This window comes from Felis catus, chromosome B2 (genome assembly GCF_018350175.1).
Source record: "Felis catus isolate Fca126 chromosome B2, F.catus_Fca126_mat1.0, whole genome shotgun sequence".
Lineage (NCBI taxonomy): Eukaryota > Metazoa > Chordata > Mammalia > Carnivora > Felidae > Felis > Felis catus.
Genome location: NC_058372.1, coordinates 32342699 through 32473135, shown reverse-complemented (window position 1 = coordinate 32473135; position 130437 = coordinate 32342699). Strand labels below are relative to the sequence as shown.

Below are 130437 nucleotides of genomic sequence, written 5' to 3'. Positions count from 1 at the left end.
ACTGGGCTAGGAGTGTCAGCAGCTTGGCTGAGGCTTGGGAATGAGATGCCTCTCCCCTTGATAGGTACCTCCCAGTTTCTCAGAGGGGTTTCTTACTGGCCTATTCTCTTGACTTTGGCTGGGGACAAGATTCAGCAATAAGATGGTCACTTGCTGCAAACATCAGAAGGGTGTAGGGGGTTCTGAGGCCTTGTGAGTATAAGCCTCAGGGAGACAAACCATAGCTCTGTAGGAGAAAGAAGGTCCTCACTATTTTGAGTCTTGGGCTGCCTCGAAAGGTAATGAGTCTCATGTCACTGGAGGTATGTAAGCAGAAAAACTGAATAGGCACTCAGCAGAGATGCTGGCACGGAATGGATGGATGGGACTAGATGAGTTTGAAAATCTTGCCCTACACTGAGATGCTTTTCGTTAAAGCTTGACCGAGTTTTTCATCCATGGGAATCCTTCTAAATGCTGCTCCCTGGGGTTTCAATAGTAAGACTGAAAAATAGAAGGAACTTAAGGTGGCAGCCAGGGATGAGGGTGTCTGAGTATGAATGAGGGCACTGTGGCCACAGAAGGTGGCCGGAGGTCATCAAAGGAAGGGAAAGACTCCAGACCCCAGGTAATCAGAGTGTCCTGTGTCCCCGCCATGCAACTTCTCACCGTGCAGGGCTGGCCAGAACCCAGGAAGCCTCTCCGTGCCCCCTCTCTGCTCCTTGTCCTTTGAGGGGTAATGAAGTCTCCACCCCCCACCCCTGCCCTCAAGCACCGCTGACACCCCACCAGAAACTGGTGGGCCAGGCAGGGCGGGGCCACGGGCCTGCAGAAGGATGCCACCCCCACTGCCACAGGCCCTGCCATCCTGCCAAGGGTCACTAAGAGACCAGGTCTGGACTGGCCTCCCAAGTGCTGACTACTGGGGTCCTGCCAGCCACCAAGGAGGGGCATCAGGTCCTTGAGCAAAATCTGGTCTGGAGGGAAGAGGAGCAGTAGGAATAGACCCCCCCCCTCCACTGTGTCACCACAGACTCACCCATATTGCAGACACGGGCCCCCTATCTCCTCCCCTCCTCTCCTCTCTTTGTGAGAAGATACCCGGGGGAGAAGGCTCTTTCCTTACCCCTTAGCTGTCCAGGAGGACTTCCTGGAGGAGGAGTGAATCCACTGCAGGTTCTGGGGAGAAGGTGTAAGCTTATGTGGGGCAGCAGGGCTTCGGGGAAAGGGAAGAACAAGCTGGAGGGGGGAGCCAAGCAGAACGCAGGGATGAGATGGGGATATCCCTAGCTGGCAAGGGCATGGACTCTGGCTTTGAAACCCAGGTTCTGTGACTACTTAGGCGACACACTTCCCTGGAGCCCGGGCTTCCCATCTATATAACGGGGATGACCCAGGTACCAACCTCACAGGTGTTGAAAGGATTAAATGACATGTTATACGGCACCTAGTACATAGACAGTACATGGTGATGATAATGATGAAAATGTGTGACTCTAGGGGCCCCTGGTGGCTCCATCGGTTAAGCATTCAACTCTTGATTTGGGCTCAGGTCATGATCTCCGAGTTCATGGACTTGAGCCCCACATTGTGCTCCTCGCTGACAGTGCAGAGCCTGCTTGGGATTCTCTCTCTCTCTCTCTCTCTCTCTCTCTCTCTCTCTCTCTCCCTCTCTCTCTGCCCCTCCCCTGCTTGTATATGTGCTCGCTCTCTCCCTCAAAAATAAATAAATGGACTTTTTTTTTAAATGTGTGACTCTAGGGGCGCCTGGGTGGCTCAGTTGGTTAGGCGACCAACCTTGGCTCAGGTCATGATCTCACAGTTTGTGAGTTCAAGCGCCACGTCGGGCTCTGTGTTGACAGCTCAGAGCCTGGAGCCTGCTTCGGATTCTGTGTCTCCCCTCTCACTACCCCTCCCCTGCTCATGCTCTGTGTCTGTCTCTCAATAATAAATAAACGTTAAAAAAAATTTTTTTTTTAAATAAAATGTGTGACTCTAGAGGGTGTGACTATAAACAGTCACCACTATTCAGACTTCAGCTACTACAAAGAACTTTCCTAAGAAGCAGAGCATCTCTGCCTAGAACAGGCTACTGCATGAGGTGGTGAGCCCCCCGTCCCTGGAAGTATTCAAGCACTGGTGTTCTGGGGAGGGATGCCTGTGCAGGGATAGGTGTGTGTGAAGATGGCCGGCAGGGGTCAGTCAGCAATACAGCAGGATGGAAGGGAGGGGTGGTCAGAGCCAACCCCTGCCCCCCCCCCCGGGTCCAGCTCTGGGGACAGCAGTGACAACTGGATCAGGCTGCCTTGCTTCCAGGCAGACAGGATCCACAGGATCTCGCCCAGGCTGTGGCGTGTCCTGCAAAGTCAGGTCAGAGTCCTGACACCCAGCAGGCTGGGCAGGGGTGATGGGAAAGGAGAACTCTGAGGCTTCCAATGAGGATCCCTGAGGCCGAAGGCACAGTGCACCTGAGGGGACTCTGGGCAGACTGGAGAGGCCAGAACAGGGTGCTGGCAGCCCAGGATCTGAAGCTCGAGGTACAGGCCTTCAGAAGGGTCATTCGGGTGACCAGAGCTGGGGCCTGCTCGCCAAGCCATCTCTACCCAAGCCTCCTTAGTACTCTGTCTGAGGGCTGAGGCCTTCCCTTCTCTTTTCCACAGCGGGGCTGACAGTGCCTATCACACCCCACCCCCAGTGCTGAGCCCTCCCTCAGCTCCACCGGGGGCCTCCCAGGGCTAGGAGACTGAGGATGAGTAGACGGGCTGGGGAGGGCCAGGGACTCAGCCATGTCCCCAGACCCTGTCCCAGCTGGTACCACCAGAGATCCCTAAAGATGGCGCTTCTCCCTCTTCCCCCTCCAGGACCAAAGAGTGGGGCCTGTGATTGGGCTGCTCTGGGAGAAAGGCAGCGGAGTGGGGCAAGGAGTGGGCAGGAAGGGGAGAGCCTAATATGTCCCCTGCAGCCTGTCCTGGTGCATAAAGCCCCCAGTTGGCTGTTGGGGGCACCCACCTGGGGCTGAGGGAGGGTGAGGGGTTCATTCCTTCACCTGCCCACTGAGGCCTCCCACTCAGGGAAAGCGGCTGCAGCCTCCACCGAGGCAAGGGGAGCTAGGTCCAGGTAAGAGCTGACATTGCATAACAGTGGTCAACGACACTCGGATGTGGCTGGTCCACGGAGGAGGTGCAGGTCCCTCCTGGCTCCCAGAGTGCCCCCCACCTCCCTCTGGGGAGGGTGTACCAGGACAGAGCAGGACAGGAGGGAGCCTGGGGCTTCAGGGTGGCTCCAGGGACACAGGGAAGCTTCCCTGACAAAACCAAACCAAAGCCAAAATAAATAAAACCTCTCCTAAGAGAAAAAGGTCTGAAATTCCACCATTAAAGATTCATTCCTTTAGCTTAACACTTTGTCCTTTTTAAAAATGCAAACCTATCAGAGCCTCACCTACAAGTAGGTTTGTCAAAGGAAAGAGAGAATGCCTAGCATCCGTGAGGAGGCCAACGGAGAGCAGCAGTGGGGGTGGGTTTCCCAGGATTTACTTTACTACAAAGCTACAGAGCTTTGGCCCAGAGCCAGCTCTAAAGACACCTACAGGGGAAGGAAGCTGAGTGTCCCGGTGCTGTTCCCGTGTCCAGGGAGTGAGACTGGACAGAAGAGACTCATACCCCTCCAACCAAAGACACCTTTCACACAGGCACACGCCCCCACGAGCGTGTAAACATGTGTACCTGTGCACATGGGCAATCATGCCCCCCACCCCCCATCACCACACCTACCCTCCAGGTCCAGGAAAACTCTGGGCCCAGAACACCTGTTGGGGAGGGGAGGGTGGGGTCTCTGCTGTCCCTCCCAACACCTCTCCGGGGCGGTTGCCTTGAGCTACATCCCGCCAAGCAGTTGCTTTCTGGTTTAGGGTCAAAGCTTGCAGCCAGTGAGTATTTATGGAGGTTTTGCAAGAAGGTGCTGACATCTGAGAGGCGGAGAGATTAACCCATTAGATCAACCCATTATCGAGGGTGAATTTTTCACATTAACAGGTGCCTCAGAGCTCCTAAGGCATCCCTCCCGCCCTCCCTGAGTGTTCAGCCCGTTCCACCTGGACGAACCCTCCTGCACCAGTTATTTCTTCATAGGCTTCAGCAGGGCAAGGGGAGGGGGCCACTTTGGCACATTGGGCCAGTATACCTGGTGCCTCTTCCTTCCCTTCTTTTTTCTTTCTTAATTGTGGGAAAATATCCTCTCCTTTGAAAGGAAGTTTAATTCTTTTTTAAAATTTATTTATTTTGAGAGAGAGCTAGTGCACACGTGCGTGCGTAAGTGGGGGAGGGGCAGAGAGAGAGAGAGAGAGAGAGAGATCATGACCTGAGCCGAAATGAAGTCGGACCCTCAACCGACTGAGGCACCCAGTGCCCCTAAGTTTAATTTTTATAAAAATAACACACGGGCATCATTTTAAAAATCAAATGGTGTTTCATGGTTGGTACATAGCAGGTGTCCCATGAATGAATGAATGAACGAACGAACGAACGAACAAAAGAGGAACCCCTCTTGATGTTTCTCCAGTTCTTCACAACAGGAGCACCTAGTGAGAGAGGCAAGGAGCATTCATATCTTGCCTAACAGGTAAGGAAACTGAGGCCCAGAGCCGTGGTTAGGGGTGTTAGGCAAACCTGGGCAGGCAGCCCAGGGACTTGACTGAGGTCACCTGCAGTTTGGGTCTAGACCCAAGCCCACCCCTGCTCTGGACCCTCCAGTCAGCTTGGGGCTGCCCTTCCCGGCAGAGCCCTAGGGCCACCGTGTTACCCCAGCCTGGGAAGGTGAACTGGCTTCTCACATAGCAGGCCTAATTTTATCTGCTTCTTCAGAAGGGCTGGAAAGAGTGCCAGAGGAGGCAAGGTCAGAGGGCCAGAGCTTTGGGGGCAAAGCTGGTCCAGGGCTGCAAGGGACTCCTCCAGCCCCAGAACCTGGGGTCAGGGCCTCCAACCTGGTCTTTCCTAGAAGGGCAGGCACCAGGTGGCCAGCTGGGCCAAAGTAAGACCAGAGGTGAGAGGGGAAGTTTGCAGGGCCTTGTGGGATCCATACGGCCAGGTCCTCACTGCATCTCACCTGGATCACTGCTGTACCCCCAGAATCTCAGTGCCTCCCAGGGGCTTCTCAAGGAGAAGTACATTGAGTTGGGAGCCAGTGCCTCAGTCCTCTCATCCATGAAATGGAAATAATAATGGCACTTCCGTTACTCCATTACTCTGGGTGACTGGAGGGTTAACTAAATTGAGAGAATTAGGGTCTGTCTACAACAGTGCCTGGCATATAACAAGGGCTTCATTTGTATCTGCTGATGTTGTTATTCCAAACGTCATGATTTGAGCCCCTACTCTCACCCCCAGGCCACACAAGCCTCCCCCCTCCCCACACCCCCTGGGGCTCCCAGATCCTCCCAGCCCCTCCTCTTGCTGTCTGTAGCCTTCTCCTGGGGCAGGGGAGGGGGAAGGGGGAAGCAGCCTGCAGAGAACAAACTCCCTGACCACCAACACCCCCAGGCCCTGCCTTCGTAGGGATGGCTGCCAGGGGACAGGGTGGGGGCAGACCAAGGACGGATGGCCACTCCAGCCCTGCTTGCCCGACTCAGCAGAAACCAGGGCCGGCAGTAATGGGCTGGCGGCCCCCAGCTGCAACCAACTTCATTTTCTGTCACAATTAAATGATCGCTCGAGTTTGCTCACGCTCACTTATTCAATTACCTTCTTGGCCCTGAAGGACTCACAGAGAAACAGCCATAAATAACCCACATCAGCCAACCCCCCAGGCTGTCATCCCTGCACATCACTCACTGGCCCAGGCCGGACTTGTCTGCGAGCCCAGGACCATCGCCACGGGCGTCCCTGTCCCCCAAGTCAATCCTCCCCGACTCCCATGGCCCACATCCGAAAGTCAATCCCTAGCCCCAGAGCTGGCAGATCTGGGCCCCTCCTGGCAATACATGCCCACCCGTGTATCTCTGGGGGGCCGCTTCCTCCTGCAGGCCTCTCGTTCTAGGCCTCTGTCATCTGTGAAATGACAGAAAATTCTATGTGAGTTGTGAAGTATTACCCTTGTAGGAAGCTGTGGTCCTGGCTTCACAGTCAAAATGTGGGCACGATCAAAGGTGAGACAAGGTGTCCTCTCTACCTGCCTGCACCCCCACCTCCTCTCCAGGCCCCTCCACTCCAGGCTTCCACACGTGCCCTGCTCTTCTAGCCGCCATGCCTTTGTGGGTGCTTTTCCCCTTGCTGTTCCCTGCATTCACTTCTCTTCCCTGCGTTCGCTTCTCCACCCTTTAAGGTCCAGCTTGGATTCCATCGCCCCTGGGAGGCCTGAAGTCTGCCCCCACGGCAAGCATATTGACCTCTCCCTCCTTACGCTCCCACAACATCCTTTTTGTTTTTTTTTTAAATGTTTTCTTATTTTTGAAAGAGAGAGCGTGAACAGGGAAGGGGCAGAGAAAGAGGGAGACACAGAATCTGAAACAGGCTCCAGGCTCTGAGCTGTCAGCACAGAGTCCGATGTGGGGCTCGAACCCACGAATTGTGTGATCGTGACCCGAGCCGAAGTCGGACACTTAACACTGAGTCACCCAGGCACCCCACTCCCACAGTATCCTAGGCGCTTGTGTGGTACCTACAGGTTCTGCACATGGGAGACTATCCCAGGATCAAATATTCTGGGCCGCTTGTGCCCATAACCATGTCAGGGTACGAATCTCACTTCAGGGTTGGCCAGTGTAGTCACGGTGGTTCCTCTCCCTGAGTCCCATCTGCACAAGGTCTAACCATTTATAATCGTAACAGTAGCCAATATCTTGGAGGCCTTGTGTCACACACAGTGCTAATCGGTTTTTACTTGCATTATCTCATTTAAACACTACAATAACCCTAAGAAAATTATCCCGGCTTTGCAGATGGGGAAACGGAGGTTCAGTAAGGTTGAGATGCTTGTCCAAGGTCCCATCACCAGGAAAAGGCTGGGCTGGGACTCAAACCCAGGTGTGTCCACACCCACAGTCCACGGTCTTTGCCTGCCCTCTGCCCGTTCGGCAAGAAGAACTAGCCGTCTCCGGACTTGGGTTCAAGTGTGGCGTGCGACTCTGGGCACCTCTCTGCTGTAGCCTCTCTTTGTCTCTCACCTTCTGTAAAATGAGAAGATTGTAACAGGTGGCCTCCGGGGGACCCTCCAGCACAGATGTTCTGGGATTCCACTTCTTTCTGTGAAGCACGGCTCTGACCAGCCCAGTGGAACCAACAAAGCCGGAATGGGCTGGGGGTGGGGGTGGGGGGCGGTGCGGCAAGCTCATCCTCCAGGAATGTTCTGGGGAGGGGCCCGGGCACGTTCCCGGAAGCAGGTGGCAGGCCGCCTGTTGTCTGGAGGAGGGCAGTTCTTGAGCCTAGCAATGGTGGCAAAGTTCTGTGGGCACTCACACGCCGGTCAGGGTCCTTCCTCTTATGGCCTTTGATGCCCGCCCCCAGGGAGGCCTGCTCAGCTCGCCTGCGACTACAGTCGTTCAGGAGCAGAAGAGACACGCACCGCAGTACTGACAGCACTGTGTTCTCCGTGCCACACGTCAGCTCCTTCTCCCGAGAGCTGTCTTGGGAAGGCGTCCTCTCTGAGCCTTGGCCAGATGTGAGCTGGGGAACGCGGCCAGTAACGCCGCGCTGTGGGGAGAGCCAGCCCCAAGCCGGGTTCCCAGCAACACCTCCTCCTTGTCACCTCCCCAGCCCATACCTGGCCCGTGGGCTTGACGGGGAAAGTGGAGGGATCACCCTGTGCTTTCCCCCCTTGGCGTGGGGATGTGGCCTTGCATCGGTGTGTGTCTGTGGGGCTGTCTGGTGAGTCAGAGTCATTAGGAATGGGGGCCCTGAGTTCAAATCCCAGCTCTGCCACTTAATAGCTGTGTGACATGAGGCCTTTCTGAGCCTGTTTCTCAGCTGTGAAACAAGAGTAATAGAGGCCCCTCTCTCACAGGGCTGCTGTGAGAATCAAATGAGGTAGAGAGAGAGAGAGAGAGAGTGTGTGTGTGTGTGTGTGTGTGTGTGTGTGTGTGTGTGTAGAACAGGGAGCCACCATATACCTGAATGTTTGCTGTCCCTGCGGGTGGTTCTGGTGGCTCCCTCAGCACCCCCACTGCCCTGAGCCAGCGCCCTGACCCCCTGCCCCAGCACATGGCTGGCATCTTGGGTGTTCCTGATGCCACTCCCAGTCCTGGTTGATGACACCCCGCAGCTTCCTAGTCCAGGAGTCCATCTGACTTACAGAGGGTGTCCATCTCCTCAGATTCCAGGCTTCCAGGAGGCAGGTGGAGGTCAGTAAGGGGGAAATGCTGCCATGGCCTGGTCCCTCCTCTCTGAGGGGTCTTAGCTCATCAGCCATTTGGGAGCCCAACACGAGCCCAGGCAGGCTCTGGGACGGGATCCCAATGCCCAGGCTAGAAGTTGCCAGGTGGGGCCAGGAGCTGAGCGCCGGGTCGGGCCGGGTCGCACTCGATCCTCTGCGAGCAGCCAGTCACCAGCCGTGAGCCCTCCTCCAACTGCAAGGGGCTGGACAGGGGCCTTACTGTGTGTGCTCCATCCTGGGCTTTCCAGGGAACGGGGCGGCAGCTGATGCAGGAGGCAGCTGACCCCCAGAGGGCCCAGGTCGCTGCCATCCAGGGAGGCTCTGGACGACTGGGGGGCAGGGGAGAGCAATGTGTCCATCGTGAAGGAAGCCAAGGCGCTCCATCCCCGAGACCTTGTTCCGGGATTCCCTTCGAGGCACCTGTGACAGGTCCCTCAGTGCCCAAGTCTCTGGGCAGAATCCCGTGCCCCTGTCCGCCCCAGAGCACCCATTGCCAAAGGCCCACTAATGAGGACATACTTGTTCAGCCCAATGCGCTCTGCCATATCAAGGCGCTCGCACACCCACACATGGCCTGAACACAGCACAGTGGGAACAAGAAGTACCAGTAGAAACAGAAAAGGTGATGAGAGAATGTGAGAGAAAAAAGAAAAACCAGAGACAGAAAAAGCCAGGACAGCGTAGGAAATAACCAACAGGCAGGAAAAGGAGGAGGAAGAAAAGAGTTTGTTGAGAGAATCACAAAACTGAGATGCCTTCCCTCTCTGAGCCTCAACATCCGGTCCTGGAAAATGGGTCTCCTCACAGAGCGGAAGTGGGGGAGGGTTGGGGAGGGGCCAGGGAGCGGAAGAGGAGAAGGAAGGAGAGGGCGGTATGCCAACCTGGGGTGTGGCGAGATGGGCCCGGCGCAGGGGAGTAGGGGCTCTTGCTGGAACCCGGGCGGGTCAGCAACAACCGCAGCAGCCACGATGTTGATGCCATGAGAAGGGGGTGATGATATGTCCTGGAACATGCTGGCTCTAGACCGGGAAAACTGGGTCATGGGGGCAGTAGAGGGAGAGGGGGAGGGTGACTGGGCCATGGAGAGCAGGCAGGGCCTCCCTGCCCAAGGCCAGGAAGAGGAAAGGCACCCCTGATACCAGCTGTGGTGGCTCATGAGCCCACACACCCCCAGTTGTGAAAGCCAGGGCATCGGGAGGCTTGAGAGGGAAGTCGTAGACCCAGAACGAGTTCATTCATTCATTCATTCATTCATTCACCAAACGGGTACTAGGAAGCTGGCACTGTGCTACATGCTGGGGACACAGTGTGAAGCAACACGATCCCCGTCACTGCCCTCGTGGAAGGGAAACATGCGGGGAGCAAATAATCACATAAGTAAGAGTGCAACTGTATCTGGGACGAGTGCTTCGAAAGGAAGGTCTTGGGTAGCAGACCATGTCAGAGGGGTCAGGGAGGGCTGCTTGGAGGAGGTGACACTTGAGCTGGCTTTTGAAGGGGGAAGAGGAGTTAGCCAGGCAGAGAGGTGAAGAAAGGGCATCCTAGGTAGAAGGGACAGCAGGTACAAAGGCCCCGCACAAGGTGTGGCTAGACCACAGAAGGCGAGGGTGCACCCCGCGAGATGGGGCTGGGGAGGTGGACAGGGCTGTGTCCCCCAGGGGTAGGGGCAGGGCTTTGGACTTTATTCTAAGGACAGGGAGTCACTGAAGTGACAGGACCCGAACTGTCTCAAAGCATCACTCTGGGGAGAATAGATTGTAGGAGCAGGGGTACATTGAGAAAGGAGGGTACCGTGAGGAACCACCAAAGTCACCATGGGAGATGGCAGGGCAGCGGGCCAGGGTGGTGGCTGTGGAGACACAGAAAAGGAGTCCAGTTTGGGACTTGAAATTTTACAGGATGTGATGATGGATAAACTGCCAGGGAATGCAGCAATGAAGGAGGAGGTCCTAAAAGGTCAGTCGGGTATGGGGGGTGAAGGGAGAGCACCCTGCGGCCTAGAGCCAGCAGGGTGGCTGTGTGCTTATGAGCCCCGGGCACTTTCTGCCTCCAAATGGTGGCAACCGAGAGCTGACCTGGAGTCCTGTGTCCACAGAGGGGCCCCGTGGGTCAGGGCTGATTTCCTAAAGGAGAGGCAGGATCAGGCCCAGAGGGTGGGTGGAGAGTTGTCGTGGGGGCAGAGGTGGTCCCAGACATGGCTGTAGAAGGAGGCTCAGCTGCAAGCATCTTGCAGGCGAAGCTGAGCTTCAGAAAAATGAGCATGAAGAGAATTTGGCCGTAGTCATAAACGGAAATAGAGTGGCTCATTTGATTGCATAACAGAAAGCCCCAGATCACCGGCTCTGTGACCATAGGGCCCTGTGCGTTTTGTTTACTGCCATGTGTCTCAGATCACATAGTAGGGGCTCAAGAATGATGTGAAAGAAACGCATGGAAAGGAAGTTGGTATGGAACTTTGCTCTTCACAACAACAACAACAGAACAAAACAAGAAAGCAAGTACTGGGACGCAGTCAGACCCAAGGCCCTGGGTTTGGCTACTCACTGGCCCAATGGCTCAGGTGGGAGGTCCCTTCTCCTCTACCCCCAAGGGCCTATGGGCTCAGCCTTGTGTTGATTCTAGGGTTCCCAGAACAGGGATTTGAGTCCAGTAGATGGGAATGGGGAGGTGCAGGAGAGCTGGGGGGAAAGGAGGTCATACCCTCTTTCCCAGGGCCAGGTAACCGGAGCCCAGCACATAACTGGGCAGCGTGAGGGACTGAGCACACGGGAGGCTCGCAGGGCAGCCTGACCATCTGCCTTCCCTGGTGAAATGTGATCTGCTGCCCTGGGGAGCAAGGAGGGGCATGGGATCCACATCCCATTAAACCCAGCCTCAGGGTGCCCAGGAATCCCTGTCATGCCTCCAGGGCGCTGCCCTGTCTGGGTATGGGGGAGGACTCAGGACAGGGATAGGAAAGGAGGTTGGCCGCAGGAAGGGCAGCAGAGGGCAGCCCCCAAGCTTGCTATGGCCTTCCCCTGACACTCTGTCCTGTGCTGCTAACCCATCTGTCCAGCAGCTCCTGCATGCCAGGCCCCAGGATGGGCGCACGGCACACCACAGGAATTGTGACAGAGGGTCCTCTGGGACAGGGGCCAGGAGACCAGCATTCTAGTCCCGCCTCCTCTCCCATTTTGGCACCTTATCAAAGCCTGTGGCTCACCCGCTCCATGCGTGAGCAGTGATTGAGGAGATTGAAAAGTCATCGTGGCTCAGCGCTGCAGCAACAAATCTGGGAGAACCCTGTTAGAACCAGGAGATAGGTGAGGGTGCCCGGAGGGAAGCAAGGACCTGAGGGATGTTGCCTGGAGTCAGAGAGAGGCTGAACCAGACCAAGGGGCAAGCTGGGCCTGAGGGGTCTGGGCAGAGCCCCCGGCTGGAGGAGGCCGAGCCCATGGCTGTGGCTGAGCCTCAGGGGCTGAGTGCCCACACTTGGAGAAGCCCGGGCAGAGCCAGCCCAAGGTCCTGGGCCAGTGGGGCACCCAGTGCCCCAGACAACGGCAGCCAGAAGTCCGGGGTATGAATCGCCTGAAGGGCAGACTTCAGATCTTTCTAATTACTTGGTCCAGAGTCACTCAGACATGAGACCTGACGCTTAACGAGCCCCTGTCCTTTACCCACACCCCATCTCTCCCCATCCACATGTCACCAGACCTTGTCAAACCTGCCTCAACATCTCACGAACTTGCCATTCCCTTCCACTCCACTGCCTCTTCTCCCCACCACGCTGGACTCACCCGGAAGGCAGTATCTGGCAGCCTCATAACCTGTCTGCCCATCTTTGACCCACTCCTCCTCAAATAAGAATGGATGTGCTCAAAACACAAACCTGATCCTGGCCCTTTCTGATACAAAGCCCTTCTGTTTCTCCTGACAAGCTCAGATTAGAGGCCTGTGAGACCCACCTCCCTCACTGCAGACTCACCTGTCATCACTCCCCACCTCTCTCATGCTCCAGTGCTCTGAGTGCCTCCACCTCCCTGACTACCCTCTTCCCTGATGCCTCTGGGCCTTTGCACATGCTCTCCCTTAGCTAGAGTGCTCTTCCCACCACCCTCTCCCCACCCCAACCTGGATGACCCCATTTGTCCTTCGGGTCTCTGATGGCTACTTCCTCCAGGATGCCTTCCTTGCTCCCCCCAAGGCTGGGTGAGGGGGCCCCCCTAAGCTCCATGTTCTCCCACCAAATGCATTGGGATTGTCCTTCAACCTGCTGAACACCCCTTCCTCCACCCCCACTGTAATCCCCTGTCAAGAGTCATGGTCTGGCAGGTTCCTGGGTCAGCCTAGCGGAGCATCCGGAACAGAAGGGCCTCCAAAACTACTCGACTGTCTTCAAGTTGATCGAGTGTTGATGAGCTGACTGTCTTCCTACATGACTTTCCCTCTCACTGGAGGCCACAGCATGGGACAAACTGGCAGTGGGGAACAGGGTGGGGGAACGGAGAAGAAGGGAAGGGAGAACAGGATTCCCTAGCCTAGCCCTACCTCCAGGAGTAAAAAAACAGCCAGGGTCCTTACGCAATCGGCCCTTGATGCACAGGGCCTGCCATCCAGGCAGCGGAGCAAAACACTTCTCTCTCAGACCTCTCCTCTTCTTCCTCCTCTTCATCCCCCCTCCCTCCTAGGCCCTCGGGCCCTGCTCAGAGCAGCCGTACACCAGCTGACAGCTGGGCATGCCAGCCCCTGCCAGCCCTTCCCGAGGGTCAGGTGACCTCCCTTCCCCAGGGCCACTGGGCAGACCTGAGTCTAGGCAGACCTCTCCACCAGCGCTAGAGTGGACAGTGAGTTCTCTGTGCTGGACACTGGGAAGGGCCTTTTCTTTGCCCAGGGCCTGCAGTCAGGCAGGCACTGAAAAAAGAGACTATTTTCCACTGGATCTTCCCTTCCAGACACTCCCTGCTGCCCTTCCAGGAAGGAGGCCCTGGTGAGTGCTGCCTCAGGGGATAGGGCAGGGAGGGCCTGGTTGATGGCGCCTGAGGGTCCGTGCAGGACAGGGCAGCCCCCTACATCCCGACAAGGCTCTACCCAGTGGAGGTGCCAGTCTGTCTGTGTGTGTCTGTACATCTGTGCGTACCTGTGTATATGGAGGGGGTGCTGGGTCGGTTCAGGGACATGGAAATTCTGTCGTTCGCTCTTCTCCCATCTCTGTGCCCTTCCCCTAGAGTAATTCCAACCCTTCCTAGGGTGTCCAGAAGTCTCTAACCTTGGCTCCTGCATGAAGGCTGGGAGGGTTCTGGTGCGCTGGGACTGTAGAGGAAGCTGTGTGGCAGGTACAGGGGTTGGAGCCAATGATTCCCACCGTTTAACCCTTAACAGCGGCAGCTGTCCCAGGAGAAGTTGGCAATGCCCCCTGGGCTCCCAGAACGGTGTGTCCTGTCCCAGCAGCCCCACCCTTCCGCAGGGTGGGGGCGGTGCGCGAGGCTGGGATGATGTCAGGGCCTGTGGGCAGTAGCCGTGGCCTGGGTACGGTGTGCCCCCGTGGAGTGTCAGTAGACCACCGGCACCATCAGGGGCCCCCCTGCCCTGGGTCCTCGTGGCCCTCCAGTAAACCTGAGACCTGAACCTGTCTGGGCCTGTCACAGTCCTCAGGATCTCTGGGGACCTAAAAACATCCACGCTAGGTTCCTTCTCCAAAGATTCTGATCCCATGGGGCAGGACCCAGGCTTCTCCAGTTTTTAAAAGCTACCAATTTATGTCTAAACCTTTTTTTACTATGAAAAACTTTAAGCCTACAGGAAAAAGTTGAGGACATGACATCATGAATGCTTGCATATCCTACACCAGGATTTACACAGTTGTTTGACCTTGGCCGTAATTGCTTCATCGACTACTCTAAGGCCAAGGTATTTGAAGTCCTTTATGGACATCACCACAATCCCCTGAAAGTACTTCAGTAAGTTCTTACACAACCCCAATGCCATTATCCCATTAACAAAATTAACAACTCCCAAAGAACGTCCACATCTAGTTCATATTCAAATTTCCCCAATCCCCCCCTAGATGTTTCATATTGCTTTGTTTACACCAGGATCTAATCAAGGTATACGGGGTCACTATGTCTTCTAAGTCCTTTTTAATCTGAAAGCGGCTCCGTCAACCACCTCCCGCCACTCCCCACCCCACCCCCACCCCCAACCCACCTTGCTGACTTGAAGGGCCAGTTGTCCCACAGGAGGGTGAGAATATGGCTGGGTCAGAGAGCTCTCAGTGCAGAAAGGGAAACTGAGGCCCAGAGAGAAAGGGACAGGGAATCTGAGGCAGAACCAGGTCTCCTGGTCCCCTCCTGTGCTGTGCTCCCCCAGAACTCCCTCAGATCTCCTTATCAGAGATCTGAAAAACTCCTCCTCTGCAAAGGGCCTGTGGCCCCTGGGAGCCTCCCAGTGCTCTGTCCCAGGGCATCCTGGGGACGGCAGGCCAGGCTGAGCCATCCCGTGGCTCCCCACCTCCCCCACCCCACCACCCCCACTTACTCCTGCTGGGAGCAGGGCACCTGAATAAATCCTTGCCATGTGGTTGCTATCTTGTTCACCAGCAGCCACAGGGAACAGCAATCAACTTTACGAGCGTTGGGTTGTTCAGGGGAGTGAGATGAGAGGCCGGGAGGAGCTCCAGGAATGGGGGACGCAGGGGCTCACTGAGTGCTGGTTACTCTTCCTCATCGAGCAGGACTGGAGCACCTGTGGCTGCAGGGGGAGTGGGGTCCAGCCGCCCCAGGGAGGGACTGGTTGAGCGGAGAGGCCGAGGACCACGTTCCCGTCAACTCAAAGGTGCCCTCCAGCTCCTGTGCCCTGTCCCTCTTTGGCAAGCCCTGTGCCTGGCCTCACCCTGTGAATGGAGCCAGGCACGCCACTCCTCAGAACATGCCTCACCAAGGGCGGGAAGCTCCCCCCACTCCTCCGGCCAGATACCCCTTAGAAAAAGTGGGGTGCAGTGAGAGGAGGAGGGAATGTGGAGGGGCATTGACCTTGGTGCCAACTTCTGAGTTCTTGAGAAACCGGCCCTGGGTAAGGCAGGCCCTTCAGCCACCGTTCTGGGCTCTGTGAGGACAGGCCTAGAAAACCCAGGTCCGGGATGTGTCCCCCCTCGGGGGGCCGGGGCTGGCTGGCTGTGGAGTGTGGGCCGCAGTGACTCCCTCTCTGGGCGATTCTGGCATGCCTGCTGCTGCCCTCTGCTGGGGAGACGCCGGCTTGCGTTCTCCCTGAACAGGCTCGCTCACCAGAGTTGGCCAGTCCCACTCTGTGGGGACCACACACTCACACACGCGCACTCACACATTCGGCCGCACGCTCACACGCTTGCTCCACCCATTATCGCATTTTGACCTTAAAAGGCCGTTTCTTCTTGCAGCCACAAAGTTGCCATGCTAACCACTGACAAAACCTTCTATCTCTGGCTCAAAGGCCTCTTATGTAAGGCAGGTGGCTGCTGATCGTAGTACTTAAGAGAAAGGTGGGGAGAGGCGGCAAAGGGGGCCAGAGGTTGGGAAACGTGCAGGTCTGGGTGGTGAGCAGTATCCAAGATCCTGGACGCAGCTTCAAGGGGGTGAGGTCCTGAGGGGGTGCAGGGAGTTGGAAGATGCTGTGCAGCCATTACTAGTCAGGCGCAAGGTGGCCGAGGCCCCGTGGTGCTGTCACGAGGTCAAGATGTGTCAGGAGTTGGGGAGGGAGAAGCCTCCCAGCCTCTGCCTCTCCCAGAGCAGGCCTTCCAGGGGCACTTGGATTCTTGAGTCATCTTTGGCCCATGCGTCTCCCGCCCTGACAGCAAGCTCAGAACATTGCTGCTGCTGCTAAGGACATTTGTCAGTGGCTGAAGGGCTTCTAAACTAATAATCGCTGTATTAAAATCGCATTTGGTCCTCAAACTGGAGGAACATTGGGAGATTTTAAATGTTAAGAGAAAAGGAAAGAGAGAAAAAAAAAAACCTTCTCTCAAAGGATGAAATCAGCCCCGAAATAAGTCTGTGTGACTGGGGAATATGAAGCATTGCTCTGTGGTTCTGGGTGTCAAGCCTTCCCTGGGGAACAGAGGCTCTGCAAAGCCACATACTTCAGCCACGGCTGGGAAGGTGACGTGTGAAGTCCCCCAGTGTTCGGTATTGATCCCATCGGGTGGGGGACCACGCAGACGGGGGGCACACACCATCCTACAGCCCTTGAGTCATTTTTAGAATGGATTTTAAAACACGACTTTTTTTTCCCCAGAAAATAATCTTGTGCTTTCCCGGCTTGGATGGCCCCGGATGATACACAACCCTCTGCCACATGAGAAACTCCAAAATCCTCCTGCCCATTACGACCTAAGCAGTTTTAAATGGTTTTCGGGTCCTCTCATCTCTAATAGATTAAAAAAATGCTCCCTTGGGCATCGCAAAGACATTGAATGGTACTTGTACCAAACCTCTGGCTCCGAGAGACCTGTGAAATGTACGGCAGAGCTTCAGAGGCGAGAGGGCACCCATAAACCATGCTGGTTTTGAGTCTGCAGCCTGACACATCTCATACTGCGGTCTGCTTTTGACAAAAGCTGTTTCGTAATTATCTCCTACCCTGAACGCTCCCCCATCAGACTTATGGGGATGCGGTCTGGAAGGCTTCCACACCCCACGGTCTCAAGCAGCCCCCTCCTCCCTGGCCTGAGCAGGAGCCAGATGGGCACCTCCAGTGCGTGTGGCCAGGCCCTCTCCGTGCCCCCTCTAGGCCAGTGACTAGAGCAGTTCGGAGGGCATTGAGCAGGCCGGGCTTACCGCCACTCAGAGCCCTTCCTCTGGTCTCCTGGCTGGTCCTGGCTCTTCCCTATTGCTCCCTGCACATCCCCTTCCTGAGACTTACCACCACTCAGAGCCCCTCCTCAACCTCCCCCCCAGCCCAGCCGGCATCTCTCCCCATCTCAGACCCCATCCTGGACCTGTGACGCCACCCCTCCTCAGCCGACAGCAGTATCCCTCCCAACCTTTTCAACCAGGGCTCCATCTCAACATAATTTGTTCCCTACGAGTCCCCCTGCGATACTCATTATACTTTTAGTATCCGTTGATTGAGAAAATGGATGCTGATAAAAACTACTAGGAACTCAGTAATGCCTTTAAATGAATTTGTCTTTTGGTAATCACCAAAGTGTTTATATACATTTGAGAAGTTATCGTGCTCCAAGGGTATTACTGTTCCGGCCGGAAGACGATGCTGGATGGTGGTGTGGCTTGGGGAAGGTCTAGACTGGCCCCACAGGAGGCCCACAGGAGGGGGCCTTCACCCTCGGCACTGCGAATCCACACCGCTGAGCGCCCCGTCGGACCCCGTCCACCAGCAGCACACTGCCCAGCCGGGTGCAAGCTCCTGGGAAGGCCCCCATTTCTGGCCACTAAGGCACACAGCGTGGAGAGGGCCTCGGACAGGACCCTGACCCTCAGGCCTTTAGAACTGACAGGCCCCCTATGGCTGAATCCCACCTAGAGTACTCGCTAGCTCTGGGCTGTGAGGAAGCTCTTTAACGTCTCAGACCCTCAGTTTCTCCACCTGAAAATGACTCTCTTCAGAAACAGAGATGGGATGATAAAGCCAGTGATTCGCAGGAGTAGCTACCATCATATAGGATATATTTGTGCAGTGAAGTATCTGAGGGCCCAATTCAAGTGAGGTGGCTTTCCATTTCCAGGCTCCATGCTGGGGATTGGGCCGTGAGTGGGTCCGTTAGTCAGGATGCACCAGGCTGTGCTGTATAACAAACTACCCCCAAATCTCAGGGGCCTACTAGAGCACAGATGTACTTCTCTATTAGGCTGCGTATCCAACATGCAGAGTCACTCAGAGAGTGACCGTGCTTCCGAGATGACCAGGGCCAGCGTGGAACTGCTTACCGCTCCCACCAGAAGTGACGTATGTCACTCCCGTTCCCGTTGTGTTGGTGGAGGCAAATCACGTGGCTGTACTTACCTCCAAAGGGCAAGGGAAGTACAATCATCCCACATTCCCACAGGAAAGACCGGACTCTTTGTGAACAGCGCTGACAATGCCCGCAGTCAGCCAGCTTGTTTCCAGGTATAAGGAACTGACAGGCTTTCATGAGATATAGTTCAGGACTAATTTAGTCCAAGTTTGCACTGGTACAAGTTTGATTTGTGGTTTCGCCTGCCATCTTCCTCTAAAATGGCAGTGGCAAGCTTGAAAAGAGGCCTATCTTCTGTAATTTTTAACGAACTTGGGTTTTGTATGTAGGGAGAGATTACACACACACAGACTCTCAGGAAATAAAACGTGCCAACTGGTAGTGATGAGCCATGAGGCACTCATCCACCTCAGCTTGATGGTGGACTCTGTCACTGTCCCTGGCATCACTTGTATTGTCATCTGTCTCCATTCTGGAATCCAAATACAACTGCAGGCCCTGCTGTCCATGACCTCCCCCCCCCCCCCACCTCAGCCCAGGGAGTGTCCTGCAACCCTACAGCAGGCTGACTCAGGACCCTTGGGGCTGCACTGACACAGGCATTTAACAACCAGCTGGATGGGGGGCCCATCAGAGAATTTAGCCCTTGAGTCTCCTGGAGTGAGCCCAGAGTTATTTCATTCAGGACATAACCCAGTGACAGGGGAGGAGGACACAGGGACCTGGGGCCATTTGTCCACCACTCCGGGGGGGAGGGGGCTTTAAGCTGAGCTCTTCTGGCTGTGGGCATCTGACCCTCTTCCCTCCCTCGGTCTCTCCTCCTCCCTCCCCAAGGAACACAAGGGCAGGATGCTGGGTGAGGGGGGCAGCTGTGGGCCTCTGGGGGCAGGCGTGGGCTGGAGAGAGCGACACTTGTCTCCCTTTGACGCACTAGAGAGAGCCCAGCGTTCTCAGCAAGTGTGTCAGAGGGGTGTAAGGTCCTGTCTCAGGCGGCGCCTCACCTGCCTTCCCAGCACCCAAGCTGAGTCAGTCCCGAGAACAACCCACGCAGTGACAAGCCTCGAGTGGTGGAGACGCTTGGGGAGAGGACTCCACAAAGGAATGCTGTGCATTTTGTCATCTGAGCATCGTGACAAGCTATGGCAGTGGGCGGGAAACCAAGACTCAGACGAACGTTACCGGTTCGTCCTAGGGGCCTCAGCAAGCTAGTGGGAATGCCTGGTACAGATGTGGGCTCTGGACTCCTTGCCCAGTGCTCTGAGGAAACAGAATAGGGCCCAGAGGCACTGATCGAAGGCCAAGGCCCACGCCAATGACAGACGTGCCTGCATGTGGCAAAAGGAAGGTCTGGGTTGAGAAAGATGAGTCAACTTGAATTACTTATTTGGGACTTTTGAGGGAGGATGGGGAAGAACGGAGGTCTTCCCTCGCTCATTCCCACAGAGCAGGAGGCTGCACGCAAAGACAGTGACATCCTGAGTTTCCTTGGGAATGGAAGGTCGGCATCAGTGTCAAGGGGAAGCCACAGCGTGCCTCCCTGAGCAGCACAAAGCCCACCTGCCCAGCTCAGGCAGGTGCTCTGGTGTGGATGCCACTGCCCTCCAGCCTCCCTCTGCCCCTTCGCACCAACCTGTGTCAGAACCCCAGATCATACTGTACTATGCTATCACCTCCTCTACACCCTGAGGAGACCCTCGAGAGGAAGGATCTCCATTGCCCTATCTGTTGAGTCTAGATTTTTTTTAACTTTTTTTTTTTTAAATAATCTCTATGCCTTACATGGGGCTCAAACTCATGACCCCAAGATCAAGAGTCACATGCTCTACCAACTGAGCCAGCCGGGTGCCCCAAGTCTAGATTTTTTTTTAAAGTACAGGCTGACTACCCATCAGACTCCCCATCACTACGACCCACCCTAAGTTTGCACTGCTGTGACATGGGTTGTCTCAGAGACCCAGGGTCTTCCTGGCTCGCTCTGCGCTCTCTGAGAAAGTTCAGCCAGGGCTCCTGAGAACATCTGGGAATGCCAGTGCTTCTCGGGTCTTGTTGACATCCTTAGCCAGAAAGTACCTCAAGCCCCAGCTCTATAAGTAGACCTCCCTGGACCCCTCATGATGGTTTTTGCAGAGGTACGGAGCCCACCCACCACTAGGACAAGCACTTACTTCACCAGGTTGGAGGAGGAAGGCTAGGGGTGGTCAGGAAAGGAGAGACCAAGCCTGGGGGACAAGAAAACCTGGGTTCCGTCCTAGCACAGCCAGTGACTTGCGGGCGACTTTGGCCAAGTCCCAGCCTCCTTGGGGCTCAGTTTCCTGACTGTCAAAGTGGATCCACAGCAGCCCTCAGCATCCCTGCAGCATGGCGGGTAAATGCGCTATGGGGCTAAGGTGTCTGGGTTCAAATCCCTGCCCCGTCCTTAACGGCGTCGTGCACATAGGCAAGTTACTTAACCTCTCTGTGCCCCATTTTCCCCATCCGTGAAACAGACTGCTAACACTACCTCATAGGGTAGTTGTGAAGCTTAACTGGGTTGATCTATATAACAGAGACCTGGCACACAGAAAGCACTCTGGGTTTATCACCATTTATTGTTATTTCCTCCCCACACCACCACGGCAGGGTGACACCGATGTCCTTAGAGCTCCTTAGGGAGACAGGAGCGTGGGGAAGAAGGGCGGTGGGCCGCCCAGCGCGGCTGCCTGAGATACCAGCTGGACCTGTCAGTGCTTGCTCAGCAAGCCCAGGCCTGGTTGGTGGTCCTGGGCCACTTTGGTTTTTCTCTTCTTTCTTCCTTCTTGCCTTCACCAAATTTGCAAGCAGAGTTGGGTTTGCCAAACAATTGTGCTATCTTGCCATATACCAACTGATCCCCGAGCCAATTTCTGATCTGCCTCTGCATCTAGATGCCTCCTACCACCTTCCCAGCTTGTGGACCAGGCTCCAAATGGGGCTCTGTCTGTGCCGTCTTAGAGCAGACGGGATTAAGGCCTAGGCTGTTGTGTCAGCTCGGCCCCTTGCCATCGGGCCTCAGCCCCCACCCCCACAACACACACACCTGTTGCCTGGCCCCGCAGCCCTAACCTCCCCAGTCACGCTCCAGCCACGCAGGCAGCTCTCAGAAGCTTCACCCTGCATCCAGCAAAGCAAAGGCACATACCAGACAAAACGCCTCACCCTTCCTAAAGGGGCACTCTGTGGCCTGAAAGACAGTAGCCAACGTGAAAGAGGCCCTTGTAGGGCTGTGGGGCGTATAAATGGGCTGGGCCGAGGCTTTCACTGTCACCTGGTGCCAGAGGTCTAGGTGGGTGGCGGGGGTGTCTCTGGGCTGGGGTCCTGAACAAATTGATAGGTACTCTGTGCATGCAGCCAGCTGGCCGTGCCCATGGTCTGGACTGAAGGTCATTTAGAATGTTAATCATGTCCAGTCCTGCCTAGCTCGGTGGCATCCGCGGCCAGGAGTCCAGCGGAGAAGAGAATTAATAACTCGGTGGTGATGGGCACCCCTGTGAGAATGTCCTCTCACACAGGACAGGACGTATGTGGCCAGAAGAGCCTCCCCTCACAGTGTCTCCTTGGCACTCTCCTGAGACAAAGTCACGAAGTCTTTGGGGGCTGCATTTCCAGCCCAGAGTTCCAGCAAGCCCACCCTTCAGGAGGGAAAGGGAACAGCAGGTAACAGAGGACGAGGCCCAGAGACAGGCGGCCCCCACTTTGCTCCTGTCTCGCTCCTGGTCCGCACCAGAGCCCAGGTAGGGCATTTCACGCCTCGCTTCCCTCACGTGCAAAGCGGCAGTGAGAAAGGCTCCCTTTCTTACAACCCAGAGCTGTTGGGAAAATACGACCGCCACAGCAATAATGCTAGAAATAATAATGATAAATCACATTTATTGAGTAGTTAACTCTGGGCCTTCAGCTAACCTTTTCATGGGCTTTATCTCAATTTTGTCCTAAGTCCATGAGGAAGGTATCCTTACTATTTCTTTCTATAGATGGGGAAAGTGGGGCCCAGAGAGGTTTGGTAACTTCTCAAGGTCACACAGCAATTATGTGGTGGAGCCATGATGCAGACGGATGTGCACAGCTGGGCCGTACAAAACTGAAGCTTTCCTGTACCCCCTAAGCCCATCCATGCAAGAGGCCGAGTGCCCCAACAGCGGGGACTCTGCTCTATTCTTGGGCCTGGAACGGACGTTCCCAAAGGCAGGCAGGAACCATGACAGGAGCCAAGACAATCTCTGCATTCTGGAAGCCTACAGTTGTGTGTATTATTTGATTTTTTTTTAATTGTTTCAGTATTTAAATTCAAAAGGCACAGAACAGTATTTACAGAAGTCTACCTCTCATCCTGGCTCCCTGGAGGCAATCACTGTTACCAGTTTCTTGCAACAGATTATTCTGGAAGTGATTGATGTCTCTTTACAGTCTTGTTCAACTACCAGTGGGTCGTGGCTGGGAACCGTGGGTCCTTCTGCTTCCCCCAGCACACCGTCTCCCTCACGTCATTTCTACCTTCCTCCTCTGCTCTCAGGGGTCCCCTCCCAGGCTCACAGAGAGACAGCTGTGCCCTGACGGTGGCGAAGGCCAAAAAGGAGAAAGCTGCGGAACCCTGACAGCCCGCCTCCTGTCCAGGAGCCGCTACCCCTACCCCAGGCCTTCCTCCTGTGGATACATGGTTGTGCAGGACAGCACGGATGCCGGGGATGCCAGAGTGGGCGTGCAGCTAGAGCCCTTCCTGCACCAGGTCGGGGGGCACCTGAGCGTGATGAAGTATGATGAGCACACTGTGTGCAAGCCCCTCGTCTCCCGGGAGCAGAGGTTCTACGAATCCCTGCCTCTGGCCATGAAGCGGTTCACTCCTCAGTACAAAGGTGAGTGTCCAGACACGGCTCTGTGCCTGCCACACTGGGGGAGGCCTAGCCGCGTGCGCCCGCCATTTCCTCGTGCCGGGTGGTGTGTGTAAGAGTTGCCACGGAGACACGCCCCCCTCCCACAGCCCGGTTGGCCTTCACTGTCCTAGTTTCTCCGAACCCTTCAAGCCTCTGGGCCTGGAGTCTAATGCCGTTTGGCAACCCTACAAATTAGCGCAAGCCACCAGACTTCGAGGAATTGAGAACGGAATAAAATGATACCCCAGCCCCACCCTGCTCTGCTAGGGTATCCGGTCTGTGCTTCAGGAGTGCCATGGCTGGGTCCCGTGACCAGGGCTGGGAAAGACAGGACGGGCTGAGGCCTCCTTCACCTCTGGAGGCCCAGGCGGGTGAGAGGAGCCTCAGGCCTGGGTCAGGGCATGAGGGAGCTGGGACCTGACAGGGTTAGAAAACCAGAATTCCTGCCCTCAGGGCCATGGGTTGCCTTTGAGGTTTAGCTGGGGAAACTGGGTACAGAGCAGTGTATGTTCTAGATCCGAGCACAAGGTGGGTTCTGGGGAGTGAAGGCGGCGGGGTGGGGAGGGCTGCCGTCTGTGGGACTCCAGGCAGGGGCACTCTTGGCAGCCGGCCAGCATCCATGGGGCAGGCTTTTTGTGCACACCCAGCCTTCAGTAAATGCAGTTCACAGGGCTCTGCCAGCCTCCAGCCCCTCAATGGGATGAGTGCCCAAAAATCTCTTTTAAAGGTGTTTAGATGTTGTGACTGCAAGCTTCTGCCCTCATTATCTAAGCATCTGTAGTAAAAGTGATGATAATCTCCAAATAAGTCAGTCAAAAATTCACTTGCATTTCAGTGATGAAGATACTTGGGAAGGATGGAGCCTATCTATATGGGTGTTTCTCAGAGTGTGACCTGGGATTGACCAACTTTACCAGAATTGCTGGTGTGTGGGTTACAATGCAGATTCCCAGGCTCCATTCCAGACCTGTGAACCAGAACCCCTGGGGTCAGGGTCCAGGAATGTGTATTTAGCGTGTTCCAGACTGAGACTGACTGATAGGGGGTCAATGAGCCCTAGGCATTGCTTCAGCCCCAGCCTGCCAAGACCTTCTGAGAGTCTGAGACAAGACCCACGAGCATCATACGCTAAGAGACGGGGGCGGACGGGTGGTGTGCAGCCTGTGTGGGCCTCCCCTGAGGCCTCTGGGGCCGTAGGCCGGTGTTGCCCATCAGTTGTGGGTCACTGCCCATCTTGTCAGAGCACCCACTGGAATGAATGTCTGTCCTTTTGCAACTAAACTCAACCTAGCAAAGCGGTGGCAGGATCTTGCGTGGGGTGGCCTCCTGCCCACAGCATTTCACGCTTGTTGGACACAGCTCTGAAGCTGAGACAGACTGCCAGGACGGCCACAGGCAAGGCAGGAAAGTGAAGGAGGCTGGTTGGTCTGCAGGACCCCATCCTGATGCTCTGCCTGTGTCCCAAGTGTCTACACGTGCCCATTCCTCTGGGCAGGAGAACAATGGCACCACTCTCAGGCACCCTCAGGCACTGGTCTACTGTCCAGACCCCTACTCCACCCTGCCTCCCAGTTCTAGTTGGGCCCATCCTCAGTACTGCCTGCCTTAGGGCCCTGCTGACTTGATAGATTAATTTCAGCCAAGGCATCACAGCTACACGTATCAATGGCCATAGAGCATGCTTCAGTCTCTGCCTTCCCCTAGGAGATGCTGTTTCCACACAAGTCAGGAGGGGACTGGGTCAGGGAAACACATGACACCCTCTGGCGAGACCACACAGCCCTGCTGAAGGTGAGGCAGAGCTTCCACACTGGGGCGACACCCAAACATGAGGTTTCAATGATGCAGAAACACGGATTCACTCAACAGCCAGAACACAATCCATGAGGTGCCACGGGCCAGGCACCACCTAAGGAAACACACATCTAGGGAGACACAAGAGAAAGGCGCCGAACCAGGACCCTCACACTCTCAGATGCCTGGAACAGGTTGCTGAGGTCAGGTTTTAGATGGGAAACAGTCCCTACAAGGGCCCTCGGGCTGCGCGGGCTTCTTGTTTCACCGGAGAAGAAAAGTGGTGTCAGCTTGGTGTTCACTCAGTAGTTTCCACGTGTTAACTCAATCCTCACGACAACCTTCTGACAGAGCTACTATTATTATCCCCGTTTCACAGGTGAGGAAACTGAGGTACAGAGAGGTGACATGACTTGCCTCAGGCCACACAGCCAGTGAGAGGCAGAGCCAGGATTCAAAGCTCCGAGGTCTGGCTCCCAAGCGTAGGCTCTCGGGCACCCAGGCCCGCTCCACCAGCACGGTCACCCAAGAGATGGGCTCCTCACATGCCAGTGCTCAGGGGCTCATCGAGCCCAACAAAGGAGGGGATGTGACTTGCCCTGATCCGCTCAGCTAGTGACCTTAGATCAGGGAGGCTTGAAGGCCCACAAGGCTGCCACAGGGGGGTCTCCCTTTTTCTCCCCCATGGGAATGGCCCCAGAGAGAGGGGTTGTTTCTCTAGTGGCCACTGCAATGCCATGGAGCACACCCTCTCCCTTCTCACTGCCCCGTGCTGTGGTGGCATCAGGGAGTGTTAGGCAGGGATATCACTCCCAAAGGTAGCCTCCCCATGCCAGGAGCTTGCCTCGACCTCCTGCTGGGCTCCTTGGCCATGACATCTTAGGGGCTGCATCCCTCTGCCTCCCAGTGTACCTGTCAGCTTTGAGTGAGCAAGGACGTACTTCTAGGTCCAGCTGGTTGACGGATGAGCCAGATTCATATTACAGACACCGGCAAATAAATGCTCTCACGAGCTTAAAAATAAATGCATGACAGTATATTCATGGAGGCTGGGGAAGCTGCTTGGCCAAACCGAAATTGCTGAGATGCTCCGGGCATGGCGGTTGGGCCGTAAGCACTCTTGTCTGCCCAGCTGGCAGGGCTGCAGGTTGAGGTGCTTGGGGAGGGCTGGTGAGCAGGCAGGCAGGGCTCCCCTGGCCAGGCAGAGGCGGCAGAGTGCCGGGAGCCCATGGCCCTCTGAGGCCTAGTTCCCACGGACACACAAGGCAAGCTGGAAAGCCAGGCCGGGCCCAACATGATTCTTGACTACAAACCAATCCAGGCCCTGAGGAGTCTGGATTCCATTGACACGCTGCTTCAGTAAAGAGCTGGCATGTTGAGACGGCCAGGCGGCTATCTGCTATGGGTCTCAGGCTTCAGAAGGAAGGTCTGGGCTGAGCTGCAGAGTGATGTGGGAGATGGAGGGAAGGCAGACAGATGGAGACACAGAGCCAGAGGCGTGCAGGAAGCTGGAGCAAGAAGGCACAGACCTGGAGTCTGGCTGTGTAGCTCTGACAACATGAGAAATAGAAATGCCTTTTGGATTTTATTGGTTTTGGGTTCTCTGCACCTCTGCTCGCCTCCATTTATTTAGACACTCAGATCTGATGAGACCAGACAAGAGCTGGAGCCTACGGAAGCGGATGAAGGTCACATTTCTTGTCCTTCCAGGGAAGCCTCCCGGGGTTGAGGCTCCCCGAGACAGCGGTTTCTTGCAGGCTTGGCACCATAGTCCCACAGATGGGAGAGGCCAGACGGTGAGCTGAACTTTACAAGTCCCCAAAGGGCCCTGCCCTTGGCTGGCACACCATCCAGGGCTCCCCCAGGCAGCCAGGAGACTCCAAGCTCCCCAAGGACAAGCACCAAGGCCGGTGCTCTCCTTTCTCCACTGTGGAGTGGTGGCTCTGGGGCCTGGTGCCGGTTTCTAGGTCAGTCCTCCTCCCCAGATCATGCACAGAGACCCTCCTGCCTGAGAAAACAGGAATGGAAATGTAAACACCATGTCCTCAGGCTTCTCGGCACTCCCAACCCTCTGTACTGATGACCCTCTCACACACTGGTGGCCTCATGGCTTCTCTGTCTGTTCCCACGGAACAGAATGGCCAAAACAAATGTGATAGGGACACAGCAGGAGTGTCCCTCGTCTACACACAAGTAAACACAGCATGATGACACCGGAGTCTCCCGATGAAAGTCCTTGGCTCCGTGGTACAGCTTGTTCCTTCTTCCGTATCCGCACCTGGTGTGGCCTTCTCAGAGCTCCACTGCTCACAAACTATATGACCTCGGGCAAGTTATTCCAGCTCTCTGGGTCTCGGTGACCACAGGCAAGCACCTTACAGGCTAACTGTCGCTCAGTGGAAACAAAGCAAAAGCACGCAATGCTGGCACCTGGCAGAGATTATCACTACGGTAGCTCTTGCCCTGACCTGCATCAGCCCTTGTTCTCACGAGCGGCACAGCTCAGGCAGGCTCCACCGAGAGATGCGTGCCAGTGTGCAGGTAAACTACAAAATGCCAGGTTCAGGTACAGTATTACTAGTAGCATCATCACTAGTTCACAGGACTCAGGGGCCTGAGAGATGCTGGGGCAGAGCAGAATTTTTTTAAAGGAACTGGAAAAAAACTGCATGTCACTGTCAGGCTGCAAAATTAGGGCACTGGGAATCTGAGATGACAGGACTGGCCCAGAGAGACCGCTGAGCCAGACGCAGATGGCCCTGAAGAGCGACTTGCTGAATTATAGAGCAGCCCTGAAAATGAGCGTCCGCCCTGACCAGCCCGGGCAGGGACGCGAGCAGGGAAATCAGCTGCCTTGAGTGCTGGTTCAGCAGAAATTACCACTTGTGCTGAGAAAGTGACCAAGTGGTCGGGGGAGGAAATGAATACCTGAGAGGACATGACCACATGCAACCCACCTTCTCTCAGTCAGAGTCCCAGCAGAAAATGAGCGGTGTGTTTAAAGGGGTTTAAATGAAGAGAATTTTTAGAGGGACTGCTTGTAGAAGGGCATGCAGGATTAAGGGAACAACTGGGGGTGACGAGGCACCCAGGGACCAGCACCACTGCAAGGCTGTGACCATCCCTAGACCTGAAGGGCCGAAGTCAGGGAGTGGTGTCACTGACCCAGCAAGAGGAAGGCCACAGAGGGACAGGATGACGCTGCAGCAGGGAGGGCGCCGCTGGGATGAGTACCTCGACCTCTCTCCCGCCCCGCCCCATCTCCTGCCAGTGCCAATGTCCTCCGCTGGCCAAACCCATGGGAAACGGGGCGGGGGAGGGGGGCAAGGAAGCCACTGGTGCACCCCACAGGGTCAGCCTCTGAGGCACAAGGCAGGTTGGAGACAGGTGGAGAGAAGCTTGGTGGGAGGAGGAGCAAACTGAATACTCATGGCATCAGCTACAGAGGAACAGGGAACTAAGAACTCCAGAGATCCAGTCCTCACAAAACCATTCACATGGCTGTCTCCTGCCACCACCGAGAATAGGGTTCCACCTCCACCAGAACTCTGGCGAGGCTGAGCACCCACTGATACTGAGCCCCACGGAGAAAGACCTGGGCTGTGCCCTCTGAGCAAGAAATCCAAAAGGGGGTGCCCACAGAGGCATTGACATACACGCCAGAGCTAACTGCCTGACCTGGCCGACGACGTCGTGGAGGGGAAGCCCAATTAGCACATTTGTTCACTGGGTCTCCTCACCCTCTTCACTCTCATAAGCAGCGACTGGAGCAGGCTGTCGTGCCTTGATTACAAACACCGATGGTCAGGAGGTACCATAGCTGGAGAAATCCCACCAGTCCTCTGTTTTATATCAAAGAACCATGTTCTATCAATAATAGTCATGTGCTATGTGTCTAACTGAAGGAAATGGTAAGCATCAGTGTTAAAGCCAGAGACGGGGCGGGGACAGGGTATAAATGAAGGCAACAGAGAAGCAGAGCCCCCAGAAGGCTGAGGCTAGCTTCCTGGCAGGAGCTGGTCAGACATAGATTAAAGGAAGGGAGAGCAAGGATGATGAAGGAGGCAAAGGGGAGGCACGGAATGGGCCCCAACTTCCCGCAAAGCCACTCTGGGAGAGGGGGCCCTCTTTGCAGAGGACCGGCTCTGATGACCCAAACTTGGGCCCCTCTGGAAGAGCGGTATTGTCACTGGGAAGGTGCCACTGTGCACAGAGAACCAGAAGGCGAGAACAAAATGTACAGGACCGGCTTTGCGAGCATGAAAGGACAGAGAGATGCAATAAAGCAGAGGCTGTGCCCAGATCAGCCCAAGGCTATTTTTTTGCAAGCTCCATGGCCCTGGGCTCATTCTGGAACAGTCCCCATAGCTCTTCCTTGAGAGGAGAGTTAGGGAAGCGGAGAGGTCGATCAGTGCCATTAGAACTACAATTCAAAAGGATGTCACCCCTTGTCACGCGTCCACCAGGTAAATTCCATCTGGTTTTCCCCTCCTCTCCCTCCCCCTGTGTGCTCTGCAGGCACCATCACGGTGCATCTCCGAAAAGACAGCCGAGGCCATCTCAGCCTGGTAGCGAACCCACTGAAGGAGAACCGGGGGCCCTTCAAGGTCTCCACGGAGTCGGCGGCAGTGGCAATATGGCAGACTCTCCAGCAGACCACCAGCGGCAGCGGTGGCGCCCACACCCTCGCCCAGTGGCAGCACACTCAGCTGGCACACTCACTCAAGAAGAGGTGAGGGCCACTTGGCAGGATGACAGAAACTCACTGGGGATCAGCACCGCTCCCACCTGGGCCAAGCCTAGCAGCTCCCCAGTGGGGCCAAGAAAGTGAGAAGTTCAGATGAAGGCTCCATCTAGAAACACCAATGTGACCAAAGAAACGAAAGGACTTCCGTTCATGCCATTTTAGAGGGAGGACTCCGATGCCTTTCTCTCAGCAGCTGCCGCACATGCAGAGTCCTGCACAGAGCAGGCATTTAGTACACGCTTGTTTAATTACATACCTGTTTCACTGAGACCATGAAGTGTCTCCGGTGGGGGGAGGGGGTGGAATGCAAAGACCCAGAACAGTTGACACGAAGGAAAAGTGGCTAATGGCAGTCAGAAATCACCTTTCCTTAAGGGCCAGGAAGGGACGAGGAGAGAGATCAACACAGCCACCCTGCGGGACCTAGGAGACGCAGGCAGCTCAGGGCACTCGAGGTCCTGGAGAGGTCTCCAAAACCTCTGATACTGTTAGCTGACCTTTCTCAGATGGAAAGCACCCCTGGGGACTTATAAACCATTTACGGGGAAACAAAAGGGAGCTAATACAATGAAAATACCTCCCTTCCCCAAGGAGCACAGCGGATGTAATTAAGCCTCTTGGCTCAGCATCAGGAAGCGGGTACACATTATCTCCGTTTCACAGATGGGGAAGCCAAGGTGCACAGGACAGGAGAGAGGGTGGACCAAGGATCCCTGATTCCCACCCCTGTTGGCATTTTGAGGTCTCGAGGAAATAACAACACGGCACACAAACAGCCTAAACCCCGAGACTTCTGATTCCAGGCAGGGTCGCCGCCCCCGTGCTATGTTGCCTCAATAGTGTGAGAGTAATCCAGATCACTTACAAGTGTACTGAAACCACCACAGCCCTCTGATGAGGTGACACGCTCTAATGAATTATTCTGGGGTTTAGAGGGACCCCCTGCCAGGGCGGCAAGGTGGCCTGATCTGGTGCCCAGGGCCTGAATGCGGCAGGAGGGACTCTCCGAGGCCCCGCAGGCTTCCTGGAGAGTAGCCAGAGACAGTGCACTTCAGCGTCCAGCCCAGGAGAGCCCAGTCACAGGGACAGGCACCGGTGCCCTGACTGTCGTGCGCTTCCCTCGCCCACAGCTCAGCCACGTCACTCCTGAGGTCAGAGTTCCATCTCAACGCCCACGTGTCCTCGCTGGTGGAAGATGCTAACGGAAACCAGGCCGAGAGGAGGAGCTTTAACCCGTGGGGTCTGCAGTGCCACCTGGCCCACCTGACCCGCCTGTGCACTGAGTACCCGGAGAACCAGCTGCATCGTATCCTTGCCCGCACTCCCTGCCCCCTAGTGGGGTGGGGGTGGGGATTAAGAACAGCCATGCCAACGACGGAGGTGGGAGGCCAGGGGAGGGGTGGGTGGAGAGACAGAGACTGACACGTGAGGGAGACTTTGAGGCACAAGCCCTCAAGCCTAGGACCTAGAAGAAATCTCATCTCTCCAAAAAAAAATCAGAGCGGATGGGGAAGTCAGACTGGGATCTGGTCAGGCCGCTGCCTCTGCCACCCAGAGAAGCAAGGACAGGCTGGGCCAGGGGTCTCTGGGGGCAGACAGGAATGATGACTGCCACGCCGGGTGGGGGTGGCACACCCCATCCCCTCTTCTATCCCTCCAAATCCTCCCTGCAGATGTCTTCCTGCAGAGCTGATGGCATGAGGGGGTGTGGCTCCCCCCTTAGGGAAGTGCCCCTAAGTGGACTCTTAGAGGAGTCACTCCCCCCTCATCCTCAGGCTGCCATGTTCTCAGCGAGCACATTTAGGCTTGCAATGCCCCTTTGTCAGCGCCGGGCTCCTTCCTGCAAACGAGTGACTGGTTTCACAGTGTTTACTAAGACACATCTGCAACCCTAATCCCTAAGAAGCTTTTGCAGGATAATTACTCCGCTGAAATTAATATTCCTGCAACTCATCTCCAAAGCTAACATCAACCCACTTCTCCCAAAAGGTATTGGCCCATTCAGTGACTTGAGGTTTTAGCCTTATGATTTTCTGCCATAAAATGTAAATTGGGCATGGCCTGCCAGGGATTTCACGCCCGCATTTAAATTTCAACCTCAGAGCAAAAAGGAAAAGGAAAAGCAGCTCACAGGCTCATAAACTCCCCCTAAGTAAATGGACTTATTAAAGCAGCCTGCAAAGCTAATACCTTGAATTCTTAAGAGGGACGCCGGACTTGTCTGTAAGGAGAGAAGGGAGAGAAGGACTGGCACTCAGGGTGGGGGCCTTCACGTCCTCGGAGCCTTCCTGAACTTGGCGTGACCAGGGTTTCTGTTGCTGGAAAACGTCGTGTCACAGTACAAGTACCCCTGTATCCTTGACCTGAAGATGGGGACCCGGCAGCACGGGGACGATGTGTCCGAGGAGAAGAAGGCCCGTCACATGAGGAAGTGTGCTCAGAGCACGTCAGCCTGCCTGGGCGTCCGCATCTGCGGCATGCAGGTAGGTGGCAGAGGGCCCGCTGGACGGCGGGGCGTCCTGGCACGTCCACTGTGGGGCAAGGGTGTCTCCCAACTGCCACCACTGCCCACGGAGCCCTTCGCTTGGGAAGCAACCCAGGAGGCAGTCGGGCACAGCCCTTCCGCCCCGGAAATGCATATCCCGGTCTGTGACACACCGGGATTTTTTTTTTAAGAGACCCTTTCAGGATAGTGGTGTCAAAAATCCACCATTTTTTAAACTCGGTCTCAGGGTCTCTGGCAGCTGAACTTCCCGGCAGCCACGTGGGTCCTGCCCATAGTGAGAGCAGACCTTTGACCGCAGCGTGTGAGCAGGGGCTGAGGAAAGAGCTGAAAAGGAGCCTCTCCGCTCACTCGCTCACTCGGCACACTCCGCTTCCTCAATTACTTGAATGATAAAGTCGAACCTCTCCTTCTCAGGGGCTGTTGAGGCACTCTGCTCTTTGAATTCTTATTAGCCATTCCTTCTTCCTCCTCCACCTTTTCTGCTTTTCGCTGCCTGTTCTGGTTAGTGAAGTGGGAAGGTGGTAACCTGTTCAGCGGAGGCAAAGGAACGGTTAATTTTTTTATTGCCCAGACTCTACCCTGTTTTTTGCAGCTCTGATGTGGCTTGTGGCAGAGGGGCTGCAGAACGGGAAGAAATAAACTTTCCCCACGCGTTCACTCTTACAGTCTATCTCCTCAAAGCAAAACCAGACACCGATTTGACGGTACACGTTCAAGCTTTCCTTAATTGAAACTGCCACCCCTTGAAGCTGGAAGTTGAGTCTATAAATTTGTTGCACAGATGTCCCTTGGGAGGCTTGGAACGCAGTCCTCAGGAGAATGCAGTGTGATGATTTGGGGTGTAAATGGAATCTCTCTCTGGACCTCAAATCTTCTGAAATTGATCTGATTTATTTAGACAGTGACACCCGTCGTGTATTTATGACGGCTAATTTAGCAGCCGATCTCCAGCCCTCCAAAGCAAGTCTATCATATCTTTCTGATTTTTTTCCACACTGGTAGAAACATATCACATAATCTGAAGGCAGGAAAGACCTGAGAAACTGTCTTGGCCAGGTATGGGCTGCCCTTCCCAGGTGAGCCAGGGAAAGGTGTGCCAAGTCATGGCCATGCCAGCCACTGGCCTCGGTACAGCCTCTGCCATCTGAATGAAATGGGAGTGGTTGCCACTGTCCCCCCATCAGCATCTCCTCCATCTGCTCCCTTCCTGTGGCCAAGACATGACAGGGGAGGGGAGAGGAGCTGGTGCCAAGGAGGACCCACCAGCCCCACAGAGCTGCTGTGAACTGCCCCCCACCCACCCAGTCCAGGCTCCCCTCAGCTGCACTGGCTGATCCATACCTGATCGAGCCCATCTTTTTATCTTTTTCTCTTCAGTCACCCTGCCCTACCCCAAGAGCTCTGACTGTTTCCTTAGAATCTGCAGAGAAAGGACTTTATAAACTTCATTGGGGAAAATTGAATCTAGTTGGCTTTCCAAGGCCATTGGCTGTGATTTCAGATTCCTGCTAAAGCTTACTAGCTTGGGTTTGCTAATATTTGAATTGAAGAGGGCCAGAAGCCAGGGTTTAAATCATGATTTGGAGGATGACATTGGAAATTCACAAGAAAGGCAATCCAAAGCTTTTCCTCATGGGTGGAGGGTCACCTCTGTGGGGTGAAGGATCTTTACACCTTGGATTCCTATTAAAGGCCTGCACAGAAAGCATTTTAAAATGTGAAAGTTCCACTGGTGCTTGATGAAAGATCATCCTTCCATTCATTTCAGCCACTCTTGCCCTGCATCTCCCGGAAATCTGTTTATATATCACGTTAGCTTGTAACACTGCAACCATAGCAGGGACAATATTTTTTTTAAGTTGGCAATTCTTCACATTTTCTTTCTCTTTTTATTGGAAGGTTTATCAAATTGATAAGAAGCACTTTCTCTGCAAAGACAAGTATTATGGAAGAAAACTCTCTGTTGAGGGGTTCAGACAAGCCCTCCATCAGTTCCTGCATGATGGAACCCGCCTCCGGACAGAGCTCCTGGAACCCATCCAGCGCCAGCTTCGGGCCCTCCTCTCGGTCATTCGGAACCAGAGCTCGTACCGGTTCTACTCCAGCTCTCTCCTCATCATCTACGATGGGCAGGCGCTGCCAGAAAGGACCTCAGAGGGCCTGCATCCTCCGGAGGCTCCGCAGCCGGACCACGGCAGCTCTTCTGGAAGCCTCTCCAAAGTTGACATCCGGATGATCGACTTTGCTCACACAACATACAAAGGCTCCTGGAATGAGCATACCACTTATGATGGACCAGATCCAGGCTATATTTTTGGCCTGGAAAACCTCATCCAGATCCTGCAGGATATTCAAGAGGGAGAATGAGGCTTGTTGTGCCTATCCAGATTTTTCTGGAGCACAGATATCAAAAGGGACCTATTGGCAGCCGGGGTACTCTAGACACTGTTAGAGGTCTTTGTAATCATTATATCCATGTTTGAAAGCCATACGTGGCATATTAATGGCTGCTAAAGAAACCAGCTCTGGAGATAATTCCATGTACTCTGGCATCTTATGCTAATGCTGGTCGTCAGAGGCTGGACACGCAGTGTGAAATGGCACCATTTTAGAGTATACTGGAAGGCTGCAGCTTGAGTGAGAAGCCAGCATTACAGTGAGATTCTGGAGAATTCGCATTTAAAAATGCTTTTTGTTGTCATGCCGAAGTCTTGGCAAGCTGTGAGGCAAAAAACTCTACTTGAAGAAGACTCGAAGAGGGAGTTCATGAGTGTATGGCTTGTCTGCTCGCATGGGCTGCCCACTCCAAGGGCAGATACAACATTATAATGAATGACTGTCTCTTACCTTCTTAAGAGGCATTCTCTGTGGGGCAGGAAGAAGTGGGACAGATCTGCCCATCTCACCACCTTCCTGCCCAGGGTCTGAATGGACAAGGTCAATCCAGATACAGCCCAGGCAAATCAAGACCCCAGGTTCTCCACTGTTTCCCGTGGAGATAAGGGTCTCTTTCTAGACTTCCGGGTACCTATTGGAAGTGATGACTCTGCCAGAATCTGGCCCCAAAATGGCTCTAACCATGAAATGCAGCTTCCAGGTGGGGGTGGATTGCACAAAAGAATGAGCCACTGATGTTACATTACACTCCCCGCTTTCTATTTATTTATTTGGGGGTGGGGTGGGGGAGTCAGAAGAGAGAAGCCTGGAGGGCCAAAGAAACCAGGCGCAATGTTTACAAGACTGGTGGACAAGTGTAAATACGGAACAAAGAGCAAACAGTTCTAATTAATTCCTTCTTCTGCAGTGTGGAAACCTATTACAATGCCCTTGAGTCGAGCACTAAGATACGTTACCCAATTAGGGAAATAAATTTGTTAATAAAATTGCTGAGGTCACCAGTGATTATTTGGTGCGCCTTATTACCCTTTCTGTTTGTTTATTCTGATCATCACAGTGCACAAAAGTTCCAATTTATGGCTGACTAGAGTATACAGCAAGAACAGTTCACCGATTTCCTGCAATCCTTTGGGGATCCGTGGGTGGGAAATGGTGGCTAATACAATATTTCCATGCATCTACAAGGCAGGTAGCAGGCCTGGGAAGTAGGTGGTCCTTTTATCTGAACTTTAGACAATGCAGAGTTAAATAATTTCTGTATTCTCGTGGCTAATTACCATCAACTTTCCAAAATCCACATTTAGAGAAGGAAAGAGTGGCCTGGATAAAAAAACAAAAACATTGTTTAATTTTAGGATACGTTATATAGATTTCAAAGCAAGTTAACTTCCCTAATTAGGTTTGGCTGAGGTAACGATGTGTTAACTTGCATGCTTTGCACCCATGGTGGGAGAACTGAGTCCAAGTATGTTGGGTGGCAAAAGGAAGTCAGCCGAAAACTAAATATTTGCTAATGACAAAATGGAGCCCTAAATGCTGCTTTTTCTAGGCCACTTCCTTGCTTGAAAATCTGGTTCACCAAGTCCAAAGCTCCCTGCCTTCGCTTCTGATTCCTGCCCCCGTTCTCAGCCCTGGGTCCTGTGGGACCTGCCTGAGGATGAGGGGGATGATCAGCTAGAATACAAGTCTTTTAGGGCTGGCCACCCATGTGACTAACTGTGCTGCCATCGCTGCGCTCGCTCCTGCCCACGTGACCCTTCTTCCCTTTAGTCACTCCTTTATCTGACAGTACCCTTCATATGAGGACTTCTTCCTCCTCCACCAATCACTCAAGCCCCAGCCCAAATCCCCACCTGCCCCTGAAGATGTCACCAACAAAAGTGCAGTGTGTCGCAAGGGGCAAAGTTGGCTAGTGGTTTTAGACTGTGCGTCCTAGACCACTGGGCTCACGGGGGTCGCTGCTGTCTGAAACGTATATGACGCTTTGCTGACCCAGCTGAATGAGTCAACCCAAGCACCGTAAACCCGGACAGAAGAAGAACAGAGAGGCACGGAAAGTAGAGAAGATGGCGGCCATGTATGTATTTGATCTCCAATGGGAGTTTACTTTAAAATGGCAAGAGGGGTGAGGGAGCCCTGAATATCTAGTAACCAGCAAGGGTACACCGACCTGAGAAGCTCTCCCCTGTCCATCTTTTTTGCTAAGCACTGGGGAAGATCCAGCTCTTGGGAGCATAGATTCTAGTTGAGGGGGCAAGAATAAGGCACATGAACTGACGACAAACCGCATAAGACAGTACCCAATGATACAGAGGATTCATCTGTGTGGTGCAGATGATCAATCCTAAGAGTTGAAGAGGTCGGCTGACAGACAACACACATCATAGAAACTGTCGGAGGAGGTGAGACTTCATCTGGGCGCTCAAGGGTGACAAGAACAGGGAAGGGGTTGGCTGAGTGGAGGCAAGGAAAAGTCCAGCATGCTCACGAGTCTGCCAAACCATCCAGAATGGGGATTTTGTGGTTGGGAGTAGTACAATGAAGAGTAGAGAAGTGGAGTGAGCCCAGATGGTAGAGACACTGAAAATCTGGCTGAGTAGCTCATTCCTTTGTGATTTCATTAATCTGTCCTTCCTTCCTTCCATTCATCCATCCAACAAATACTTTCTGAGTGCCTGGTACATACAGCACAGTGCCAGGGCCGATGTAGAAAACAAGGAAGTGTGAGGATCATGTCGTTATCCTTAAGAACCTTATGACTTCATAAGAAAGTGAAGCCTCTCATATGAAAATACCATGGCGGCTTCGACAAGGCATGGGAGCCGTTTGCTCAGCCATACAGAGTGCTACCCAGGAGAGGAGAGGCAGTTAGGGTTCACTGCCATGTGGGGTGATCATGGAGGTGTTTGAGCCGTGCCTTGAAAGGGAGGCAAGTCTGAGAGGTGATTAAGAAGGCAGGTATTATCGATGAGCGTGGGAATAGGAATCGAGGGTTTTGCTCAGGGAACAGCAGCCAAGGGTGTGGGCCATAGGGGCTGATGTGAAGAGGTACCAAGAGAGATAAAGACAGACCTGGAGAAAGCCCAGCACTTGAGGACTGAGAAGGACCTCCCAACCTTCCACCTCTATTGCTCCCTCTTGGCAGGAAGCCCAGAAGGGCCTCCTGGCTGGCTTCCCTTTCCCGGCGCTGGGGAGCGCTCTTCTCCCTTGAACTGAGAAACATACAGTGATTAGTCAGGGTGGGTTAACCGTTATAACAAACGCTCCCCAATAACAGGAGCTTCATGTTACAATCAGGTTTGGTCAGCAGAGAGCCTCCGCTCCACACAGTCATCCAGGGACCTTTCATCTTGTGACACAACCACCTTCAATCAGCCTCAAGGACTAAGAGTGAGACAGCACAGAGAAGGCACGCACACATTCTGTAGGCAAGAACCAGCCAAGCACGGGCCCTGCCCAGATGCCAGCAGGCTGAGATGTAGTTTGTGTGCCTGAAAACGGGTTTGATGAGACCCCGGTCAGTCTCTATTATAACCTCCAGGATCCTCGTGTCAAATTGATACCTGGTTTAAGGAGGGAGAAAGAAAGACACAAAGAGCACATAAGGGGGCACAGGGGGCAACAGGGGCCTGGCAGTGCCAGAGCTGCGGGCCTTGAGCAGATCCTTCCCCTGGCCATGTCCTCATACAGTGAGGGTGAGCCCAGAGCGCTGGTGGACCTGGTTCACGTCTCCCTACCTCAGCTGCCTCATCTGCCCCCAGGAGTTCTCACTGGGTCCTCGAGACAGGTGATGCAGAGGAATAACCTTCTCCTGACCTCCCCACCAAGGGGGGACAAGGGCAGCCTGGGAGCCAGTCACCCAGCCCTGCCTCCTCCCTCTGTCGTCGCGGTGTGATTGAAGAGGAAGCGACAGAGTGTTATTACAGCTTTTCCATGACGCAATGTCATCAGGAAGCCCTGGGCCTCTGGACAGCACCCTGGCAGTTCCATCGCTCTTCCCAGCTGCCTAGAGCCTTGTAGCCCATGCTGGAAAGCGCAGGAAGCGGTCTAATAAAACAAATGGCCAGGCAAGGCCACTCATCAGCAGCTCTTCAAAATGATCTAAACTTCTGACTTTTGATTTAAATCTGCATCCACTGTGGCCAAAAACAGAAAACAGAAGATGAGGGAAGGAACTGAAATGAAGGCGTGGGTGCCAAGAACTGGAGGGGAGGGAGGGAGGGAGGGGGAAGCAGCTCTGGGACAATACCAAGTTGAGCACCAGCCAGGCTGGGCTGACTTGTGGCCAGGTTGGGTCCTTTTCATTAGGCATCGCTCAGAACTTCCCTCTTCTGTTCCTAGGCTGCCCTGGAAAGGGACAGGAAATTTGAGGGCTAATCTGAATCCAGAAATCGATCTGCTCCTGATTTGCCCTTCACCCTTCTCCCTCAGACCTCTCAAGAGAAGAATCTTACAGGGGCGTCAGGTGGGGCCTGGAAGGCCAGGGGACCCGGGCCTGTACTCTAATGCCGTCTGTTCTCTTCAGATCGTTTACTGAGAGATGACTGTACCGCCAGGGCCTGCTGTCGAATAGTGACTAGTGTTTTGCGGGGGCCAAGAGTGGCAGGGCCACTCCTTGAACTGGGGGCCAGGGAGGACCTCTCTGAGGTGACATCCACTAGAGCAGAGTGAAGGGAGGGAGGCAGGGCCCAGGGCAGAGGACAGACGTCTCCACAGAGCAGAGGGGCTCTAGGTATGCTGGGCTGTGATTTAGGACCCCACCGAGGCCTACCCCAGCACACCTCAAACACCCGCCGATCTTGGTAAACAGCTCACCTCCGGAAAAGGGCCGCAATCTACTGCCAGCCCGACCCTCCCCGGGCTCACCTCTATGCAGGGGCATTAAGTGACTAACTTCTCCCAGGCAAATCCAGACCCACTTTTGGTGGTAACATATCTGCATATTGCAGCCAATCATTTTCTCTGGTTGAATAAGTTGAAGGAAGAAAAATCAGGCGATCGTGCCCCACAATACAGCTAAGTATTTAATTCGTTTTTAATGTTTACATTATTAACACCGGCATTACAAAACGATATTTTTACTTTCAAGCGATTTGAATCTGCAATTCGGTGTCTCAATTACTGGGATCATTATAACCTGAAAAACTGAAGCAACGCTCGCTCCCTCCTCTCCTCCCCCTGTGGTGCCGGTTTCTATAAGGAGCAACCGGGACTCCATGGAGCCCAAATACCCATTCCAAATGGATCAGGAGGCACAGCCCTGGTAGAGGTTTTCAAGAAGCCAGGGGAGGTCGCATTCGGTGTGGAGTGAGTGACAGCCGGCAGGTGGGTGTTAAAATGGTCATCAACTCTCCGAGGACTGGCACTAACCAAGTCACATTCCAGGCGGTTGCCTATTAATGTGTCCAGAATGGCGCTGGGTGACTGACAAGCCAATGAGCTCAGACTCTGGCTCCAGCCACCCACAGGCATGAGAAGGTGGAGGGCACAGGTAAAACAAGACTGGAGAGGACCCGAGCCCCTCGGGAGACTACAGTGTGTCCTGAACCACACCACACATGCAGTTCACGGTAACACTGCAGAGAGGCCGGAAGGGGCATCCTGATGGAGGGGGTGAGAGCGGGGGCTCTGGAAGCCACTCAGCTGGGGTACAAGTCCAGGTTTTGCCACTTACCGGCTAGTGACCTTGGCAAGTCCTCATCCTCTCTGTACCTCAGTCTCCACCTCTGTAAAATGGGGACAATGGTGGTACTTCTGAGCGCCATTATGAGGACAAAATAGCCAGTATTGTGTAAGGCGTTTGCTGTGTGCCTGACACACAGCAAATACTCAGTGAGTGTTACTTTATCACTTTAATTCCCATTTTTTAAAGAACTGAAGCTCAGAGAGATTAAATAACCCACCCAAGGTTGGCTGCTCCAAAGACCTCTGCTGCTCCTGTGCCTGGAAGCCACTCCTGCCCCTCGTGTGACGCTGGTCTCTCTCAAATACAGGCTCCTCCAGACCACCCAGACCCCACCCCTGCCCCAGTCGCTGTGGACCCAGCACCCTGCCTCGAATCTCTCCCTAGCACTTACTGTATATGAAATTATCTTGTTCCTTTATTAAATGACTTAACACATTTAAAAGCACTATTTTCATCGTTATAGGACATGTGTTCGGTTTGTTGCCCATCTCGTCTGACTTAAATGTAAAACCCACAGATCCGGAGGGGAGAATGGAGGGAGGCGGAAGCAGCTTTGGGACGATACCAAGCTGAGCGTCAGCCAGGCCGTGCCCTTGCCCGTCTTGTGCACCATGGGGAAGGAACTCAGGACTGGCTTCATGGCTGTGTGAGCTGTGCAGTCACACAGGGCCCTGCGCTCCGAAGAGCCCCACACTTGGTTTAATGCTCTGCTGTTATGGTCTTACAATTCTTAATAATATTTTAACAAGGAACTTTACATTTTCATTTGGCAACGGTCCCCCACAAATCGTGTAGACAGTCCTGAATGAATGAATGAATGAATGAATGAACAAGCCCACATTCCAACCCAGGTCTATAAGACTCCGAGGCCTCACTACTGAACCAAGTCCAACAAGATTCCAGTGGGGGTAAGAGAGGTGGGCAGAGCAGTCTGAACCAGGGGCAACCACAGCCTGCCTAGAAGACATTGTGATGGGGAAGGGAGAGCCTTAGAAGCAGACATTGGTTTGAGTTTCCTAGATGTCTAGTTGTTCTCAATCTCTCATTCCACTTGCGCCTCAAGTGGGGTGAAAACCATTTAATGCCACCTAATGCTACTCTTCCTCTCACTGAACGAAACTGTCAGCCAGACATGTGCTCTTCGAAGCCACAGCTGTGGTCAGGCCTCAGGCAGAATGACAAGGCCTCTGGGCACCCAGCACAGCCCTAGGCGCCTGGAACTTGACAGTAAACAGATACAATCCTCGACCTTTTAGGCCTGGGGTCGGCCATCAAAACTCTGTGGCTATAAATACAGCTGATGATGAGAGCAGGGAGGTACTGTTGGACCGGGAACGAGGTGAGGGTGCCCCTGAAAGCCTCATTTTTCCACTCCTCCTGAGCTCTTCTAACCTCAGGTAGGCACCCCCTGAACTCACTTACCTCAAGTGAGCATTGCACACCCCAGGTCCCCAGTGGTCCTCGTTCAATAGGTCTTTACTCTTAAGGCCTTCAGAACAGTTCAAAGCTGATCCTTGCTAAAATCATTCATTGATCTTTCCTCAAATTAAACCCCTCCCTCCTCTTCTCTCTCCCATTTCTGCCCCAGGCCTGGCTCTTACTGCTCACGTCCCTCCATTCCCACTTATCCAAATTCTAACCATCCTTCAAGGTCCAGCCCAAATGCCATCTCCTTCAGAAGCCATCTCCGATCTTTCTCCCCTCACTCCCCCGAACAGCTAGAAGTAGTATTTTTCTTTCTCCAAACTCCCCAGCATCCTCTAACATTTCAAGTAAGGCCCTCGTGACTTTGAACTTTGGGTTGTGTATTCACTACTCCACATTCTACTCCTTGAAGGCAAGAGTCTCCTGGGTTCACCTTTACAAAGTGGGCAGGTAAGAAGAAAGAGGTTCGGAGAAGCTGAGTGTTGTAAGCAGAGGATGGTCTTGGCTAAATGCCAGGACAGTGAAGCTACAGAGCAGGGCTGAGGATTTCTTAAGGAAACTGGTGGGGTTATCTTGGGAAGAAAAATGATGGGCGCACCTGGGTTGCTCAGTCGGTTGAGTGACCGACTGACTTGATTTTTCAGCTCAGGTCATGATCCCAGGGTCCATGGATGGAGCCCCTTGTCGGCTCGGCGCTGAGCATAAAGCCTGCTTGGGATTCACTTTCTCTCTCCCTCTCTCCCTCTCCTCTGCTCACGCTCTCTCTTAAAGAAAAAAAGAAAAGGAAAGGAAAAAATGATGACATTCCACATGATGTTGCAGCTGGAGATGTAAAAGAGAAGACTGGGTAAAACAAGTTTCCGAGGCTGAATCAACCCAGCTGACTTCACTCAAGCTGGGAAATCTGTGCCTCCCATGGAAAAGTGCCTGGTGTGGGCAGGGGGGCGCTATGAAGGGATACTAATATGGCTGGGAGAGAGGAACAAAAGCTAAGGAGCAGTACCAAGTGGTAGTGACAGGTACAGGGGCTGTGAGAAGAGAGAAGGGGAGACGAACAACTTGTGCCTGCTACATGATTAAATTCAAACACATCTTCATCGAATAACAACCCGTATTTACATGCAAATGTATTCGTTTATGCAAATTAGCAGAGGTCTCAGAGGAAGTTTTTTAGTCTGGCTCTTGTGCAGTCATTGAAAAAGAGAAGCAAACCTGTCCCTGGGGTACTCCGCGTCTGACTTGCCCCTGGGAGCTGGGCCGGCTCCAGGAGGAGGAAGGCTGAATTAGCTCCGCGAGCAGAGACAAGAGAGCAGCGCCCCCATCCGGAGAGCGCCAGGGCGCCCGCGAAGTCGCGCATGCTCGTTCCTCCCACCCACCCTATCTCCTCGGGAAGCCGGAGAGCCTAAGTGCGCAAGCGCCACCGGCCGCTCCGACTCCTCCCATGAGGGCGGGGACAAGCGGGGCCCAAAATGGCGGCCAGCCGCTACCGGCGCTTCCTTAAGCTCTGTGAGGAATGGCCAGTGGACGAGACCAAACGGGGCCGGGACTTGGGCGCTTACCTGCGGCAGCGGGTGGCACAGGCCTTTCGGGAGGGAGAGAACACCCAGGTGACCGGACTGTGGGGTCCTCCTGCAGCGGGGAGGCGGTTGGGGCGATGGGAGGAAAGGACGAGGCAGGGACGGGGCCAACGAGCGGCTTGCCGAGGTGTTCACGCATGCGCGCGCCTTCCCACCCCGGTCGCACGTGCGCGCGGACCCTCCTGTACCCCCGGGAACTGCAGAGAGCGACGACCCAGCCTTTTATTCAATGCTCTCATCTGGCTGCACTTTGGAGTGACTGAAGAAAGCTTTTTAAAAATCTAGATGCTCAGGACCATCCTGAATCAGAACCACTGGGAGTGGGGCCTTGGCCTCAGTATTTTTTAAAGTTCTCCAGATGATTCAAGGTGCAGCCAGGGTTGAGACACACAGCAGCAGTCGTAGACAGTGACAGTCGCAGGCTTATAGCTCCCCCGACACGGTGCTGGTACCTCGCAGTGCTGTGCACTGACGTTGAGCTGAACCTCCGGGACCTCTGTAGGGCCTGAGCTAAGCCTTTGTGTGCTACCTGGGCCCCTGTTAGCCCGTGCAGCAGGTTTGGGACCTCAACCCATGCCCCTGTGTGTAAGTAGTAGACCTGATTCTTGCTATCCTCCAGGTTGGTGTGACGGCAGCTCTGGGACTGATTCATAAAGCACATCTTCGTTGAGCATCCACCATGTGCTAGGTGCTGGGGAGACGAATGCGGTCCTCTCTGCATCTCAGCGTGAAATTTAAGCTTAAATTCTAGTTCGGGACACAATAAGGAAGTAGACCTATGTAAAGTAGTCCAGGTCAGTACTATGCTGGGTGTAAAACAGTAGCATGATAAAGGGGTACTATTAGTTATGGTAGAGGAGGACTTGCTCAGGAGGTGACACATAGATGAGACATAAGGGAAGATGAGCTGAACTGATACTAGGTGGGAAGGGGCATGCCAGGTAAAGGTCCTAGGCAGGAAACAGATTGATGTGTTAGGGAGCCGAAAGAAAGCCAGAGTGGCCGAAGAGGAGTGAGTGAGAAGGAGTTTGCTAAGAGTTGAGGTCAGAGGAGGACAGGAGCCAGGCACAGTAGGGTCTTAAAGGCACTGGCTAGGAGTTGGATTTTCTCATAAGGCCAGTGAGAAGCCATTGGCAACGTTTGTGGAGACTGAGTGTCCTAATTTAGTTGTTTTAAAAGATCATTCTGGTTGTGTGTGGTGAATGAATTATAGGGGGCAAGGATAGAAACAGGGAGGCCAGGGGTGCCTGGGTGGTTCAGCCAGTTAAGCGTCCAACTTCGGCTCAGGTCATGATCTCACGGTTGGTGAGTTCGGGCCCCAAATCGGGCTCTGTGCTGACAGCTCAGAGCCTGGAACCTATTTCAGATTCTGTGTCCCTCTCTTGATCTGCCCCTCCCCCATTCGCATTCTATGTCTTTCTCTCTCTCTCAAAAATAAATAAACATTTAAAAAAAAAAACAAGGAGGCTAGAGAAAAGGCAAGAAACAGTGGTGGTTTGGATGAAGTTAGCAGCACAGGAGATGGAGTGGCCAGATTTGGCTTGCAGAGTGAAGGTTGCTTCAACAGGACTTGCTAATATAGTGGATGTGACGTAAAGGAAAAAAGAGAAACCAATGATAACACCTAGATTTTTTTGGCGTGAGCAACTGGGTGGGAGGAGGTGCCGTTTATCAAGATGGGAAAGACTAGATGAGGAACAGGTGGGGTGTGGGAAGAACATCTTGAGTTCGGTGTTAGACATGTTAAATTTTAGATGCCAAGTGGACTTACCTCCAAGTGGAAATGTCAAGTAGTCAGTGAGATATTTGAGCCTGGGGCTCAGGCAAGAGGTCAGAGGGAGGAAATGGGATACATAAACACACAACCTGAACTTTTGCCAAACTTGGCCAAGACCTATCAAAGCAAGGACATGTTTTTTTTTTTTTTTTTTTTTTTTTTTGCAACTTAGCCCAACACAGAGCCAAGCCAGCCCACCTAACGGAGCAGGAACATGGCCAGTGGCATCGTTGAAATCAGATTCCAGATTGGGTAGAGAGCATGGATGGAGTGTCTGGTTCAGGGCTTGTGAGGAGTAGGGCACTACACTGACACGCCTTTTACAACAGTCTTCACCGGTCTGACGTATAAAGATCTTGAAAGCAAGAACTGTACCTCGCCCCAACTCTGCAAACTCCATAGATTTTCTAGGATTCTGCTCCCTACGTCATTTTAGTGTGAGCTTCCTGAGAAAAGAGATGGTGCCATTTTTATCTTTCTCCCCTGTCTAGCATAGTTCTTGACACATAAAAGACAATCAGTAAGTGTCTGGATAAACAAATAAATGACTGATTGGTTATGGCTCATGAGGTAAAAATCATTTGAATATGGTTCCAGATGTGGCAGAACTAGATGGACAGAAGTAGTGAAGAGAGAGAAGGAATAATTCTGTGTCCTGAGTGGTGAGAATTGAGAGCTTGCTGTGCGAGAGGGGGGTGGGGGGTACCGTGGGAACTCCAGAAGAGGGACACAGCCTGGTCCTTACCACCAAGACAGAGCCGGGCAGATATGCAATTTACGCTACTGAAATCCAAGTGGTAAAACCAGCCAGCAGTGAGGCTGACAGAGGCTGGAGCCTTGGGGAGGAAGTGTGATGTTCGCCTACTTGACTTAGTGTAAGAGGAGCCAGAGAAGGAGGGTAGAGCTTTCTCTTTTGGAGTTGTCATCCTTTGTCATCACCTGGGGAGATAGTTCTAATCAGTCGAAGGCGCACACAAATTTGAGTCACGGTTTTAGATGCAAGTCATGGCTCTGTTGATGGTTCTGGAGCAGCTGATGAATGCATCCCTAGTAGAGCAACCCAGTATATCATGATGGCAGCAAGCACATTACTCAGGACCACTGTCATGGTACCTCATCCTGATGTCACCTGAGAATGCTCTTGGGCTTCGTAAATCTTGGTGATAATTTTTAGAGGGAGCAGCCCCTTGCCAGAATTGAGAACAGCACTGTGAGTCGCTCCCACTGACGCCCCCGGGTCATCTATAAACCTTGAGAAAGAGAGGTGGTTCTGGTAGACTTTTCATTAAGTTGGCAGCCGGCAGCAGGCATTCGACCCGGTTGGCTGATTGGTGTGGAGTTTCTCCTTGGTTATGCCAGTTGCCAGAAACACAGGACTGGAGGGGGAGGCAGCTCTAGTCCACAGCCTCTTTGTTCCTGTAGAGGAGAGAGGCAGGCAGTCCTCTCGGCCTTTTGGCTTCCTGCACCTTAACAATAACACTGAATACATGCCTGGCACATTGTGCATGCATCATCTCATTTAATTTAATCCTTAGTGCAGCTGACTGAGGCAGCCATTGCTTATTCCCATTTTACGGATGAGAAAACAAAACCAGAAAAATAAAACAACCTCCTCAGGGTCCCGTGGGAGTTAGGTGGCAAGACAAGTAAGCAGCAGACCCAGCTGTTCTGGCCCTGATCTTTCCTCAGCTGCCGTTTCTCCCAAGTTCTTTCTTGTTAGAAAGTCCCCTTGGTCCACAAACATCAAGCCACTCCTTTTCCCTCGTGCCCTGCTCAAGCCTTTTTGGACCATGGACAGTTTCGCCAAAGAATTAAATACCTCCCTGTGTTTACCCACCTGCTTTTCTTTGCCCCGGCCATGACCTCCCTACCTAGTGTGGATGGGAGGAAAGATGACCCTCGGGTGGGACAGCAGTGCAGGAGAGCCAGACTCGCTGGAAGGCAAACGAGCCCTTCAGACTTGAAAGCAGAGTACAGAAAGCACCGCCTCCATTTATTCCACCTCAGGATGCCCTTTGGGGAGTCTCACAGTCCACCCAAAACCCACCAAGAGGGAGGTGTGGTGGGAAGCAGGAACACACTCAACGCCTCTTACACCCTCTGTCCTTTTGTACAGTTTTTTCAAAGTTAATGGTTATGGGCTTTGCCCATTTTGAATACAGTTTCTTCAAGAAACACGTACCCTGCCGCACCAAGAGCTTCATAAAAGAACCTCAATGTGGGGGAAGGTGGCAAAACAACCATAATTGTTGACTTAAGTACAGGGAAAGGAGCAAATCCTTCTACTGAGTTCATTAGGTACCCAAGCAGCTTCCTTTAAGCTCCCCAACTGCACACCAGCACCCACTAATCCAGTGTGGGGCACAGCTGTGAGGAACAGCCTGGAAATGCAGCCACCCGGGAAGGGGCTCACCCACCAGTGAGTTCTTGTATTATGTCCAGGTTGATACCATACCCACCTCGTTTGGAAAAAAGTTGAACTGTGTTCTCAGGCTTGCGGTAATGGAAATGCTAGTTCCAGTTCTCAGAGGAGAATGTGAAAGTGTGTATAGAATTCTGTTTTCTCGGTCATCCAGCAGAGCCCCGGTCTTCGGCATTCCTGTGTGGCCAGGAGCTGGCTCCCAGCTTCCTGGCATGTGCTGGCAGGGGTGACGCCGCCTCAGCGCTGCCCGCCCCATATGTGGCCCCCCCGAAGGCAGGTTTTTGAGGAATGGGCTGAGGACAGATCATGCTGTTTTTAGTTGCAATATTGAACCCATTGCAAAACAGGAGTTAAGAGGAGAATCATCTCTGAGGCGGAATGCAGACGTCTCCATCTTTCCTCCTCTCCTAGGTCCAGGTGGAGCTAGAGTGGGGTGAGGTAGTGTTTAGACCTGGGGATGGCAGTCTTCTGTGCTTGGTTAAGGATGCAGGTGCTTCTCGGTGGGGGACAAACTACTGACCACTTTCAGTGGGTCTCCGCTTTACTCAGAGCTCTTTGGGTCTGCCTGTTGCCCTCTGGACAAGTGGCAGGCAGGTTTGTGAGGCCTTCACTGTCCTCTGATCCTTGGCGCCAGCCTGAGTTTTGCCTCGCACCACACCCCAGCACCGTACCCTGGCGTAGGGTGTCTTTTCTTGCCTCCCAAATTGGCTACGACGTTAAGTGGTTCTTAACCCTTGAGGATCTCGTGCACTGTGGACACCGCCCCCCAAACACACAAGGTTTGCCAAGGTTTGCCGCCTTCCCAGGCCCTCCTGTGGTGGCTCAGCTTAAGACCCTGCTTGTCTTTGACCCATGCATCCTTGTCCCCTGCCTTTTCACGCGTCCTGCCAGCCATTCCTCTGATCCGTATACCACCCCAGGCTCAGTCCCAGCCTTGCCAGGATGCTCCTCAGTGCGGGACTCTGGCTCCCCCTCGCTCTGTGAACTGTCACCCGCGGTGAAACTTGAGACCCCTGCCACACCTGCCCTGTTAGCCAAGCCTGGTGACCCGCTCCCACCTCTGATTTCCCGTTAACTCTGGCTCTCAGTTACACGCTACCCCGGAGCCATGTTTGATTTTTAATGCGCGCGTGTCTTGTCTCCTCAGCATGATTGCCAACTTCTCCAAGGCCGAGGCTGGGTCTTTATGTCCCCTCACAGCCCCTAGCAGAGCATTCTGCATAGTAGGTGCTCAAGAAATAGATTTGCAACTGAAGGGAATAGGCTCCCATAACGGAATGAACTCATTTCAGAAGTTCATTACCAAGCCATGAAAACCTTTTTTCATAGATCCTCCTGGACTGAATCCAGCTCTACCTTAATTAGCAAAGCAATTTGCGACACCCTTTCCCAAAAGTGCTTATGCGTCCCTTTGTGTGACTAGAATCAGGGCCGCCGTGTGTACCAATTGCAGTCACCACCCAAAATTCAATTTTGAAAATCGAAATCAGTGCCTGCGGCACTGATGTAGATTTGTATGTATAAAAGTTTAATATGGTAAAGAGAAATACACTGACGACTGAGCAGGGGAAATGCAAAAGGAGCAAAAATAGAGCCATAAAGGACACTGTGTCAGTTGCACATCTATTTTATTCACATTTAGGGAGCAGAGCTGAATTTTTCATAATGTCCCACTGCTGCCTTTCTCAAACCCAGAGCTGCTATTAGTCCTAAAATGTCCGTAATCTCATTAGGTGTGAATGCAAAATCAGGTAATTTAAAGCTTGTCTATAAGAATATTTCTAAAAGTGCACAGTACATTTCATCAGGAAAACTGTATATTTCAAAATTCAGAAATCTTTGTGCTGGCATCTGTGAATAAAAGTGTACGATGTACAAGTGTGGCCAGGCTTCTGGAATTAGAAAGATATTTCTCGATAATCTTTTAAGCAGTAACTGAGACTTCTTTAATTGCTGAGCTTGGGTTGGCTGTGCCTGGGACCCAGAGTTGGCCATGGCCACTTCTCTCCTTAAGCAGTAACATCTGGCCAGAAGTTGGCATACCGAGTTCTCATCGCCTCCGTCAAGCCGCTTTTACAGCCTGATAGAGACATCTTCTGACTTCAAATCAGAAGTTGGGTGACAAGTTCATTTTTTGGTGGTTATTGTCAGGTGTTTGGTTCCTTCTTGGATCGTTAATGGAGCACCAGGCATTATGTAAAATATGTAGGAGACTGTGTCTTTACTACTGAAGGAATTTTAAGAGATGGAAAAAACTCAGAGCATCCCTTTGTTGTTTGCACTCAGACCCTGTGCTCTTTGCCCTCCCAGGAGCAGTGCTCTGCAAGGGTGACCTCAGCCTTCTCCTGTGCCCTTCCTCTGCCCTTTCAAAGAAGGGAAAGGACGGGAAGGGAGAGGACACCTGTCACCCACTTGAGGGTGTATGTGGTAGGAGGTAGCTGAGTAGCCCTGTAGCAAATTCTCACGGTTAGAGAAGTTGGAGGAGCAGCTTGCATGGCAAGATTTTGGAGGGTGAGGATCTGGTCAGAATGGGGGTTTGATCAGGAAGCGCTGTGTTGGTGGCCGAGGAGGGCAAGTCCAAGGTGGGAACCCCTTTCCTCCACTTGGGTGGGAAGGTGGTCGGATGGTGGTAAGAGGGGAAGGTCCAGATGGGCGGCTACCAGGTGAAGAATAAGTGTGACAGATGACTGCTCACTCGGCAGAGACCGAGGGTTGGTGTTTCATCCCCGGCAAGCTGACCGCGGAATGCTTGGTGACCGCCGAGAGCCTCAGGTCAGAGCCGGTGGTTCGGTCAGGTGCGGCGATTTTCCCTGCCTACATTACTCCGTCTCTAGCCACGCCCCAGCCATCACACTGGCATCACTGATCCACCGAGAATGCCATCACTGCCTTTTCCCTGGACATGTGCTTAAGCCTGCCCTGGACCTGGAAAGCCCCCACTCCCTTCTGTAGCCATGACCCTTCGGCCAGTCTTCCCCGGCAGTGTCCACGGCACCCTTCATGCCACTGTCACCAGGATTATCTATCTCCAGGCTTGTCCCGAACTGTTCTGCTCTTTCCTCTTGTAGTTTGCAAGCTAGAGGCCTGTGCTTCCTTCTACAACTATTCACTACCAGTAATATTAACAAAAGCTGATCGCTCACATTTATCAGTGTTCCAGGCCCCAAATTCAGAGCAGCCCAGGCATTACCTCATTTTTCCTCACACCGCCCTCAGAAATAGGGGCTATTATTATCTTTTCTTTTAAAAGAAAGGTTAAGTTGGCGGGTATGCTTCAAAAATGTCAGTGCTTGAAAGACAAAAGAAAGGCCGAGGCACGAGGAACCATCCCAGCTGAAAGGAGAAAGATACACGACAGATAAATGCAGTAGGAGATCCTGGACCAAAAAGATTTTTTTTTCCTGTAAAGAGTATTACTGAGACAATTGACAGAATTGGAATATGGATGATGAACTAGATAAAAGTGTCATATCAATGTCAGATGTCCCGTATTTGATCACTGAACTGTGGTTATGTAAAAGAACGTCCTTGTTCTTAGGAAACATACTGAAATATTATGGAGTAAAGGAGCATCGTGCTCCAACTTACTACCAAATGGATCAGAAAGAAAATGCATAGAGATGGAGAGACTGATAAAGCAAATGTGGCAAACGTTTTCTTTATAATTGTTTAAATTTATTTTTGAGAGAGAAAATCTCTCTCAAAGCATGCGTGCACACGTGTGTGAGCAGGGGAGGGGCAGAGAGGGAGACACAGAATCCGAAGCAGGCTCCAGGCTCTGAGCTGTCAGCACAGAGCCCGATGTGGGGCTTGAACCCATTTATTTATTTATTTGTTTGTTTGTTTATTCATTCATTCATACATATTTATTTACTTACGGACTTAGTGGCAAATGTTTTCTAAAGTGTGGGAGGCAGGGGGAATTGCACGATTCGCCCCACCTTCTGTAGCTAGCTGATAAGTGAAGGAGCCAAGATCCAAAGCTAGGCAGTGTGACCCTACTGCTCTCCACAGCCACGGAGACCTGCTCATACACAGGGCCGAGCACGCCGCGGGTTCTCGGTGCGCGATCTTTACATGTGTAAGTGAACTCATCCTCCCAAGAACGAAGACAGCAAGCAAAAGATGAAATGCGCGATTTTCCTTTGATAATTGACAGAATATTCTTCAAAACTTTGTGCTGGCATTGTTCTCATTCCTTTTGTGTCATGTACCTTCTGTTCCCCTACCTTCCGTGTTAGCTCTTGGTCGTGCGTGCTCTGCTGAAGCCAGGATGTTCCACGTGCTTTCCTCCAAAGTGCATCCTGCAGAATTCTGCTCCAGCTGGACTTTTCCCTGGAAGCGCTGCCCCACAGGGGTCAGAACGTGATCTCTGGTAGCACATTTCCCCATCCATTCTTTCTGTCCTTCCCTCAGCGCCAATCCACTCAAAGAAAGACTTTGATCATTATTCAGTGAACACTGGCTACCTCCCCAGCCCAGAATCCTCTCTCTTCTGATGTGGCTACCTGGGCATTCTCGTGATGAGTGGCCTCAACCCGGGGATGGATCAAGTTAAACTAAGTGATGGATCGTCTTTTTTGTTGGCAATAAAGTGGAGACCTCATTTGACACGTGCAGAGAGGCAGAAGCAGAGCTGCCTTATTAAAACGCTTAACTACTGATTTATTTATGCTTTGCCTTCTTGGAGAAAGGATTTAAGTTGGAAAAATCTATCATTTGAATTCTGGGGAAAAAACATAAAAGTGAAAGTTTTGTTTTTGTTTTGTTTTTCTGGGGAGGTTTCAGAATTCTTGGCAGAGTAATATAAGGAACTGTAGATAAATAATAGCAAGAGCAGAAGGAAGGGAAAACTAAAAAGAGGTATGAAAGGGGAGAAAACACTTCGCATCTGCACGTGCCCGTCTTTCCTGGAATTTCCAGCAGGGGCACCAAGGGTATTTCTTGTTTTTTTCCCCTCTCTATTCACAAGGCCTCAGTGTTCGGGCCCTATCCTTTCCAGCGGCACTTAATTGGACTCTCCCTCTTGGTTCTCCTCAATTCAACTGTCTCATCTTAAAATACTGCCTTCTTCATGTTTCTTTCCTTATAAAATTGCAGCGGCTCACCACAGATGAGCGCTCAGACGATTTTCTTTTTTCTTTTTTGCCTTTCCTAAAAGAATATTTAATACATTTCATATTGAAGGTTTAACTCAAAAAGCTCCTTCTCCCACCCAGGTTCTTACTGCATATTCGGGCCCTCAGCCAGATTGGTCTGGTCTGAAGCATAGATAGCATTCCTGCCTCCTCTTGCTCACACCGTCCCCCCACCCGGAAGGCCTCTCAGCTCTCCCTTCTGCTCCCCAACTCCTTTGCATCCTCCAGAACCCAGCTTAGTGTCACTTCCACCATACACTGAGCACGGGAACTCCCCCTCCTCTGGTTCCTTGGAGCCCACACTCTCCACCACCACTCCCTGTCATGAGATCCACCCTTCTGATCATCTATTTTGATTGTGGTGCATCCCACTGCAGCCGGTGTGGGGGTACACAGGTCCCAGATGCCAGTTGATGGATGGAGTTTTTCTGCAGGTTGGGGAGTTGTCGAGGTGAAGCCATTACAAAAAGGTGATTTCTAATAGCTTTCTAATAGCTGGAGCTGTAGGCCAGGTTTGCCTCCCATGGAGTGAAAAAGCCAGTGCGAAAGCCTTCTGTAAGCGGGGTCCTACCCAGTGGTGCAGACACGGCCTGAGAGGCGGGGCTTACTTGCCTACTTCCTTGGGGGGTTCTTTGTTTTTCAGATCGCCGAGCCTGAGGCCTGTGATCAGATGTATGAGAGCTTAGCACGACTCCATTCAAACTATTACAAACACAAGGTGAGTGGGCCAGTCTTTTATATCCCCAGCCCTCGGACTGGAAATGACCAATGAGAGTGAGTGAAAATCTGATTATACAATCCTTTGTAAAGGATTGTGGTTTTGCTACTTTCAGATGTAACCAGTAATTTCAAGCAAGCCAACAAAGGCGCCTGGTAGAGGCTTTTAGGTCACCTAAATAAAAGCTATTTATAATTTCGAATAAAGGCCATGTGTTTTATATGCCAGTGCGTGCCCAGGGTGTATCTGACAACCGTTGGCTCTTACACATATTTTCGCATCTACTCTGATGGAACTGGTACTTCCCCACACTCCGGTGATAAAGTTGGGTGCTTTGGGAAAGTCCTGTCAGACAAAGCTGGGCTTTTCCTCAGCCCTGACATGATTACTGTCAAATTCCACTTAGTGTGGTTTTTCCCAAGCCTGAAAAATGTGTTCAAGTGACTCCAGAAATATACACAGCCAAATGCCTAGCCTACAGGGAAAAGGGATTTCTTCTAAATCCTCATAACTCAGAGTGTGGTCCGTGAGCAGCAGCACCGGCGCCACCTGGGAGCACGTTAAAAATGCAGAATCTTATATGCCAATTAATTTGGATGTAAATTAAAAAAAAAAATTAAATTAAAAAAAAAAGAAGAAGAAATGCAGAATCATGGGCCACACCCAGACCTCCTGAATCACAGGCTACATTTCAAGAAGATTCTTGCGTACGCTCAAGCGAGGCCAAGTCTTTGACCTCTAGGTGGCGCTGCTCTTCTCCCAGCCCGGTCTCTGGCTTCCCGAGGCCCAGGCTGGTGAACTTTGCCGGGAGAGCAAGGCTTCCCCCAGGATCATCAGGTCTCAGGTTGTGCTGCAAAACTAATCTCTCCCCCACCGTCTCTCTCCTCTCTGGCCCGTGTGACCAGTACCCTCGCCCCAGAGACACGAGCTTCAGTGGCCTGTCCGTGGAAGAGTACAAGCTGATCCTGTCCACAGGTATTGACAGCACAGCTGCCCTTTCTGGTTGGTTTGCAAATGATTCTTTGAGTTTGAGCAGCCAAGGGGAATTGTCTACTAAGACCGCTCTGCTTGATGGAAATTCTTGTGGAATAGCCCAGAGGAAATTCTGAAGCTTCGGGGCTCATGCTTTTTGGCCATAAAATATGGAGAAGGTCAAAGGCATTATTTAAAAAAGAAAATCCATCTTCAGAGCTTTTAAATTCAAAGCGTGCGGCAGGGAACCGGGGAATACGTATTTGCCAAATGGAAGTAGTTGAAATCAAGATGGAAGGAAAATAATTTTATTTTTATGGTCCTAAGGGGGCTTTATAAACAATGAGGGTTTTAATTAAAACAAAAAGCCATTCAATACACTTGTATGGGGATATCCGTCTGAGAGTTATCTGACCCAGGGGACATGGTTTGTGGGTTAGATATGGGTTTAACTAGGTGTGTTTGAGAGTTGTTGACAGACCTCGATTAACAGAAAGGAAATACCCTACCTAGCCCATCCCCTCCTTACTTCCCCACCTCCATTGTCACTGGACAGGGAGATGGGGGGAGTGGCAGGGGGAGCCTGGATTGATGTAGGCAGGTTCTGGAAAATTACTATTTTTATTGCCAAGGATACCGTATACAAAAATAGGCTAACCTTTTCTGCAAGGGCATGGCCCTGAAACATTTGCCTTTGGGTACTCTAGAAATTTCTCTCTCCTAACCCTCTGGCAGCCTTTCAGCGACCAAGTTTTGGGGATTTGGCCTTCCCGACAACTCTTACCTTCTGAACAGATAAAACCTGGTGGTATCACCTGCTATTGTGTGTCAACTCTGATCCTATTTTTTGTTACAGTACTCTGGAAAACCGGCGTAAGGATAGTTTGGCCAGGCGGAATTCCTTTATCGACAGTTTTTTCAAATGTACACATAAAATTATTCCCATGTTTCTGGGCCTATGCAGTCACCAGTATTGGTGCACAGGGTCACTCTGAGGGCTCTAGAGGGTTTGAGCAAACTTTGGACTTGAAACTAGAATGGAAATAAGTTCCAGAGGCCCAGCCTCTACCTTCTTTGTTGGCCCCTGGACACCTGTGTGAGTTGGGGGAGAGCAGGCTGCAGCAGACGAGGGGGGCACGGAAGACTCCCCACCACTGGCCTGTGCTGCAGCTTGTTCTGGCCAGAAGTTCAGCTCCAGCAAACCTGCTGATGGTTCATTTTCACAGTAAGCCTCCTATTTTTGTTGCGACCGTGTGGCACGGGCTTACTGATTGTTTCCTCTGACAGGGCAAGAATACACCTTGCAGTGTTTGAGGGCCTAGCGAGTCTGAAATGTGACCAAGGTCTGGGTCCCAAGCATGTTCGCCTGGGCTTGGGGCCATGGGAGACTCTAAAAGAGGCCTCGTGGCTTGTGAGTGGACAGGGACCGCCCAGCATCCCACTTCACGCCCACGAGAAAACCTGGAAAGGTTTCAGGGTGGGATGTTGGGCTCATGGCTGAGGTATAGCATATGTCCTGACTTAGTCAAGAGCCCACTGACAATAAACGTAAGCTGCCTTTTTGTTCAGAAGAGCTGTTCTTTTTTCTCTAGAAGTTTTGCTAACTGATGAAAATCTAGGCTATGAAATTTAAACAAGATTATGTGAAAATCTAAATTTAAAATACAGGTAAAATTAGGTGTCATAGAACTTTAGCCCTAGAGAGACTTGTTGGTTCTCCACTGGGGGCAAAACTGCCACAGTCCCGCGTGGAGGACGTCTGGAGACATTTCCAGACATCACAGCTAGGGGCCGGGTATGGGGGCTGCTACTGACATCTAGTGGGTAGAGGCCAGGTTGCTGCTAAACATCCTACAACGCGCAGGTCAGCCCCACAGCAAAGGACTGTCTGGCCCAAAATGTCAATAGTGCCGAGACTGAGAAAGCTGGTTTTGATTCCTTTGGGGCGTGAGCGTGTGCGTGTGCATGTGTTCTTACACAAGGGCCCCACCGGCTCTCACCGGCTCCCTGCTGCCTTCATAGCTATGAAGACTGCCGCCTCTTCTTGAGTGTGGGCCAGCTGCCAGGGAGATTCCTCTATTATTTCCTTTAGTCTGGAACTTTTGAGGCAGGCGTTTTTATCTCCACCTTACAGATGAGGAGCCCGAGGCTAAGAGGGTTAAATCACTTGTTTCCCAGAGAGGAAGTGATCGGTGGGGACCCCAGTCCGTCTCCTTCCCCAGTGCCTCTTCAGCTCCGCTGGATGTGGTGCAGAGCTTCAAATCCCACCTCCTCCACTTCCTGGCTGTGCGACCTGAGCAACTTACCTAACCTCCTTCCGCCTTCACTTCTACATCTGAGAAGTGGAGACAGTATGGTCTGTGTGTTACAGGCCAAGTTTTGAGAGAAAGTCTCAGGGCCCGTGGGTCACGTCACTGACAAGGGCAATACCGTTTCTTTGCTGTTCTCTGGCACTGGGTGGAGACCACTGGAAGGGGCAGGATGTTCATGTGGTGCCTGCTGCACAAGTGCTGCATCCACACGAGTTGTTTTTCTGTCACCCTGTCTTGATTTGCTTATCAGAAGTTGGGGGCCACGCTTCCCTCTTTCAGGAACATACTGTATAAAAATCAGGGTGTGCTCGGATGGGGCCAATTTACATATTCATATTGTAGACTTCAGTCTCTTTATTTATTTTTTGTCTTCCCCTTTTGCAGACACCCTAGAAGAATTTAAGGAAATGAATAAAGGCATGTGGAAGAAGCTGCAGGAGAAGTTTGCCCCCAGGAATCCCGAGGAGAAGCAGAAGGCCTGGGCCCGGTCCTTATCTCGCCCGCGCACCTAAGCGTGGAGTCTTGTACATCGCCATCATAAATAAAACTGCCCTGATTTCCCCATCCTCACGGTTCAGGAATCTCACCCAGCCTTCACAGAAAGAAAGCCATTGCTGCTCTAAAGAAAGCTTCTGCCTGAGAAGGGATGCCATGGATCGTCCACCCCCACCCGCCGGTCAGGGTAGGGAAGTCTCCAGAGGAGAGGAAATGCGGGTCTCCGTCTGGGCCTGAGAAGGGAAGGTGACGGGGCCTCTGGGCAAGGTGCTTCCTGTGCAGCCCCAGGAGCCCCACCTGCCAGGGGGATCTGCTGGCTCCTGGCAGGATTCTCAGGCTCCCTTTTGTTGGAGTTCCTGGGGGATAGCCAAAAATAGCGGTAAACATTGAAGAAGGCATCCTGTTGCAAACAGAAAGCAGGAGGTGGTGTGGCCGAGAGATGAGAAGAGGCTGCTTGGCCGTCATTCCCACTGACTCAGAAGGACGGATCCGGTCCTTGCCCCTGACCTTGCAGAAAACCCATGTTCCAAGTTGGTTTGAGGGACAGAGTAGAGACACAGACGGTCTTTGGCCAAGTGGGGCTGCAGACTGCAGGCGGCTTTAGCGCCCTAGGCAAGTTCTGTGGGAGGCCACAGGACACCAGCCCCCTGGCCAGGGACACACACACACACACACGGTCACCTCATCCCATGGAACCTTAGTTGTAAATGCTCGTGGTCCCCACTTGAGCATTTCTTCTGTCAACAACAGAGCTGAGAGAAGGTAGGGCAGGGGCTGACAGGCACCCCTCACCAGGAAGTGAAAGTGAGCTCTTAACCTCCTTTGTCCTTGGACTCCTCAGTATGTTTTGAAATACATACAATAAAATACAGACCAGTTCTACTGCGATACAGTTCTGTCCAGGAATCACTGCGAGACAGGATGTCGCTCAGGGCATCTACCGAGAGCCCGAGGTGAGGCCGGGCCAGTGGGCACAGGAGCCCCCACCGCCCCTGAGGAGTGTAGGAAACCGCATCCCTTTCTCATGGACTAGCGTTCTATTAATTTATTTAAGGCAGTTAACATATTAGTTCTCAGGCCAGAGGGTTTGTAAAACGTTACACCAAAAGGAGATAAAACAGTCGAAACCCAGCTGCTCCAACATGCCCCAGCCCTGCCCTCTGGGCCAGCAACTCTTCTCAGGAGGCCTAGAAGAGGCAGGTCCCAGGAGCAAGGCTCTTTTCCTCGGGTCACCAGTCCACCTGGGGCCGAGCTGGAGGGGTGGCCTGGATGATGAGGTCTACACGCGGTCTACAGCAGATCTGCGGCCCAGAGGGAGCCGTGGAGCCGTGGCCTGGGCTGAACACGGCACCCGTGAATAAGTTAAATAAAAAGCCCTAAAATCACTAGCAACAACAGCATTACTGCACCTCCCTCAGGAGCAGGCAGAGACCAAAATGTAGTGCTTAGAATAAAGACGCGACCCCACTCCTAATCCCATGGAGGAACACAAGAGAATGTCAGTTACTGCTTTAAGGAACAAAGCAATTGTCCTTCCGGAGGACTTCTCTCCTCTAAGGCATTAAGGTAAGCTGAGTCCCCGTAAGTTTCTGAGTCGTTTCTAAGGGCTCTAGGCAGGACTGTCAGCTCTGTGGCTCCCCACTCCATGCTGGCCAGAGCCTGGCACGGCTTGGGGGGTGTCTGGCAGAATGGGAGCTGGAAGCCGAGTGGGCACCTGGCCTTGAGAGGCTGGCGGGCTGGCCGGGCCCCCTGACCCGCAGGAAGGGGCAGTGTTCCCGGTCACCACTCTCTGCGATGACCATCCCCTGCTGGGGCCTCCGGTGGCTCTCAGCGGCTCATGCAGTTCTGGACGTCCACAAAGCCCAGGCGTTGCCTGCGTTTCCGCTGCTCTGTCATCTGGGATTAAACGGGTGCCCACAGGTCGGGTCAGGCAGCCCAGAGCCCTCTCTCCATGGGCACTGGGGAGGGACTGGTGCCCACCCCTCACCCCCCCCCTGCCCCTCAGACCCAGCTGCTGCTCAGCCCTGGCAGCAGGCCACAGCCCCCCACCCCCCCCCAGGGTGCCTTGAGGATGTCAGCCCCAAACGCTTGTCTTCAATTAGTGCATCACAAACCCCTGGTTTGGTGCAGCTGGGAAACACCCCACCTAAAAGAGGGGCGCCTGAGCTCATTTAGTCACTCTGGACGGAGAGGAGGGTGCTCTGGGCAAGAGGGGATCTTGAGAAGTGGAAGGGTGCCCTGACATCCCCTATCAGCGGTGAGCCCCTCAGAGAGCCCCTGAGCAGCTGCTGGGAGTAGGGGTGAACGAGGGGGAGGACCCCTCACACCTGTAGCAGAGGTCCACTTGGCCATGTCTTTCGGCGGACTCAGGAGCTACCAACCTCAGTCTAACTTCCCATGGGGGAGAGAGCGTATTTGGAACCTGTCTTCCACCCCAGACCCACAAAGGAAAGGAAGGAGTGTGAAGGCCCCAGTCCCCTCCCCCTCTCCCCCATGGCAGGCTGGGCTGTGACCTCCCACGGATGGTCTGGTCTGGAGCTGCCCGGCGTGGGACCCCAAGGGTGGGGCCAGGATAGGCCTGGGTGCACACCTGCTCCTTGAGCTCGTTGAGCTGGGCGGTGAGGTGGGACACCAGCTTCATGGTGGAGTTGAGCTTATCCTGAAGAATCCGGATCTCATTCTGCTCCCCTTCCCCCTCGTTGCTCACTAGGGACATGGCCCTCATCCGGGGGAACCAGTCCAGGTTCTTGTTCTGAAAAAAATCACCGGTGGAATGAGCAAGCTCCGGCCCAGGCTAGGAAGGCCTCATTTAGAAGAGCAGTCATGGAGGGGGAGCCCGCCGTCACACCCTGGACACATTCCTCCCCAGGGCTGTGTCATGGGAAAATCTGAACTGACTGGGGTCCTCCCCGGAGCCAGAATGAGCTGGCAGTGAACCCTCGGCGGGCGCTGAGGCCACCACACTGTGACAGGCTAACTTCCTTTAGCCGGCCTCAAGTCTCGCCAGTATCAGCACCATCTGTTTATACTCGGAACACCCTGCGAGGTGGAGGAGGGCTCTGCAGCAGACCCTGAAGCGCCTGCCTTCCTTCCGCCCCACCCCGCCACGCACGCCCCACGCCCCAGGAAGATGCGAGTCGGACAGATGGCACACTGAGGGAGGGGAGGCGCCGCCGGGGATGGCTGGCATCCGACACGTGTCTCAGAGGCAAGGCCACGTTTCCCACGACTGAGGAGGAGCGGGAGGGGGCCACCAGTTTTCTGGCTCCCCGTCACAAGCTGGGAGTTCTCAGACCAACAGATAAACCTGCACTCCAAGATCAGTTCCAATTATACACTCAAGAAACAAATAGAACTCCCCCCCCCCCACCATAGGTCTTTCCTTTTAGCCTGCAATTTATCTGATGTGCAGTAATCTGAAGATGCACTACATTGAATGGAACTGATGGGGCTTCCTTTACCCGAAAAGCTACGAGACCTTTTTGTTTTTTTGGTTCACTGCCTTCACTCCCTTTTAGTCACTACAGAAATTGGACGGAGTAACTTTGATTCCTCCGAAGTCTGATAGTTGAAAGTTTTTCCAGGCTCCCTCTCGGCCTGGACCATCCAAACTCCGGGAAGCTGCCCTTCCCCTTGCCGAGCTGAAAAAGGCTCCCTCAGAATGGTCCCCCAAGCAGCAGTCCCGGGACAGGGTCTGCCTGCTCCCCCACCTCCTCGGTATCGGGCAGCCACGGGCCCGGGCACACCACGCACGTCCTTTGGGGCTGACAGGTTTGTTGTGGGCTTTTCCCTGACAACAGAGGCCATGCAGAAGAGCTCGAGGACCTTCGGTAGGTAGCACGGGCAGCCGGCGGGGCCCCGGTGAGGGCTGCCCCCAGCTGCTCCTCAGCTGGCCCTCCCACAAGGGTTCGCGACTGTCCGCCCCCCCCCCCCCCGCCCCTGGTGGCCACTGCTCCCGGGCGGGGTCCACACCTTGATCATCTGGGCCACGTAGCTCTCAGGCCCCGTGTAGTCCGTCTTGTTTTTGACGCGGACCAGCACGATGAAGTACAGGTAGTTCCACATGTTGTGCTCGAACTTGATGTGTTCCTCAAAGGACACCGTCTTGTTATCAAACTTGTCTCTCTCCAGACCTGACGATGCAGAGGGTGAGGACGAAACCATCAGGCTCCAAGAGCCACCGTGGGGCCACCTGGCAGAGTAAACACCCGCCTCTTGGGGCAGTGGGGGCACTTGTTCCCCGGGCTAAAAGGACTGGTGAATGCATGTGACAGCCCACCCTGGGCTATTTAGGTCACTTCTATTTAAAGCACCAGCCACTTAGCCGTGGTGACCCCGCCCTGCCACAGCTGTAGCCTCCCACCGGGGCAGCTCAGCACCACGGTGGCCAGAATCCCAAGAGCCCGGCAAGCAGGAGCAGTTGATAAGGGATTTGTCCTGCAGGTGCCACCCGCTCCTTAGCCTGCAGTGGGTGGGGAGGGGACTTCACACCGGGAGTGGGAAAAGCCCTGGACAGAGACCGGGGGGCTTCGGTTTCCTCTGGAAACTGAGAAGGTGTAAGGGGGCCTCACCGCAGATGAAGCACGTGGTCTTAAGAATCTCCTCCTTCTTCTGCTTCTCGCTGCGCAGGTCAGCAAAGGTGTCAATGATCACCCCAAAGATGAGGTTCAGCACGATGATGATGACAATGAAGAAGAACAGGAGGTCGTAGACCACACGGGCCGGGAAGAGGGACTCCTGCAGGAGGGGAAGCAGGGAGGCTGGGCCCCGTCGCCCAGGCAAGCCAGACTCAGGCAGGGGTCAGGGCTGTGACAGAGGAGGCTCGGCCCTCAGCAGAGGGGGACTAAGGCCCCCGGCTCCCGGGGCCCTGAGGGAGGCAGAGCAGACCCAGCCTCACTGTGGGCAGTGAGAAGTACAATCACAAGCCCTGAGTGTGGCTTAGGAGACAGCAGACTCAGAAAGGATACCAGCGAGGCCGGCACCCTGTGATAAGAGTTTGGCATGGGGCACTGAGGCTGCAGGTCGAGGCCTGTCTCTGCCCCTAACCTTGGGCTGGGGACAGAGCCAGCTCTGAACGCCTCTGCCCCACCCTCAGGACGCCTGGCCTCACACATTCTAGAAACACTGTCTGACCTTGGAAGCGGCTTTCCCATGTGGCCGAGGACAGACTGAGTACTGGTAATGCCTGGCTGCCTGAGTCAAATCCTGAGGCGTCCTCACGGAGCAGACTCAGCTTCCCCACCCTGCCCTCCCCTGCTGTGGGCCGGGGCTCTGCCTCGCAGATGAAGCCAGCGCAGCCGGGGATCCGCCCGGTGTCTGACTCACGCCTTCCCCAGCCTGGGCAAAGCTCGGCTGCCAAGGTCTTTCCTGAGAGCAACTACAGGGAGCCGGTGGGGAGGCGTGAGCAGACGGGGGTGGGGAAGCTCAACAACCATGTAACCGCGCACTGGACCCGGTGGCCAAGCAGGGAGAGGGGATGCGAAGTGGGGGCTTGCAACATCGGAGAGGGAGGGGGGCCGAGCTGCTCCCCCAGGCCGTGACCGTGACCCGAGAGCAGGACCTCGCAGTGGCTGACGTGGCCAGGGCTCGGGCCACGTGGATTTGGGAGCGGGACAGGGGATGCTCACGTCTTTGGAGGGCTTGCGGAGAATGTCGCCCACGCCACCACCATTGCGCAGCCCGTGGTTCATGACAGTGACGATGCACATGAGCAGCGTGTCGCAGGCCCGCTCCGTGCTCTCCAGCTCTTCGTTCCCTACAAGCGGAGTATGTGTTCACACCCAGGCCAAGCCACCCGCCTCTGCGCCCCTGCCCCAGGCGCCCAAGACACACTGCCCTCACCTTCCAGGACCTCAGGCACTGAGACCCCTGAGACACAGTCCAGCTTGTCCCCACTGCACGTGCCCACAAATGTGGCAGCTCCATGTGGCATCCCCAGGGGGCTGGCTAGAGAGGACGTGGGTGAGGTCACCAGGAAGTCCAATGGCCATCATTCCCCTCACTGTGCCCCCCGCCCCACATCCTCCATGAAGCCTTCCCTGATCCTGCGAGCTCCCCCTGTCAGGCTACACGTGAAGGGTCCTCATGCCCCTGCTATGCACAAAGGACAGGAGGGGGGGGGGGGGTCCACACCCCTGAGCCTGGCACACAGGCAGCCCCTGCAAACACTGAGTTTCAGATGGATGCCAGGTCTGCAAGCAGGTGGCTCCTCAGGGAGCAGAAGACCAAGGCTCTCCCACCTCCTCGGTGTGTCCCGGGGCAAAGGGAGGCAGATTGCTGTGAACTAGACACCCCCGCCCCAGGACCCAAGAGGAGGAACTGAGGCAGGGCGCCTGGTCCTGACACGGGTCATCTGTGCAGCCCCTCTCAGCCCCCACACCCTCCCAGGAGAGGAGCCGCCAGACCTCCAGAGTGATTGCCGGGCAGCCGGTCAACCTCAAGGATGAAGTCATCCTTGAGGAAGAGGAAGCCAACGATGGAGAAGAGGTAGACCAGGATGAGGGCCAGCAGGGCGGTCAGCAGGATGGAACGGCCATTTCGAGTCACACTCTTGATGACGTTGAACAGCGTCTCCTCCCGGTAGATGAGGTCAAAGAGCTGCAGGGCAGGGACAGGGCCTTGAGGGGCTGCAGACGCCGCTGGATCCAAGGGCTGCCCGGCTCCCAGTGGTTTCCCACAGGCTCCTCCAGGAGGGTCTGTGCTTGGGCAGGTGGAACCAGCCTAGTGGGCCTGGCGGGGAAGGCTGCTCAGAGGCACCTGGAGTTCTAAGGCCAAGGGAAGGGAGTGGCCCGGGAGAAGGTGTGAGGGCCGAATGGGCAGGCAAACACCACACCCGGGGGAAGAATTTTTTGTGTGATTTGTGTGCGTTGGCTCACTTCAGCCTCACAATCACTCTAGGAGGTGGGTGCTGTTAATCATCCTCGTTTTATAGATACAGAAGTGAAGGCACGGGGCAGTTAAGAAACTTGCCCCAAATCACAGAGCTTGTAGGGGCCACGCTGGGATGCAAACCCAGGTAGTCTGGTTCGAGTCCAAGCTTAAAACCACTACCAGACAGGGGAGATGAGCCAGATGGGGGCCGGGAGTGGCCGTCAGGGCCCTGAAGGCTGGGCTGGGGCCAGGTAGAGGAGGACTCTGCAAATCCAGCCCTCCCAGCCCAGCAGCAAGAGGACCGGACAGAGAGACTGGCACTGGGGAACCACTAGCAACTTGAGGGAAGCCCCGACCACCCCCACCCCCCCCACCCCTGCCAGCCCCAGCCCCCAGAGGGCTCACCAGGATGCTGTAGAAGAGCTCGTGGACAAAGAGGCCCAGGACACTCGTCAGGATGTAGCCCACATGGTAGAGGAACTCCATGTCCATGACCATGGCCTTATAGCCCCGGATGAAGGTTCCGCGGTTGCCCACAAAGCTCACCACAAATACAATCTTGTTGGTCAGCTGGGGGCAATAGAAGGCATGGGGATCAGTGCCCCACAGCCCACCCTGAATCTCCACTCCCTGCCGCCCTGCCCCCCCAGTGACCAGCTCGGAGGCCAGCCCTTGCCCGGAGTGGATCTGAGCTGGTCCTGCTCAACCTGGCAGGCTCAGCATTAATGAAAATGCCTCCAGAAATGTACCTGGACTCTTGGATAGAACAGGGGAGGAGCCCCGTGGGCCCCTGGTTCCAGGAAGAAAGTGAGATACAGATAGAGTGAGACCAAGCAGACCAACCTTGGCCTCTACGGTGACTTGGTAAGTTTGGAAAAGGGGTCTCCCCCCACCTTGCTCTGGGTACTTTATTTCCAGCTGTCAGGAACTGTCATAATATACAAATCTTTAATGTCTACAGTACACACAGTGCCTCTGGGCAGTGCCCGACTAACACCGTCTACACAGCAGCCCTGAAGCTGGTGCCTGGCCCAAAGTGACTTCTGGCTAGCTATCTCTGAGTGCCGGTTGCCCCCAGGCCGTCCCGGGAGACAGTGGAGGCACAGAACGGCCCTTACCGTGGAGCTTTAACAAGCTTGATCCCGACACAGGCACAAGGGGGTTAGGGCAGAGCAGTGGCTGCCGGGAGGCAGCAGGCCAGCCCGAGGTCCAATGGCGCCATGAGCCCCAAGGGTGGTCTGGGGTGAGGGCTCCCTCTGACACTCACGTTGAGGGCGCCCAGGATGTTGAGTGTGGGCCCAATGCCCAGGTAGTAGATGGAGCGCAGGATGAGCGCCACAATGAGGGGGCGGATGCTGTAGCGCTTGGTGAACAAGGCCGCGATGGAGAAACAGATGAGGATCCAGAACAGCAGTGAGATGAGTGGGGAGCCCAGCACGCCTGGGGGCCAGGGTGCAGGGTGAGCACTGGTCTCTGAAGCCCACCACAGCCCCAACAGACCCCGAGAAGCCACCTCCTCCCGGAAACCTTCCCTATTAAGTTCTTGATCACCTGGTATTAGGGCCTCTCCTGCACCACCACACCTGCATGTCTAGGCTTAAGGCAGGAGAGGCCCTATCCAGCTGCTGCTATCATAGCTGAGCTCTGGCTCATGCGCCTGTGCCCGTGTGTATGAGACAGACGTGTACTGTCTCGAGGTCAAGGACCCTGTGATCGCACTGGACCCCATCTGTCTCTCCCCCCATGATGGGGTGCAAAGCCCAGAAAGTAGTGCAGGGGTGCCTTTCCCCCACTCTGCATCTGGTCCCCTCAGAGCCTGGCTGGCCACAAGGCTCCGCCCAAACCCAGGGAGGAGGCACGGTGGTCTCCAGGGCCACAGTCTGCCAGCCTTGTGTCCCCACCTGTGGACGCGCCCTCCATGTAGGGGTAGAAGAAGGCAATGATGATGTTGATAAAAACTGCCAGGTTGAAGGAAATACTGCCCCACAGGGTCATTCGGCGGGAGAACCAGTAGATCAGTGGCATGCCTGGGGGAGATGTGGGTGGGTCTCTGGTTAACATTGTCCCCTCATCCCACATGGCCTCCCCCTCTGGGGCCCCCAGCACCTGCTCAAGCTCCAGGCCCCGCTTCAGGGGGAAAACGTGACTGGAGCCCTCCTGGGGTGGGGTGGGGTGAGGCAGCCCCCCCTGGCAGGTAAGGGGGTCACCAGGGGGCCTTGCCCTCCCGCCCCGCGGGGGTCCTCACTGCGGAGCTTGCGCTGCCACTCCATTTCGTTGTGCAGGAAGGAGGACTGGTCGAAGAAGTCGCTCACTTTGCTGCCCTGCTCATCCTGCTCCGTGGTGGTGAAGAGCCGGTGCTTGGTCTCCTCCGTCAGGAACTGGCAGATGCCAGGCACCGGGAACACGATCTGCTCCATGCTGCGGTCCTGTCGCACGATCTGGGTGCACACAGGCACGTGGTCACACCTAGGCCACAGCCCTCAAGGGCCAAGTTCACAGGCCCTCACTCACAGCGCCCCTGCTACCCTCGGGCCCCACCTCTATCTGGGATGTGTGGTTCTCGTAGTAGGCCAGGGGGTCCTCCTCCTCCTCTTGTGCGGGCGCGGAGGACTTGAGCATCTGGGACAGCTGCTTGTTGTTGAGGCTGAGCTGGGGGTAGAGGGGCCACCGAGGTCAGGCCCCGCAACTTTCCACCGCTAGACCTCACACCAGAGCCCTACCTGCTCCAGGTGCACCCCCTGCCAGACGAGACCCAGCCTACTCCAACTAGGATGCAGCCCAGAAGAAAGAGGGGATAAGGGGGGGAGAGCCTGTCGAAACAACTCTATAGGCCCCTCAGCACCCACGGCTCCAGCTCCAGGCTTCCAGACCCGTCCCACAACCCGGCTCCCACCTCTACCCGTAGGTTTCACCCCGGACCGCCCACCCTCCCGGCTCCTCCCACCCTGAGCCCCGCCTCCCCATTCCAGCCCTTTACTCAGGTTCAGGCCACACCCCCGAGTCGTGCTCCGCCCAGAGTTCCTGGACCTGCCCCCGGGCTCATCCCGTCTTCCAACCGGCCCTCCGGATCTCGCAGTGCCCTCATCCCCTCCCTCAGTTCCTAGCCTCGCCCCCAGATACCAGCCCATCCAATCTCTCGCCCAGCCACGCCCCTAGACCTAAGCCCCGCCCCACACCCAGGCTTGTCCCCGCGCCCCCACCATAGAAGAGATGCCCTCGGCCTCCTCCTCTTGGATGCGCTTCACTGGCTTGAGCAGGTGCTGCAGCTGCTTGTTGTGCCTGGAGAGCTGAGGGAGACGGCGGCGCAGTCACGGGGCGTGGTCGCTGGGGTGGGGGGGAGGGCAGGACCGCCGGGGGCGGAGCCAGGGGTGGGGCTGGTACCTGCAGCGCCAGGATGTAGATGTTGTGGCCCACTTCCCGTGGGCTCACCTCCGAGTTTTCCCGCTCCTCCTCCTGCAGGTAGGCTTTCTTGATGACGTCCACCTGGCAGGGCAGGGCCTGTTTGCCGCCTTCCTGGCGCGTAGGGAATGCCCCATCCCGGTTCCCCTACACCCCAGCCAGGCACGTCTTTCCCACCTGACCCCTGGCCCCAGCCTCACCAGCTCCTGGGGCCGCAGGCTGATGAGGATTCGCTCAGCGTTTTCACTGTCGTGCCGGCTCTCCATCAGAGCCAGGAGCAGCTTGGAGGCATTGTCCTGTGGAGAGGTGGGGAGAAGGGGACAGGCCACAGTCTGAGAGCCCCTACGATGCCCCCCAACAACCTCTTCCACCGTCTACTCCATAATAGCCTCTCCTGGCCTGCAAGATGCGCCGTAACCTTCCCATCCCCGCTGGCCCCCAGGACTTGCTGAGAAGTGTCCTGCAAATCCAGCCCACCCACTAGCTGTCTTCACTGCCACCCCATGGCAAGCAGACGCAATCCCCAGAAAGCGGACACGTACGTGGGAGACCCTCAGATAAACCCAGAACACGTCTGCTCCTAGAGTGTACGTCCAACACGCTTGCTCACACATTCATTTACGTATGCATATTGACACGTACATATTAAACATGCCAACGTTTAATATGTTTAATGTTTAATGTTGAGTGTGTGAGTACGCACACTCAACACAGGTCGCGTCACGTGCATCTGTGCACACGCATCCCATGCACACTCACGTGGAGTGCCACGGGCCCCACCTTAAGCTGCAGCACCAGATCCATACGGTATTTGCACAGGGGACTGATGTCATTAAGAATCAGGGCTGTGATGATGTCTATGCCGTTGGACTCATGCGTCACGATGCAGGTCTGGCAGGAGGCAGTGGGAGACACGGGGCCCAGGCCCCTCAGAACTGTGGCGCTCCGGAGGCTCACCGTCTCCCCTGCCCAGCCTGCTCCGCCCACCCACACCTCCACGCTCCCCTACGGCTGCTCCTGGTTCTCATGGCGACTTACCTGGTTCTCGTGGCAGGGGCCCTGACAGTACTCAGTGAGGGTCTCCAGGGTCTGGATGACAAGGCCCACGTTGTCCTCATTGATGTAAAGCCCCAGCAGCCCCAGGCCACCGGTGGTGCTGCCGCACATGATGTCCAGGAACTGCAGTGTCTCACACACCAGGTTGTAGTTGGTCTTGTTGTTCTGGGAGCGCAGGAAGTTCTGCAGAGCACAGAAGGGTGGACATGGCACCGCTCCCGCAGGGAGGCAGAGGCCTGCACGGACCACGAGCGCCGCAGGGCGTGACTGACGGGGAGGGCGGGGGCCCACATGCTGGCTGGGGGAGGGGCGGGGCAGGCGCTCACCTGCAGGTCTCGGTTGTGGTTCTCACACAGCAGCTGCAGAAAGCGCAGGATGGGCTGCATGATGAGCACGGACGTGCCCATCTCGTTGCTCTGCACGCGCTCGCCCACCTCGTGCCCCCGGCGCAGGCTGGGGCCCAGCGAATAGCGGGATGGGGAGCCTGGCATCGAGAAGGAGGCCACGCGGCCTGCAGGGCGAAGCCCGGTAAGGCTGGGGCTGCTGGAAGTAACCGGACCCTGCGTTCCCACCCCCAGGCCCCTGCCTGCAGATCTCGCCCCGTGACCCCCCTCACCCTGAAGCCTCTGACCCTGGCCCAGCACCCAGTACAGCATCCTGTACTGCTGTGACCTCTGACCTTTGGTGGTGGGGTCTGCCGACTCCCGGTCCTCGCGCGGCTGGCTGCCCAGGTCATTCATGTTGACGGCCACCGTGGACTTGGTCTCCTGCTGGGCCCGCTTCATGCGGTCATGCAGCACCTTGAAGAAGCGCTCTGACTTCTTGTCACTCGTCATCAGGTTGTAGAAGGATTTCTGGGGCAGATGGTGAGATGAGGGACAGCCTCAGCACGGGCCTGGCTCTGAGCAGCCCTTGCTGGGTCCCTGGAGGGCTCTATCCTGTGCTGCAGGGTAAAGCACCTGCAGGACCACAGACAAGCCCCTAGACGTGCCCCAGGACTAAGGCTGGGGCAGGGTCGGTCAGGACTGTGGAGGCGGAGGGGAAGGGTCCGTATCTGCTGTCCATGTGATGCTGGAGGCCCACCCCAGGCTCCTCACCCCCATCTGCATCTGCCCTTGGCCCTCTGTCTGCTCCCCACACAGCAGCAGAGACGCCCCTCAGAAGTCTAAGTCTCGGATTTCCTCTGCCTGAAACCCTGCAGCGGCCCCATCTCACTCACAGGAAAAGCCACGCCTCACAGCTCGCATGAGGCCACACGATGGCCTGCCACTTCTCTGACCCCAGGGCCCACCACTCTCCACTCCTCTGCCCTCTCCAGCCACATCAGCCACTTCCTCCTCATGGCCTTTGCACCTGCTGCCTGCTCTCCCAGGACAGCGCCCACCTGTCCACATGCTCACCTCTGGGTCCAACATTCCCCTTTCCGGGACACGACCCTGATCCCTGCCCCGGCACTCCCTAGGCCCCTCGCCTCCATCATCACTGTCCAGCATGCTCTCCATGTTATGTGGGGATTACGGTTATTGGCTGTTGTCCTCATTAGGATACAGGACCAAGAGAACACGGATTTTGTCTTTTTTGTTCACTACTGAATCCTCACTGCCTAGAACACTGACAGGCCGTGGAAGGCACTCGGTGCGGACTTACTGAAACAATGCATGAATGAATGAATGGGGATAAAGCAATCAGAGGGGGCTTTTCAGAGGAGGCAGTCCTTTAGTTGGGCACCAAAGGCTGAGGAGGATGTGGAAGAGGAGGGAAGCAAGCCTGAGCAGAGGCCAAGAGGCAGGAATGATGGATGTGATGTGGGCAGCATGGTGGGGAGACAGGCTCAGGCCTGGCTTGAACAGGGTGGTCTGCGTGGATAGAAAAGAGGCCACATGACAGGGGGGCAGTTAGGGGAAGTGGGACTGCCTACGGGTAGCCAGACTCGTGCCGGCCACCAGCACCTAGCCCTGCGGCCCCAGCTACGGGGCACACTGTACCTCCTCGTAGAAGGCACCACCCAGGACCCCCACCCAGTCCACACCTGGATCTCCGTGTTGCCACCATCCAGCAGGCGGATGGCCAGGCCAATGCTCTCCTGGAAAATCTTCTCATTCTTGGTGCTGGTGATCAGGTCACATACCAGCTTGGTGGCCCCCTCCTTGTCCAGCCGGCACTGGGTGGCCGCAATTGCTGACCAGTCTTGGTCCAGGCCTGAAGTTGGGGAACCCACGTGAGGGGAGCCAGTGGGGCAGGGGAGCGGAAGGGGGGCCCAGGGCCTAGGCAAAGGGTCACCCAGAGGCACAGCCAGGGGGCAGGTGGTACTGACCAGGGCTCATGGGGTCCGGAAGGTCCCCCCTCGAGCTGGACTTCCGGTTCTGGAGGTAGTTTTGTAGCAGCATCTTGCGCAGCTGATTGCCCTGGAGGACAGGGAGCGAGAGCCCACAGTGGCGCTTTTCACCATTTAACCCCTGGCCGGACAGTCCTGGCCCCGAGGCCCTGGCACTTGCGGCCGGGCCTGCACGGTGTCCAGCCCGCCTGGCCACTCACCCGGTCCCCGTACTTGGCCTTCTTGAGCAGCATTTGCTGCAGGGTCCGCAGCACCTTGACACACAGCTTCTCCTCCGACTCCATGAGGTCCTTGGTGTGCTGGATCAGCCTGGCCAGTGAGGAAGGAGGGCACACATGGGGCAGCCTCTGATGCCTCCCTCCAGGCACTTCCCCTGCCCTGTGCCGGGCGGGAACACACCCGGCCCTCTGATCCCGCAGGCTGTCCAGTCCCCGCAGGGCCCTTCCCTGTCCCAGGCTGCCTCGCACCTGCCACCCCCCCCACCGGCCGGGCTGGCATCGCACTCACTTGGACAGGAAGCCCCCACTCTCACAGCGCTGGTAGGCCTCACTGCCCTCCAGGAAGAGCAGCTCGGGCCAGTGCAGGACGTCCACCAGCACGGACAGTTCGGCCTGTACCAGGGGCCTCAGCCGCTCCTCCAGGGCCGTGATGATGTCCTGGAGCGGGCACGGCACAGTCACTACCGGGCAGGTGCAGGCCATCCAGGGCCAAGAGATGAGTGAGGCTTGACCGCCATTCCCCACACCCCAACACCAAAGGGCCCCACGGATTTCTCTGAGCCTGTCTGAGGGGCCCTGGACCCACGGAACCACCCTGAACAATGCAGGATGTCTGTCTGCCCAGAGCTCCTGGCTGGGAGCCACAAGCCCTGCCCTTTCACCCAGCCCCTCGTCTAGCTGTGTGACCCGGGCAAACCCCTCACCCTCACCCTCTCTGAGCCTCAGTCTCCCGCCACGTGGGGATAACAAGCCACCACACCCCCCCAGAAGTGTGTGTGTCAATAATGTGTTGCACAAACAGGAAGGGGCTATAAGGACTGAGAGTTGTCCTGACCCCCTCCGTGAGCACCAACCCCACTAGCAGGTGCCTGGGTTCTCCTGGCTTCCCTGGAAGGATGCCCCTCAGTCCCCGGCCCCTGGCCTGCCCTTAGCAGAGGACTCCTTCCTGGGGAGCGGGGGCAACACAGGAAGGGATGCTTCCCCGGAACATGCCCTTCCAAAGCAGCTCTCATGGCAGATGCCAGGCAGCCCCACACCCACCTGCAGCTTCTCGATGATGTTCTTGTAGTCCCACTGGTTGGCGGTGGGCATGACACGGGGGAAGGCCCGCGTGGTCGCCTTGTAGTTGGAGGCGTTGCGCTGGGCTGCAGCTGCACAGCTGGTGCCGCTGCTGAGCAGCGAGCTGATGTGTGCATCCAGGTCCATGGGCAGTGAGATGGCCCGGCCTTTGGCTGGGGGGAGAGAGGAGGGATGCTGGAGGGCAGGGGGCGGGGGGGCAGGTGGAGGCCTCAGCCAGCCAGAGGGGACAGGCTCAGGGCTGCTCGACCAGGGCACAGGGTGAACTAACCAAGGTTCTGGGGTACACGCCGGCCCCCTCTTGGGCTGAGGTGCCCTCTTCCCCCTTTTTGGGTAAAAAGAGGGAGTTTCTGCCTCTTTGACTCTACCCTGGCTCCACTCTGACCCCTCCCCTTCCCCAGTGCTCCCTAACAATCTTACAGGCTGCCCTTCTGCCTGAAACCATTTGCAAGCACAGGCAACTTCGGTTGGGGAATGTCCCCCAGCATTCTCCTCTGGGGAACCGGCTCAAAGCAGAGAACAGCTTCTCTCAATTGCTAAGATGCTAGTCGGACACCAAGAAGGACCTACTGAGAACTACCTGGAAGCAGACGACGAGCGAGCTTAGGAATAACGTGTTTATTTTGAGGGCAGGCGTCCCTGTGGCGAAGGGAGGGGAGGGGTGGTTGGAGCTAGCCAGTGCCCCTGGCGCACTCACCCACCATGGCGAGGGTCCGGATACAGGCCTCCACGGAGCCCTTGTGCTGCTGCTGCAGCCACGGACACTCGAGCAGCCGTGTGGTGGACTGCAGCAGCTGCACCACGATTGTCTGGTGTGTCTGCAAGAGGCAACACGCCTACTGCTACAGCCCGACCCACCCTCCAACCTGGAAAGCCCCAGGCCCAGTGACCAGGGCCCACTGAGAATGGGCACAATAGAGGAAGAAGGCCTCCAACAGATACCATGTGTCTTTGTGCCAATCGGAAAAAGGTACTCCCTTTCCTCTCGGCAGTGCACAACCTGCCCGACTGTACATGGCAGCCCTGTGAGAACTCCCCAAAGTCCAGACCTGGGGCTTCTAGTCCTATTGCTGGCCTTTTCCTTCCTCTAAAAAAAGTTTTTAATAAATTAATATTGTGGAAAGTTGATGTATTTACATGGTTCAAAACCCAAAGCATGCTATGAAAAGGCACACTTCGAGAAGTGTCAGCCAACCTTGACCCCATCAGCTCCATTCTCCCACACTCTGCCCTGGGGCTCAGGAGAGGTGGGGAAAATTGATACAATTACCCATAGTCCCAAAGAGGCCCCAGGGCGCAAACATATGTGTGTCAAAACAAACCCACCCATGCTGAGACCAGGACCTGCTCCACCCTCAGTCCATCTATAGGTAGCCCCTTTCTTGGTCACTTGTGTGTCCATCCAGTGTTTCTTTAGGATTTAGGTATTGTCATAGGCTCCCTCCTAAAGGGAACCTGCCTCTCTTTCCTTCAAGAGGCTCTGGGCTATGACATCTGAGAATCTGGGAATCGATTAAGGGGCCATGACTCTTCCAGTGATTTAAGACAAACTCCTGTTCGCTAGCCTAGAACTTTTTTGCTGATACAGGTAAGTAAGACTTCAAAAGGCTGTCTATTTCAGTCCTAGGGGCACCTGATCAATTAAGCCAAACACCAAAGATCTCTGTACATCGGACCCTCTGGATTACTGCTCTGGCTCTGCTGTCCACTGAGGTAGGCATGACCATCTTGTCTTTGGGGAGTAAGTGCTGCCAGCTGCCCCCCGCCACCCTGGGATCTGTCATACCCAGTGAATTTACGAATTCCTGTTCAAGGGTACTGCCCCCACTGCAATTCCTGACCCGCAGAGATTACAGAAGAATAAATGTTTGTTGTTTTAAACTGCTAAGGTCTAGGGTGATTTGTTACACAGCATACGCAATTAACACACTTGTATATGTCCTTCTGCTACGTCTTTGTGTGCCACGAGCAAACGGGAATATATGCCCTCTTTTCCCTCTTCGCTACACAAAAGCTGTGCGGGCAAGAGCGGCTCACCTGCAGGGAGGTGCTGTTCTCCGAGAACGGAGAGCTGAAGAAGGCGTTGATGGTGTCCAGCACGACAGTCAGCACATACTTCTCCAGGGTGGGGTCAGCCAGGCGCTTCTCACGCTTACTGCAGACCTGGGGTGGGAGAGAGAGATGCCTGGGGGGCCCCACCGCTCCTGCCCCCCGCCCCGAAGGCTGCCGGGGCTCCCACCCACGCCCCTGCCCAGCACAGCGCACCCACAGGCCCACGCCCCACCCCCCGGGGACAGACCCGAGCCATGTCCAGGGTGAAGTTCTCAAAGAGTGTCCAGATGTGGTTGCTGGTGTAGATCTCCTTCATCTCCACCTCTGTGTCCACGTAGCAGTGATTCACGAAGTTCACGTAGGCCATTTTCACCTGCACAGCCCCGAGCAAGGTCAGGGGCGCTAGCAAGGCCGCCGGCCCAGGCTCTCCCTCTCTGCACTCGGATTCTCCCCTGACCTCTCCGTTGCTCCTCTCCCCACACCCCTCCTACCAGCCCCCATGTCTGCCACTCCCCCACTTCCCTCACCAACCTCTTCCTGCCCTGCCATGGCAAGACTGAAAGGCTGCCTCGGCCTGGCTCTACCCTTCCCCCGCCCCGGCCGTCCCCACCCACCCCAGCCACCTCTCCCAGTCCCCAGAGGACCTCGGTGATGCAGTCCTCGTGTGTCACCACAGACACCACGTCTTCCAGGGGCAGCAGGGAGGTGCACTTGATCTCAGTGTAGACGTTCTTGCCCTCGGCACAGGCAGCCAGCAGGTCCACCAGGGAGATGTGATACATGAGGGGGCTGTGGTCCTCCACACCATCCCGGGCAGCCTTCATCATGTCCAGCAGGTGGGCCAGTGAGGCCTTGTCATTGTAGAACACGACCACGTCGTCACCTGCATTGGTCAGCTGAAGGCAGGAGGGGTGCCCCATCAGACCCCCCGAGTCCAGCAGGCCCTAGGTTTACCCGAGAGAGATGGGGACTCTGACCTCAGCCCTCACCTGACATTCAGGCAAACCCCACCCCCCTGCCTGGCCCTCGAAGCCGTAGGCTAATGTTTCGGGCCCTCTGCCATCAGGGCTGAACCCTGGACCCAGAAAGTGCCCCCCTCCTCCCCTAAGGAAAGAAGTCCCACTCAGGCTTGTTTTAGAGGTGCCTCCTCCACGAAGCCCTTGCGAATCCCACCCCTGCCTGGCTCACCCCCCCTACCCCCACCAGTGCTCCCACAGTGTGTAATTTAAAGGCTCACAGAGCACATGCTGCTTCCTCTCGTGTCAGCAATTATGTTATTCACAGTAATATAATAACAGCAACTCATAATTCGCATCGCACAGCATTTCCAGCACAGGGCGCCTCGTTTATTAGGTCCCTCATCTCACTTCACCGGGCTCCTTTCTCCCCTGCCCCCACACCATCCGGTAAGAGGCTCCAGGGCAGAGTCCACGTGTGTTCCAGATGTAGACTCAGCCCTCGACCCTTCATACCTTCAGGTAACGGGCCTACTATGTACCCACGACGTGCCCGATGCTGGGGCCCGTGTACGAAGGATGTGGTCCCCTGCCCTGAGCTCACACCCCAGCGCCTTCCCCCACGTGCACAGAACAGGTGCTTCATGATTTTTAAGTACATGATAATAGAAGGATAAACAAAGGAATGCGTGTTTGAGCTCTTTCAGGCCTGTTGTCTGAGTTCTACTAGACGGGCCTCTTTGACCTTAGTTTTCCCTCCTCCTTCCAGCACCCTCAGCGTTCCTCTCGTGACCCCACTGCCTGACTCCTCCAACTCTGGGTCCTGCCTCCTGAGCGCTCCCTCTCTGGCCACCACCCATGAGTTCCCATGTGCCCCGCGGCCTCGTCCTCACCTCCGTCATGATCATGTCCTGGCACTTCTTGACGTACTTGCCCTCGGCCTTGATGACGGTGTGCAGGAAGTCCAGATACTGAACGTGCCGCCCGTGCGTGGCCAGCAGGTGCACGAAGTGCTGCAACACGGGCTCGCTGATTTCAGAGCACAGCTGGTAGTTGTTCAGGAAGATGTGCTGCATGGTCTCTGCCTCCAGGAGCTAGCGGGGAGGGCATCCGTCAGAAAGGGGGATCTGGGCCCCACTCCACCCAGCCGCCTCCACCTGGCGTCCTTACCCCTGGTGTGAGGAAGAGGTGCAGGTGCTTATGCAGCAGGGCCTGGTTGCCGGGGTTCCCCGCGCAGAACTTCTGCAGGAACTGGTGCGTGTACCGCAGGATCTCCATCATCTTGGCATCACCCTGGGCACGGAGAGGGGAGGAACGAGGTGAGGCCGGGCCTGGTGTCTGCGCTCAACGGGTGTGGGGGCAGATCGGGGCTCGGGATTGGGACCACAAGGAGGCCAGGTTCAAGGTGAAAGCTGGGCCTCCAGGTCAGGACAAGGAAATGTGTGAGGGGCTGAGGGTCAGCGGCTGAGGCGAGGCTGGAGCAGGGAAGCAAGGCTGAGGGGTCAGGGTCAGGTGAACGCTGGGATGGTGTCAGGCTCAAGAGTCAGTGTGAGGCTTGAGACAAGATCAAGGTCGGTCAAGGGGAGGTGTGGGCGTCAAAGGTTGAAATGAGGCTCAATTTGGAGTCAGGGACCAGGTCGGGGTAGGAGGGCAGAGCGAGACCAGGGTGTGGAATCCAAGTCAGGGGTCAGTATGAGGGGTCATGGGTCAGGGGTCAGCCTGTGCTGACATCATGGGTCAAGGGGAGACCAGGGTCACATGGACCAAGGGGAGGCAGGCCAAAGGTTACAGTGAAGCTGAGATTATCAGGATGAAGCCAGAGAGGGAAACAGAAGCTGGGGTCGGGGTCAAGAGTCAGGGTTAGGTTAGCATCAGGGGTTAGGGTGCAGTTTGGGTTAGACTGGGGTTCAGGGTGAAGCTGCCCGGGGGATGAGAGGTCACCTTGTCATAGGGGATCTGCAGCAGGTCCAGCATGACCTTGTGGGCGTCCATGTTCTTGAGCAGCCTCTGCTGCTTCTTCCTCATCTGCTCCCCAACACCGCACATCTTGTTCAGCCGCTCCAGGATCTGGGGAGGGTGGGGGGTGAGCCCAGAGCCCCTCCCCTCCTCCTCAAGCTCCCCCTCCACCCAGGGCCCCGCTCAGGCTGGTCGGAGTCCCCGGCCAACCCCAGCCAAGTCCCAGCTCACGCTGGGGACAGGAAGGGGGAAGGAGGCCGCGGTCACGGAGTCAGATCACTGCAACGAGGCAGGGAAGCACTAAAAACCCAATCCCACCCATAAAAGTAAATAGAACAATATGACTGTGAAATGGAATTTCATTAAATTCCTTCAGCTTTAAAATAATGCCATCTGAACTTCGGCAGGGCTGTTTTTAATGCACAAGGAAAAGCCAGAGGATGTCAATTTTGAGGACCGGTGGCCGGTAGAGTGGGGAGGCGGGAGAGGCCAGGCCCCAGAGCCTCCAGGGGGTCCTCGGGGCCCCCAGCCACTCACGCCCTTGACGATCTGGTAGTTCTCACTGCTCTTCTCCCCAGGTGGGTGCAGAAAGCCCTCCTCGTCTGTGGGCCGCTGTGGACACAGGGAATGGGGGTCAGCCAGGCCCCGCCCTCGCTGGAAGCCCTGTCTCCCCAGCTCCCCACGACCTCGCTCACCTCCTTCTTGTCTTTGGTAGCACCTGCCTCCACCTCCTCGCCCTTGCTGCTGCCCTTCTTGTCGACCCACAGCTCCGACTTCTCGACCATGGTCCGCAGCCGGTCCAGCTCTGACTTGATCACCTTGTAGTTCTCCACATCCTGAGCTGAGATCAGCAGCTGCACCTGAAGGTTGAAGGCAGGCTTGCCTGGTGAGACCGGTGCCCCCAGGTCCACTGCCTCGCAAAGAACCCCGGTGCCTGATGCCCCGGCCTCTGGTCCTGGCATCTCCATTCTGCCTCTGCTCCCATTCAATGTGTATGGCCCTGCCATAGTCCACCACCTCCAGGAAGCCTTCCCTGATGGCCGAAGGCCTCCCTGCACTCCTTGGCATGAGCTGCCCCATCACCTGGCTTCAGCGACTCATTGACTTGTGCTGCAAAGGCCTGTCACTTGGTCACTCGGACCCCAAATGCAGGACAAAGCATCCTGGCATCACTGAATGCTGGCTCAAAGAGGGATCTGAACCTTGGCTCCCACTTCGCTCGCTCTGGTCAGTGGGTAAGGAGGGAAAGCTTCCTGGGCCTCAATGTCCCTCTAAAAAAACAGGAGAGTAGTAACCACGTTGCCAGGGCTGCCCCGAGAATTCCATTAACATGAGGCCAAGGCTCAGTGTCTGGCACACCCTCGCTAAATGCCAGTCCCGTTTCCCAGGGAGCTGTCAAGACCACACGACATGGCGAGGACACAACCAGTCACCTTAGTGAGGGCTGACTGCACGCCGGGCGTGATTTGAAGCACTTAGCAAACGTGCACGTGGTGTAGTTTGTTAAACTATGAAGTGCCATCCACATCATAAAGAGTGACAGGCCTTGAGTCAGGCTGAGAGGGAATAAAGATGGCCCAAGACTTGGCCTTCACCTTCAAGGAGCTCAGCAAGGCCAAGAACCCCAGAGAAGCATCTTGAACTTCCCCTGAGCTGTGAGCATCTACGTCACGGTCAACCCCCCGGTGCCCAGCACAGGCCAGCGCCCCGCCAGCGCCCCTGCCCGCTCGGTGCCGGGGCCAGGTGGTCCTCTGGCCACCCCCCCGGGGAAGCCCCTTTGGGCCTCCTTCCCCCTCCCCAAGGGCAAGGGGGCTCAGACAGGAGCAGCACCTGCTTGAAGGTGTGAATGGCCTCCTGGCGCTGGCTGAAATGCTTGAAGAGCAACTGAAGGGCCCCCGAGACCAGCGGCGCGTAGTCGTGCATGCTGAGGTGGATAAGCACCCGTAGGAACATGCGGCCGCCCTCGTCGTCCACCTCCAGCATGCTGCTTGTCTTCCTGCAGCACAGGCAAGGGGAACGGGCGGCCCGTGAGCTCCCTGCCGGCCGAAGGGAAAAGCGTGCTCCCCGCCCCCCCTCGGCAGAGGCAGCACCCAGTGCAATACTTGCTGAAAGCAGCGATGGTTTCTCACCAGTTTGTAAACAGCCACCGCCCTGAGCTCCCTGAGTGATCCCCGGGTTCCCTTTGATTAAGCAGCCGAAGTGGCGACTCTTCACACGGGACCCACAGACACCCCCCAGGGACTCGCAGAGATCGGCCGGGGCCGTGGACAGAGGGCGGGCAAAATCCACGGCTTTGGTTTTACCAACCTCTAACTAAAGATGCAGCATTTCCTTCAGTGAGAAAAAAATCAGCACTACCTGTGATTCGGTCACCACTACAAATCACCTTATGGGTGTTACAGAAATCGCGAAATGCCAGGTACGTTCATTGCCACTTGGAAATCGTGGTACTAATTATAGCCCTGGCCCAGTTTGTTATCTAATGTGTTAATAAAAAGGCCCATATCTAACTGGCGTGTCTAATTTGTTTCCTTCAATATTTTGATAGCTGTATCTCAAAGCACTTGCTTTCCTTTGTAATTCACGTGCTTCATTTTATGAATTTAAAGATGCCATGCTGAGCAGGGGTCCAAAGGCTTCGCTAGATCCCAAGAGTGTGGCGTGGAAATGGTTAGGAGCCCCCAACCCCCAGGAGGAGCCCTCCCCCTCCAGCCCTCTGTACAGCGGGCTATCCCCCCACCTCCCCCTGCTCCCCTCCAGCTACCTGGTCCAAATCCCAATGCACAAACAGGAGCACAACAGCCCTGGGTGAGGGCAGAGGAATGACCAAGATGACACTAAGGTCCAAGCGGCCCCTATATCACTGGGGCCGGGGAGGCCTGACAGGGCAAACGCACAAAGCCAAGGAGACCCCCGCCGCGCCGCAGAGCCCGGCAAGGGGCTGCGGGGAGTATGACCCAAGAGGAGGGGCCAGCCCCAGCCCTGGGAAACCCAGCCTTGGAGACCCCAAGAGGGGGGTTCTCACACCGGTGTCAGCATCACCCACCCAAACCCACACACAACCCCCCACCTCAACTCTGGCCTCACCCTACTCCAAACATGGCCTCCGCCTGCTCCCCGATGCGATCCAGGTTCATGTTGGCAGCTGTGGGGAGCAAGAGTGGGCAGATGGGGGCAGGTGGCCAGTCCGTGCCCAGGAAAGATGAGGATCACAGGGGGAGGGAGCAGGCAGGTCCCCAAACCACCTCATTCCCTGCACTTGTTGGGTAGCAGCCCCACCTGCATGCTCCTTCTCAGAGCAGCCCCACCGCCCTGCAGGGGTGAGCAGGGTTCTGAGCTGGGCATCCGGAGACCTGGGTCCTGGTCTGGTTCAGCCTCTGACTGGCTGTGACCTGAGGCAAGTCCCCACCCCTCTATGTGGGCCTCAGTTTCTCCATTTGGGAAATAGGATGGTCTCTGCCTTTGCCTCTTACCATGGCAAATAAATGAGATACTAGGGAGGAAAGGCCTTTGCAGGTTGGGAAACAGAGGCAGGGCTGGGGATCCAGCCCCAAGGTCTCCCTCATCCTCCACCCCACTGATGTGTACCCCTGGGCGAGTCACATAGCCTCAGTCTGAAGGCGGGGGAAGGCAGGGGTGGGGAAGGCAGCGGTGGGGGCTCACTTGTGGAGTCGAAGGCCGGGGCTGTGCCATCGGCCCCGCTGTCCTGCATGGGAAACACCTCCACAAACTCCTTCTTGAAGACGGACAGCAGGTAGGAGATGCGGTAATCCAGGCGGACATTGAGGATGAACTGGAGAAGTGGGGAGGGACGGGGTGGCGATTGGACTGAGGTTGGAGGGCCAGTTGTGCCCCGGGGGTGGGGGGAAGGTGGTACCCTGAATGAGCTCTAGCACTTGGGTATCTCAGCATAGACGTTCCAGATGCTCCAGCATTATCACAACCTAAAAAACCAAGACTCCTCTCCCCCGGGAGGTCCAGGGTGCCCTCTCCTCCACTCTTGACCCAGTGATGAGGGATGACACCTCCTCTCCAAATTAGGCAGAGACACCCCCTGCCCCATCCCAGCCCACTCAGCCCCTCCTTCCCAGGCAAGATACTGACAGGAAAGAGAAGGAAGCTCCCCAGGCCCAGAGGCTGACTCTCATCCTCCAATCTTGCTCTGCCTGGGGCTGGGGGGGCAGGCGGGTGGAGAACTGAAGACTGAGGGGGAGCAGGAGAGGCCACTGTGGGGCGAGGGGTGAGGACACAAGGTTTGAGGATACCCTTGACTGGCCTCTATCCTTATGGGGCACAGAGAGCTTCTAGCCATACCCCAGAGCACAGATCTGGAAGCCCTTAGCCCCTAGATGAATCAGAATCCCCCTCCTCTGACTCCCCTGACCAGGCCTTGCCCAGACTGGGTCCCCATGGAGGTCACTGTATTACCCTTCCTGTCCTCTGCTGACAGTAAGGCAAAAGCAAGCAACCACTCCTTGGGATCCTACCAGCCCCTTCTCCAAGTGTTACTAGGGGGTCTCAGACAAGACTCAGAGCAGGAAAGACTATATCTGCCTTACCAGGAAACGGCTCTTAAGACTCTAGCTCTGCTTCAGAATCTCTGTGATGGCGGGAAAGTTCCCTCCCCCCTTTTCCTTTCCTCATCTGTACAATGGAGGGACGGAGCTAGGTCTTGGTGCACCCCAGAATCACCCGGGGGGCTTGTTACAGCACAGACCGTGGGCCTGCCTCAGAGGCTTATGATCCGTAGGTCTGGGGCGGGGCCCGAGAACATGCATTTCTGAGTTCCCTGGTGAGGCTGAGGTTGCTGGTCCAAGGACCACACTTTGAGAACCACTGGGCTACACAGCCGATCACTATGGAGCCCTCCAGTACTGGATCTTATAATCTGAGTGGGAGTTCACCCCACCAACCTTCCTGTCCCAGGCTCCCCTCTCCTGCCCTATTCCCAACACCTCCCACCACTGTTCTGGCCCAGCCACCTGCAAGATTTCCAGGATCTTCAGCTTGGTCTCCATCACCACAATGTCTTCATTGTCCTCAAACTTGCTTCGGTCCAGTGGCTCAGTGGCACCAGAGCCAGCAGGCAGGCTGGGGGCGCCAAAGACAGACTGCTTTCGGCTTAGCACCATGGTGGACATCATGTGGCCCACACCCTGGATGGACCGCCGCACGTTCTTGCCTGCGGAGTGGGAAGCACATGGGGATCACAGGGGGCGCACAGCAGGACCCCTCGGTCTGACTCTGTCTCTGTCAGCTGCAGGGCTAACCCAGAAAGCCTTCCTGGGGGAGGTGAGCTTTAAGCCAAATCTGGGCAAAGAAGGGATGGCCAGGACAAAGGCGGCCATCTGACAATAGATAGCAGGGCTGTTCTCCCCCACCTTCCCCATCTGACAGGGGGCCCCTCAGGCAGGGCCTGTGTGTCTCCCCTCCTCCCTCATCATCTCCCCTCAAGACCAAGATGCCTTGGAAGGCAACGCCCCCAGGCCCCGGGGTCTCCACAGAGCCTGGACAGGAGCCCCTCTGGTCCAGCAGAGGCCAGGAGGCAGGCTGCACAGGGTGTTGATCAGAGGACTTCTGGCACTAGGAGGAGATGGAGAACGCCAGGGGTGGGGGTCTGGCCACAAAGCCTCACCGCCTGAGTCATCGTAGGCCTGTAGCATGGCCGGGGGCCCCTGCACGCAGTCGATGATGCCCAACAGAGTGCGAGTGAGCCGCAGCAGCTCACTGAAGCTGTAGAAGCCGAAGTAGATGAGATTGTGCGCCAGGCTGACCACCTGCGGGAGGAGGAGGCGGGGCCGAGGTGAGTGGGGCGGGGCCGAAGTGGGTGGGGCGGGGCCTCGTGAAGGGCGGGGCCAGAGCGGGAAGGTAGGGCCGAGCAGGTGTAATGAGGGTGTGACTAAGTTCTTGGGTAAAGGCAGGATCTCGGGGAGCCTGGAGACAGCCACCCTTGTGCCTTAGTGGGCTGATAAGGAAGTGAGGCCTACAAGGAAGACTACTGTGCCGGGAGGGGGGGGGGGGGCGGTGGGGATAGAGCGGAAATGCAGGAAGGTGGGGCGGTAGCTCCCCACAGGCACCTATGAGCCAGGTGGGGCTGAAGGGGTGCGTGGACGAGGGGGAGCCAGCCCTCTCCCAGGTAGCAGGGGGAGAAGCCTCCCACTTGGGGAATCCCACTGGTCCACACAGTCTCCCTGAACTGGCTGGGGCACTGAGGAAAGGTGGGGGTCATGGAGCCCCCAACGCACCCCAGGGGGCAACTGAGGTCTAGTGAGGAACCCCCCGCCAGAGCCCCCCGCCAAGCACCAGCCCCCCCCACCCCCCCTGCCCAGCCAACCTCAAAGGTGAGCTTGTTCTTCTCCTCATTGGCAAAGGGCACGGCCTCGCTGACCACATTGTTGAGGTAGTCCTCCACGAAGTCCATAGTGCTGGCAAACTTGTTCTTCTTGTCATCTCGAGAGGCGTTTAGGTTGGAATCATAGCTGGGGGGCGGAGGCAGTGAGGCATGAGGGTCCGTGAGATCCTCCCACCCCAGCCTCGCTCGCCTGGCCCACCCTCCCCTACCCATCTCACTCCTTGATGGTGATGGCTGTGGGGATCTCAGTCCAGAGGCGGGCGAACTTGACAGGCGTGACCAGCTCCTGGGGGTCCCTGTCCACGTGCACGTGCAGCATCAGGTGGCAGAAGGAGGCGCGTAGGTCAAAGGGCAGCATTTCGTCTGCCATACACAGGAAGATCAGGTCAACACCCAGCTGCTGGGAGATCTCGTCGATGGCCAGGTACTGGCGGTCCAGGCACATGCGGGCAAAGAGCTTCAGCTGGTACCTGCAGGGAGGGCAGGGCGGAGGGTGAGGACACGGCAGGCGGGGGCCAGCTAGCAGTTGGAGGGCTACTAGCAGTTGGACCTGAGCAGGTTGAGAATTTGGGAAAGTGGCAACGGGACGTAGGTCAAACCAGGCATCTGCCCACATAATAGGAAGGACACAATTCTGAGTGAGCGCGGTGAAAGGGAAAACAGCCTGGAGTTTTGCGTATTTGCAGCTCTCCCCGCTCCTTGCTGAGGAGGAAAGGAGGGAAGCACTTCCTGGCTCAGCCAGCCCAGGTCTTCACAGGGAAGAGGGCTGGCTGAGTGACGGGCCGGGAGAGGAAGGGGAGGGGAGTGCGGTAGGGGGACCAGCCTGGGCAGAGCGGGGGGTGCAGGGTGTGAGCCCGGGATGTGAGAGCTACAGAAATGGCGGCTGCAGGCGACACTGCTCTGCCCCAGGGTGGTGGCAGGCCCTCGGCTTCCTGCTCAGAGCCCTGCGTTACCTGCCGTGGGCCCTGGTGACAGATGGCCCACCACTAAGGATGTGTGAGCTTGAGCAAGTTCTTTTACCTCTCTGTGCTGTCGCTCTAACTTCGAGGGTGACAATAGTCACAGGGTTACGGTGGGGCATCAGTGAGCGGCCAGGTCACTTTGAACAGTGCCTGGCACATGGCCCGCATTTGATACGTGTTACCCAGTATCTCATTTTCTAAATAAATACGTTTGGAGACAGGTTTCGGTTTCTTTCAGGCCCAGTCACTGTGCTGAGCTCTTTAGCTACACAGTTGCCCTCACTCGGCCTCCCTGAGGAAGGCTGCAAGGCTGCTGGGGCTCATCCCCAAGCAGGGACTGGCTGAAGGCCTTCCGAGAAGGCCCAAGGGCACAGGTGGCACGGCACGAAGCAGGGGAAGGGGCTGGCCCCAGACGCACCTGTAGTAGCTGAGCACGTTCTCGTCGTGGGCATTGCCGGCCCGCGCCTCCTGGGCCAGCTGCCTCACGCTCTTCTCGTGGTGCTCGTTATTCTTGTCGGTCCAAGTGAGCCACACCTCCTCCTCTGAGTACTCGATGCTCAGGTACTCGTGGGACTGGGCCATCTCCTTCACCGGCCGCAGCCTGCAAACCAGGGCCACCCATCACAGGGAGCAGGGGCCTGGGGCCGGACTCCGTGCCCACAGCCCTCCCCGAGCATGCCCAGCCACACGGACCCCTCCTGGAGCTTGGCTGAGTGCCAGCTCAGACAACTTCCTCAGGCCACGCCCTTCTCAAGGACAAAGGATCCGGCTCATTCCCCTAGGCCTCCCTCCTCACGTAGCGCCAGCACAGGGCTGGGCACCCAGCAGGCAAGGGCACATGTCTGCAGACCGCGAGGGTGTCAGTTCTAGCGGACGGGGCCCAGGCTCCAAGGCGGCTGAGGAGCAGGGCGAGGCGGAGCCCTGGATGTGGGCAGGAGGCAGCGCAATGGCTCACTCAGTCTGGATGAGAATGTCACTGTTCTTGGGATCCAGCACACATTTGCAGATGAGTTCTTGGGTGACAGGGATGGCGATGTGGTTGGACACACACAGGTCAGAGAGGTAGTCCAGGAACCTGGGGTGGTGACAGCAAGGAGGGCCAGGGGGCTCAGAGGCTGGTCCCTGGTGGGGATAAAGCCCAACGTCCTCCTTCCCCAGCGGACGGCACCGGCTCCCTAAAACCGGTTTACTGCTTCTGCTCCTACCCCAAAGCTTGGGGTATGGGCACGATGGACTCCCAGCTGCCCAAGGAGAGACAGTCATGGGCATCACCCTGATCACCCTGGGCAGGGGGGGGAGGGTAACTGGGGGTCCAAGGGGTCAGGGTAAAGGAGGCACAAGGACGGGAGTGATATTCAAAATATTTAACAACTGGTTCAATACGGGCACCGACTTTGTCACCAGAGAAGGGTCTTGGGCCTTCTGCTATACCAGGCATTGACCCTCTTGTTGTTAGATTGGGCCAAATTTGGGAGGGGTCCCAGAGAGGGGCAGCAGAGGCCAGGGTCTCAGAGAGGTGGCAATTTACCAGTGGAGGCAATAGTTTTTCACTATTTGTAATGAGCAGCTGCAGCGGACTCTGTGCCCCCAGAGGACTGGGAAGGAGAAGGGCATAGGTGCGGGGGGGGGGGGGGGGGCGGGCTCACCTGGGCTCCCTGTTCTTCCGTACGAGGCTGACGAAGGTCTCCACCTCGGTCTTGGTGATGTGCTTCTCCAGGAGCTTGCGGTTGTTGTGCAGGAGGGCAGTGATGGTGTCTTCTGCCAGGATGTCATAGCCGATCTGGGACTGCATCATCCCGAACTGCTTGGCGATGTGCTCCTGGGGAACAGACGGGCTGAGTCGTGGGGAGCCCGGCTCTGCTCCAGCACCCCGCCCTAGCCCTGGAGACAGGGGTCCCTCCCACAGGCGGGGGACCCCGACCCTAGCAAGGTGGCAGTCTGGGAGAGGAAACTGGCACCGGGCAGAAGAGTAGGTTTACGTAATCTAGTTCTTTAGCTCCCAGCCTGTCTCCCTACCAGAGTGAAGCCTCCGCAGGGGAGGAAATTATCAGGCAGGACCAGCTACATAATTTGTGGGGCCCTGTGCAAAAACGAAATAGCAGGACGCTTCTTCAAAATTTGAGAATTTCAAGATGGCAACCGCACAGCATTAAAGCCAGCTCGAGGTCCTTCTCTGCACACCCATGAAGCTGGCCGGGTCGCCTGGTTCCCTACGGTATCCCCGGGGCCTAAAACGGTGCCTGTCATGCAGCGTGTGCGTGCCTCAGAAAATATTTGCTGAACGAACAAAAGTAGGAGTGAGCAAGAGAGCAAGCCAGTGAGCAGGTGCGTGGGGAGACCCCCGGGGCCAGGAAGGCTCAGGTCAGGGCGAGCAGCGCACCTGGTTCTTACGGTAATCCTCCTGGGAATGCCGCAGCACCCGGTAGCAGAGGCGGAACATGTGCTGGTAGGGGGCATTCTTCTGGTCTGACAGCTCCTCCAGCCGCACCAGGGGGCCCTCACCCCCCTTGTCACGGAAAGGGGCCTTCAGAATGCCAAAGATCTGGAAGGGCAGAGAGAATGAGGAGGGATCCCCCCTATACCTGCCTGTAACCCTCATTATCCCAGAAACCCTCAGCCCCAAACTCACTCTGCCCCAAAGCCACACCACCATGAACCCCAAAGCTGATTTTAAGCTGGACTGAGACCTCCAAGCCCCCATCAAGGGCCCCTCTTCCAGCTCTCACCCCCTTCTCCTGGCCAGGATTCCAATGCTGGCCTAAGCCCACCCATCCCCACATGACTAATTCCAGCTCAGATCCTGGACCAGGCTCAGCATCTGAGGGAAGAGCTCAGGGCTGCCACAGCTCAGGGGTCTGAGGTTAAGAGAAAAGGCAGGTCAGGCCGGTGTGGCCAGAGGTCTCCACCTCTGGTCTCAGTAATGTGCTTCTCCAGGAGCTTGTGGTTATTGTGGAGGGCGGACACAGCCTGCCTCATCAAAACAATGTTAATGTAATTTAAAATTTTTTAAAGGCAGGGATTGGGTGAGGGTTCTGTTCTAGAACAGAAACCAAAGAAATGCAACCATATGGAATGAGAAAACCTTCACTGGATCCTGCTTCAAAAGAAACAACAACAACAAAAAAAACCTTTAAAAGAACATTTTGGGTGAAAAGTAGGGAAACTTGCTATGATTTGGGCACTATTACCAATTTTCTTAGGTGTGATGACAGGATTGTGTTTATCCCAGGAGATGCACACTGAAAAACTTAGGGGTGAGGTGCGCCCTGTTTGGAAACGCATGGGTGGAGGGACAGATGTATAGATGCATGGTTACGTAAAGCCAAACCGGCTAACAAGTGCATTCAGGCAGTGGTTGTAGTGTTCACTGCGCTATTCTTTCAGTACTTTCTCATATTTGAACGTTTTCACAATAAAAATTTAGAAAGAATATTTAAATAATCTCCACACCCAATACGGGGCTCGAACCCACAACCTCGAGATCAAGAGTCATGTGCTCCACTGGGTAAGTCGGGTGCCCCAGAGAAAAAAATATTTTTAAAGCACAAGTTCTGGGGGCACCTGGCTGGCTCAATCAGTAGAGCATGGGACTCTTGATCTCGGGGCCATGAGTTCAAGCCCCATGTTGGGCACGGAGCCTACTTAAAAAAAAAAACACAAAAAAAAGCACAAGTTCTAGACCCAACATCCTGAGTTCAAATCCTGGCCCTGCTGCTTCCTAGCTGCAAACTCTCGGTCAAGTTACTCCACCCTCTATGCCTCAGTGTCCTCACGGGTAACATGGGGATAATAATACTACCTCCCCCGGGTGGAGAAGATCAACTGAGCCAAGGGCACTGGTACGCGGTCAGTGCTCAACAAACACTCATTTTGGAACAAAGGGTGACGAGAAGCTGCAGACACAGAAGGTCCACTGCAGATGGGAATGGCTCCTGTCCTGGACACCCGGCCCGGTCCCCAAGGCCACTGCAGGTCCCAGACGGGGTCCGCCCCATTCCCCACGCCTGTGCACAGGCACCTGTTTGAGGATGTTCTGCTCGCGCATCAGCTTCTGCCGTTCCCGGTTGGGCTTGGTGACCATGATGTCCAGCACATTCTGCCCATTGTTGGGCACATCGCTGACGAAGAACACCAGGTCCTCCAGCAGCTGGATGACAAACCTTCACAAAGGGACGCCAGGGATGACAAGCGTGAGGCACCGACCCTGGGAAACACCCCTGGGACACACCCGTCACATGTCCTTCATGGGCAACCAGCCCTGCCTGAAATACGCTCTCATCGAGTCACCCGCCCACCCTGCTGGCCAAAGCACAGAGCCCATCATCAGCCTTCAACTTCTCTCCCCAGCTTCACGGCTCTCAAAATGGCTCTCAAAACACACTCCTCGCCCCACCCGCCCTGGATTCCAAAGTGCCCCCAAGACAAAGAATCTCATTACACTTCAGTCTGGAAAGGAACAACTGGGCACAAGGCAGGGTGTTTGATGTGAAGGGCTCCGCATTTCTGCCCTGGCCCCACCACTGATTAGCTGTGTGACCATGGACAAGTCTCTTAACCTCTCTGAGCCTCAACCCATCATCAGGGTTAGTTCTGGCAGTACACGAGAAGTGAGGCAAGGGCCCGGGTCCACCAGGGCCTGCAGAAACCAGTCCCCACCTCTGTCTCCCCCACCCCAGCCACGCCTGCCCGGCTTCTGCTTTGTGACTCCTTCGTCCATGAAAAGCAGACCCTTGGAGGACAGGGCCTCTCAGGAGACCTCGATGACCCCGCCCTGCAGCCCACCTGCGGTCATTCTGGCTGATGAAACCCTCGCTGAGTTTCTCCACGGCACTGGCCAGCATGGAGCTGGCATCGTTGGCAAAGTCCAGGTCCCGGATCTCAGACACCGGAACTGACACGATGGCAAAGGCTTCCTTGTCCTCCTTGGTGGGGCAGGTGCCCAGCTGCAGGGACAGGGGTCAGCAGGGCACCCAGGGACGAGCTAAGGCCCCAGCCCCAGCCCCTCAGCCCCGGGCGCCTCGCACCATGAGCCGAATGGGCCGCTCTTCCTCAATGTCGATGGGTACATTGGTGCTCTGGATCCACGTGTTGGTGCAGAGGTGCCGCAGCCGGACATAGGAGTTCCTACAGGCGGGGCCAGGGTCAGGGCTCGGGGATGGGGCCTCGGATCGCGTCCCGGCTGTCTGCTCTACCCCCGATGCTCCACATCTCCACCTGACTCCACACCCACGGGACAGGGAACTGCTCCCCTCCAGGCGAGGAGCCCAAGCCAGAGAAGAGTGACCAGCAAACAGCCCCCAGGCCCCCTGCTGCCCTTACCGAGGCCCACGTGCCTCACCCGCACTCCCCAAAACCGGCTTGTTTGTAAACTTGGAACCAAGACTCATTTGGACAAATGGAACCACTTAGACTATTTATCCCACTTAGTGTCAAGACGCATGTGTTTCATAGTGGAAACGCTCTTGTCTCTGATTATGAAATATCATTACCTTTCTGAAATGAAAAACAATCTGAATCTCAAAATGCACCTGGCCCCAAGAGTTTCAGCTAAGGGATCGTGGGGGCCTGTAGCCACTCAATTACTTCTCCCATGAGTCCTGTTGATGGGTAGACTTGATATTCCCACTTCACAGATCAAGAAATCAGGGCAAAGTGATGGAGTAAGCTGCCTGAGGTCAGACAGCTAATAAACACTAAAGCCTGATGGACACCTGGGAAGTTGCTTGATGTTATGGCCCAGAATCTCAGGGTTGGGGGAAGAACTTAAAGATTGGGGAGCCCTGGCCCCACCCAGTGCGCCCTGGACAAACTCGTGCAGCCTGAGCTTGAGTAGGCAGACCAACGGGGGCAGGTGGCTGATAAAGATCCCTGGAGAGAAGGCATTTTGATAAAGCAACTTGCATGAGGCAGCACCCACATGCACAGAGCCCAGGGCCAGGCACACAGCAAGCATTCAGTGGTGGTTAGCTGTCTACAGCTCTCAGAGTTCCATCCCCAGAGGGACGGGACATGCAGGTCCTGAGGCCAAAGGACCTCAGGAAGACAGAGGAGTGGGGGATTCAGGGAGCTCAGAGACAGGATGGCCCAGCCTGGAGACTCCCATCAGCCCCCAGGCACATGGCACCTACTCACCTGGGCACAAAGGAGTCAGTTTTCTGCAAGGTGGTGGGGTCCAGCTCAAAGAGGGAGGCAATGTCGTTGCCATGGGGCACAGCCACCAAGCGGTACTTGATCTTCTCCCCAGCGTTCCGGCGACCTGCACGACCCTGAGCACGCTGGGGTGAGAACCCCCACTCAGGCAGAGGCCCCTCCCTCCTCTCAGGCACCCTGAAACCACCTGGGGTTCCACCTGAGAGGCCTTCTCCCTCCAGCTCACCTCCCAGGGTTTCACGGCCACCCTCCCGTGGTCCCTCTTCCCCCGGCCCCAGAGCCCTACTTTGGTCCTCACCATTCCTGCCGCCTTGGACTCACAGGTATCGCCTTTGTAACTGGGGTTCTCCTGGACAGAGACACGAGATGGGGAAGGCTATTGGACACTGAGCTATGCTCACATGACCCCAAAACAAGGTCTACCCCAAAATAGCCCTCACCCTCCCAGGGCCACCCACCCCAGCACTTAAACCCAAGTCACTCGTGAAGAAGCCACCAATGAGAGCCCCCAGGCCTTGCCCTTCATTCCCCTCTCCGTGGACACCCACAGATGAACACACACACACACACACACACACACACACACACACACACACAAATGCCCCAATATAACCGGCCTGCGTACTCTGGACAGACATGAATGTGGAATGTAAGTTATACAAGGGCTGGGGATTTGGCTCACCGTTGTATCCCCAGGGCCTAGACTAGCTCCTGGCACATAGCAGAGGCACAGTAATACTCATTAGTATACTCGTATATACTCATATAATACTCAATTATATACATTCATGCACTTACTTGATAGTATTTGTTAAATGCAAGAGTGCAGATAAGCCAGGGTCCACAGTCACATATGTCTGTGTGTGCAGACGTGCAACAGGCACACACGCTCACACATGCCCACACGCACACACACCCTAAGCCCCCAGGATGCCCCCCTCTCTCTCCCCACTCACCTCGGCAGCCAAGTAGTTGCCCGTGGCCAGGTGCTTGAAGCGATACAGGCCATTCCAGTGACCGGCTCCTCCACGGCAGGGGTCATGGTGGACCACCTGAGGGGTGCAGGGGTGAGGCAGGAAGGAGGACTGGCCAGGGAGGGGTGACCCTGGGGAGGCCTGGAGGAGTTTACTCTGGACGCCTGGAGAGCTCTGGGTGAGTGGCACCTGGACACCCCACCCCCACCCCAGCTCTACCCTCCAGGGGGATGGGGGAAGAAGGGGGGAGCCCAGAGCTGGGTCCTAGTTAAGACACAAGCTCTGACCTCCACTTCCCAGAGGGCATTGGAGCTGGTGGCCGAGGTGGCGGACTGGCGCAGCGTGGTGCGCAGGAACACCTGCAGCTTGCCCTTGTACTCGTCACATGTCAGGAACTTCTCCTGCTCCGCATGGAACAGCCGCACCACATCTCCCTGTAGGTGTGGGTCACGGGCTCAGGATGGCCAGCCCCACCTGCATCAGATGCAGGAGCGGCTGGCCGGGCCCCCGTGGCTCCTCCCAGAGCCAGCAAGCAGAGGGTGAGATGTGAACTGGGCCCCACCAGCGGGTGGCCGGGGCCAGGGGCTGGCCCCTCAGCCGGGCACTCTGCCCAGATCCCAAATCCAGGATGTCCAGATGACTGGGGCGAGCCAGGCTCTTATCCAGATCCTTCCCCAGCTTCCTATGTCAAACCCACCCTTGACTGTCTCCTTCCCGGATTTATATCTCTAGAAACCCCACCTGACCTCTGAAGGCCAATCTCGAGTCACCCCCTCAATGAAGGCAGGAGGGATGTCACCTTCTGGGGCCCTTCTAGGCCCATGGCTGCACCTCCCTAGGGCCCTTTCTGCCCGAACATGGGTAGTTCTTGCCCATTTCTTCTGCTCCCACAGGACTAGAACAGCTGGCTTATTCATCTCCGAAGCTTTGGACACAGACAGCAACTTTGGGTCCTGGCTCTGCTTCACAAGCCGTGCGACCTTGGATAAGTTCCCTAACATCTCCGAGCCTCAGTTTCCTCTCGTGTACAACGGGGCTACTATGACCTCCTTGCAGAGATTGCGAGGATTATAATTTGTATAATGGAGTCACGCTGCACGCTTAGCACGTGCCAGCCTCTGTGTGCCCACCTCACGTGGACTTTCTCACCTCCTCCTCACACTGACTCCCTGGGTACATACATCGCTATCCCCACCCTACAGGTGGAGAGGCTCAGGCACGGAGAAGGTAAGCGTCCTGCCGAGGGTCACAGAACTAGTGACAAATGGGACATGAATCCGTGCTGCAGCTCCAGAGCCCTTATTTTTCCACCACACTTCCTCCGGCAGCGAACCTACAACCAGCGGGTCGTCTATTACCATCTAGTAATATTATATCTATTACTCCAACCACCAGTTGCGACCACTAACAGCATTATCTGGCTTCCCTACCACTGCACTGGACACAAAGTTCTCAGTTAACACCTGTGGAGTGAACACACGAGTGAATAACTAGACACAGATTATGTGAGTTGCTTTGGCGGAACCTTGTGACCCTTGTATCCACGAGGCGCAGGGTTGAGAACAAAAAAAAGGGGTGGACTTTGCACACTCAGATCTCACTTCCAGGTTGCCTGGCACTAACATCAAAGCCATGACAGATTCACCGAAACCAGTCCAGGCAGCACCACGGGGTTCGACCTGATGATGGTGCTTCATTTTCTCAGGGCCACACAGATTGGGGGCTAGAATGTGTAATCAGAGAAGGCTTCTGGGAGGAGGTGGCACACAGGCTGAGGCTTGACTGATATGTGGATGACGCGCAGGCTTCAGGGAGAGACAGAAAGGCATTGAACAGAGCGTGGGTGAACTGGAAAGAGCCTGGGAGACAGGAGAGGGAGAGTGATAGGCTGAGGCAGCCTGAGGGGGGCAGGAAAGTCTGATGGAGCAGCCTGGCTGGGAATGGAGGGTCAAGGGAGCCACTGCAGGCTTCTATGCAGGGGAAGATGCAGGGAACACAGGGCAGCCTCCTTAGGGGGCTGCTCTCGGGCCTATCCCCTGTCCCTTTAACAGATATCATGGTCAGATGCCTGCCAACTCCCCTAGCTGAGGAGCCCCACCCTCTTTGCTACCCCCATATCTGCCCCTCCCAACTGCCCCTCCACATAGAACCCACACCCCAGTAGGCTGGTTCCATCCCCTGAAGCCCCACTTGAACCTCTGGATGCCTGGTTTTCAGGGCTTGTCTAATGGTGTCTCCAGCCCTCTTTCCCCCTTGCTCTGGTCCCTCCCTAAGTCGTTGCCGCAGTGTTTCCCAGCAGTACTGTGTGCCCTCCAAGCCTGTCTGGAATCGGGGCACAGGCCCTGACTCAGCAGCCTCAGGCCCTTGCCCAAGAGGGCATAGGGCAAAGGGCAGTGCACCTGGCTTGGATCCACGGAGCAGGCGTGGGGGAGGAAACAGAGTGCTCAAAGGATCTGGCTCTCCAAGATGAGGGAACGGGGACCCCTATCCACTGACACACTCTTAGCAAGAGGAAAATTCGAGGCTCGCCAGGATCCAGAAAAGATGGAGACTGAGGCTGGGAGGCTAGAAACAAAAGATGGGGTGGTCTGGTGGGTGGCGGCGGAGGAGGGGGGTGGGGACGGAGGGGAGGGCCTGACAGAGAGCAGGGCTGTGTAAGGGTAGGTGAGGGAAAGCAGAAAGGGGGACCTTCAGGGCCGGTCTGGGCAGCCGGCAGGCAGGTGGCAGTGGGCAGTGGGCTCCCAGTCCTTACCCCTTTCAACACCTCCTCCAGGTGGTCTCGGAACTGCATGAACAGGTTGATCTTCCAGCTGGTGTTGCAGTTCACAGAGTTGACCTGGGGAAGGCCAGAGAGAACCCTGATGCCAGGCGGACCGCCAGCGGTTGGAGAGTGGGGCATGAAAGGCCCGGTGAGGGGGTGGGGGGAGGACCAGCCCAGCTCCCATCAGAGCACAGAGAGGAGGTGTCTTCTCGAAGCCAGGGCCCCCAGGCCCCAGCCAGCTGCCCTGGGGCTGCCAGCCTGTGGGGCAAAGAATGGGGCAGATGTAGAGACCCAGCTCACCCAGCTGGCCAGGTGGGAGTGGAGGAAAAGACCATGGTGGGGAGGGGCCCTTCTGTGCCCTCAAGGATGTTCAGACGCCCTTCCACTGCAGGCTGGCCCCACCACCTCACTCACCTCCTTGCAGCCAGCATTGTCGCTAAGCTCATAATTGCTGGCATGCAGAGGCTGCCCGGCGTTGACAGGATTCAGGATCACCTTGTCCCCCACCACCACCTATGGGGACAGGCAGAATAGGGTGAAGGTGGGAAGGGCCAGGCCTCCAGGCCTCTCCCTGGTCTCAGTCTGCCCCTCTGAGAAACGGGCACGACCTCATCCAGTCCCCACATCAAAGACCCTGTCGAAGCCCCTCTGGTGCTGCGGCCCGCACCTCCCACCAGGCCCCTCCAGCCGGGTCCTGTCCTTACATTGTCCCCGTTGCTCCGAAGCTTCCAGAAGGGCTGGATGAAGAGCCAGGAGCCCTCGTTGCCTGTTGCATCCAGTGTCACCCGCATGGCATTCTTCTCCAGCAGGGCCGGCAGCCGCTTGTTCACTGTCAAGTACTTGTTGCTCTTCATGTGCAGGAGCTGGGGGGCAGGCAGGGTGCAAGTGAGGTCACCAGGCCCCAGGGGGCCAGCCCATCAAGGACGGGGACTCTGGGCGGCCCACTGGACCTTGGTCACAGCTGGACACACATACAGTGTCAGATACACAGACATAAACACACGAATTGAGACACGTGCAGTCACTCACGCGTGCGCACGTGCTCACACACACACACACACACACACACACACACGCTGTCAGGAGCCTAGGTGAACACAAAAACAGCTAGCATTTCTGAATCCTTCCCATGTATTCATTCCCGTAACCTTACAGCTACCAAAAGGGAAGTAATATCATTGGCCTGAATTTGCAGATGGGGAAACAAAGGCACTGGGAAGTTAAGTAACTTGCCCGCGGTCACAGAGCCAAGATTTGAACTCAGACCATAAGGCTCCAGCAGCCGGTGACCACTGTGCTGGAAACACACCCACGGACACAGCTACTCAGGCCACACAGAAACAGGCACACCCAGAAGCAGATATGCAGTCACAGGGACACGCCCCAGAGGGCATGTCAGCTGGCACCCCTCTCCCCAACGCCAGCCCAGCCTCTTCAGGGGGGGATGCAGGTGGGTCTCACCTGGATGACACTGCCATACTTCACGACGTCCCCGTGCACCTTCTTGTTCTCCGTGTCATTCTGCTTCTGCTCCATCTGGGCTGCGTGCTGCACAGACACACGCAGAGGTGGAATGCAGGCTCGGAAGCCGGCTCCTGGAGGGCCACATCCCCCCCACGCACAGGTGTGCACACACACACACAGCTTCTGGCACTGTACCCAGTGACCCCCCCCCCTCCCCCGAGGCCATCTAGCCCATTCCCTCCACAGGTGATGAGGGACTGAGACTCAGAATGCAGAGGGGCAGCCTGAGGTCAGACAGCCTGCAGCCCAGGGACCCGAACCCCGATCCCCTGCCCCCTCCCCCCATCTGGAGGAGGCATGCCAGCAGGCCCTTGAACTCCCTGTGCCGTCTGACACTGCCAGCAGACAACCTAAGCTGTGCCTCACTACCCCCAACTCAGCCGACTCCTGATGCCCCCATCACAGGACCCCTCCCCCAGCCCAAAAACCTGACAGACGCGCCTGGCGCTACTTCCTCCGCCTCCCTCCCATCCCCCTCCACCCCACTCCTCTATGATCCTCCCTCCCAAAACTGTGTGTGCTCCTAGCCACTGTCTTCACTGGTGGCCCAGATCCAACTCTAACAGATCCAACGCCAAGGGCCTTGAGGCTTTGGCTGGCTTCCCATTAAGGACACGTTTTTAGGCACTTCTGTCACATTAGACTGGAGGCTGCTTAAGGATAGGCACTGTCTCCTCCATCAGATTGGGGGGTCCTAGACAGGGCTAGACAGGGTCCTAGACAGGGCTCTGTCTCCTCCATCAGACTGGCACTCCCTGAAAGCACTGGCCCTTCTACCCAGTTCTTCTCCTCAGTCCCTTCAGCCAGGCCTCACCACGGAGGCTGGGGCAAGGGTGGCTGTTAGGGAAACTGGCCGTGTACCACATGATTTCCCATAAACCCACGGCGTGACTACACGTGTGTGTGTGTGTCTGTGTACATGTAAATGCCCGACACCCAGGCCAGATCCCCGGTTCAGCCTCGGCGTGTGTCGCAGCAGCAAGGAAGCCTGTGACAACCCCCAGCCCAGGAAGAAAGATGGGTTATCTGTTAACAGACCTCAGGCAGCCCAACCTCAGCCCCCTCTTTCCAGCCCAGTTCATAGCTATGGGGTGAAGCCCACTCTTCCCCCATTTTACACCCACCTCCTCAAGGAAGGGGACACAGGGAAGCAAGGTCTACGGGACAGGGGCTGGGACACCAGACCTGAGGGAGGGTCTCAGAAACAGAGTGCCAAGCTGCTGACCACAGCCAAAGCCTCGTACTCTCTTTTTCATGGGGACTGGGCCCTGAGGCCTGTCCAGAGGGGACTGCTAGGATGTCAACTGAGCCACTGCCCCCAAGAGGTCCATGAGCAACCACCAGGCCTCTGCACTGTGCACTGTCCCTGTGTCCAACAAACCCAAGGTGAGTCAGAGATCTGAGGGCCGTTCAGGCCCTACTACAAACTCACAGGATGAAAGCACGGACTGCCCAGCCCCCTCTAATGGTCCCAGGACCCAGCTCTATAAAATGAGGAAGGAGGTTAAGACTGGTTTTCAAATCAGGTTCCCTGGAGCCAATGTCACCAGGGGCTACTGGTAACTCCAGGTACAGTTGTACAGGTTGTTCACTGCACTATGGCGTCCAGCTGAAGGGCTGGGTGGAAGCTGAAATCCAGTCCACCTTTCACTCACTGAGCCATGTGCCCAGGGCATTAGGGCTATGCCAGCCTAGAGGAAGGAGCACCTTCTTCTAACTGGCACAAAGGGTCATATAGACAAGTGGATCACTGGGAAGGCACTCTACTTCCTCTCTCTTACCTCATTCACACCCACACATACCAATCTCTTACATCTTGGGGTTTCCCACTCAGCCACAGGGCCCCTCTTGGCTCTGATGGGCAGCGGCCCCCGTGTGTGCACCCGGATTCCTGAGGCACATACACAGGTGCATGCCTGTGCACATACACACCTGTAACTTTTGGAGCAGCACCACGTCAGCGATCTTCTCCTTGTCCTGCTTCGTCTGTTTGGCCTTCCAGTACTGCTTCTGGGCCGAGTAGCGGTTCATGGGACACACCTTGAAGAGGCAGTCTGTGGTGGGGCAGGCCAAGGGAGGGAGATCAGTTCATGGAAGGCTCAACCTACAGCCCCACCCCCCAAATTCCACCTCCACTCTCCCCACCCTCCTGCCCCACTGGGATGGAGAGGTAGTGGTAAGAAGGACCCAGAAGAAGTTGGGGCAGGTGTGAAAGCAGGATCCCAGCTGGGAGGCAGACGCAGGCCCTCTTCCCCACGGGAGATTTATCAGAGGCTCTCAGGCCCGCACCCCATGCCCTGTCTGTGCCAGCTTTTGTGGACATCGGTGGCTGACAGTTCATACCTGCATCCTCCTCTGGCCCACTGCCATCTTGCCCACAGATGCCTGGGAAGTTGCATCCCTCTCCCTCCCCACCCCCAGGAGCAGCTGGCACAGACACAGGATAGTCTGGCCTCTGGAGATGACTGTCCGCAGTGCTGGTCACTCCCCAGCTCCCTGTACGATCCGGCTGACGCTTCTATTTGGCCTGAAACCACATCCTTGCTTGGCTCTTCCCTTGCCCTGAGTCAGTGAGGTCTCCCCTGAGACCCCTCTTCAATAATTCTTCCTGTCATAGGCTCTGCTTCCAGGGAACTTGACCTAAAACCTGCCCAATCAAAATTCCAGAAACAGGTTCACTTTTACTCTTTTTCTTTTGGAAAGCAGATGAAACACTTATGATTTTCATAAGCCCCCACTCCAGAGAGGGCATCAGATTTTTCTATTTATCAAAAGGAAGCATGAGTTGAAAAATCCTATTCTAAAGTGTGGTGGGAGGGGATCGGGGATTCTGGGTCATGGTGACGTGCTGGCCCAGGCGGATGGACCCACCTGACAACAGCACAGGCTGTCCTGTGAGGCAGTGGGTGCCCCGTCACAGGAGGGAACCACACCCTGGACAAGGCGCTGGGCTTATGGTCTCTAAGACCCCTCTCACGCTGCAGTACTGGGCCTCTCCAGCCGCATGGAGCCCAGGACAGGGATGGCTGTGCTGGAGAGCCCCTCAAGCCCTCTCATCTACCCTCCAAAGGAAGGCTAGGTGCCTGCTCTGGTCAAACTGGTCATCCAGCCCCCGGCAACTAAAAGCAAAACTGGATTTTCTATCTAGCCCACGAGCAGGCAGAGGCCCCCTGGTGCCATCAGGCAGAGAGACCGAGTGAGTCAAAGACAGAGGGAAGGAAAAAATGGCAATTCTATTCGTAGATGAAGCCGCCAAGGCCTGCCCTGCCTGGCCCACCTTGGCACCACCAGCATGAGGGGGCATCACTTCTAGAAATAAGCGCTCAGTTTGTCGGAGAGAGCATGTCTTTACAAGGATCTGCTTAGCCCTCCAGAAGAAGCTCATGTGTCACCGCCTCCCAGAAGTCCTCCTGCTTCGTCAGGCTGGGTTGGAGCTCCCAGGGCTCCCCAGGTCCCCGGTTACCACATCGATCGCACTGCCTTGTTAGAGGCCACTGGTGCCCAAGAGAAGTCAGAGAAGTGGAGCATACCAGGAACTGTTTTGGAAAATGGGAGGGTGGTTGTCCTGATAGAGGTAACAGCTGGCATTTAGGGGGCAGGACAGGGACGCTGGACACCTGCACCATAAAGACTGTCCGGCATGACTCCTGCCGAGAGTGTCCTGCCACACGCGTGCAGGTGGACAGCTGAGGGCAGCACTCTGGGCCCAGAGTGGCCCACAGAAACACAAAGTACTTGTTGCACAGTTTTTAGCAAACACTGAATTTTTCAGGAATGCGACTCGTTCCGAAACTGAGGGAATTTGTGTTGTTCTTTGTGTTGCTCAAACGTGACCAGGAGTTTTTTGCTGTTTCAGAGAATGCACCACGCTCATGGCCGTGCCAGATGCCTGCGTTTGTGGCTGCCGTCTTCATGATTCCCAGGCAAGCTCTGACTGCTTCCTTGGGTCTTCTAGTTGTGCCCAACATCGACTTCTAAAACATGTATTACTATCTTATAAATTGTTTTCCTTTTATGTCTCTTTTTTATCACACTTAGGGCATTAGACTGGCCTCGCTCCCTCCCCCCAGCTCCAAGCTCAGTCAGATCCGGGCCCTGGACCCCCCATTTTATGTTACATAAATATAGACATGCATAGATTGTATTATTTTTGAATTCCACTTAATAATATTAAAGGGGGTTCTGGATCTGACAGGCTCATCTGCAGGCTGGCAGGGCCACGTGTCCTTCCCCGTGTCTCCAGCACCAGGTCAGGTCTCAGAGAATATCTGCCAGATGAACACAGGAATCTAGAAATGAGTCCCTCACGTGGATGAGGTGGGGCCTGAATCTATAGCCTAGAAGGGAGGAAAGGGATGGGGCGCTCAAGTGGAGGGAAGGGCAAGACAGTGCCGGAGGAGGAGGTGAAGTGACAGCAGCCAGTCACACTTGGGGTCGGGCAAACCGAGACAGGAGGGGGCCGGCCAGGGCCCGGAGTCTGAGTGAGCCTGGAGCCCACGGGTCTTGGCGGTCATGAGCTCCCTGGTCTCCCCACCACCCCCTCCCACTCCCAATCCAGAACAGAGAACAGAAGGAAAGACAGATGCTGCCCCGGGTCGCCCTACAGCAGAGGGGCTCAAGCCTTTCTGAACTGACTCGCCTACGAAATACATTCTTGGATCACCACTTTGTGAAACCACATGGGGACTTCTGTCCCTGGTAATAGGGGCAGGCTGTGACAGGGTAGGGCTGAGAACCGTCATTATCAAGTCTTGTGGACCAACCCAACCAGAAAACAACTAAAGCAACCAGGTTTTTCAAATGGATATTATTTTAAGACTTCTTAAAGAACTGACAAAACAGTGAAGAATTATTGGGCCCGAACAGAAGATCAAAGGGAAGTTCGAGAGATACAGAAACACCCAAGCTACTTTCGCCCTGAGGATATTTGCTGATTCCAGAAAACACGGGCTTTTATTTGGATGACTCCATCGGGTGACAGGGGCAGAAATCCAAGCCCAGGCCCATGAAAGGTGGGAGTCTAACAGGCGACCCTCCACTCAGGAAGCTAAGACCCCAAAGGGCTACACCCCAGGTGAAAAGAGCTCCTTCCAGCAATGAGAGCCCTGTTGGAATCCCTTGGATGGTGCAAGAAACCCAAAATTCGTGCCTGGCTTTAGGCGGTCTTGGATGGGTGGAGCCCCAGGAGTCCGGTAACAGGATATGCACACCCTCTCTGGAGGAAGGTAACTTCCTCCTAGTCCACAACGACTCATACCAAATCTTTCAATTTTTTTAAGCGTTTATTTATTTTCGAGAGAGAGAGAAACAGAGCGCACATGGGGGAGGGGCAGAGAGAGAGAGGGACACACAGAATCCAAAGCAGGCTCCAGGCTCTGAGCTGCCAACACAGAGCCCGACATGGGGCTCAAACCTGAGCCGAAGTTGGATGCTCAACCGACTGAGCCACCGAGGCACTCCGTACCAAATTTTTCAAATGCAATATCCAGTGTACAGTGAAAAACAACCAGGAACTCTTGGGAACTAGATGTCATGAGAGAGAACCAACCCACAAAACAGACAGTAGAAACAGACGTTGAAGAGACTTCAAACACAGGCATCCGTAGAACAGATACACCTACCCTGCCTAAATCCACAAAAGCCTAAGGGATCCTTCGAAGGGGAAACTGTACAAAGTAACACCACAGGCTGAGAAAGAACCAGATAGAATCTCTAGAAATAAAAAAGCTTCAACAACCACACTTAAAACTCACTTAAGTATTTAACAGGGGAACAGGAGCTTAGGCAGGGCCGAAGGAAGAATTAATGAGACATTAACAACTCTTACTACCACGCATTCTAAGAAGCATTGGAATTCAATTCTATCCAGTTCTTTAAAGGATGGTTGAGTCCCATTGAAGGGACTTCACAACCCACTAATGGGTCAGAGCCCATGGCTGAATGAAGCACACTGCCCTGGAGCATCCCAGGAGTGGGAGGAAGCCAGCACTGATCCCTCCCTGCTCCCAACTCTTTCATCTCTGTCTTGGAAACTGACCACCTAGAACTTGTCAAATGTGCCTTTTTCTCTCACACAGATGGTCCCTTAGAGCCTTGCCTGTAATACACGTCAGAAGATGCTTGTTGAATGAATAAATGACTTGAGTCCTCTAAAATATTTGTGGCCCACCTCTCTGCACACCTCCATGCTTTTACAATGCTGTGCTTTCTTGCCCAGAGGCAGCCCTGTCAGAACCCCAGAAGAGACCAGAACGCTTCTTCTCACCAAACTACAGGGCAGAAGGGCAGTGAGGAGGAAGAGTGGGATGGGAGCGGGGAGACCAGGCTCACACGGGAGCTGCAGCCTCAAAGGCCAAGAGGTAAGTCTGGGTCCGGGCAGGTTTCCAACAGTAAGGGCTGCGTGTGCTGGGGGACACATGCTCGCGGCAGAGGGGGCACCACTGCCTGTGAGGCTGCAGACAAGAGGATGTTCACCTAGTAAACAAAGTCAAGTGACCTTCCCTGAAACTAAGGTATGTAACACTCCAAAAGCCACTGCCACTGGAGGAGCTTTAACAAATACAAACTCCTGGGGCGCCTGGGTGGCGCAGTCAGTTGAGCGTCCGACTTCAGCCAGGTCACGATCTCTCGGTCCGTGAGTTCGAGCCCCGCGTCAGGCTCTGGGCTGATGGCTCGGAGCCTGGAGCCTGTTTCCGATTCTGTGTCTCCCTCTCTCTCTGGCCCTCCCCCGTTCATGCTCTGTCTCTCTCTGTCCCAAAAATAAATAAACGTTGAAAAAAAAAATTAAAAAAAAAAATACAAACTCCTTTGGGGCGCCTGGGTGGCTCAGTCAGGCATCTGACTCCGGGTTTGGGCTCAGGTCATGATCTCGCGGTCTGTGAGTTCGAGCCCTGCGTCAGACTCTGCGCTGACAGGGTGGAGCCTGCTTGGGATTCTCTCTCTCCCTCTCTCTGCCCCTCCCCTGCCCATACTCTCTTCTCTCTCTCTCTCTCAAAATAGTAAACATTAAAACAAATTTTTTTAAATACAAACTCCCAGGTCCCCTGTAGATTCAGCAGGTTGGGGCGAGGCCTGGGGATATGCATTTGTAAAGGCACGCCAAACCCAAATAGTCCTCCTGTTCCCACCAGGTTGAAAAGCACCAGTGCAGACAACTCGAGATGCGAACACAGCACAGGGAATAAAGTTCTACAGTCACAATAACATCTAAGCCCTGTGTAAATCACGTAAACAACTGCTTTTAATTATTGTCAACGTTTAGACTCAACCTGTCGAACAAAACACGGAAGACTCCATGGGTGTGTACAGAAGAGAAGGCAAGGTCATTCAGCCTTGATGTAAAACTGAAAGTGAGCCTGGCAGAGGAGGGAGGGGGCGGGGGTCAGCGCTGGGGTTGCTGGTGGCCGAGAAATGAAGGCGGAACCATGAGCATCAGGTTTATGAAGGTGACAGTGGAGAATCACGACAGGCTGCCCTCAGGAGGATAGGGCAGAGGAAGTGGACGAGCGGTCCAGGGGAGCTAAATTCTCCTAGAATAAGCAAAACATTGAAAGACCTGGGAGCAACAGGGGAAACATCGAAGAGTTCAAAGGGACTGCCTTCCGAAGTGGCTGAGGAGGCATAACGTGGTACAACCCAGTGGGGGACAGCTGGCAGACTCGATCAGCAGCCCAGATGCCCCTGCCCCCGACTCAGCAGCCTCGCCACTGGTCCAGCCTTCCAAGAGCACACCTGCGTTTGCACAAAATGACAAGGGACAGGGGTCTTCGCTGCAGCACTGGCGGGAAAACTGGAGATTAGGGATAGCCCAAGTGTCCATCGGAGGGGACTGGTTAAATACTTCCCAACAGAGCCGCATAATGGAATGCTCTGCAGGTGTAAGAGACAGAGGTCAGAACTTCGGACACACGCTACACGCCACACATGCGTAAACCGTGAGGCCATTATGCTAAGTGAAAGAAGCCAGTCACAAAAGGACAAATACTGGGTAATTCCGCTCATGTGGGTACTTCAAACAGTCAAATTTACAGAGTTGGAAAGCAGCACGGTTGGGGGGGGGGGGGGGGGACGGTGGCAGTGGAGAATGGCTGGTGGTGGTGATTATTTAACAGGTTAGACTTTCAGTTTTCTGGGAAGAAAAGAGTTCTGAGGCCGGAAGGTGGTGATGGCTGTATAACAGTGAGAATGTGCTTAATGACACTTAACTGTACACTTAAAAATGGCTAAAGATGGGGAACTTTATGCTATGGATCTTTACCACGATGTAAAAATAAATACTTTTTTTAACGTTTAAAACTACGTAAGTAGGGGCGCCTGGGTGGCTCAGTCGGTTCAGCGGCCGACTTCGGCTCAGGTCATGATCTCAAGGTCCGTGAGTTCAAGTCCCGCGTCGGGCTCTGTGCTGACAGCTCAGAGCCTGGAGCCGGTTTCAGATTCTGTGTCTCCCTCTCTCTCTGACCCTCCCCCGTTCATGCTCTGTCTCTCTCTGTCTCAAAAAAATAAACGTTAAAAAAAAAATTAAAAAAATATATGTAAGTAATAGAAACACTATTTTCACACAGTTGTCGAGGATACAGAACAAAAATGAGTTGGTTTTTGTTTTGTTTGTTTGTTTCTTTTGAGAGTGTGTGGCATGTGTGCACGCGCGTGCACACACACGCACACACACGCAAGCACAAGTGGGGGAGGGGCAGAGAGAGCATGAGAAAGAATCTTCAGCAGGCTCTACACCTAGCTCAGAGCCCGACACAGGGCTCGATCTCACAGCCCTGGGATCATGAACGATCTGAGCCGAAATCAAAATTCAGACACTCAACCGAGTCACCCAGGCACCCAAAAATGAGTTTCTAAGTGAAACAAAAAAACAGAGACATTTCAAGGTTTCTATATACTAATATGAAAAGGTCCCCAGTAGGATCCATAGTAAGATTTATAAAGTAAAAACAAAAAAACAGAATAGTGTATACAGAATGCTACTTTTATGTAAGAAAAGGGGGGAAATCCGAAGAGTGTATATGTTTGTATTTGACAAAGGAACCCTGGAGGATGCATAAGGAGCTCAGGAAAGTGGTCCCCTGAAGGGACCACAGTAGAGGAGCGAAGCAGGGGGAGAAGGCGGGTGGGAGTAGACTCTCTATGCTTATTTGTACAATGTTTTGATGTTTTCATATATGAATAAATTTCCTAGTCTGTTTTTCTATACCGTTGCCCCCAGAAAAGGGGGCAGAAGGTGAGTGAGGGTGAGGTGGGGGGGGCAATGTTGCTTTCATCTTGAACCTGGAGCCTGTATTCGCATTACTTTTATAAAATGGGGGGGAGGGAATAAGAACAAAATTTTAAGTGGCCAATAAACATATGAAAAGATGCTCCATCTCATTGGTAGTCAGAGGAACGCAAATTAAAACCGCAGTGAGATGCCATTTCACACCCAGCAGGCTGGAAGAAATTTAGTGGGACAGAACCAAGTGCAGCGAGGTGGGGGGGGGTGGAAGCAGGGGGGGACGCACCCATAGTCGGGGGGGGGGGGGTGTGAGCATGCACAGCCCTGCCGGAAGGCTCAGAAGAGCTCCCTTGCACCAGGTGTCCCCCACCTCGGGACACACCCAAGACACTGCTGCACATGAGCCCCAGGAGACGGGTATGGCAGTGCCCGCCGCAGCATGGCTGGCAGCTGCCAAAAGCCGGAAATGAGCTAAATGTCTATCAACAGGAGAACCGATAAGTGGATTGCAGTTTATTCACCCGATGGAATATTACATAGCAATTAACCAGATGAACTAAAGCCAAATGTGTCAACATGGAGAAACCTCAAAAACCATGCTGAATTAAAAATGTGCGGAAAGATTTTAATACACGGGGTTATAAAAATGGGAAATCGTACCCTGTATCGTTCATGAATACAGCCCTACGTATTAATAGCAAAAGTATAAAAACAGGCTCCTGAATGGTACACACCAATTTCTGATGCCTCTGGAGAGAGAGGGAGGGGAAAGGGATCAGGGGGAAAACCCAAAGGGCTTCAGCTACAGGCATAAGATGCTTTAAAAATGACAAGGTCTGAAATAAACGTGGCAAGAAGGATCTGATAGAGCTCTCTTGACTTTTGTGTAGAGTTGAAATATGTCTTAATAATAACAAAAATAACAATAAACTGGGCTTGGAAGGTGGGACAGGGAGAGCAGAGGCATAGCCTTGGGGGAGGTGGGGGGCCCCCAGCCATATAAGCACGGGGAGGTCACTTCATCAGCCTCTCCCCGGCATGGGCTCCCCCCAGTCTGGGTGGGTAAGTGGGTAAGTGGCCACTACATACATTCCTGGGGTTGCCATAGCTAGGTATGTGGGCTCTGAGCTTCCCTAAGGTAGACTGGGAGACAAGAGGAGCTCTTGTCCCAAGCCCTGTACTGGGTCTCCCCGTGCCCCCAAGTGGAAATGGAGATAGAAAAAGGGCTCACAGGAGAGAATTGCTCAGACCCCAGGCCCAGTCAGCAGTGTGAGACTCAGAGCAGCCATAACAAGACCCCTACGGCAAAGTAAAGGTCAGGGAGGGTGGGCTGGCATGGGGTGCCCTACACATTGGGGCACCAGCAACCTGGGCCTTCCAGGGCCCTGCAGAGTCTGGAAAGAATTCCCAGAACGTGTTAGGGCTTGGAATGGCCTCAGAAGATGGCTAGAGCTGAAACCACAAACAAGAAGCCTATCAGGGACTGGTGGAGGCTGGTCGGGAGCTTCACTGGGCTTTGCCAGCCCGGCCTGGGGGCCTCCAGGGTCAGCATGTGAGGATAACCAAGCTTTTGGGGGAGAGAGGGAGAAGCCAGAGTTCCCAGCAACGGTTGGGCCCACCCAGGATGCTGTGACTGCACTTGTGGGGCCTCAGGAAACGGCCACCTCTGATGACATCTAGCCAACTTCTAACATGCCTGCCATGGCCCCCACACCCTTGCTGGGGACCTCCTTCCAGTGCCTTACAGGGTGTTTACAGGAGGGATGTGGAACAATGAGAACTAGGACTCCCAGGTTTGAGGCCAAGCTATGCTTTCCTCTTCTCTGGGCGTTAGTCTCAAAACTGAAGTAGTGGGAGGCCATGTCTCTTGTCCAAGTTCTCACACTCCCAACTACCTGCCAGCTATGGGGTGCACAGAGACCTGGTTCTGTCCCAAAGGTCGGCTCTTCTCAGGTTCAAATGGGGCCACAGGGAGTTCAGAGGGGCCTCTGCCTGCCTCATCAAGACACCCCGGGCCAGGACCTGGGGCAGAGAGGGCATGGAAGAAGCTGGAGGCTGAGTCCCCCCTTCCCCCTCTCTGAGCTGGCTGGGTGCAGTGAGGCCACAGGGACCACAGGGCAACCCCCAGATCTTGGGGAGGGCCCCACTCACAGGCTTTGGGAAAATGGAGAGGAAAAGAAAGGAGGAAGTAGTGGTTTTTTTGTTGCCAAAAATTGGCCCCAGACTCTGTCCACTGGAACTCTAGAGCAAATCTTCCTCGGCCACACCCACCTGCCTGCCACCACCTGTCACACCACAAAGCTGACTGCGCACACCTTCCCTCTTTCTTCCAGTGCCCTCCCTGCCCTGGCACAGCCCACCCTGGGGACCCTCACCCTTACTAACTTCCTCCCAAGAATTTACCTAAATCCCCCAGCTAGAGTAGAAATCTGCCCCTCCATGAGCCGTTCCAAAGCTCTCCTACTTCTGGCTCCAGGAAAGGCCCAGGCTCCATCACTACCCACTCTCAACCTTCAGGACCGAGGGGCAGGCATGGTCAGAGCTGGGCCTCCAAGCAGGGGGCCCGCACCAGCACCCTGAAACCCCCAAAGCCCAGGCTCAATGCTTTCGAGGTTGGGCTCAACCTAGGGACTTTGGACGGGTCACAGCAACGGGAGCAGCCAGGCCTGAGAGAGGCAGCAGGGGCGGGAGGAAGCCTGAGGAGGGGCTGATGCCTGCATTTATTCCTCAGATGTGTACCAGGCGTGCACTATGTGGCAGACGCTGCAGCCAGAACAGAGAACGAAACAACCAGAGATCCCTGCCCTGGCGGAGCTGACATTCTAGCTCCACAGACGATAAACACGTAACTAGAATGCATGGGGCATGTCGGATTCACGCTGTAGAGAAAAGGAAAGCAGGGAAGGGAGATGAGGGGTGCAATTTGATACTGGGTGGTCAACGAATGCCCCACCAAGGATATGAGACCTGAAGCACAAGCCTGGTGAATATGCGGAGTAAGAACCTTCCAGGCAGAGGAACAGCAAGTACAAAGGCGGGGGGGGGGGGGGGGGGGGGGGGGGGAGCTTGGCTGATAAATATGAGGAACAGCAGGGAGGCGGTGTGGCTGGAGGGAATGAGAGGGGGGCAAGGGGTGGGGGATGAGGTGAGAGAGGCAGCGGGGCCAGACTCCGCAGAGCAGAGTCTACAGTGGTGAGGAATGTCCAGTGCCAGAGGCAGTTCCCACATACCAGGGCACGTCCTGGCCTAAGACCCCCAGACTCAGCCCCCACTCAGAGGCCCCCGGTACAAGCAGAAGCACAACAACAGGTGTGGGGCCCTTCTTCCAGCTGGGAGGGCCCCCCTCTATCTCCTCCACCCTTCAATGGATGGGCAAGGCCCGGGCAGACAGACGGTCAAGGATGCCGCAGGATTATCTTAAACCCCGCTCGCCTCCCAGCATCCCCCTCGAGCACAATCCCAGCTAATCTCTCCCCAGAGGAGCAGCCACGTGGGCAGACCAGGCGGCAGCAGCCCGGCGTGTTCCTACCTGCTCCCACCCTGCCCACCACACCCAGGATCTGTCTGATTGTCGGTCTCAGCCTCACAGGTAATCACAACAATAACACTTTACCCTGGCTGGGCACGGTGACAGCAGGGTGTCATTTCATTCTCTCAGCACCCTTGGGCCTGTGGGGCGGGGCTGAGGAGCCCACTGACCACAGAGGACACAGAGGCCCCGAGAGCAAAGGCCCTTGCCAAGGTCGCTCAGCAGAGCGAGGTCTGGGTTCCACAAGCTCCCCTCGGGCGGGAGTCCTCCACAAGGCCTGGGCCTGGGGACACCGCCAGGGTCAGGAGCGGGGACCCAGAGATCACTGGCTCCAATCCCCTCACCACGCGGATAAGGAGACTGCGGCACCCGTAAGGGCTCTCACCCTGGGCCTCCTAAAGCCCGGGGAAATTCTCTTCCCCTCCCCTGCTCCCTCAGAAAATGCCCAGTCATGCAAACAAAGAAGGCCTTGTGGCCGGTGGGGAGTTCGGGGAGAACGGCTCCCAGCCAGATGCGGGTGTGCCCCTGAGAGGCGGGGTGTGGCCCCCCGGAAATGAAGGCAGAAGCTGTCTGGGCCGAGGTAGCAGCAGCACAGCCTGATGGGGGTTCCGCAGAGAGTAGTAGGAGGGCTGCAGGGCAGCTCCTGGTCTAACCCGGCCCATTGGGGCTGGATGGAGTTGAGTGAGTTCTGTCCCAGGGCCAAGACTCAGCAGCCTGGGAGGGAGGCTGGCGGCGAGAGCAGAGGTCTTACCTCGGAACTTCTTAGGGGGGTTGTCCAGGTCCCCTGCCGCGGGTTCCACCACACAGCGGTCATCCACCAACCTGAGGGACAAGGCAGCTCCATCAGCGGGACAGAAGAGACCATCTCCCCAGGCGTGCCTCCCTCAGGGCAGGGGATTCCAGGGCACTGGGGAGACCTCCAAAAAAACCTCTCCATCGCTGTCAACCGTCCCCCTCCCCCCCCCACCATCAAGTCTTTCCCTTTCCTGGCACCGCTGTTAAAAGGCAAGGTCTTTTGGGGTGGGGATGGGGGGACCCCAGAAGAAACACAGAGACACATCCAGCTCCCCGACCCTCCCACCCCCCACCCCTCACTTCACGGGACTGGAGCTGTCTTGTAGGGGGTCTGCCTCCAGTCTGGGCTGTTGCACACTGCAGATATAAATCCTATGAAAGCCCTGAGTGAGACATTGCTGCCCAGACCTAAGGGACAGTGGGCAGTGTAGGAAGGCAAGGGAAAAGGACCAACAGAGACACAAAGTCAGAGAAACTCAGAGAGGGAGGAAGTGACAGACAGAGAGAGCAGAGCAGAAAAGAGTCAGAAAAATAAGCAGGATACAAACAGAGACAGAGAGAGACTAGAGACAGATGGACAAATGGGGAAAAGCTTATGAGACACCAAACTAGGACCATCCTTTGGTCTCAAAGACAGGACAATGAACCTTGCACCTTCTCAACCTCAGTCAGGCCCCATTCCATACCCTCCCTTTTGGCCTATCCTGGGGCCTAAAATCTCTTAAGCCACAGCTGTGATTAATCCTGAATCTCTGGAGGACATCCATCCACCCACTTACTCATCCATCCATCTACCCACCCACTCATCTATCCATCTACCCACCCACTCATCTATCCATCTACCCACCCACTCATCTATCCATCTACCCATCCATCCAACTACCCACTTATTCATCCATCCATCCAACTACCCACTTATCCATCCATCCACCCACCCACTCATCTATCCATCTACCCATCCATCCAACTACCCACTTATCCATCCATCCACTTATCCATCCATCCATCTATCCATCCATCCATCTACTCACCCACTCATCCATCCAACTACCCACTCATCCATCCATCCATCCATCCACCCATCCATCCATCTACCCACCCACTCATCTATCCATCTACCCATCCATCCAACTACCCACTTATCCATCCATCCATCCATCCATCCATCCATCCATCCACCCATCCACTCATCTATCCATCTACCCATCCATCCAACTACCCACTTATACATCCATCCATCCATCCATCCATCCATCCATCCATCCAACTACCCAATTATACATCCATCCATCCAACTACCCACTCATCCATCCATCCATCCATCCATCCATCCATCCATCCATCTATCCATCCATCCATCCAACTACCCACTTATACATCCATCCATCCATCCATCCATCTATCCATCCATCCATCCAACTACCCAATTATACATCCATCCATCCATCCATCCATCTACCCACCCACTCATCTATCCATCTACCCATCCATCCAACTACCCACTCATCCATCCATCCATCCATCCATCCATCCATCCATCCAACTACCCAATTATACATACATCCATCCATCCATCTACCCACCCACTCATCTATCCATCTACCCATCCATCCAACTACCCACTCATCCATCCATCCATCCATCCATCCATCCATCCATCCATCTACCCACTCATTCATCCATCCAACTACCCACTCATCCATCCATCCATCCATCCACCCACCCACTCATCTATCCATCTACCCATCCATCCATCCACCCACCCGTTCCTACATTTAAAATTATTCAATGCCATCCTAGCCTCTAGGATAAAGTGATGATGATGATCCATCATTTCAGAAGCCAGATCTTATCTCAGCGTTTCACAACTGTTACCTCTGAATTCTCACCAACTTCCCCACAAGGGGCTATTCATTAACTCCATTTTACAGAGGAGGAAACTGAGGTTGAATGCGAAATAATTTGCCTGAAGTCACAGAGTTGATTCCAAAACCTCCTTCTCCTCCCCTCCTTAGGTTGGCTAACAAGGCCTTTTGTGGACTGACTCCACCCACTCCCTAATTGGCCTCACAACTTCTACTCCAACCATGCTAAACCTCCAGTTGATCCCAAGGTCCCTGGAGCTCTCATCTCTAAATAGGTGGTCCTGGAAGCCTGCAATGCCCTTCATGCCCAGCCCTCCCTGGCTCCTCACCAAGACCCAGGCCTAGCAGACCTCATTTATTCTTCCACCCTCGGCCCCTCTCTCTACTCTGTGAAACCTTCCTTGGCCAGCGCCCTCCCTCCCCCTGGGCCTCCTTCCCCCCGTGTTCCCACAGCACCTGGTCCCAGTGTCTCCTACTGCCATGCCTCTTCCTACTGCAACTGGTTGCCATGTCTACACTATGGGTTCCTTGAGGACAGGACCCCAGTTTTTCCTTTGGCATCACCAGCACTTTGCACGGTGTGATCCATAAGAATAATAAAAGCAAGCAGGATTTTGTTTCTAATGTTTTCATATGTTGTTATTTAATTTTCTAAATCTGCTTTATTATTATTTCCATTTGGTGGGCCGAGAAGCCAGAGCACAGAGAGGTAAACAATCTGGCCAGGAACATAACAGCCAGCAAGCAGAGGGGCCGAGCTTTGAAGCCAGGCCGCTCAGTGTCAGAGTGGATGCTGTCCAGGACCTCGCCATGATGGGGAGGGGAGAAGGCAGCTTGCTCTGTGAGGACCCCTTGGTCTTCTTCCCTCTCCCTAGCTCCCAGACTGGCTCACGGCTTGGCCCTCTTTCCTCTTCATCTGCACGCACACCCTTGGGCATCTCAGCCACATTCGTGGGCTCCAAAGACCACTTAGACACTCACCAATGACTCCCATATCCACCTCGCCCCCAAACTCCAGATCGCGGATCTAACTGCCCACCCAACACCTCCACTTGGATGCCCATAGCACCTCACACTCAGCTTGTTCAAAACTGAGCTCCTGGTCTGCCACCTGAACGTGCTCCTCTTAAAGTCCTCCCCATCTCAGTTGATGGCAACTCCGTCCTTCTGATTGGTTGGGCCAAAAGCCTTGGACCAATCTCTGGCTCCTCTTCCACCCACACTCACACCCAATCTGTGAGAAAACCTTGTGGGCTCTATCTTTAAGATACGTGCAGACTATGACCTCTTCTCATCACTGCCACCATCACCTGGCCCAAGCCACCACCCGCAGTCATCTGGATGTGTAACTGCGTCCTCACTGATCTCCTGATGTCCCCCCTTAACCCCCTAATTCCTGTTCCCCACACAGCACACACACCTTTACTTGAGAAGGTGAGTCAAATCAGGGCAGTCCTCTGCTCAGAATCCTCCGGAACTACCCATCTCGGAGTAAAAGCCTAGAATTCACACGGGTCTAAACCCACATGACCCAGCCCTCACCTCTCTGACCTCATCTCCTCCCCCTGCCCCTTGCCCACTCTGCTCCAGCCCACCGCCCTCCTCCAGGCTCCTCAAACTTTCCAGGAGATTTGGCACTGGCTCTTTTGTCTGCCCCCAGATGACACCCTCCTGGCTCCCTCCCTCACCTCCTTCAGATGGCAGCTCAAATGACCCATTCCCCTGAACACCCTTCCTCCCTCCCTCCCTATTCTTTTTAAAACTGGAAACTGCTGTTTCTCACACCCGTTATGCACCTCCCTGCCTCACTGTTCCCATAGTCCTTCTCACCACCTGGCCTGCTCTATATTTTACTTATTTATTTTGGTCACAACCCCCCTCACTTGGAATGGAAGATCCATGAAGACAGGGATGTGTCTGTTTTGCTTCCTGCTGTATCCCCAGAATCTAGACCACTGCCGGGCACAGGGCAGGCACGCATGGACTATATAGTGAGCGAATTAATTCGTTTCACTAGCTGCTAGGGAAAGTATACAAGAAGCAAAAGATAAGGTCCCTGCCTCAGGGAGTTTAAACTCTCATTGGGAAGACAAATCACATACTCAGAGGAGTTAATGATATAAAGAATATGTATGAGTGCCAACTGGTGGTACCAACTGTGGATTTTGTCCAAATTCAGGGAAGGAACAGGTCAGAGCTTGGCCAATCAGAGGTGTGAAAGAAGAGGCAGGAGCTGTACAGAGCCTTGAATAATTCATAGAATTTCCTGTAAGACATTAGTGAATCAGATTAGCTGGTTGCCTCTTAGCAAAGCCCTGAAGGAAGGGGACACAGGATGGATATGTTTTGATGGGGGAGGGGAGGAAGCACTGGCCAGAACTGGGGGCCAGGGGGTGCCGGACAGCCATAGGGCGTCATGGAAGTCAGTGTGGCTGAGGAGAGGCTGGGGTAGCCCCCAACAGCCCCGATCTTGTCCAGTGCTCAAGGCCTTGGGGTGGTCCCCTCCTCAAAGATTCTGTCTGAGGAAAGTCCACCCTCGCCCTGACCCCACCATGACTCCTCTGGGGACTCCTTGTCTGGGCCACACGTGCAGGAAAAACACACGTAAATTCGGATGCCTGGCGTGCTTTTCCTAATCCCCCTGGCACAAATCTGCCCTGTCATTACGCGGATGTCCTTCTGTCCCCACCCACTCTGGCACAGCTTCTGAAGCCCTGATATCTCCAACTCAGTCCCTCCCCAGTGCCCCATGGAGTGCGGGAGTGCAGGCTAAAAACACATAGGGAAAGGGAGGGATTGATCAGGAGGGGAGTATGGCCTCCAGGAGGAGAACTTCCACAAGGTTGGGAAGGAAAACATCCTCCACCTGCAGCTGAGAGAGGGCAGGAACGGTCTGTAGGAGGGACCAGAGCAGAGAGGCAAGCCATGTGGGAGGATAAAAGAGGCAGGGGTGTTCCCGGGAGGTATCAAGAAAACAAGGTCAGTAGATGGGACTTTCAGAGGTTCCTCCTGGCTCTCACATTCCACCCCCTCCGTCCTCAAAGTGTGGGTCCGGAGTAGCAGAATCAACATCGCCTGGGAACGCTGGGCTACATTCCGTACCCCTCCCCAGGAACAACTAAGGGATGGCACCTTGCCCTACTCAGCATTTTATTTCCATCTGATGCATAGGGGAGCTCCCCGCCTAGCCTGTAAGCAAAGCAGCTGTCAGCAGAATGTTTAGCGTCTCCAATGTCCCCAAGCGCCCCCGCGAAAGCCTCCTTCCATTCCTCTGTGTGTACTCATTAAGACTGAGGCAACCCCTGAACAGGCTATCAGTCGGGAGGGGCGGGAGGGGTGCCTCGAGAAACCATTAACAGATTAAGCAGGAAAGTCCTTATCAGATGGGCTGCAGGTAGACCTGAGGCCAGAAGGAGGCCCGAGGGCCGGGACCCACGGCAGGTAAGTTCTGATGGAGGGGGCGCCTCAGGGGGCAGTCCGGGAGGGGGCGCCGGCCAGACGGTGGTCGCGAGCGCCCCTCCAGCCCCTCCCCCGGAACCCGCCTACCCGGCGTCTGCAGTGCCCTCCCGGCGCCCCGCCCCCGCCGCCAGGCCCCGCCCCTTCCCCACCGCCCGGCGAAACTCGCCGCCCCACGTGCGGCCTTCACCCGGCCGCGCCGCCTCGCCCGGGCCTGCCTCCGACTGCAGCCGCGCGCGGGGGCAGGAGGGTGACGTGCGCTGCGTCCGCGCTTTCCTCCCTTGCGCTGCCCGGCTGCCCCCGCGGCGGCCCCGGACCCCTCCCCAGCCGGTGGCACCCACGTCCGGGGGCCGTACCCCCGCACTCTCCTCATGGGGGGAATCTGCGTTGATTAAAGGAGCCGGACACCGATCTCAGGTGCGCGGCTTCGCGTGCGCACCTGGCGCTGTAAGGAGAGCCGAGCTCTCCAGAGGGAGGTGGCGGCGGCGTCGCTTCACCCCACCCCTGACCTCTCCCGAGCGCGTCTCCGTCTCCGTCTCCGCCTGAGGTCCCGGGAAGGGTTGACTCCCACCCTCCGCCAGCCCGCTGATCTCATCTTCCCACCTCCAGGCGTTTGCACACCAGAATCCCTGTCCCTGTCCGAGTCCTGCCAAGCCCTGCCATTTTCAAGGCTGTGCTTAGACTCCTGCAGAGTTCCCTGCCCATTCCCACCACATCGCTCCTCATCTAAAAGCAGGTGACACCCCAGCCACGACCACGTTAGAAAAACCAGTGTGCGGAACACGTTGTAAATTGTTGTATATTTTATATCCAGTACCTAATTCTGTTCTTACCACAGTCCAGTGTGTGGTTCAAGGAGTGAAATTAAACACTACCATCACCCTACCCCCTCCGGTCACACACACACACAGCTGGTCAGTTGGTGGCACGTGTACAACTGAGGTCTCCATGGGTTCAACAAAACCTTACAGAGAAGCCATTAGGTGCTGGGTGTCATCTCTACCATCAGGAAGCTCATACCCAACATGCTGAGTGACCTGAAGACAGGAGTCATGTCCTAGACCCCTCCATCTCCCCACCTCAGGGCCAGCCCAGAGGACACTCAGCAGCCCTGAGGACAGTCCCTACTGTGAGCCTTCCATCCGCTGGGAGGCACAAAGCCAGTTTGAGCCTGCACCATGCAGGGCCCAACAGGGCATCCACCAAGTGGGCAGAGAGAGATGAGCGCAAGTGGGGAGGGTGTCTGGCCGGAGGCCTGTATTCAGGGCTGCCCTGGACCCTCTGAAGAAGAGATGGTTGAAAACTCTGCTCTACACAGTTGTGGTGGAGGTTGCTGTCCCTGAAATGTCCATGGGGTCTGCACCCCCAGACCTCAGTCTAAGGGAAGAGAGGAAGGCAAATGCATCCAGGGACCAGAGTGGCCCCATTCTGCCCTGGCTGGACTTTGAGATCCAGGTGGGAGTCATAGAAAAGGCAGTGGGGCGGGTCAATGCTGTCTGGAAAGATTAGATAAGGAGGAGGAAGAAAGGACCTAGAAGTGGGTCAGGTGACTATCAGAAAAGCCTGAATCAAAACCTGCACCTACCAACATGGCCACTATCACAGAAGCCACAGGAGGGGGAATCATAAACTGGGAAATGCCTGAGGGACTCTAGTCAGCCCCTCCCAATCTGGCCTGTAAACTGAGGCATGGAGGGGAAACTGAGCAGCAGGTCACACAACAAGTTAAAGGAACAGCCAGTTCCAGACCCCAGATCTCTGACTCCCAGACCAGGACACTGGCCACCACCCCAAAAATCTAGGCCAGATCCATGGAAGCCCTCTCCCAATGCAGGCCCTGTTGGAATACTGGGATTGGCTGGTGGTGGATGAGGGCCTTAGAATCCCTTTCTCCAAATACCCAAAGTCCCACCCACTAGGTGGGGTGGGGAGGAATGTTGGAAGAGGAAACCAGGTTCACTGGCTGGGATGGATCTCTGGCTCGGATCTCTGGCTCATCGCAGAAGAGAAATTCATTTCTGCATCCCTACAAAAACATCCATTTACTTCACCTCTACATATCTTTCTTTATGAAGGATCCACCATGTATCACCAGAGAGCCCAGTATATGGAACTTAAAACAAGCATGAATCAGTAAATGTTTGTTGAATGACTTAATGCAGTCTGATGAAGGCTAAGAGATAGACTCCCTGGACCTAAGGGCAGGCAAGGTAGGCTTCCTCTTCAGAGAGCGTTAAGTCTAAAAAGGACAGTAAGCCACACACTCAGTGAACTCCAAGAATGTTTCCAGAGATAATGGAGGTGGTAAAAATGACTAAATTTGGTCCAATAGAAATAAAGAGCAGGGCACTTGGGTGGCTCATTCAGTTGTGTCCGACTTTGGCTCAGGTCATGATCTTACAGTCTGTGAGTTCCAGCCCCGCATCGGGCTCTCTGCTATCATCGCGGAGTCTGCTTTGGGGCCTCTTTCCCCCTCTCTCTCTGCCCCTCCCCTGCTCTCTCTCTCTCTCTCTCTCTCTCAAAAATAAACACTTAGAAAAAAAGAAAGAAAGAAAGAAAGAAAGAAAGAAAGAAAGAAAGAAAGAAAGAAAGAAAGAAAAGAAAGAAAGAAAGAAAAAAAAGAACGATCCCGGGCTAATGTGCAAGACTTCAGGGCGCTGCCTCTGCCCACAGGCCTGGGGTTTTGGCTTTCAGGATTGGTGGACTCTGGTAAGTCCCAGGGTCTCAACAATGCTGCTTGGTACACAGGGAGATGTATCTGTTAGGCTAAGAAGAGGGACGGAGAGCTGGAGAGACAAGAGGGAAAGCTGAGAAGAGACAGAAAAGTTTAAACAGGGGCTGCCCCGCTGGTCAGCCTTCACCTCACCCACTGGCCTTGCCGGCCCAAGCCTTTCTCCTGCTCTGCATAACCCGGAACTGGACTTGTCCTGTCCTGCTTGACATAGTAACTGAGGCCTTAGGATTCAGCAGGGCAGGCCCTGAGGCCTGGCCTGCCTGGCTCCAGACTGCCACAGAGATCTCTGGGAAACAGAGCCGCAAAATCCAGAAAGTGAGACGGTCTATAGCATAACCCACCCTGTCTTGTCAGGAACTCGGTGTCATCGTGGGAAAGAAAGAGGTGGGGGCATAAGAATCAGATGTAACATGTGGACCTTGATTGGATCCTGAATTAAAGAAACCGTGGTCAAAGACAGACTGAGGACAATGGGGCACATCTGACTACAGACTGGGCATTGGATGCTATTAGGAAATTATTGAAGGGTGTGGTAACAGTACTATGGTTACACAGGAACATACCCTTATTTCTTAGAGATGTGTAATGAAGTATTTAGAGGCGAAAACATGCAATTATGTAATTTACCATAAAATACTTCAGCAAAAAATAGATGCAGCATATATGGCAAAATGTGGGCAATTATCGTCTAAGTAGCGGGCTTATGGGTATTCTAAATGGTTCTTTTTACTTTTTTTGAATTATATGTGTGCCTCTGGCTGGAGGTGAGGGACCAAAGTGACAGCCTAAGTGAAGGCCAGGGCCACCCACTGTAAAAGCTCTGTAAAGTCTCCCCGTTGCCAGCAGCAGCAGCATCTCTGAGACACAGACTGAATTCTGCCTTCCATGACCTAGATCATTCCCGTCACCGGTTTCTAGACTCCCAGCCTGGAGAGGACAGCTCTCCTACAGGCTGGGGGAAGCGGGTGACGGCTGGCTGGCTGAGTAATGGGAGGGATTTGCGAACCAAATATACTCCCCAGCACCTGCAGCTGCCCCCAGGGCTGAGGTTCATGTTCACTGCCTCTTCTGGCTCTGCCACCTGATAGCCAAAAAAATACCTACGTTTACACACCACTGTGATCACTGTGCTCCTCTGCTCTGTCCCCTAAGGAGTCCCTCCTGCCTGTCTCCCCAGGTGGAAAGCCCTCTGCAGTGTGTCCCCACCCAGCCCCAGCCCCAGCCCCCATCCAGCCCCAGCCCCATCCCCCACCCACACCCTGGGCTCACTGTGTAGTCAAGGCCTAGCCTCATCTCTGTGCCCACAGTCTCCAGTGTGAAAGGCCCCTGCTACGTGAACCAGGGCAAGTCCTTTAGCCTTGCTAAACCAGGGGCCTTCATGCAGGGAACTGTGACTGCAGGGGCTCTGTGCTGGGTACCACTGCCAGCATGACACATTCAGGGGGACTCGGAACTCACACTCAGAGGCCTGAGACAAACTTCCTGGAGGTCTGGGTTCTGCCCACCTCCCCTCTCCCAGACCTCCTTCCCTCCTCTCTCACAGCCCCCACTTCCAGGGAGGAGCCCCCCAGCTCCACATGGGGTGTTTGCGTGGACAACAGGCCCGGGGTGGACTGCAGGGGCTCCATATGCGGGCCCAGGGGCAGTCGAAACCCAGAAACTTCCCCCTGAGCTGAGAGCAGAGCGCTGGTGTGGCCTCACCCTAAAATCCAGCACATCACCCCACCCCCAACCCAAGCCACTGCCCCACCCACCCCATAGCCCCACTGGGCCAAGTCGGGAGGGGATGCAGGGTCAGGAATGTAGGGCAGGGCAGAGTGTGAGCAAGTGTCTACAGCAGGATTCTTTAAGGCTGAGAGTTGGATGCAGCCTCGGTCCCTGGCGTCCCCGCCCCCACCTCCCCATGGAACCCTGGATTCTGCCCTCAGGCAACCCCCACACAGCCCCTCTCTCCAGTTCACCCCTCCTCTCTCCATCACGGTCACCACGCCCAACTCTGAGGGTGGAAGCTGGTTTTCTCCCCATACCCCCTAGTACACCACCCCCAAACTTAGGACATGAAGGGGGGATAGAGCCCCTGAGGCACAGGGTCACCTTCTCAGTACCTCTACCACCAGAGAAACAGGCAGAGTTTTGAGAGAGCCTGTGATGTAAAGATGTGCTTTCTCTTTGATCTCAGAATTCCACTTCTGGGAATTTAGCCTGAGAGGAAAACTGGACAAGTGTTAGGGCATGTATGGACTAGGATGTTCAGTGCGGATTGTTTATAAGGGCAAAACTTTAGAAACAACCTGAATGCCCGATACTAGAGTTGCTTGAATAAATGAGGATACATCTTACCGAGGGACACTATGCAGCTATAACAATGGCGTGTGGGCATAAGAAAATACAGCTTAACATACCCACCCCCCTGTATGACAGGATACAAAGCCATATGTGCGGTTTGACATCATTTTGTAACTGTTTATTTGTGTAAATAAAAGGTTTGAAGATTCACATGCAGAATGTCAATATAAGTCACAGTGGTATCACAGATCATTTTTTTGAGTTTTTCCAGTTTTCTCTGTGGAACATATATATTTTTTTTAACTTTTTTTTTTTAATTTAAATTTATTTATTTATTTTTGAGAGACAGAGGGAGACAGAGCACAAGCAGGGGAGGGGCAGAGAGAGGAGACACAGAATCCGAAGCAGACTCCAGGCTCTGGGTTATCAGCACAGAGCCTGACGTGGGCCTCGAATTCACAAACTGTGAGATCATGACCTGAGCTGAAGTCAGACGCTTAACCGACTGAGCCACCCAGGTGCCCCATATATTATTTTTTTAACAAAAAAATATGTATTTTCAAAAAATGAGTTGCATGAATTGGCCTAGCTGAGGCCCAGACCCTGCCCTGTGCCCCAGGGCATCTCCAGGTGAAAGGAGTCCGGCATCTCCAGTGAAATCACAATTAAATGAAAGCCGAAGGCAGGTCTGAAATCTGCTCCAGGAATGTAGTCTGCACGGGAGGGGCAGTGCCCTCCCCCTGGAATTACATGTGTCTCAGAGACTTAAGGCTCAAAGGGCCCTTATAGACCATCTCACCCAGCTCCCCATTGTATAGACTGGAACAGGCTGGAACTCTATCGTGGTTACTACTGACTCCCCAGTGACTAGAACAGTGCCTGGCACATAGTAGGTGCTCAATAAAGGTTTGTTAAATGGCTTAAAGAAGTCTGATGAAGGCGAAGAGATGGGTCCTCTGGACCAGGTAGGCTTCCCTACAGCCTTTCAGTCTAGGAGGGCCCTTAGATCAGGGATCCCCACCCCAGGTAAAATCACTGGGGAGTTTTTAAAAAATCCAACCCTTAGACCCCAGTTGGTCTGACATGGGATTTGGAAGCTGGAAAAAAAAATGTTTTCTTAAAGATCCCAGGAGAGAGGCACCTGAGTGGCTCAGTCAGTTAAGCAACTGACTTCGGCTCAGGTCATGATCTCACGGTTCATGGGTTTGAGCCCCACATCGGGCTCTGTGCTGACAGCTCGGAGTCTGGAGCCTGCTTCAGATTCTGTGTCTCCCTCTCTCTCTCTGCCCGTCCCCCATTTGTGCTCTCTCTCTCTCTCTGTCTCAAAAATAAATAAGATGTGGGGCGCCTGGGTGGCTCAGTCGGTTAAGCGTCCGACTTCAGCTCAGGTCACGATCTCGTGGTCCGTGGGTTCGAGCCCCGCGTTGGGCTCTGGACTGATGGCTTGGAGCCTGGAGCCTGCTTCCGATTCTGTGTCTCCCTCTCTTTCTGCCCCTCCCCCATTCATGCTCTGTCTCTCTCTGTCTCAAAAATAAATAAAGGTTAAAAATTTTTTTAAAAAATAAAATAAATAAATAAATAAATAAATAAATAAATAAATAAGATGTAAAGAAAAAAAAATTAAAGATACCAGGGGATTCTCAGGTGCAGAGCACCTTAGAGAACATCAGGCTGAAGGAAACACACTCTGAGAAGGCAGAGTCTTCCCAAAATCAACCAGAGAGTTAGTGACAAAGCAGGAGAACCCTGCCCCCCGGGACTACTGATGTAAGGGTCCTGACCCTGGGGACCTGGGGCTTCCTCCATATTTACCTCCCTGTTTTCTGGGTGCTGACCTCCAGTGCCCACCCTTCTGGGGAAGTGAATCAGGCTGGAACGTGGACAGAGAACCCCAAGGGGGGCGTCTTTTGACCCTATTCCCTGTGATCACCCAGCCCTGGGCAATACAGGTTCGGAGGCCCTGAAAGCCCCCAAATGGAACTCCAAGCAAGGAAGGCACTTTGACAAAGGTTGGGAGCTCAGTTTCAAGACCCAGTTCACCTGCACTCCCCAACTTACTCCTTGTGGGCCAAGGCCCACCCCTCTGGCCACGCAGAGAGACCTGCAAGGAACTGGATGTCAGACTCTGAGGGGCCCACCCTGCACACTCAGGGCCAGTTCCCCACAGCCACTGGCCAGGAGTTGCATTAAATCCTCCACCTTTCACTGGCCCTGATCAGTCGCTCCAGTCCTGGCCTCTGCTGCCTTCCACCCAGGGTGAGGTGCAAGGCAGTGGTCCTGGCCACACTCTCTTGCCAAGAACAGGCATGGGCCTGCTTTCCCTTCCCTGCCAAGGTCCCGACCTGCTCCAGGATCTGCTGCCCAGACCCCTCCCATCCTCTCAACCTGGAGTTAATGTACAATCTTCACCAGGAGCTCTAATTATTCAGGCAGCTCTAATTAGCTTCCTCCACTTTGCCCTGTAGTGCCTGGCCAGAAACTGAAGGCTGCCCCGGACTCCTTCCTCCACCCATGCCCCCCCCCCCCCAATCTCCCAGCTGACCAGCTCCTCTGCCCACCAAGGGGGCCCCTGTCTTCAACAAATTCATTTCATCCAGCCCTTACTGGGCACCTCCTGGATATCAAACATTGGACTAGCCTGGGAACTCACTCAAATCACAGACATGGGCAACCACAGCCAGGGTGAAAGCCAAGGGGCCCCTTTCTGGGGCCACCAGAAAGATTCTGGCGAGGATGGGGCAGAGAGAGAATGACTTAAAGCAGTGCAGCTCACACTTTAAGGCACCAAATCCCATGGGGATCAGCAGGCAGATTCCGAGGGACAGGCAGAGGTCAGAGATTCTGTACTTGTAGCAAGCTTCTAGGCGACGCTCCTGCTGCTGGACCAAGGACTATACTTTGAGTAGGGAGGACTTAGCAGTGCTTAGAAATCATTCTCTCATTGACTGAGTTCCCAGAAGGTGAGACACAAGGCTCCCTCTTTCGCCACAGAGGCCCCCCGTGCCCAGTACAGTGCCTGCGGACAGCCTGAGCGGATGAATGGTGTAATGAATTAGTTAATCCTGGCAAATTGCCCAGCATTAGATGGCCCTACAGAAAAATCCCCAACTAATCGTGAAGCAACACAATCCCAGAGAGGAGTTTGTGCTGAGCAGTGCAAAGCACAGAGAAAGAAGGGTTAATTCTGCCAGGCTGGGGGAGGAGGAGCTGGATCTCTCAAAAAAGGTCACTTCGCATGAGGTCTTAAGGGTGGGTCAGATTTACCCAGGTGGAGACTGGCTGAAGGGCGGGGGCGACCCAGGAGCAAAGGTAAAGAGACCTAGAGCGTGGGGTAGGTTCCAGGAATCAGGGTAGTATCGTGCACCTAGAACTTCAGAGGGTGTGAATGGGGCAAAAAAATAGGAAATTAAGTGAGGGTGCCAGAATGCCAAGCTGGGAGGGGGGCATCCATCGGTGGAAAGTCAGGAGCTGTTGGAGGTGTTTGCATAGGGAACAGGCACCCTGGAGCAGAAGTGCTATCGGAGGTCACCAGGTCCTGCCCCAGGGTCAAAATGGACTGGAGGAAGCGCTCCTGGGGGCAGGAAGGGCCAAGGCAGGAGGGAGCTGTGTGGGGAGGTGACAGATCTGTTTTGAGGGGATGAGGGCTGTGTGGAGGGCAGAAGATCCTTCCCCTGATTCTGACAGATCTCATAGATACTTAAAAACCACTCACTTCGGGGGTGCCTGGGTGGCCCAGTCGGTTAAGCATCCGACTCCTGATTTCAGCTCAGGTCGGGATCTCACAGTTTGTGGGATCAAAGCCCTGGGTCAGGCTCTGCTGACAGCTTGGAGCCTGCTTGGGATCCTCTCCCTCTCTTCCCCTCTCTCTGCCTTTGCACTCTCTCTCTCAAAATAAATAAATAAACATTTATTTTAAAAAAAAAAAGGGGGGGTGCCTTGGTGGCACAGTTGGTTAGGTGGCTGACTTCAGCTCAGGTCACGATATCGCAGTCCGTGAGTTCGAGCCCCGCATCCAGCTCTGTGCTGACAGCTCAGAGCCTGGAGCCTGCTTTGGATTCTGTGTGTGTCTCTCTCTGTTTGCTCCTCCCCTGCTTGTGCTCTATCTCTCTCTGTCTCTCAAAAATAAATAAATGTTAAAAAAATTTTTTTAAACCCCACCCACTTTGTGCTCAGCCCTGAACCAGGCACTAAGCAACAGTGGAGATGATCATTTGCCAAAAGCTCCCAGTGCTGTTCAGACACAAGGTGGGGGGCTTCCGTCTGCCCCCAATTCCCCCACATTCTCTCCTCCTTCCCTCAGCATTATGGGAGGTGTTTACTGTGTGCACACTATGTGCAGGCTAGTAGTTTCAAACAGCAGCCCTGGCCAGAGCAGCAGCAAGGGGTCCCCCCGGCCCGTGCTCTCTGGGGGAGGCCTGCACAGATGCTGGCCCAGATGTGGTTCCACCCCCATCCTCTGGGGAAAGGAGCAAGAGAAATCAAATCTAGTGAGGGTGAGGACATGTGTCTGGGGATTCCACATCCGAACGGGGAGGGGAACGAGAGAGGCACCAAGGATAAGGAGAGCAGGTATGCTGGAGTTCCCAGTCAGAATCCTCTGCTGGCAGAGCCAGCCCTCCAAGCCCCAGTCCTGTTGGATTCCCCTTCCTACAGGACTAAAGCCAAACTCCCAAATACCCTGGGAGACATCAAGAGAACCAGGTGACTCCCACTTCCCAGCCTCAGGGGCGAGCCAGGCCAGGTCCAGAGCCAGACCTGGGTTGAGGGCTCCAGGGCTGTCCTCCAAAACCCCCAGAGAGGAGGCACCTTGTGGCTGGCGGGTGTCCTGAGGCGTAGGGAGAGCAGAGGAGGGTGCGTTTATCCTAAAGGCAGCCGGGGGAGGGGGGGGGGGGGGGAGGAAGATGAGCCAACTTAACACAAGTCCCCAGACTGAACATGGGACAAAGGGAGCAAGACCTGCCCTGGAGCCTGGCTGGAGAGGTGGAGAAACCACTCTACCTCCTCACTCCCCCCTGCCCCCCCCCCCCCCCCCCACCGCCCCTGCGACTCACCCAACTACTCCTTTGAAGATAAACCTATTGGCTCTGCCTAATTCCTTTCCTGCCCTATGCCTGCTTCAGGCCTAGGCCTCTCCAGGGACTTGAATAGATTCCCTGCTTATCCAGACCCTGGGGGGTGATGGCCAGAATTAATTAATGTTTGTAAAGAGCTCGGGAGATCCTGGGACCGGGGACCAAGGGGCGCCAGATGAGCCGCGCAGGAAATTGACCCGGAGAGGCGGAGAGAAGGGGCCAGGACCTAGGATTCTTGGTAGGGGAGGGCTGAGAAGGCACTCCTACTTAAGGGGGACAGGGAGGACAGAGCTAGAAGGAAAAGATGCGACCCTTCAAAGGTGCGACTGGACCCTAACAAGAGGATTTCGGGCTCCAAGCTGCCCCTGCCTTCCCCCACAGCTCCGCCCCTCCCCCCCCCCCCCCCCCCCCCAGCCAGTCACGTCCAGGCCCGGATGCCTTCCCCAACTCAGGCCCCAGCCACCCACCTGCCCCGCCCCGGGACCACCTGCAGAGGAAGTCTCAACCTCTCCTCCGGCTCCGAAGAAAGTCGAGCGCGCGAGGGTGGAGGCTTCGCCTAAGGGGCGCCTCCTACCAACTCCCGCAGCGTGCCCGACTTCTACCTGGGCAAACATTTCACTTCCTTTCTCTAAAAGAAGGAGGCGAGCCGTTACCCCGCTCCTTGAAGCTGGGGACTTCCAGGTCCTCTGTCGGGGGGCGGCGGCAGGACGCACGCAACTGGTACCAGGGCCTACGGCGCCCCTTCCCTGCCCGCGCCCCCCCTCGAACTCGGCTCACTCACCCCAAAGTGCTGATGAAGCCATTGACGGAGCCCTCGGCGTACAGGGAGACGATGTCCCCGATGTGGAGAAAGCTGGACATCTCGCTCATGGCTGCGGCCCTCCGGGGACCCGGGGCGGTGGGAGCGCCAAGGGGCGCGAGGCCAGGCTCGGTGCAGAGGACGGAGGTGACCGTGGAGGCCGGAGGGGCGCGCCCCCACCCGCGAGCAGGGCGCTCGGCGCGGCCAGGGCGGGCTAGCGGCCACCGGAGCGGAAGGCGGCGCGGCGCGGCCCGGGAGCCGCTGGTGGCGTCCGGGTGAGGAGGTGCCCGCGTCTCGGCGCGCCCGCCGCCCGCCCGCCCGGCCCGGCCCGCGCGTACCTGCAGTGTAGAAGGAGCAGGAAGTCTGGGGCCGCCACACACACATGCAAATCCCGCCCGGGAGGCGGGGAAGCCACACCCCGGCCCCCCCCCCCCCGCACCCCACCGCCGCCGGCCCGCCTGCACCCATGTGCTCCTGCCAGCCTCCCCGCGCCCTGCGCCCCTCGCGCGTCCGGGGCCAGGCCTCCCGGGCGCCGAACCAGCCGCCTGCCCTGCGCTACTCCGAGGAGTCCTGGAGCTCCCGCTGGCTCCCGGGTTCGGAGTTCCAGCTCCAGCGACTCCCTAGACAGACTCGCGGAACCGCCATCCCTGGGAGGCCCAGCCGTATGGGGGCTCTCTCCCCTTGGGGTTCCCCGGCTCTCTACTCCTCTGCCCTCGGGTCGGTGAGAGCCAGTGCGGGCGCCGGCGGAAGGGGGTCCAGCGCCCCTGCGGGCGCTACCTTGAACCGCGCGCAGAGGACCCGGGAGCGTCCCAGCTGAGAGCCGTCTCGCACCGAGAGGCGCGCTCATTCCTTTGCAGCGCAAATCGGGATTCATTTTTCTCAACGTGAAAAGCCTTTTCGTTGCACAATAGAAAGTGCTTGGGCTTGGAGGGGAAATGAAGCAATGGGGTGGGTTTTGTTTTTTTCTCTCCACATTCCTGTGTACAAAGAGATCCAACTTCCGAATCAGTTCGGCCGCTCCCTCTCCAGGAGTTGGCTCCCAAACTCTTGGCTCCTTCTGTCTTTCTTTTTAAAGGGGGGTGGGGAAGTGGCGAAAGAGAAAGCTACCTTCTCTCGCTAATAGCGCACCGAGTGCCAACAATGACAAGGCCGGTGCTGGCCCTCTGGGAGTGACCCGCTGCGGTGTCGCCGCCGAGCTCTTGCTCACGAAGTCCTGCCCTCAAACCCACGTCCCCAGCTCGCCTACTTTCTGTTCTGTTCCTGGGTGCTTGGGTGTTTGCTTCTTAGTCCTTTTATCTTAACTCCTGGCACAGAGTGCCCACAGCCACCCCCATTGGATCACATTTATTCTTCTGAAATCCCCACCCGGACTTCCTGGGAAGGGGGGTGAAGGGGGGCTTGTCCCGGGGAGAAAGGGAGGAGGGGACTGGATTGAAGCAGGAAGAAGAGAGACCCAGGGAGGGGTGGAGGCAGCTAAGAGCAAAGAGACAGCTGCTGACCCAGGGGAATGAAGAGAAGAGTCCTGGGTGTGTGGCTTTTTCACAAAGACCCCTAGAATGGGGGGGGGGGGGGATATCTCCAGGATTGCTGAGTTCAGTGTTTTAGTTTCTTATCAGGACCCATAGTAATAAATACATTTTACATCAGAGCAGTCCACCCCCTTACCCCCTATAATGTAAGTGAAACAATAGTTTCACAAAACAATACTTACCCTTGTGACCTGTGATGCACTCTGATATTTTCTGTTCTATTTCTGTATTTTGTTTTGTTTTTCAATACTGATTGTGACCCATTTAATTGCTTTTTTTGATGTAACCAAAGATTTAACTGCAGTTTGGAAAAACCTCATCCAGACTTCTCTGCCAAAAAGAGATGACAAAAGCCCAGAGAAGGAGCACCAAACCTCAAGGTCACACGCGTATATTCATGGCAGCTGGAGCCAGAAGCCCAGCCCCTGACTGGCAGCCCAGTAGTCTCTCCAGTACCCCCCCACAGCACTGGAGCTGGAGATGTCCATCCCTGGAGCGAGCCCTGCTAGAACAGCTCTTCTTGCTTCCAGAAGTCAGGCCTCCACTGATAGAGCCCACAGATGCTGGGAGCCCAATGCGGGCCTTGATCCTGAGACCCTGAGATCATGATCTGAGCAGAAATCAAGAGTCCCACCCTTAACCCACTGAGCTGCCCAGGCATCCCCCCAAAAGGTTTTTTTTTAAGAACAGATGCTACAGCTGCAGTGAGTTCACTCTGCTGCTCCCCTGCTTGAAATCCTCCTGAATCTCCTCATCCCTGACGGAATAATGCCTACACATCTTAGCTCAGCACACCAGACCTTTCTGTCTCCACCCCTCCCCACCCCTGCCCCCTGGGCAGACACAAAGATGGCTCCTCAAGGAGGAACCATGGTGCAGACTGCTCAAGAGCGCAGGCTCTGATTCACAGGCCTGAGTTCGAATCCCAGCTTCTGTTTCCATCTGTTCAATAGGAAGGCCTCTGTTTCCTCATCTGTTAAATGGGAAGAGTGTGGTGCCGACACGTGAGGGAAGTGGGATAAAGCCATCCATCAGCACAGGATCCCCTGTTAGGAAGGACTAGGTGTTCATTCTCATTACCCAGGACCTCATCCACTCCTATCCCTGTGCCTGGGCTCATGCGCTTCCCTCTACACCCCCTCTCTCTATTCCCACAGTCAGAATAAAACTCCTTTCCTGATGTCCTATAAGTATTATCACGGAATATTTTAAGAAATAATAATATTAAATAAAATATTAAAAACAGAGTGAGGGCCAGTACCTTTCCTTCAGCTTTGTCAAATGTTAATATTTGGCAATTTTTGGTTCCAATATATTTTTTAAAGAACTGAACCTGAAAAATTGAAGTTCTTATGCTTCCCCCCCATCCCAACTCCATTTCCCCTCCCTCTCCCACCAGAGATAACCACTATCCTGATGTGGGTATCACTTTGTGCAGTTCTTATGCTACATAAGGATGTATTCGTAAATAATGTGGGTATATCATAATCATAAAATAATATGCCATCACTCTGTAGGGTTTTATATTTTATATAGATGGTTTCACCCTGTGTCTATCTTTTGATACATGTAGCTGTGGTGTGACAGTGTGATACTTTCTGGCCATGTCACAATTTGTTTATCCATTCGCTCGTGGATCATGAAAGCCCCACTTGAGTTTTTGTTATGACAACAATGTTGCACTAAGCCTTCTTCTGTGCATACACGTGAGAGCATTGTTCAGACTATGGCTTGAGACCTACTAACAGGTCAAATCAATTTCGTGGCTGAAGGTCAGCATTTTTAAAACTCAAAATCGGGGTTGGCTGGCTGGCTCAGTCGGTAGAGCACACAACCCTTAATCTCAGGGTCGTGAGTTCAAGCCCCACGTTGGACGTGGAGCCTACTTAAAATAATTAGTAATAAAATAAACAAATAAATAAAACTCAAAATTGATTAGAAAACAACGTGCATTAAACTGCAACTATATATTCATAGCAGGAAAAAGAAAATAGTGTGCGTCACACATCAGGTAACTATCAGAGAGTTTAGCATGTGGTCTCTGTGTTCTGGCTCAGTGTATGCTTACTAAGAATAATGTCAAAATTTTCAAAAACTCTACTTTAGAGTGAGAACTTGAAAAGTGGAATTGCTGGGTCACAGGGTACGTCCTTCCTAGAATTGCCAAATTCTTTTTTTTTAATATTTTTTAATGTTTATTTTTGAGAGAGAGAGAGAGAGAGAGAGAGAGAGAGAGAGAGAGAGAGACTGTGAGCGGGGGAGGGGCAGAGATTGAGGGAGACACAGAATCCAAAGCAGGCTCCAGGCTCCGAGCTGTCAGCACAGAGCCCAACGCGGGGCTCGAACTCAAAAACTGTGAAATCATGACCTGAGCCGAAGTCGGACGCTCAACCGTCTGAGCCACCCAGGCTCCCCACCAATGTGGCTGTTCTAACTCACTCTCTCACCAGCCACTGGGACTGTTCCCGCTGAACCACACCCTCACCAGCACTATGTATTGTCAGACTCTTTAATGTGGAATTTTTAACTTCCCCCACCACTACCACGGAACATATCACGGGCTACCTTGAATTGTAATGATCTCTGTCCTTTCTGGCCTCCTACAGCCGACTGTGAGCTCTTCACTTTGTGTCTCCAGACCAGGGCAGGCACATAGTAGGTGCCTGACAAGTCCGTGTGGATTTTTTTTTAAGTAGGCTTTACGCCCAAGGGGGGACTCGAACTCACAACCCCCAGATCAAGAGTCACATGCTCTGCCAACTGAGCCAGCCAGGTACAAGTCTGTGTAGATTTGAACTGTCAAGGAAGAGGAAGGTGAGGAAAGTATCTAAGTTACACCAGGAGATAAAAGGAGACTGTGGGAGCCCCAGCTCAGGGTGTCAGGTGCCTGGATCCCATGGGTGGAGGGTACAGAGCTTCTGGGGATGCTTTAAGCAGTTGAAAAGGAGAAGCAACAGGCCCCACCCTTCCTGAGTGGCTTGAGCAGGATTCTATTAAGCTGGGGCCAAATTCATGCCCAGGAGGGAGACCACCACGTCCCCAAGGCAAATGGTCTGCCTAGTCCAGGCCCCCACCTCAGTGGAGGTGGGGACCTGCACCCACCTCCTATGGGAGCCTCTCCTAGAGGGAAAACAGGGTGGATGAGAAACTCTAGTCAGAAACCCCAAACTCAGGCTGCACAGGGAGCCAGTGATTGCAGGGACCTCCCAGGGGGACCTGGGGGGCGGGGCTACGTTGGGGGAAATTACCTTTTGCCATCTCTTTTCTTAACTTTTGAATTTCGGAAAACGTGGATATATAGCCTATAAGCCAACATAAATAATAATAAAGATGTTTGGGACGCCTGGGTGGCTCAGTCGGTTAAGCATCTGACACTTGATTTTGGCTCAG

At 54.9% G+C, this 130437-nt stretch overlaps 3 protein-coding genes and 2 long non-coding RNA genes across 7 annotated transcripts; 3 read left to right on the top strand and 2 right to left on the bottom strand.

Moving 5' to 3' along the window:
- The first annotated feature begins 22676 nt into the window (after nucleotides 1-22676).
- Nucleotides 22677-34568, top strand: IP6K3 (inositol hexakisphosphate kinase 3). Its single transcript, XM_003986028.6, has 5 exons — nucleotides 22677-23136; nucleotides 29467-29680; nucleotides 30826-31001; nucleotides 32003-32178; nucleotides 34101-34568. Exons 1-5 carry the CDS (start codon nucleotides 22677-22679, stop codon nucleotides 34566-34568), a joined length of 1494 nt encoding a protein of 497 aa, XP_003986077.2.
- On the bottom strand, nucleotides 26521-43544 carry LOC109499628. The gene is made up of 4 exons (XR_002157003.2): nucleotides 43269-43544; nucleotides 40273-40324; nucleotides 31886-35918; nucleotides 26521-26956 (listed from the first exon to the last, which is right to left on the bottom strand). It is a non-coding gene; the product is annotated as an uncharacterized LOC109499628 (long non-coding RNA).
- UQCC2 (ubiquinol-cytochrome c reductase complex assembly factor 2) lies at nucleotides 43129-57191 on the top strand. Its single transcript, XM_003986027.6, has 4 exons — nucleotides 43129-43316; nucleotides 53267-53341; nucleotides 54247-54316; nucleotides 57010-57191. The coding sequence occupies exons 1-4, from the start codon at nucleotides 43179-43181 to the stop codon at nucleotides 57135-57137; spliced, it is 411 nt and encodes a 136-aa protein (XP_003986076.1). The 5' UTR covers nucleotides 43129-43178; the 3' UTR covers nucleotides 57138-57191.
- A 959-nt stretch (nucleotides 57192-58150) lies between these two features.
- ITPR3 (inositol 1,4,5-trisphosphate receptor type 3) lies at nucleotides 58151-125870 on the bottom strand. Of its 3 annotated transcripts, none has more exons than XM_023253857.2 (58): nucleotides 125501-125867; nucleotides 109263-109333; nucleotides 97695-97816; nucleotides 95700-95786; nucleotides 94943-95101; nucleotides 94653-94751; nucleotides 94230-94313; nucleotides 91765-91911; nucleotides 91460-91555; nucleotides 90802-90852; nucleotides 90486-90628; nucleotides 89378-89477; nucleotides 89136-89296; nucleotides 88372-88513; nucleotides 86734-86895; nucleotides 86000-86172; nucleotides 85309-85428; nucleotides 84772-84954; nucleotides 83610-83861; nucleotides 83374-83518; nucleotides 82675-82816; nucleotides 82022-82221; nucleotides 80703-80832; nucleotides 80127-80184; nucleotides 78870-79035; nucleotides 77735-77899; nucleotides 77577-77651; nucleotides 77025-77150; nucleotides 76254-76376; nucleotides 75977-76177; nucleotides 74772-75023; nucleotides 74375-74500; nucleotides 74113-74238; nucleotides 72773-72893; nucleotides 72040-72230; nucleotides 71288-71436; nucleotides 70981-71089; nucleotides 70760-70850; nucleotides 70475-70644; nucleotides 69125-69299; nucleotides 68772-68956; nucleotides 68428-68628; nucleotides 68170-68280; nucleotides 67590-67685; nucleotides 67372-67473; nucleotides 67191-67277; nucleotides 66529-66639; nucleotides 66236-66428; nucleotides 65892-66017; nucleotides 65258-65430; nucleotides 64396-64560; nucleotides 63525-63717; nucleotides 62962-63066; nucleotides 62748-62875; nucleotides 61692-61857; nucleotides 61093-61253; nucleotides 59711-59872; nucleotides 58151-59016 (listed from the first exon to the last, which is right to left on the bottom strand). In XM_023253857.2, exons 1-58 carry the CDS (start codon nucleotides 125587-125589, stop codon nucleotides 58948-58950), a joined length of 8016 nt encoding a protein of 2671 aa, XP_023109625.1. In that variant the 5' UTR covers nucleotides 125590-125867; the 3' UTR covers nucleotides 58151-58947. The 3 variants fall into 3 exon arrangements, with proteins under 3 accessions (XP_023109625.1, XP_044913342.1, XP_044913343.1); XM_045057407.1 differs by having other exon boundaries at nucleotides 90486-90619; nucleotides 125501-125866; XM_045057408.1 differs by lacking the exons at nucleotides 58151-59016; nucleotides 59711-59872; nucleotides 61093-61253; ... (2 more) ...; nucleotides 62962-63066; nucleotides 63525-63717 and adding an exon at nucleotides 63730-63884 and having other exon boundaries at nucleotides 125501-125870.
- Nucleotides 108221-111790, top strand: LOC111560455. The gene is made up of 2 exons (XR_002742248.2): nucleotides 108221-108571; nucleotides 111322-111790. It is a non-coding gene; the product is annotated as an uncharacterized LOC111560455 (long non-coding RNA).
- Nucleotides 125871-130437: the final 4567 nt, after the last annotated feature.

Coding starts and splice junctions, on each gene's coding strand:
- IP6K3 (XM_003986028.6), top strand. CDS start 22,677: ATGTCTCTTTACAGTCTTGTTCAACTACCAGTGGGTCGTGGCTGGGAA. Junction 31,002..32,002: donor CCCGGAGAACCAGCTGCATC/GTATCCTTGCCC, acceptor TGGCGTGACCAG/GGTTTCTGTTGCTGGAAAAC. Junction 32,179..34,100: donor TCCGCATCTGCGGCATGCAG/GTAGGTGGCAGA, acceptor TTTTATTGGAAG/GTTTATCAAATTGATAAGAA.
- UQCC2 (XM_003986027.6), top strand. CDS start 43,179: ATGGCGGCCAGCCGCTACCGGCGCTTCCTTAAGCTCTGTGAGGAATGG. Junction 53,342..54,246: donor CAAACTATTACAAACACAAG/GTGAGTGGGCCA, acceptor CCGTGTGACCAG/TACCCTCGCCCCAGAGACAC. Junction 54,317..57,009: donor CAAGCTGATCCTGTCCACAG/GTATTGACAGCA, acceptor CCCCTTTTGCAG/ACACCCTAGAAGAATTTAAG.
- ITPR3 (XM_023253857.2), bottom strand. CDS start 125,589: ATGAGCGAGATGTCCAGCTTTCTCCACATCGGGGACATCGTCTCCCTG. Junction 109,334..125,500: donor GGCTTCATCAGCACTTTGGG/GTGAGTGAGCCG, acceptor CTTGTCCCTCAG/GTTGGTGGATGACCGCTGTG. Junction 91,912..94,229: donor TGGAGGAGGTGTTGAAAGGG/GTAAGGACTGGG, acceptor CCACACCTACAG/GGAGATGTGGTGCGGCTGTT.